This window comes from Schistocerca americana, chromosome 1 (genome assembly GCF_021461395.2).
Source record: "Schistocerca americana isolate TAMUIC-IGC-003095 chromosome 1, iqSchAmer2.1, whole genome shotgun sequence".
NCBI lineage: Eukaryota > Metazoa > Arthropoda > Insecta > Orthoptera > Acrididae > Schistocerca > Schistocerca americana.
Genome location: NC_060119.1, coordinates 543123872 through 543245767, shown reverse-complemented (window position 1 = coordinate 543245767; position 121896 = coordinate 543123872). Strand labels below are relative to the sequence as shown.

The following is a 121896-nucleotide window of genomic DNA, read 5'->3' as shown; positions in this document are numbered from 1 at the left end:
TAAGAATCATGAAAGAAGGTTGTATACATGGAAGAACCCTGGAGATACTAAAAGGTATCAGATAGATTATATAATGGTAAGACAGAGATTTAGGAACCAGGTTTTAAATTGTAAGACATTTCCAGGGGCAGATGTGGACTCTGACCACAATCTATTGGTTATGACCTGTAGATTAAAACTGAAGAAACTGCAAAAAGGTGGGAATTTAAGGAGATGGGACCTGGATAAACTAAAAGAACCAGAGGTTGTACAGAGATAAAGGGAGAGCATAAGGGAGCAATTGACAGGAATGGGGGAAATAAATACAGTAGAAGAAGGATGGGTAGCTTTGAGGGATGAAGTAGTGAAGGCAGCAGAGGATCAAGTAGGTAAAAAGACGAGGGCTAGTAGAAATCCTTGGGTAACAGAAGAAATATTGAATTTAATTGATGAAAGGAGAAAATATAAAAATGCAGTAACTGAAACAGGCAAAAAGGAATACCAACGTCTCAAAAATGAGATCGACAGGAAGTGCAAAATGGCTAAGCAGGGATGGCTAGAGGACAAATGTAAGGATGTAGAGGCCTATCTCACTAGGGGTAAGATAGATACCGCCTACAGGAAAATTAAAGAGACCTTTGGAGATAAGAGAACGACTTGTATGAATATCAAGAGCTCAGATGGAAACCCAGTTCTAAGCAAAGAAGGGAAAGCAGAAAGGTGGAAGGAGTATATAGAGGGTCTATACAAGGGCGATGTACTTGAGGACAATATTATGGAAAGGGAAGAGGATGTAGATGAAGATGAAATGGGAGATACGATACTGCGTGAAGAGTTTGACAGAGCACTGAAAGACCTGAGTCGAAACAAGGCCCCCGGAGTAGACAATATTCCATTGGAACTACTGACGGCCGTGGGAGAGCCAGTCCTGACCAAACTCTACCATCTGGTGAGCAAGATGTATGAAACAGGCGAAATACCCTCAGACTTCAAGAAGAATATAATAATTCCAATCCCAAAGAAAGCAGGTGTTGACAGATGTGAAAATTACCGAACTATCAGCTTAATAAGTCACAGCTGCAAAATACTAACACAAATTCTTTACAGACGAATGGAAAAACTAGTAGAAGCCAACCTTGGGGAAGATCAGTTTGGATTCCGTAGAAACACTGGAACACGTGAGGCAATACTGACCTTACGACTTATCTTAGGAGAAAGATTAAGGAAAGGCAAACCTACGTTTCTAGCATTTGTAGACTTAGAGAAAGCTTTTGACAATGTTGACTGGAATACTCTCTTTCAAATTCTAAAGGTGGCAGGGGTAAAATACAGGGAGCGAAAGGCTATTTACAATTTGTACAGAAACCAGATGGCAGTTATAAGAGTTGAGGGACATGAAAGGGAAGCAGTGGTTGGGAAGGGAGTAAGACAGGGTTGTAGCCTCTCCCCGATGTTGTTCAATCTGTATATTGAGCAAGCAGTAAAGGAAACAAAAGAAAAATTCGGAGTAGGTATTATAATTCATGGAGAAGAAATAAAAACTTTGAGGTTCGCTGATGACATTGTAATTCTGTCAGAGACAGCAAAGGACTTGGAAGAGCAGTTGAATGGAATGGACAGTGTCTTGAAAGGAGGATATAAGATGAACATCAACAAAAGCAAAACAAGGATAATGGAATGTAGTCTAATTAAGTCGGGTGATGCTGAGGGAATTGGATTACGAAATGAGGCACTTAAAGTAGTAAAGGAGTTTTGCTATTTGGGGAGCAAAATAACTGATGATGGTCGAAGTAGAGAGGATATAAAATGTAGGCTGGCAATGGCAAGGAAAGCGTTTCTGAAGAAGAGAAATTTGTTAACATCCAGTATTGATTTAAGTGTCAGGAAGTCATTTCTGAAAGTATTCGTATGGAGTGTAGCCATGTATGGAAGTGAAACATGGACGATAAATAGTTTGGACAAGAAGAGAATAGAAGCTTTCGAAATGTGGTGCTACAGAAGAATGCTGAAGATTAGATGGGTAGATCACATAACTAATGAGGAAGTATTGAATAGGATTGGGGAGAAGAGAAGTTTGTGGCACAACTTGACTAGAAGAAGGGATCGGTTGGTAGGACATGTTCTGAGGCATCAAGGGATCACCAATTTAGTATTGGAGGGCAGCGTGGAGGGTAAAAATCGTAGGGGGAGACCAAGAGATGAATACACTAAGCAGATTCAGAAGGATGTAGGTTGCAGTAGGTACTGGGAGATGAAAAAGCTTGCGCAGGATAGAGTAGCATGGAGAGCTGCATCAAACCAGTCTCAGGACTGAAGACCACAACAACAACAACTATTTCATGCTGAGTTCATTTAACAATTTATTTGTTTTTCATATAGTGTTCTTTAGAACTCATTAGAGGTCAGTGCGCAACGCCCACTTGCAGACAGCAGGTGGCGGTGTGTCCAGGGTGGGAGGCGTGGAAACCAGTGCAGAAATGGAGCAATTTATCAGATATCTGAAAGGGCACGATAATTGGCTTTTGGGTCAAGAGTGGAAGCATTTCTGAAATGGCTAAGTTTGTAAACTCTTTGCATGCTACACTGGTTAAACTATAACGTGTGTCAAAATGGTACTCTCTACAACTACTGCTGAGGCAACTGCTGTGCACCAGAGGCCATAGATGACAGGGGTGAAAGACAGATGTGGAGATTTGTATGGCTGAATAGATGTCTTACTATTTGTCAATTGACTACCCAGATGAACCAAGAGGCTACCAAATGTCTCCTCAATGACCTTTAGTGAACAGGCCTCCACAGCAGGCTCTTAGTTGGTGCACTAACGCCGAATGCTGTACATTGATGATGCAGGCTGGAATTTGCATGCCAATACTGCAAATGGATGTCCACTGAGTGCTGACAGGTAGCCTTTCCAGATGACTCAAGTTATATCTTCCTTCGGACAGATGGCTGTTGCCATGTATGACACAAAACGTCTGAAAGCAAACACTGTGCAACAAGCACTGGAAGGGTGCAGGCTGGAGGTGGGATCATCGTGCATGATAGCATCTACCAGCAGGACAATGCAGCGTGTGTCTCAGCTTGCAGTGTACTTGTGAGGTTCGAAGAGCACCAGCATGAGTTTACTGCACACACCTTGCCTCCAAACTTGGGTCAGGGGGAAAAAATCAGGTAAGTCAACTTTATTCAAAATTTGAGTTAGCGCTACAGCTCAGTTCGGAATGACCATGAGAGGCTAAAACTGGAAGAAAATTAAGTGAGCCCAAAGATGTGAGCAATCAAAGTTTTGCTGTATGGGGAAAGAATCACGTAAGTCAGTTTTTCAGTGGAGAGAAACAGGCAAGTCATCTGGTCCAAAAGAGCAGAGAAAATAGATTTCTGATGCAATCTCTTCCCCCAATACATTGGAAACATGGAAAAACAAAAAGGTTCCCGTCCGCATAACTTTTCCAATTATAGCTACTAACGACTTCTGATATAGTCATTCAATATCCGTGTTCTTACAAGAGACAAATCCTTTTTTTATGTTAATTTTGAATACATTGCGAATAAGACCGTAAATGAAGTGAGGTCATGCCTTGAATGAGGACGTTGAAGAGCTTTATACACGGTGTTCCAGGAAGAATGGTCAATATTCAGGGATATCGCAAGAAGCTAAAAAAGTCTAGTAAACATGGATTCTAAAATGCATACTGATATCTTAAGAGCTATGAGCATTTCTTCAGTAGAAGTGTTTCACACTAGTGAAGATGGACTCATGCTCATAATTCCTAAGATAGGCACTTCAGAGCACACATTTACTAGCCTTTTTTGCTCTGAATGATTGTTTGTCCTGGGACCCCCTTTACACTTTGTGATTCTGCTGCTGGTCAAAATATATACTTAAGTTTTCACTTTCATTAATTATGTAACTCTCAATCAAATTTGTGGCCTGAAGATCAAAATCACATTCCCATTGTTGGACCATTTAAACTTATAGTGCAAAGATTTCAAGGTAATGATCGAAGCATCCAGATATAAGCCATCTCCTCCGACTTTGGTCACTGTTAATGAAGAAATCGTAAACTGTTGGTCTCAAAGTATGCAAAATGCCCTTTCAAAACTCAGCCTACTAAGATAATGTCATCTGAATCCAGCCACTACCATATGCTTAAATATCAAACAACTTATGTAAACTGACACAAGCACACCATTTCCACTGTCCACGGGTGGACTGTTTGATCTGCTTATAACTATATAACTTCAGAACTCCTCACTTCTCTAGTGTTGACAATTACATTGTTCTCTACCCCATCTATAGTTAAAGTGCAGTTGTTCCACTCAAAATGCAATATTACCTTGGTTTAGGTTCAGGTATTGTATTTGACAGGACTAAAGTTCAGTCCCTGCCTGGTCATACAATAATTTCTGTATAAAGGCTCTTTTGGCAATGCTAGTTGAATCAGATAACTTTGCATATGGTATGAAAGGAGATGCAATATAAACATCCAGCAAGGTAACTGAATTTCTGCACTGCAGCGAGCTGCAGTCAATTAGTCTTGCCCACTGTGTGTGTGTGTACTCAAACAAATACCAGAAAAGAGCAACAGTTTGTCATTTTTTCATCTTTAAAGTGTTGTGTACTTCCACCCGTCATTTGGTGATCAGCAGCAAGCAAACTTGGGTAAATTTTCAATGTCTTTGAAAATAATTCTCAACTCTGAATAGCAGCTGACAAAATGAGACAATGTGCAATAAGTTTATCACCGGAAACTGAGGTCTTAACAGATAATTCTTAAAGACACAGTAATTAAAATACAGTGAAACTGGCAAATACCTACAGTTTTTGGTTGGCCTACAAAAGAAATGTAGAGTTCCATCAACATGAAATGTGTTTTTGCTATATAGTCAATATGGTTGCAGAGCTCAGAGGTGGTAATGAGACATTTAACTGCATGTAAATATTTTTATTAGAAATACACACACAATACAAAATAAATAACTCTTCTTAAATATACTCTGTAAAAATATTAAATAACACCGTAAAAAAAGTCAACAGCAAATAATTAACATCCTTAGCACAGAAACTCCTTGATCAGTGCATAGCATTTTTATAATTATTATTGCAGATATAGTGTTAAGTATAATTTGTAATAAAATACAGATATTAAGTTGTAAGGCTGTGATAAGCTGAATATGATTGTCAATAAGCACCATTTATTGCACTACACTGCTTGGTATTTACATGACCAAATTCTTTGTAATGGTCACAGCCATACAAAATGCATGTTTCAAGAATCATCATTAAAATAATAGTACACTGACTTGTGATCATCATTACTAAAAAACAAAACAAGAAAGTGTTCCACGCTGTAGGGCAAACTTATTTAGCAAAGAGTATACTGCCTTGATGGGATTACAAAAGGCCCTGGTGGCACATATATATATAATGTAAGTGATAGAAAATTAAGTGGTTATTAATACTGACAAATAAGTTTAAAAAGATTAGAAGTTTATGCCTTTACTACTGGAATTAATACAAGTAAGGCTTGAAAAGGGACTATTCTCTCTGAAAGGCCCAAGACATATAGATAGGAAAACTATATAGTATAGCACAAACTGTTTGGGAGAATATGAACTAATAATTCAAAATGAATAGTTCATATCCTAAACAATAGTAGCATGCACAGTGTAATCTTAAATACAGCACAACTATAGCTTTGAAGCATAATGAGATGGTAATTATGCTACAACAATCCAATACTATTTATTGCTTTGTTTATAAATAATGTATCTATTAACAGACTGAAATAAATGGGAGAAAAGTAATAATTCATTTATCAAATACAAAGGCTACAAATTTCTTGCAACTCTGTGTATCCGTTAAAGCGCTGAGGACTAGCACATGAAAAGTTTGTAATCAATCACTCACTAGTAATAAACACACCACACTGATATGAGAAGCATGACACGGGAAAACAAAAAATTTTACATTATGAGATCATCACATGTAAATTTTGTACTTATTTGGAAAACGGGGCAATGTTAACTTCGTATTGCTTTGGTGTTTTAAGTATTACACCTCAATTTGTGAAAACATGTAGTTTTTTTCATATGTACTGACAATTGCCAATTCTTTTCAATGGCTAAAGACCATTGGGAGAATGGGTATATTTATTTGTCTCTTCACTATCTCATATAACTTAACTCTCTTCCAATAATTACTGTAAACATTCTCAAAATGAAAGTTATAATATTACATATAGATAACACAATGGTAAGCATTTCTGAAAATATGTGCTGCTATTCTTCATTGGGTAACCTTATTCAAACAGTGCTAAGAGAGTGTAATTTATGCAATAGTAAGTCACCACAAAAAGGATGCAGGCCAACTGATGTTTCTGGTTTTATATGCTTATCAGCAGAATCCATTTGTTATTTTTTTGTATAAATTAGCAGCCAAGTTTACACAAAATCTGTAACAGGGAGGAATACGCTTAGGTGTTTAACAAGTAATATCCAATATATATGTCAACAATGGTTATCATAAATATTTTGTTTGGCATTGTCAGAAATTTCCTGCATGACATTCCATCAATATGACTTTCATGATAAAAATTTAACCAATCAAACAATGGAAAATCTGGGATGGAATTAAAACCAGTGTGAAATGGATAGATTATCACAGAAAAGCAGCTTTAAGTAGCATACAGACGTATTGAAAAAAGTACTGTTTGATATTATTTAGCTGCCAGACTAAAACCTTCACCAGCTGTAGAGAAAACAGACACAAATGGCCACTCTCAACTCTGGGCATGAGTATCCAATTGTGAAGTGAAGTGAACAGTAATCTTTGCTGAGGTGGGTACATAAGAGGGACGGCTAGCAGAGTATGGTTGCAAGGATGTGGTGGGGACAGGATAGTGGGCTGTTACGTGCCCCATCAGGAGGCTGTGCTTGCGGTGGGGAGGAGGGGGACAAAGAGGAGAGAAGTAGAGAAGGGGGCAAGCACTAGTAGGTGCATTGGATGGAGAGAAGGTGTATGTAGGGCTGAAGTGGCGGCAGGGAAGGGGCTATAGAAGGTTGAGACCAGGGTGTTACAGGAATGGAAGATACACTGTTTAAAAGAGTTAGGGGAAACATGTATCAGTGTCCAGTATGTTAAATCTATTTTTATACAGGCTGTAGCTGTGGTCCTATTGCATGGCTTGAGATTTTGCTTTCAATATAGGCAGCAAAATTGTTCACCATCTGCTAGCTGAGTTATGTATTAGTGTCAGGTGACTCCTCAGAAGGAAGTGAGAACTGATGTCCCAGTGCTTCCTAGTGAGGTACACAGATGGCAGTTATCATTTGTGAATGTTGTATTCAATCATTGCATTGAATGTGCTTATCTTAATGTTGTGCAAGTTGCAAGGGCAATCTGCTTGAACCAAAAAGGATAGACTTTCGGTTGTGGTGCTGCAGATAACAATGCCTCTCACTGTGTCATCCACTTGTTGTGGACACGCTAAATGGTGACAGATCAGTACACGAGACATATGAAGACCGATATCTGGCCCTCTCTGCAGGTCGTCCTGTTTAACCACAGACTCTCCAACAACTCTCGTGGGTTCTCATTTGAAGAATGGGAACGGATAACACAGGGTGGCCTCATCAGACTTACACAGAGCATGTCAGGCAGCGATAAACACTCACGGAGAGCATACATATTACTGAAGCTCACAAAGTCCAATTACAAGCACTCAGGATGATGGAATGAATGGTTGTTTCCACTTTTTTTCAATGTCTGTCAGACGTTTCAGTTCTTTTTATGTAAATGATTGATGTTTTGTTGTGTACTTAATCTGTGAAAGGTAAATATAAGTTGGTACGGTACCCAGTCCTCAATTATTGCTCAATGGAGTACGACAGACACCCTAATTCTTTTGAGCAGTGTATATTCCAAAGTGACTTTCCCCCTGTACAGTTCAGAAAAGCTCGTGTTAGCGGAAAATGTCCTTGTGGCATAGACTGTGAAGTATGCTCAGCAACTGGCTGGTCCAGCTGTCCAAAGTTTGGCGGTAGCCATTCATGTGGACAGGCAGCCTGATGTTACTGATACTTGATTTATGGGAATAAGGCCATGGTCCAAGGCATAATCCTCTGCCTAACATTTTGTCTTCCATTGCTGGAGACATAATCAGAGGTTCTAACAACTCAGAAAGCTGTTACAGACTCTAACAATCTCAGCAAGCCAAACTGTTTATATGCATCCATGCATTGGTTGGTTCTTAACATCATCAGATTGCTGCTTAAGATTTCAGAGTTGTGCTGACATTTCCTATGGAGTTAGTAGTAGGGAGTAACCGGTAGCTGTTTCACTATGCCCTAAGGCCCACAACTCCTCTTAATTTCAGCCCTCCTTTTCTGTTGAAACAGTTTTTGAGCTTTTGAATTTCTATGGACAGTATAAATCCTAGTGCAGTAAATCTTGCTAAAACCACATTGTCAGAGAAACCAGTTTGGTTGTTTCCTGCTCCTAGTTTGCGATCTGCTGCTGCTGATTTATCCACACTGCCTAGGTGACAGTAGCTCTTGTGTTCCTTAAGGCAAGTGTCAATGTGTACAACTGGCTGCAAGTGCATGGGATTTAATATACTCCTGCTGTGGTAAGTGGCAGGTAGAGGTTTTATAAATGGAAGGAGACCTTTCCTTTTAATTGCTTCTATTAGAAGTTCTAGACCTATTAGAAGGACACTGTTAGATGATTGTGCTCGTCCTCCAAACACTGTGACAGATTCTTTCAACTCAGACCACTAACATTTTGATCACTCCTCCTTTCTACTTGGTATGATGATGGGGAATTTTTGTGGAGGTAGCTATCCACGTGAGCAGGTTTTTTTGTAGACTTTATGCCCTAAGTTCTGTCAGGTCTTCTAATTACCCACACACCAAAAATGAAGTTATATTATAATTAACATTATCCAGAAAATTTATAAGTTCAGAGAGTTCTTTTTGTCGATGAGCCCATATACAGAAAGTATCATCCACATACTGAAGCCAACATGAGCATTTCTTCTTCGTTGTCTGAAGGGCTGCTGCTTCAAATTTTTCATATAAAAATTAATTACAACTGTGCTGAATGGGTTTTCCATAGCCACACTACTAGTCTGCTCACTGAATTTGTCGTCCCATTGAAAGTAAGGTGAAGTGAGACAATTTTTATTTATTTATTTATTTATTGTTCCGTGGGACCAAATTAAGGAGAAGTCTCCATGGTCATGGAACGAGTCAATACATGAAATTATAACACGATATTAGAAACAGATAAAATGAAATATAAAAAAACATATTCAGGTGACAAGTCGTAAGTTTAAATGAAGAAAATCAACAATGTAACACTGGAATTTGCTTAATTTTTTAGCTCTTCCAGGAGCTCCTCGACAGAATAGAAGGAGTGAGCCACGAGGAAACTCTTCAGTTTACACTTAAAAGTGTTTGGGCTACTGCTAAGATTTTTGAGTTCTTGTGGTGGCTTATTGAAAATGGATGCAGCAGAATACTGCACTCCTTTCTGCACAAGAGTCAAGGAAGTGCATTCTACATGCAGATTTGATTTCTGCCTCGTATTAACTGAGTGAAAGCTGTTAACTCTTGGGAATAGGCTAATATTGCTAACAACAAACGACATTAAAGAAAATATACACTATGCGGGCAATGTCAGAATTCCCAGATTTTTGAATAGGGGTCGACAAGAGGTTCTCGAACTTACACCACATATAGCTCAAACAGCCCGTTTTTGAGCCAAAAATACCCTTTTTGAATCAGAAGAATTACCCCAAAAATAATACCATACGACATAAGCGTATGAAAATATGTGAAGTAGACTACTTTTCGTGTTGAAGTGTCACTTATTTCAGATACTGTTCTAATGGTAAATAAAGCAGCATTTAGCTTCTGAACAAGATCCTGGACATGGGCTTTCCACAACAGCTTACTATCTATCCGAACGCCTAGGAACTTGAACTGTTCCGTCTCGCTTATAATATGCCTATTCTGTCTGATCAAAATATCAGTTCTTGTTGAATTGTGAGTTAGAAACTGTAAAAACTGAGTCTTACTGTGATTTAGCATCAAATTATTTCCCACAAGCCACTAACTTATTTCATGAACTACATTATTTGTTACTGTTTCAATATTACACACAAGATCCTTCACTATCACGCTGGTGTCATCAGCAAACAGAAATATTTTTGAATCACCTGTAATACTAGAAGGCATATCATTTATATAAATAAGAAACAGCAGTGGCCCCAGCACCGACCCTTGGGGAACGCCCCACTTAACAGTGCCCCATTGGGACTGAACATCACTACCACTCTCAATATTGCGGAGAATTACCCTCTGCTTTCTGTTCTTAAAGTAAGAGGCGAACCAATTGTAAGCTACTCCCCTTACTCCATAATGGTCCAACTTCTGCAGTAATATTTTGTGGTCAACACAGTCAAAAGCCTTCGTCTAATCAAAGAAAACACCTAGCATTCGCAACCTTTTATTTAATCTGTCCACCTCACAGAGAAAAGAGAATATAACATTTTCAGTTGTTAAACCATTTCTAAAACCAAACTGAACATTTGACAGCAAATTATGTGAATTTAAATGCTCCAGTAACCTTGTATATACAACCTTCTCGATAACTTTAGCAAACACCGATGGCATAGAAATAGGTCTAAAATTGTCAACATTATCAATGTCTCCCTTTTTATAAAGTGGCTTCACTACCGAGTACTTTAATCGGTCAGGAAACCGACCACTCCTAAAGGAAAAGTTACAGATATGGCTGAGAACTGGGCTAACATACATAGAACAATACTTCAGTATTCTGCTAGATACCCCGTCATATCCATGAGAGTTCTTTGTCTTTAGTGATTTAATTATTAACTCAATCTCCCTCTTGTCAGTTTCATGGAGGAGCATTTCAGGTAACAGTCTCGGAACACTTTTTTCTAAGAGTGCTATATGATTCCCTGTTGGGACTAGGTTTCTATTTAGTTCACCTGCTATATTCAGAAAGTGATTATTAAATACTGTACATATATGCGACTTATCAGTAACACGGACATTCCCACTACGCACTGATTCTATATCCTCGACCTGTCTCTGCAGACCAGCAACTTCCTTTACGACTGACCATATGGTTTTAATTTTATCCTGAGACTGAGTTATTCTATCTGCATACCACATACTTTTTACCTTCCTAATAACATTTTTAAGCACCTTACAATACTGTTTGTAATGGGCTGCTGCATTTAGATTTTGACTGTTTCTAACGTTTTGATATAATTGCCACTTTGTTCTACAAGATATTCTTATCCCTCTAGTCAGCCACCCGGGCTGCCTGTTTGTGCTAGTACCCTGTTTTAAACGTTCTAACGGAAAGCAACTTTCAAAGAGCATGAGAAAAGTCTTGAGAAAAGCATTATATTTATCGTCTACTGTATCAGCGCTATAAACATCTTGCCACTCTTGTTCCTTTATAAGGTTTACAAAGGTCTCTACAGCAACTGGATCAGCTTTCCTGAAGAGCTGATGCCTATATTTAACACGTGTTGCAGCACAAAAATCTTTTAAAGTTAAAATTTGTGCATCATGATCTGAAAGGCCATTCACCTTTTTGCTAACAGAATGCCCTTCTAGTAATGAGGAATGAACAAAAATGTTGTCTATGGTTGTTCTACTGTTCCCTTGCACTCTCGTTGGAAAGAACATGGTTTGCATAAGATTATATGAATTAAAGAGGTCTACCAGCATCCTCTTCCTTGCACAATCACTTATACAATTAATATTGAAGTCACCACATATAACTAACTTTTTGTATTTCCTATAAAGTGAACCAAGAACCTCCTCTAGCTTTAGCAAAAATGTTGTGAAATTGGAGTCTGGGGATCTATAAATAAGAACAGTTAGAAGTTTAGCTCCGTTAAATTTAACCATACCTGCACATCATTCAAACACCTTTTCAGTGCAGTACTTTGAAACATCAATTGACTCAAATGGGATGCCGTTTTTCACATACATGGCTACTCCCCCACACCGCAAAGAGCTCCTCGAAAGAAGAAGAGAGAGATCTATCATATACGTTGTGAAAATAATTTCCAACTGTGACATCATCTACATACTTTAAACCAACAAGAAAGGTGATCGAATATTTGAACAGTGCAAGGGACCTCCACGTGCTATTTGCCACCTAAGGAGTATATAAAATCCCATGCTTTTGTGGTCAAGTGTGCATAGGAACTACAAAAAGAAGCACTAACCCCCACCTCAAGGAACACATCAGAAACTGAGTGCTTCTCAGTGTAAACTCAACATCATTCAAATCTATGCCACTACTGCTGCAGCACTGGATGAGGAGATAGGGGAATTTTATGAGCAACTGGAACAAGTCCTTTGTAAGATTCCTAACAAAGAACAGGCATTAATTCAAGAAAGAGTGAAATGACAGGCAGATACATACTAGATTTCTGCTTGAGTAACGGCTTGACTGTCTGTAATACTAAGTTCCATCATCACCCAAGATGACTGTACATCTGGATATCATGTGGTGATAGATTTAGAAACCACACTGACTTCACCTTGGTGTGAAGACACTGGAAGACCTTGGCCTTGGACTATTCGACCTTCCCTGGAGCTGACTGTGGAAGTGATGATCTGCTGTCAATGAAAATGTGTCAACATCAGAATGACAACACAGTGCAAATCATCCTTGGATATCACAGTCCACATTACAGATAAGTAAACAGAGAAGCATCCTGAAATAAACGTATCCACACCACCCAGGATGAAGACAGGTATAAGAACATTTGCAGAGAAATACAATGGAATTGCATAAAGGACAGACCACACTTCATTCAGGGTATCTCTGATGAGATAGAACATCACAAGCACAATTAAGTATGTGATCTCTTCACGAAACTTAACAGCATCAGCAGTAAAATTAATCCTTGTATGTGGGTGGTAGACGATCAGAACAGCAACTCTATCGGAGACAAGGAAGATACTGTGATGAGGTGTTGTATTCTGGGATTAATAACAGTACGGAAAGTCAAGCAGTTAATCAAATTACATCTGGAGATCTACATATCCCCTGGCCTACATAATATATCTGGTGAGGCAATCAAAGAACTGGAGTAGAAAGGTGTTGATGTTCTGCATTCAATATGTACAAGAATATGGGAAAATGGGGAGTGGTCAGAAGACTGGCTGAAGTCTCTCTTCATCTTCCTACCCTACAATTATCAAACAACTGCTCTCATATCCCACACAAGCAAAATTTTTCTCTACATCTTGTACCAGTGTTTGAAGCCATACATTCGATCTGAGATATCCACAGAACAAGCAGGTTCTGTTGAAGGAAACAGAACTTTTGTACAGATTCTCACCATATGACAAATAATTGAGAAATCGTGAGAGTTCTGTGTTCCTGTCTTCATCTGATTTCTTGACTAGAGGAAAGCCATTGACTGTGTTGTCTGGAAAAAGTTGTGGATGCTGCTTGCAGATTTCGGTGTCCACACTTGACAGCTTTGATCGGAAGTCTATACAATAATCAATTCACAGCTGTGAAGACAAGTACTGGCACAAGTGATTCCTTCAGTGTATCACAACAAGTCAGGACAGGGCTGCATTCTGTCCCCCCAAACTGTACATCATCTATGCAGAACATGCCAATATTAATGCTCTTCATGGTTGGACTAAAGGAATTTCAATTTATGGTAGAACTGTTAACAACCTACATTTTTTGCTGACAACACTATGCTTTTGGCCAGCAGTGAAAATGAACTTGCTGAGCTACTAACACTGGTCTACCATATGTATTCGACCTCAATCTCAGCAATTCCAAACCCCTGGTTTTGCACTTCAACATACAGTGTTTTGGTAGATGATTTTGTATCTCGTATTAATGTTTCAAAATAAAAAAGTATTACGTTACCAGCACTAATATTATATAATGTAATAACCATTTGAATGCCCTACTGTCGGTTTTATTAAATTAATTACAGTGTAAAGTGTTCGTTTATTTATTTTACTCAATCAATTCAATATAGCAGTAATTTGCACAAATATTTCAGTTTTTTAATGTTAAGAAAAGTGTCCTGAAATGTCCCAGTTTATGATTCATAAATTATGGCCATTTTTAGTTAATTTTAGAGAAATGTCCTTGTTTGCTAGCAACAAATTCTGGCAACCCTAGTCTTGCATCTAGGTCTATTGCAGGGATATGAGCCCTGGGGCAAAGGGTTGGGAGCGGAGCTGGTTTAGGGGCAGACAAGGATACTGCATAGGTTGAACGGATGGCAGAATATCACCATGGGAGGGATGCAGAAAATCATTTCTTGGCAAGGCAAGAGGTGGTCACAGCCCTGACAGAGAACATGTTTCAGTCACTTCTATCTGGTTGGGGGGGGGGGGGGGGCAGAGAGATGGTAAGTGATTGGGGACACTAGGCATGAGGATCTGTTTCTGGACAAGGTGGGGAAGGTAATTTTGCTCTGTGCAGGTCTCAGTGAGGCACTGGACGTGTATCTGGGGACGGAGTGTGTGCCACTACGGACATGACAACCACAAGTGGCTAGGCCGTATGAAGGGTGCTTCATGGTGGGGAATGGGTGGCAACTGTTGAAGTGGAGGCATTGTTCATGGTTGGTAGGTCTGATGTGGACAGATGTACTGATGTAGCCATACTTGAGGAAGCTGCCTTGTTGGGTTAAGGAGGACAAGGCGGAGTGAAGAGGGGAGAAGGTTTGAGGTTCTGGAGTGATGTTATCAGTTAAACTGAACCAGGTAAGAGGTTTGGGTTTCAGGTTGGTTAAGAAAGATTCCTCTAGATGGTCCCTGAATTAGGATGGCGCCATGTGGGTCCCCATTGCTGTATCACAGACTTGTTGGTAGGTGATGTCTTCCAAGGAGAAGTGATCACGGGTGAGGATATAGTTGGTCATGGTGACAAGGAAGGTGGCTGTAGATGTGAAGTCAGTTGGGTGTGGGGAAAGGTACTAGGTGAAGTGCAACAAAATACACATGGTTCACGCAGGACCAGGACAACACACAAAGGGAGGTAGTGAGATCAAGTTTAGTCCGGGAATAATTATATCAGTAGGTAAAATGTAACACATCTGGTACTGAACCTACCATGTTATTCCTCCTTGACCCCACCCCAAGCCCCTTCTGTACCCTCCAATACCTATCTCAGCAAAGATCGCTGTTTACCTCAAACACAGTTGCAGTTGGGTGTTAGTGCCTGGAAGCAACAGTGCTTGTGTGTGTGTGTGGGGGGGCATGCTCATATTTCGTGTACATCTGATATCTGATGAAGAACAGTCTGGTAGCTAAATAAATAATAGCTAGCAGGATTTTTTCAGTTTGTCTGTCATCTGCTCAAATTCAACCGATATTATTAAACAGGAATTTCTCCCAATATAAAGAATTTAAAAAGAATGACAGAATGGAATGCATGGAGCTGTAACATGGAAAAACTGCTGATAAAATACTGACATCATGTTGCTTGTTTAAAAGCTAATAAATAAAAAATCATACTATTAGTTGATAAGCTAATACACATATTTAATGAAACCAATTTATTAATTCTGAGCACATTTTCATCCAGAAATAAAGTTCCTTGAAGGTTGTTTGATAGAAAGCAAAAAAGATGAAAATCTGAGGGTGCAAAAACAGGTGAATAAGGTGGGTGGGTGTGATTTCCCAATCCAACTCTGTATAGCATTTTCTGTCACTCTAGCAGAATGTGGGCAGACATTATTGTGGAGTAGCATCACTTCACACAGTCTTCCTGGTCGATGTTCTCGGATCATGTCTGCAAGACGTCTCGTTGAGAATAAATGTCAGTAGTGATGGTTACGCTTTGGGGAAGCAATTCATAGCACACCCCACCATTGTTGTTCCACCAGATGCGTAACATTATCTTTTGTGGAGAGTTTTATGGAGAGTTGCTGCTTCGTTTGGGCTCAACCATTCCTTTCTTTTCCTATCATTCCTTGCCACCAGTAATGATACAGGACAGGAATGGTCAGTGTTGCTCACAAGCCAACTGATGATGAGCAAGCAGAGATGCACATATGGCCACCTGCTGATTTTTGTGTCTTTGGCTTAGGGCATGTGGCACCCATACAACTGATTTTTGAACCTTTCTCATTGCATGCAAATGTCACACAGTACTGGAATAGTCACATTTCATCACATCTGCCAGTTCTCGAGTAAACTGACATGGATCATTGGGGTTTAATGTGTTCAAACAATCTTCTTCAAACCCTGAAGGTCCCGCTGAACATGGAAAGTCACTAACATCAAAACGATCCTCCTTAAAACGATTTTCATGCCATGCTCAGTTCAATGGCATTATCCCCATACACAGAACAAATGTTTTCAGTTTCCTCTGTTATTGTCATCCCTCTATTAAAATCAAACATAATGTATCAGAAATGTTCCAGTTTCTCCATTTGGCACTCCATTTTCTAGTGCCCACAGCTCCGCGCACTATTCCAAATGACAATATGTAAATCAAATAGCAACAGTCAACTACAAATAAATAATGACAATCGATAAATAAACCCGCAGCAACTGGAATACCAATGTCCGAAACAAAAATGCTACAAATTTATGCACCAACCTAATATAATGTTTTCCAGTTATATTTGCTCAAAAGTGTTTTGCTTTACTTCTGAAGAACCTCTGTCAAATCTGAAAAATAATCAGATTTAAAAATTGACATTAGTAATGTAAAAGATTACATGCTGCTTTCACTGAAAGCATGTCTGTGTGTGATTAGTACTAGATACTGTGGCACTATTAATATGACTGTCACTGTTTAAACAGTGCTTAAACAGAATTTAGCATCATCACTGTATCCTCACAAATATTGTTTGTAACAAAAGACTGAATAGTCTGGCATCTAGGAGATTGTATTGGTCTCAATTTCTGGATAAGATGCATAACTTTAGATCAAGTAATTTCCGAGCTCAAAGCTCCCATTTCCTACATAGGCGGTGACAATCAATTTGCAAACTTTATCACACTTCAGTGACATGCTGTGTGCTTAACTGAAGCACATGGGAAGGTTCTTAATTTATTATTTAATTAATTATTGTCTATTTACTCACGAGATAAGGAACAGAACCTATAACATTCATATCAGTTACTGTGCCTTTCCTTCACCTAATAGTTAGGGTAATGTGTTTGGAAGATAATGGTCAAGGATACAGCTAGACAGTAGAAACAACCAATATGAGTTGCAAGGACAGCAGAATATAAGATTTTTAGGTCTGCAGAGGCATTAAGTACAACAGAGTTTTAGTGAGAGTGGCTAACTGTAGTGCAAGTTTGCTGCCAGTAAAATCACAGAGTGAAATCATATTTTAGCTGCATAAAGACTTTGTGAGACTGGTACATGTTTGAAGTCATGGGTTCAGGTGCATATTCTGAGGCCATTCGCATGGAAGTGTTTGCAGAACTAGCACTCCTGGAAGAAAGGATATTGAGGAGACATGGCTTAGCCACAGCCTGGGAGTTGTTTCCAGAATGAGATTTTCACTCTGCAGCAGAGTGTGCACTGATATGAAACTTCCTGGCAGATTAAAACTGTGTTCTGGACCAAGACTCAAACTCAGGACCTTTGCCTTTTGCGGGCAAGTGCTCTACCAGCTGTGAGGATGGGGCGTGAGTCATGCTTGGGTAGCTCAAATGGTAGAGCACTTGCCTGTGAAAGGCAAAGGTCCCGAGTTCGAGTCTTGGTCCAGCACACAGTTTTAATCTGCTAGGAAGATTCATATCAGCGCACACTACGCTGCAGAGTGATAATCTCATTCTGGTCTACCTACTCACTCATCGACGAATTTGATGCGACAATAGAAGACAGCAAAATGAAAGCTGGAATCTTAAATTTAACATTTGAAAAATCATTCACACAAGAGGAACATATCGACATGACACTGTTTGTCTGTCTTACAGACTCCCTTATGGAGGACACAGAGCATTTCCAGTGTTGAGAAAGAAGCGACTGAAAGAGTCGAAGACAAAGAGGTGACCACGTCCAGATAAAATCCCAATTCGGGTTTACAGAGAGTACTCCACGACTTGGTCCCTTACTTAGTGTGCATTTATCGTGAATCTCTCACCCACTGCAAAGTTCTAAGTGACTGGAAAAAAGTGCAGATGACTCCTGTATATAAGAAGGGAAAGAATGAACCTGCAAAATTACAGACCAACATTTTTAACACTGGTTGGCTGCAGAATTCTTTAACATATTCTCAGTCTGAATATAATAAATTTCCTTGAGGCAGAAAAGCTTTAATCCACAAGTCAGCACAGATTTAAAAACCACTGCTCACGTGAAATTCAGCCTGTCCTTTTCTCACGATATCCTGTGAACTGAGGATGCAGGTTAACAGATAGATTCAATATTCCAAGGTCTCTGGAAAGCATTTGACATGGTGCCCCAGTGCAGACTGTTAACAAAGGTCCAAGCATACGAAATAGGTTCCCAGATATGTGAGTGGCTCGAAGACTTCTTAAATAATAGAACCCTTCTTAAATAATAGAAACCATTACATTGTCCTTGTAGGCGAGTGTTCATAAGAGACAAGGGTATCATCAGAAGTACCCCAGACACATGTGATAGTACTGCTGTTGTTCTACATAAATTATCTTATGGATACATTGAGCAGCAATCTGCAACTGTTTGCCGATGGTGCTGTAATGTATGGGAAAGTATCACTGTTGAGTGACTGCAGAAGGATACAGAATGACTTATATAGAATTTCTATTTGGTATGATGCAGAAAAGTGTTAGTTAAAGCAGAAGAGTAGGAAAGGCAATCCTGTAATATTTGAATACATTGTTAGTGATGTGCTGCTTCGCAAAGCCAGATCAGTTAAATATCTACGTGTAATGTTGCAAAGTGATATGAAATGGATCGAGCATGTAATGATGGCAATAGGGAAAGTGAATGGTAGACATTGGTTTATTAATACACCTCTAGAAAAATGTAGCTCACCTACAGAGGAGACTACATACAGAACATTTGTATGGCCTGTTCTTGAGTATTGTTCGAGTGTCTGTGATCCCCACCACGGCAAATTAAAGAAAGACACCAAAACAATTGAGAAGTGTGCTGCTAGACATGTTACCAGTAGATTCAGTTAACATGTGATTGTTACGGAGATGCTTGGTGAGCTGAAATGGTAATCTCTGGAGAGAAGATGACATTCTGTACCAAAGAACTACTGATGAAATTTAGAGAACAGGCATTTGCAGTTGGCTGCGGACCGATTCTATTGCTGCCAATATGCATTTTGCGTAAAGACCGCAAACAAGATATGAGGGAATAGGGCTTGCATGGAGGCATACAGACAGTCACTTTGCCCTCATTCCATTAGGGAGTAGAATGGGAAAGGAAATGATCAGTAGTGGCATATAGTAACCCTCCACCAGACACCCTACACTGGCTTGTGGAGTATGGATGTAGAAGAAGAATGATTTTTTGGTGTGCAACACATATGAAATGCAGGTACTCTTGACAGTTATTGGGTGTGTTATGGACAGAGGTATGGCTGGAATCCTCAGAGAGAGATGGAGGTCAACATCCAAGAAGGTGGCATGTTTGGCTGGAGAGGAATGTGCAGCAGTTGGAAGAGATTATGTTAAAGCTGTGGAGGAATGATGATAGGGCCCAAATCATGAAGATATCATCAATGAACCTGAACCAAACAAGTGTTTTGGAGGACAGGAAGGTTTCCTCCAGATGACCCATAAACAGGCTGGCATAGGTGATGTGTTGTGGATGTGCCAATGATCATGCCACGGATTTGTATGCATATCTTCCCTTCAAAGGAGAATTAGTACTGATGAGAATGTACTTAGGTATATAGTGAATATGGTGGTGGGTTTGGGTTTGAAAAGAATTTGGGAGAGGTTTGTTTGGTAACTACAAGGTTGGTTACAGGGAAAGCTGATGTACAGGGAGGTGGTATCAACAGTGATGAATGGGGGCCCAGGAGGTAATGGAGTGAGGATAGTTGAGAGTCAGTAAAGGGCATGGTTCATGTCTTTAATATGGGAAGCTATGCTTTTGGGCAACTGGTTGGTGATGTTCGCCACCAACAGATTCTTTCAGTAGGAACACAGTACCAGCAACAATGGGGTACCCAAGAGTATTGTGGGTATATGTATAGGGGGCATTAAGAAAGAGAGACTAGATGGATTCTGGGATGAGCCTGAGGATTTGAGTAGGAGATTACACTGGACTTCTGGGATGGGATGACTAGGGCAAGGCAAGGCTTGTAGGTGGAGGAATCAGTGGACAGACTCGTTTAGTCAGATAATCACTGAGATTCATCAGGATAGTGGTGGAGCTTTTGTCTGCAGGGATTCATCAGGATGGTGGTGGAGCTTTTATCTGCAGGGACGATGGTTAAATCAGGACCTGTCTTGAAGTTATGGGTGGCTGTTCTTTCCTACATTGTGAGTTTCGTGTTCCATTGAAGGAATGTGGGAGAAGTGAGTGAGGCCAAGTTGGAGGTGCCAAATTCCTGGAAGGTAACCATGTAGGGATTAAGTGGGAGTCTGTGATGTTCACGCTTGAATAGTGGTATGGACTTAGATAAGCCAGATTCAGTGTTGAGATTTGGTTGGAGGGATTGGTGGCAATAAAGTTTTCCAGCACAGGGAACAGGAAACGAAGAGTGGATCTTTGATGAGTCTGGGGTTGAACTTGAGCGTGGGGATCAAGGTGAGGCCTTTAGATAGGGCTGAAATTTGCATAGGTTGATTTTCTTTTGTGGGATAGGTTGGTTACAGTGTTTTTCGTTTGTTAAAATGCTTGGATTTGTAGAGTGTTGGGAGTGAGCTTTAGGGGACGTGGTGGACGGAAAATGTCAGCAAGCCAGGTTCTGGGTGCTATAAAGGTTTGATGAGGGGCTTCACTAGGGTAGACTAGGTATTTTCTGGGTAGTGGTGCTCCAAGGTTAGATTAAGATTTCAATAAATTTGAAAACTTCTGGATGTGGTTGTCTGAAGTCCTCTTCCAGGTGTTGAAGGGCAAGGGATTCGATTTGGGAGATAAAGTGTAGGTAGTTCAGGTTGCACAGTAACATTATTTTGTAGAGGGAGAAAGGTGGTTGAGGAATGTCTGCACCATGAAAATTTGTTTCTATAGTATCAGATTAATGACGGATATGAATTGGCAGAATCTGAAGATTTTAAGGTCATTGTGAAAGAAGGAGTGGTTACTACACAGGGAAAATTTTATGGTTAGGCCACTGGGGGAGGAAGGGGAGAGGAGAAGGGGAGTCCATGGCTTAGACAGTCTTTAGGGAACAGAATGTGGGACTTTGTTTCAGCTAGGGATAGGGATATTTTTCTTTTTTAAGTATGCATGAACATTATAGGGGAATATAGGCAATAAAACTGGATGGTACTGATGAGAGGGAAAAAGAAAAAAACACAAAGTAAACATGTAAAACAGAGATGGGACATGGACAAATGAATACATTGCACAGCAGTAAAGGAATCTATGGATAACAGTTTGGAAGTTTGATAAATTAAAATGGAGGAGCAAATTGTACCGTGGTGTCTCTGTGTTGTGTTGATATTTGTTTGTGACAGTTGTGTATAGGAAAATAATTTGCTTCATGTGAAATGATGAGAAGAGTAATGTGGGGAAGAGGGGTAGATAGCCTAGGAGATAAAATGCTCCACTACCTCACGTGATTTGATGACAAGAGCAATATGAGGAGAGGAAGAAAAGTGAGAAGGAAAATATAGGGAAAGATATGGATGGACAGGAGGAGATAAACAGGGCTTTCCATTATGATGACAATGAGGATTGGTATTTGCACTTCAAATGGTTGCAATAGCATTTCCAAATTCTTATGTGTAATGGATCTAAATATTTAGTCACTTTGTTGTCTTCGTCATCATAAGAAGTGATTCAGCTATTGTACAACTGTTGTTGCCTAAAGTGCATGAAGTCCTGGAACATTATCAACATAAGACCAAGACTACAGCTCAATCAGTGTTGTAGGCTGCAATCAGAGCTGTAGCAAGTGTGAGTAACAGGTGTGTGTGGACTGAGTTGTCAACACAATCCCATTGTTCAAATCCTCTACATCAGCAATCTTATGTGGAGTTATTGTTAACCAGGGAATGTGTCATTCCAATGGACACAGACAGGGAAGTGAGAAGACTTTTTCTTTTTTTTCAGAATCTTCCTTTAGAACAAAAGCTAAAAATCACTTGCTGTTTTGATCTTCCACAGGCAGCAGATCTTTATCTCATTTTGGATCAGGAAATTACAGCACTGTCTACAGAGTAATGGTTGGTACAGAAACAGTCCACCTAGCTCTGTTCTCACCGCCGAATGCAACCCCCTTTCACAGTAAATTTCTCCCCACACAGGCTAAATAGAAAGGTGCCACATCAGGTTATAGCTTACTTACACAGGTGACACTGGGCATAATTTTTCCTTACTGAATGCTTTATCATCTTACAGGTTTTTGCAAAAATTGGCTTGATTGTCATTGTCTTGCGAAGCATCCATGTCAGCATGTGCCAGAAGAGAGGTGATTTGTTTCTGTTACAATAAACTAGGCCACATTCAAATGTGTGTCACTCTTGAAACCTAGGCAATCCAAAGACAAATGAACTCATTCATCATGTCCAAGCTCAAAAAATCCATTGACTGATATGTAAAAAAATGTGACTATTGAATTACAATTGTTCAGTACCACTCTGACTTTTCAAACCTCAGCACCTCTATTAAATTATGGTGGCCATGAGACCCTTACTGCAAAAAAAAAATTAGTACTATTATTGTGTACAGAAAAATGTCATGATAAATTCAATTTCTAGTCATAGCCTCAACATACACACAGAATACCTTTGAACTCAACAGTTTCAAAACTTTTTGTTTCTCAACAGAGACAGTTAACACATTTTTGTCCTTTTCTGGACTGTTTTCCCCTGGACTAGGACAGCACAAGTCACATTCACATGCCCCTGATGGCAGTACCACATTTCTTATACTCATGGATCACCTGCACATGATGCGAGATACCACAAAGGCAGAACTGGATTATTTCTAATCAGAATGTGACTGTGCCTATACTAACAAGTTCATGAGCATACTCCTTATGTATTGTGAAGATTTGTTCTGCTTGGTGATGACTGTTTTTCCGAGATTTATTTATCAGATACTTATTTACTGTTCCTTTCAGTGCATCATCACAGGATTTTTTTTAATACCGAACAAAAGCTTTGGACTGTAACAATCCCTTTGTTTGTGTCTTGGAATTTCCAATGCCTCTTTCATTTTTACTTAAGAAAAACTCGTTGACAATATCCCCTCTTGATGACTAGCCTGTATATAGAAAAATTATAGACATTGTCTGAAACTTCGCAATCTGCAGAATTTGTACAAGGGGTAGTCATAAATTTCTGTCTATCACCTAGAAAGAATAAAGTTACATAATAAATTTTTTATTTGTTTGCATGTACATGCCTGCTGACCTGTTGCGCATAGAAATCCCAACACCACAATACTGTAACATTTGTTTTAGGCAACCTAGATGATTTCTGTAACTTTCTGGATTGGCCTGACAGCTTGAACATTTCCACTACAAAATTCCCACACAAATCTCCATTTTATCAATAGGCTGCAGTGTTTTGTTTCTGTTCCCCTAGCTGTGTGATACGGTTCTGTGGCAAGGGGATTTCAATGTGTTACAGGATAGCAGATGTACCTGCAAATAAACAAACAATTAGCATATTTATGTTGTAATAAAAATTTTATGACTACCTCTCATATGCAGTTTAAAGAAATTTCAATTCTTAAAAAGATTGTTACAGTAACTGGGCTTCATTAACAGCAAAAAAAGGGAATATTACTATCACTGCAACTGGAAGAAAGGAAAAAAAATTACAAATTTTTATACACAAAATAAACTGTTTTCTGTCAAATGCAGCTCAAGTCTCTAAACCCTTAAATATGCCTTATAAATGAATGTCTTAATATGAGAAAAGTATTTCAATGTCTAAAACTGAAATTACAATTGCCCGTAAGTCTTGTAGCACATTTTTCTGATGAAACACTGGCCCTTACTGGGAACATATCAAATTATTGTATTAATAGAGTTATCCAATCAAGACCAAGACCAGAGTGAAGCACTTGACTGATTACATTTGTAAAAACTCTGAATTCAGCATACACCATCTATGTAAAAACTGAGCAGACTTTGACTATCATATATGCAGTTCACGAATTTCACACTCACCTTTATGTGGTAAAATTCCTTTTAGTTACCAAATACAATCCTCTGTTGACACTATTCAGCCCCAGATTGTCATTGGCAGACTGCACAGTACAGGAACTGCAGAAATGGACTCTCTTTACAGTATACAGTATAAGATGATAGGTCACCATTGAAAGGCTGATGCATGGTAATGTTTACCACCCAGTCCCGAGGTGTTCAACACAATCAGCCTGATTGTCATACATTGGATGAAATATCAATCACACCATCCTGCATGGTTACAGACTCTTAAGGATCCAGTTCTGCACGAAAACTGTTCATTGAGAGTAATTTTCACAATAACATCAGTTGTAAGTGGTGCAGAGAATTTTACTGCTGACCACTACAGCACAGTAGGTGATTTATCCAAGACGCTCTTGCTCAAATGACAGTGATGGAAAAATTTCATTGTAATTGTTGTTTAGTCAGCAGGCAAGACTTGTTGAAGTTTATTTTGTGACTGGGCTGATGATAACAATTGCTATGTTAATAGGACACCTCCTCTAAAATTACCCTTTTTTTATTTATATAGAAATAGTCGATACCAAGAAACTTGTATAGGTGAACATAATCTCAGCTGTTTAACTAAAAGAGCTTCATGTGATTTTGTATATGATGTATTATATTTCAAACTAAAATGTATTAAAAAGAAATTAATTTTTTACACACCGTGAAATAACTGCTGCCAACAACAAGAAGAGAAAATGAAGATAAGTAAAAGGGTTTTCTTTTGTATACCTACGCCTCGTGAAACTTTCAAAACTTGTGCAGAGACAGAGAATTTAATAGTGATGTGTGGGAGGGTAATATTACATGTGCCATGCTTTGATGTATAGATATAATCACAAACTAATCCAAAAGCCTTATGAAAGTGAGAGTATAAAATACTGTTTATGGTAATTCGTCAATGTGGGAAACTTACAGAGGTGGCTTTCTTTCTTGAAGAGAAAGCAATAGGGTATATACCTAAATCATTAAATTCATGTATTCCCCCCCCCCCCCCCTCCCTTGGCCTCCTCGTACTTTGATCAGTAGCAACAGCAACAACATAACATCATGTAGACATGATAATTACAATTGCAGACACATTTGATGCAAATGGAAAAGCCTATTTTAATGGGTGAACTAATGCTAGGAGTATCACAGGAGTTATGCCCCACACTTTGCTTTACACCACTGTGCACAAACAACACTCCATGCAATTTTACCATTGTGAAGTAGTTATCTCAATTATTTACTTCATTCTAAATTATTCACTTGCAGCAAAGCTAAACAAAATAGGTCTAATTATGTGTTACATTCAAAATATGCTGCAAAATACTTACAGGAATCATTACGAAAGCTTGCTTCTCTCATAAAAAGTAAGGTATTTATTTGGAGAAAGCTCCACCATCTTGTTATTAAATTGTTTTTTAATATACAACAAGTCTTTGCGATCAACGTTCCAACCAATTATCATGTAACCTGTCCATATAAACGCCAGAAGTAAACGATCAATACTGAAACAAGATATATAATGCTGTTAGACAATTTTACAATCATTGTTATATCCATCAGTGATAAAATAATTTACAAGTTATGTTTCATATACTGTATACCAGACCTGGCCAAACAGTGCTTCACAGGGTTGAGGACTTCACAATGCTCCTGTCTAACGCTCTAAGCATAAATGTTAGTGTGGCTCAGGGATCTACATCTACATCTACAATTATACTCCGCAAGCCACCCAAGGGTGTGTGGCGGAGGGCACTTTACGTGCCACTGTCATTACCTCCCTTTCCTGTTCCAGTCACGTATGGTTCGTGGGAAGAACGACTGTCTGAAAGCCTCCGTGGGCGCTCTAATCTCTCTAATTTTACATTCGTGATCTCCCTGGGAGGTATAAGTAGGGGGAAGCAATATATTCGATACCTCATCCAGAAACGTACCCTCTCGAAACCTGGCGAGCAAGCTACACCGCGATGCAGAGCGCCTCTCTTGCAGAGTCTGCCACTTGAGTTTATTAAACATCTCCGTAACGCTATCACGGTTACCAAATAACCCTGTGATGAAACGCGCCGCTCTTCTTTGGATCTTCTCTACCTCCTCCGTCAAATCGATCTGGTACGGATCCCACACTGATGAGCAATACTCAAGTATAGGTCGAACGAGTGTTTTGTAAGCCACCTCCTTTGTTGATGGACTACATTTTCTAAGCACTCTCCCAATGAATCTCAACCTGGTACCCGCCTTACCAACAATTAATTTTATATGATCATTCCACTTCAAATCGTTCCGCACGCATACTCCCAGATATTTTACAGAAGTAGCTGCTACCAGTGTTTGTTCCGCTATCATATAATCATACAATAAAGGATCCTTCTTTCTATGTATTCGCAATACATTACATTTGTCTATGTTAAGGGACAGTTGCCACTCCCTGCACCAAGTGCCTATCCGCTGCAGATCTTCCTGCATTTCGCTACAATTTTCTAATGCTGCAACTTCTCTGTATACTACAGCATCATCCGCGAAAAGCCGCATGGAACTTCCGACATTATCTACTAGGTCATTTATATATATTGTGAAAAGCAATGGTCCCATAACACTCCCCTGTGGCACGCCAGAGGTTACTTTAACGTCTGTAGACATCTCTCCATTGATAACAACATGCTGTGTTCTGTTTGCTAAAAACTCTTCAATCCAGCCACACAGCTGGTCTGATATTCCGTAGGCTCTTACTTTGTTTATCAGGCGACAGTGCGGAACTGTATCGAACGCCTTCCGGAAGTCAAGAAAAATAGCATCTACCTGGCAGCCTGTATCTAATATTTTCTGGGTCTCATGAACAAATAAAGCGAGTTGGGTCTCGGACGATCGCTGTTTCCGGAATCCATGTTGATTCCTACATAGTAGATTCTGGGTTTCCAAAAACGACATGATACTCGAGCAAAAAACATGTTCTAAAATTCTACAACAGATCGACGTCAGAGATATAGGTCTATAGTTTTGTGCATCCGCTCGACGACCCTTCGTGAAGACTGGGACTACCTGTGCTCTTTTCCAATCATTTGGAACCCTCCGTTCCTCTAGAGACTTGCGGTACACGGCTGTTAGGAGGAGGGCAAGTTCTTTCGCGTACTCTGTGTAGAATCGAATTGGTATCCCGTCAGGTCCAGTGGACTTTCTTCTGTTGAGTGATTCCAGTTGCTTTTCTATTCCTTGGACACTTATTTCGATGTCAGCCATTTTTTCGTTTGTGCGAGGATTTAGAGAAGGAACTGCCGTGCGGTCTTCCTCTGTGAAACAGCTTTGGAAAAAGGTGTTTAGTATTTCAGCTTTACGCGTGTCATCCTCTGTTTCAATGGCATCATCATCCCGGAGTGTCTGGGTATGCTGTTTCGAGCCACTTACTGATTTAAACCAGAACTTCCTAGGATTTTCTGTCAAGTCGGTACATAGAATTTTACTTTTGAATTCACTGAACGCTTCACGCATAGCCCTCCTTATGCTAACTTTGACATCGTTTAGCTTCTGTTTGTCTGAGAGGTTTTGGCTGCGTTTAAACTTGGAGTGAAGCTCTCTTTGCTTTCGTAGTAGTTTCCTAACTTTGTTGTTGAACCATGGTGGGTTTTTCCCGTCCCTCACAGTTTTACTCGGCACATACCTGTCTAAAACACATTTTACGATTGCCTTGAACTTTTTCCATAAACACTCAACATTGTCAGTGTCGGAACAGAAATTTTCATTTTGATCTGTTAGGTAGTCTGAAATCTGCCTTCTATTACTCTTGCTAAACAGATAAACCTTCCTCCCTTTTTTTATATTCCTATTAACTTCTATATTCAGGGATGCTGCAACGGCCTTATGATCACTGATTCCCTGTTCTGCACCTACAGAGTCGAAAAGTTCGGGTCTGTTTGTTATCAGTAGGTCCAAGATGTTATTTCCACGAGTCGGTTCTCTGTTTAATTGTTCGAGGTAATTTTCGGATAGTGCACTCAGTATAATGTCACTCGATGCTCTGTCCCTACCACCTGTCCTAAACATCTGAGTGTCCCAGTCTACATCTGATAAATTGAAATCTCCACCTAAGACTATGATGAGGAGGAGAAGGAAAAGAAAAATCTGCAGCCAGACACTACTAGAATCTAGAGCAAGGTAGTCAATGTGTTACATGCCAAGAAGTTTACTAGCAATGCTGATTGTGTTAAATTAGATTTACATTCAGCATTAGGAACAATATAGCAATTTAACCTAAGAAGGGAAAAGTGGGGAAGTGACATTGATCAGTTTGGAATGGGAATTGCTTTATTTTTTCATATCATTTCAAGTGCTTAACATGGTATTGAACGACCTATTATGACCTGGTAATAACAACCACTGGAATATATTACAACACCAAGACACAAAGTGATATGATAGCCTTGTATTCCGTTGAAAGAGACAGAACGCTGACTGAAATTAAGGAGGTCTTAGGGAAAAAATTAAGTTAAGAGTATGAAACTTGCTGGCAGATTAAAACTGTGTGCCCGACCGAGACTCGAACTCGGGACCTTTGCCTTTCGCGGGCAAGTGCTCTACCATCTGAGCTACCGAAGCACGACTCACGCCCGGTGCCCACAGCTTTACTTCTGCAAGGAACCTCGTCTCCTACCGTCCAAACTTTACAGAAGCTCTCCTGCAAACCTTGCAGAACTAGCACTCCTGAAAGAAAGGCTATTGCGGAGACATGGCTTAGCCACAGCCTGGGGGATGTTACCAGAATGAGATTTTCATTCTGCAGCAGAGTGTGCGCTGATATGAAACTTCAGCGCACACTCCACTGCAGCGTGAAAATCTCATTCTGGAAACATCCCCCAGGCTGTGGCTAAGCCATGTCTCCGCAGTATCCTTTCTTTCAGGAGTGCTAGTTCTGCAAGGTTCGCAGGAGAGCTTCTGTAAAGTTTGGAAGGTAGGAGACGAGGTACTGGCAGAAGTAAAGCTGTGAGTACCGGGCATGAGTCGTGCTTCGGTAGCTCAGATGGTAGAGCACTTGCCCGCAAAAGGCAAAGGTCCCGAGTTCGAGTCTCGGTCGGGCACACAGTTTTAATCTGCCAGGAAGTTTCATATCAGCGCACACTCCGCTGCAGAGTGAAAATCTCATTATAAGGTAAGAGTAATTAAAAAAGTGATAAAATCTTATAAATGACATGTTATGAAGAGTTAAAGAAAGAATTACATAACTAACTAAGTCCAGTAACAGAAGAAAGATACCAACACAAATGAAAGATTATCACTGTTTTGTGTACAATTTCCAACTAATTAAAAATATACACCTTGTTTCTATGACATTGAGAGCCCATTGCCAGAAGTGAGCTACAAAATGGCTTTCAAAATCACAAGGAGTGGGAGGCATTTTCTGATGGAAAGTACATTACAGAATGTGTAGTAGAGGCATTGGAGTTTGGATCAAGTCACACTTTCGCATCATACAGTGGACTGCTACATTGCTCACATGGCTGCAGATGTAAACATCATCTGACTAAGAGGGCACCCTCGTTCACAGGATTTTCCATTGCACTTGATGATTCCACTGACATGTCAGGCACACTCCATTATGTGATTTTCGTGCAGGGAGTAAATGCCAAGCTAGAGGTGATGGCGGACCCTCTGAGTTTAAACTCACTTAAGAACTCTATTACCAGCAGGAACACTTTTGATTACTTGAAGATAGTAATTCATTCCTTTGGAAGGGATTGGAGACAACTCGTCAGTAATCACAACAGATGGTGCATTATTAATTAAAGAAGAGCAAAGAGGTCTTACCCAACTTGATAATGGAGGAATCTGATCCTGTTGGGGCCTCGGTGACAGCTGCAATTCATTGCCTGTTAGATCAAGAGGTATTATGTGCTAGGTCATTTAAATTAAATAATATAATGGAAGTGAGTGTTCATACAGTGAACTATGTTTGGCCATGTGGAGTGAGACACCATGCATTTATGGAATTCAAGGCTGACTTCCAAGTCAAATATGCTGCTGTTCCATACACCTCCAAAATTACATTTTTAAGAAATGAACAAGCCCTGAAGAAGGTCTTTAATTTGCAGAAAGAGATGGAAGCATTTGTGAAGATGAGTGGAAAAGAGGACAAGTGTCTTTGTGATCCTCACTGAATTGGACGGTTGACATCACCAATTATTTGAATTCTCTATGTCTCTCAATGCAAGGGAAGAATCATTTGATAATAGATATTGTGGACAAGTTTGATGCTATCAAGTTCATGACACAGAGCATTTCCCAGATTTCAAAGTAGCCTTTTGTGGACCATACATGACTGACTACATTTCACTAATTGAAACACTTCATCATTTCTCAGAACAGTTCCAAGATTTTGTGTGACTGAAGATCAATTTCGATTTAATGTCAGACTGATCTTGCACTTGCTACTGATGTACATCATTACTTTCAATTGAGCCGACAGACTTACACAGTAGAACCTGGCTCAAAGACCTGTTTCTCCAGTCAAGGAATTTACAAGAATTCTCCATGTGTTTGGATATATCACATGCCATAGTTTCTGATAAACTACATCTTATGAACAAAATGCATAAATTTACGAAGACCACAACTTCATGCTAAATGTCTTTATGTAAAGTGTTTTGTTAATAAATAGAATGTGTAGTTCTGCTCATCATATTAACACTTATTTAATTAGGTAAAAAACGTACTGCTTTGGCAGAAAAATAGAAAGTTGAAAACAAACATTAGTCATAAAACACTGCTTCTAAGTATATGCTGCAATATTCGCCTCTTAGAAGCAGACTCACTGTGTTGCAAACATGTCTTCATATGTTTCCTTCTTGTGCAGCCTTTAGCATATGGCTGCCTGACTCAGACACCTGTTCAAATAGCACAGTGTCAAGGTAAACCAGAACACTGAGCAGAGTCAACTGCGCTCTTAGAGTGTGAGTGCCGGGAGTGCAAATCTTGGCCAGGCCTGCTGTATACATTAAACACTACCGTGCACAAATTTGCTGATTGCATATCACTATGCAGAAAATTATTTCAAATACTGTACCTCATTATAGGATACAACCAGAAAATGGTCAAAAACCCCAGAAATGTTGGATGTCGCATATGTTGGTAAAAACGTCTAAGCTCTGCTGACTTGTATATATCTGGTTGCCCCCAGCCATTAATGTCAAAATAAACCTGAAAGAAAATGAAGATTTTGTTACAAGACAACACACATAGCAATTAGAGTATATCATGCACATTACACCAATCATAATTCATTGCCTTTGTAACAATATTAAGTCACTCGAGTTGGTCATATTGGGTGTCTCTGAAGTGATATTTTTCCTCGGGTCTATGTGCATTGCGTGCGTGTGTGTGTGTGTGTGTGTGTGTGTGTGTGTGAAGTGATATTTTTCCACGGATCTATGTGCATTGTGTGTGTGTGTGTGTGTGTGTGTGTGTGTGTGTGTGTGTGGTGTCACTGGTGGGGGCCAGGAGGGAAGGGGGGCTGAATCCAGGATTTAGAACAAAAACTGACCTATAACAATGTAACACAACTACTGAGAGTATTCAACAAGGTAATGCAGTAAACTACAAAAATTATGTGAAATTACAATTGACATGCCCAACAAAATGATGTGAGTCAGAGTACTTTAAAAAAAATATCACCCACATTTTTTTTTTTTTTTTTTTTTTTTTTTTTTTCTGGTGACTGATATCCAAACTAAATTTTCCGTCAAGAAAAGATATCTCAAACTTCTCACGCTGTGAATGTATGTCATAATAAAATCTTCATCATGCCACACATCACAATTAGTGAGTCTTTGCATGGCTCTTAATAGGCACCCATTATTTCTCTTGCACAACATGGATGCCATTTTTCTATTATTTATATTTGTAATAATTCAATGTTTTCTTTATACTTTCAAGTCACAATAAGTTTTGTCATTCAAGACATCACATTTGTTTACAAATTAATTTTAATCTCAAGTATAAAATTGCATTCCTGTCTCCGTGGTCTCTCGCAGAAAAAAAACCACACACACACACACACACACACACACACACACACACACACACAGGCATCGAACTAACCTCAGAACGGGGGAATGTTGGGTGCCATAAGGGTCAGTACTGGGTTTGTTAATCTACTTAAATGATCATTCAATAACTCTAAAGGGCAGTTCAGAAACTGTTATCTTTGCTGATGACTCAAGCAGACTAATGAAGGACCTAAACTCGATCGTAGCACACATGGCTCAGATGATATCTGAATAGCCCTACACTGGTCACAGCTAACAGTTTAAGCCTCACTCACACAGAGATTCATCTTATTCAATTACAAACAGTCAATAACGATCTTTTTGCATCAGAAGGAGACATTAACGGTCAGATGCTAAGTGAAACACTGTGTAAAACTTCTCGGGGTCTAGTTGATGACATTTTAAAACTGAATCAACACAAACTAATTAAGAAGCTCAGTTATGTCCTTAGAAACATTTTTTATTTTTTTGACCCAAAAATGAGAGTGTTGGCTTAGTTTCCACGTTTTCACTCCCTGTCGTTCAATGCACTTATATTCTGAGACAGTGCACCCAAAGTAAATAAAGTGTTTATTCAGGAGAAGAGAATAGTAACAATATAGAGCAAAGTGTATACATTCAGCAGAAGTGAATAGTAACAATACTGAGCAAAGTATGGTAGATAATCATACGACTTGCAGATGCCTTTTGAAGGATCTTGGCATTCTTATGCTCACTTTCCAAGATATTTAGTACTTGATGGATTTTGTTGCTGATAATAAAAATAAATTTTAGCTGGACTGTGATTTAAACACACACAAGTCTCAAAAATAATTTTCATGTAGATTTTTCCTCCTTACAAAGTACTCAGAGTAAAGTTATGTACTCTGGCAGGAAAATACTCAACAAACTCCTGTCTAAAATAAAATAATAAATTGGGAACCCTAATCAATTTAAAGAAAATTAAAAACATACCTCATTAGCCATCCTTTATACAGATAATCTCAATATCTACATTCAGTGATAGAAATGTTCAGTTACCTGCATGTCAAGTAGCAATACAGATATAGGTAAATATTTTCCTTGAAAATTCCATTGAAGTCAAGTAAATAGTAAGTTATATACAGTATAACTGAAGAGGCAGCAACTTTTCAATGTAGCAGCTTCCTTTCTGTTTACTTGATTATACTTAGCTGTCATAAGAATGAATAGCACTAAGCAGTCCAGTGACAGTTTGCTGTTAAGAGACTATAAAGATTAAGTCTCTATAATTTCCTTGTCTTTTGATGAAGTATACCTTAACTCATTCCACTTTCCTGAAGGTTCTCCTTCTTGATGGGTTGTATGGAACATGGTGAAGGAATGAATATGATTATATAAGTACAAAATTACAAGCCATTCTAACAGGTTCTGCGGTAGCATTCTTGCATCACAACAATCCCCTGGTTTTTATATATATGTGTTAATTTCCATAACATACTGTCCTTAAATCTCAGAAAGATTCACTGTAGGTTTTCAGTAAGGCATCACTAGTTAAACATCTGAATGCTACCATCGTAATATGCTGGTGGCAAAAGACTGCATGTGCTATCAGTTTACTTCAAAGATTCTGTGGTAAAGGTGCAATAATTCTTATGCACTAACATTTTTCCAATGAGTTGATTCCATGCCAGAAGAGAAATTCTAAAAGATCTGCAAAACACTTATCTATGGTTACTGAAATCTCTTCACTGTACTCAAAATCTTTTTCACATAAAAATTTCTTCTGAATCCAAAGTGCAAGTTACAGGATATTAAATCTGGTGAATAAGATGCAATCCAACAATTTTTACTGTTACGACCCCCAGGTTCAAGGAGCATAATGCGCCAGGATGACAGAGATATGGTTTGACAGTGAGGGGGGAATCATGCTGTGGCAAGCAGAGATATACAGACAAATTTGGTTGAGGCTGGCTGCCCCCTGCTCCTCGCACCCATGCAGCATCAAGTTTCAGACCTGCCTAGCCATGGCTGTGGTGCGTCCACATTGTGGAGCTTGGTGGTTCATTCAGTAGGCCAGATGGCCACCAAAACCCATCAACAGTTGGTCATAACGGTTCACTTGCCACTTAAACAATCGTCATTCTCTCTGTTTCCAGACAAGGACAGAATGGCAATATGACTGCTTCCCTTGAACCTTCTGGGCTCCCTTATTTATACTCCTTTTCCTATGCCCCTCTCGTAGTCACTCTTGAGGGGGCAAGTGGAGTGTTCCTTAATAATCATGGCATCAGCTTTTCTATCCCATTTTGGTCCCCAAATGCAGGTTGCTAGATACTTTTGTAACTGCAACATATGGGTTTTTCACAGCACGTCAGTCCCCTATGTGGCATCTGATTACTCCACATCTGTCTCCACAGTTGTTTATATTGTGTACCGGTCTATGCTTTCTTGCCTGCGAGTGGTGTCGTAAGCCTGCCTGGCAGAACCATTTGCCTAATAACATTGCCAGTGCCTGCTAATTGATGTGTCAATTGGTCCCTTAACTTCTACCTTCCAGCCACAGCTGCATAAAATTGTCATGAATTCCCCATATCCATGCCTGTATTTATTCTTGGTGCATCATACCTCCCCCTTCCGAAAATATGTCCCGATTCTTTAATATTGGGCTACCTCTAAACAACCTTAACTCTAATAATTTATATACTGAGGACAATCTCCCCAATTCACAAAGTAATGTCTCCACAAGGGACTTTTCTTCATACTTTTATTGTCCCCCTTAACTAACTAACTACCATGCAGCCTTATCATACTCTCACATACTAATTAAGTCCTCAAAAGTAATCGCTTCCCTAGCCAGTGCTGGTCAAACATTCTATTGGTAATTGGTGTGTTGGCACATCTACAGCCTGTGCCTGCCTGCATTTTACCCAGACATACAGTAAGCAGAAGTCTGCTAGAAACACGCCATGACTGGTAGCTGATACACTTACTCCTAACACTTCATTCCCGGAAATGGTGTATATACTACCACATGTGTTCCACTAAAATTCTCCCCTGCTGGGACTTTATTAATCTGTCCAAGGACTGAGTGTGTTAATTAAATAGGCTAAATTTTGAATGGGCAATACCCTCAGACATCCTTCTGGCCAATACAACAATGTCATAACAGTTGAGCATGTGAATATAGCCAGAAAATGAAAGTCCATTCCGATTATATCACAAGTCGTACCATTAATAATCATTCCACTTTCTTGAAGCTCTAATTTTCTCAGACCTACTGATCTCCATACTTCACAGGAATTAAACCATACAGTTTCCAGCATTAAAACTGAGTATAACCAATGCATTCTCATCCAAACTGGCAGAAGCTCCTTCCCACAGCTTGTCCCATTTACTTCCCCCAGAAACAAATTCGTTTCATGTGTCCACATATCAGTCCATTCCTCTCCACCTGGACAGATCACGATCTTCCTTCCTTCCAAGAATGCACAATAAATAAATAAATAATAAAAATCAATCAATCAATACCAATAATAACAACGTGAATAAAAACTGACAACTCAAAAAGAGAGAGAGAGAGAGAGAGAGAGAGAGAAAGAAAATAAAGTTACACACACTCTCCAATGCACTAACCTAAAGAAATCTCAACAAATTACAATCATACAACTTACTTGCGTGACCTTAATCTATAAGGCACATCTTGCACCTTATGTAGCTCACCAATTCCAGGTTCCTTCTTTTACCCCTGGTAACTTCCTCTTCCTGGTTGGTTCCTGACAACTGCAGTATCCCCTCTACCATTCCCTTAAACAGCTTTACATGACTGATGTGTATAGCAACTGTTTTAATAGGGAACTATAGCTTCACATTGACTGATGAGGCCATTTCCATGACCTGGTGATGTCACTGGTACTTACCTGTAGTTAAAAATTTCTTTGTTTCCCCCATTGGCATATAGTGATTCATGACCATTACCCACTGACATATGCGGTAATGAGACAGTTTGCCTATGCATCTGTTTGGCTGTTCCTGCCATTGTAGCACCTTCATGTTTGTCTTCTACTCATTCCTCCAAGCTTACTTCATTCTTCTGGAAAATGTCCTTACTGACTTGCCATCCAGCCCTAATTTAGGAGTCAAAAAATCAAAGGGAGACAACATCTTCCTGGCATACACCACCTCAAATGGCAAAAAGCCCACTGCGGTATGGACCTTCAAATTACAAGTGCATAGGGCACGGGGAAGATAGGTGTCCCAATGATCATGCCTGGAATTAACTTAATAAAACATGTTTGCAGTTGTTGTGTGCTCGTGTTCGGTTCTCTCATTCGCCTGCTGATGAAACAGACTTGTCCATAACTTACGCATAAGCACATGCAGCATACTTGTTTCATTAAATCCATGGTAAAGTTCATACCCTGATCCATAACTATGGTGTTTGGTACCTCAAATTCAATATCCAGTCATTTACCGACACCTTCACTGCTGTACTATACCATTTGTCTGACATCATTACCATTATCAAAAATCTAGAAAAAATGATCGCTGGTCATGAGAACATACGTATTTCTGCAGCTGTTTTATTAAATAGCTCGAGGACATCCAGCCCTAACACAAAAAGTAAATTGTGTGCCTCTGTTGGTCTTTGCACTGCACTTTCTGATGCTCAGTGTTGGCTCTTTGCACAAATGGCACTCAATCCTTAACATACTACTTCATGTCAAGCTTCCTGCTTCCTGACCAAAGCTGCTCTGCTACACATCTACCCATCATATGTCACCCTTCATGACCTGACAACATATGGTCGTGAGCTTGCAGCAAAACTTCCTTCCGAAAAGTGCTAGAACCACCAATGTATGACCCACACCTCATCATTCTGCAAAACAAATGCTTGGCATGGCACTCTTTGTCCTTTCCCTGTGCCCCCTGACACTTTTCCATGCTCCTCCCTAACTACCTCAACTGAATGCACCTGTGTTTGCACGTGGTCTTCCTCGCTTATGGATTACCTCGTACGTGAATTCACTAAGCATAAGTGCCTACCAAGTTAATTTCCCTGGCAGATCTTTTACAACAAGTAACCACTTCAATGTGGAATGGTTTGTCACAACCTTCAACTTCCTACCATACATGTAATATCAGAAATATGTAACACCACATATGACTGTCAACATCTCTTTCTCAGTCATTGAGTTGTTACACCCTGCCTTGTTTAGCTGCCTTAAAGTGTATGCTACCAGATGTTCTTGACAATCTATTCTCTGTCCCAAAATACAACTGTATGCTTCATTGAAGTGTCACATGAAAGGATAAACTCTTTCTTGATATCCGGAGAAACCAATACTGGATCTGATACTAATCTTTCTTTTAGTTTTTCAAATGCCTCTTGACATTCTGCAACCAATGGAATTTCGTCTTCTTTTTCAGTAGCTTGTCCAAGGGTTTGGCAATTTTTGCAAAGCCCTTCATGAACCGGCTATAACAGTTACAAAGGCTGATGACTGACTGTACCTGTTTAGTTGCTCATTTTGAACTGTGTCCGTTATAAGATGAGGATTGGTCTGTATGCCACAGTCACTAATCATGAGCCCCAGAGGGTTTACCTGAGTTTGCGCAAAATGGCACTTGCCCATACTTAACAAGAAATGTGTCAAGTGTAATCCATTAAAGACATACTCCAAACATATCACATGCTCTCGTAAATCCTTTGAAAAGTCATCCAGGTACACCATACAAGTTTTAAGTTTTAATCCTCTCAATACCTCATCTAACAACCTCTGAAAAATTGACGGTGTATTCTTTAGTCCAAATGGCATGCGCTTGTAATGAATGTGGCCACTTGGTATCATAAATGCTGTTTTTGGCCTATCCTCAGGCACCACTTCCAACTGATGCTACCTTTTCCTGAGATCCATAGGTTTAAAGAACCGACACTGACCCAGATTATCCAGAGTTAAATTGACGTCTGGAATTGGAAAAGCGTCTGAAATGGTTTATCCGTTTAGATACCTGTAGTCACAGCACAATCTTTATTTCCTTGCTCCATTCACAGACTTCTTCATCACAACCACTATATTTGTGCTCCAGGGGATATGCATGATCCCATACTGTAGTTACTGCTCAATAAACACTTCTACTAATGGTTGCAGGTGCCTTGCTATATGGTATGGCTTCCTATAAACTAGTGTGCTACTCCCTGTCAGTACAAAATGATGTGCTACCATGGTTGTTGGTAAAGCCTCATCTGAACAAAATAAATCACTAGACCTCAACAAAAAGTTTCCCATAACCCTTTAATCACTGACTTTCAAGTGATCCACTTTCCCTTGTAACACTTCCATATCAATGGTTTGCTTGTGGCTTTCCTCTAGACTTGACCTATAAAAGTCCTTGTCTTCCAAGACTTCCAGAGTGACTATTACTGCACCCTTTGATAGTCACCTCCCCTCTGCCAAAGTTATTCACACTGACTGGAATCATCCATTCCCCATTACTGTTACTTACACGTGCCAAACTCCTGTGGACAAAACAATGTACACTATCTAGTACTTCATGGCTTAAGAGGAGTTCAACCACATATAACGTTTCCCTTGGTAAACTGGTATCCACTGAAACTAACACTATTTTCCCCATACCTGCTGGTATTTTATCCTGTTAGGCATTCTTTACTGGAGAGATATGCAGTTCAGTTGATTTCACTACCATGATAGGTGAACCTTGCACCATCACCTCAGTTGCAATTGCTTCCCTCAATTGAAGCAAACTTCCACTGAGTTCTACTGTGCATTGCCAAAGATCAGCATGATGTTTGTTAAGAAAGTCTAGCCTGGGAATCGCTGAATAACCTTTGTCTACGCATGGCAATACCACCATGTGTACCCAATGATTCCACACTATTATTGCCAACCCCACATAACCTATACCATGGTGGCCCTGTCTCCTTTTTCACACAAGGTCCAGACTGATAATGGACATGTGTCCCTGCGTCTACCAAAAATCTATTTCCTGCCACTCACCAAGCAGCATTCCGTCTGTGCACCCACTTCTGAAGTGTTACAGTCTATCAGGATACCTTCTGACAGTTGAAGCACTCTCGTTTGCATTTAATGGCTGCTTCCCCTGCTGGTGCTTCCCACCTTTCCTAATTCTAAAATCAGATGCCAAGTGGCCTACTGTGCCACACGCATAGCACTCTGGCTGTCTACACTGCTTCCTTGTATGCCCCTCTACACCACCTGATTTCACAAGTGAGAACTTGGTGGTCCATTCTTTGCTCTGTTGCAATATCCACCTCTTCTAAATACATTGTGGTCCTAAGAGCTGATGCTATGTCCTCCAGATTTTCCATTCCACTGCTCTGTTTTCTAGCTTTTGTAATAACACCCTAGTAGCTTCTGCATTCTGAATCTGTACACATGTCTTTACCTTCAGTTTACAGATTATATCTGAGAATGCTTCCAAAGGCATGCTGCAGTGCACTGACAAAGTTCTTAGTTCCTCCCAAAAAAAACCACACTGTTTTGCTTTTGGCACCACTGGCACAGTCCAGTGGCTCATTCCTGAAACATTTGCAATTTGCTCAATGTCTCATGGTATACAACATATGCTTTGGCAACCCCAGCCAAATCCATAGTAGCAACATGCAGGGTTATTTCATCTGGCCACCCAAGTGCTTCCACAGTGTCCCTAACATCCTTAATAACGAACTGTCACATCCACCACTGTCTTGCCCAAAAAAGTATTAATTAATGCAACCACTGTCGGGTCATACGGAACAGGAGGCCCTCTCAATCCAGACTTACTTTTGCCTGACTCCAACTGTGACTGAGCCTGATTTGTTTTCCCAGCTTCTAACTTATGATTAAGTTCAAAATTTTTCTGCCTTTCGTGCTCTAATTCATGCACTCACTGAGTTAAAGCAGAAATTGCTTCTGTGTTAGTAATCACACTTGTTTCCACCATTTTGCATACTCTATTCCTACATTCAATCACCTGTTTACAAAAACACACACTCCCATTTTGATCAAAATAAACTTACACTGCAGTGTTCCTCTTCGGCATGCCAATGTATAAGTGTGCACGGAATCAGCTAAGTGAAAAATCCATGCCATATGCACATTTATTTATTACATAAAAGCTAACTTAGGAATTTTCTCTGGTGCGAGACCGCTTATACAAGATCATGTGTCGATTTAAAGTTCTACATTCGCATATTTTATTGTTCACGTCACTTCTTCTGCGTAATCTTTCATTGATTGTACCAATACCCATTTGTATTGTGATATATTGTGATATTTCAAACATTTGCGAGTGCCATGATAAACTAGTACTGTTATCGTCAATTGTAGGTTTAAACTAAATTGTGCTGTTTTAAATTTTTGAGGACAGTAGGCCTATCCTTGTTCAAAACCATCTTTCTCTAATTTCATTGTACAATTATGTGAGAAATATGTTAGTTTCAGAATTTTTGGACACTTGCAAAACTACATTTTAATAAATTGCAGTATGAGTGCTTTGGATAAGTAATTTAATTCGTAGCAAATCAGTGTTTGTGTTTCACAGTTTAGCCAAATTATACATCACCCCTGAATTTCACTGTATATCAGTGCAAATAACACACATTTTTGAGAATTTTCGGAAGCTACCATTGTCCTTTGTGTAATCTATGAGCAATTTTCAACAAATTGGCATTTGTGATTTAGTTACTGTAGCAGATTTTCTAACTGTTACATTTAGTTTTCCCTTAAAGAGGAGGAGCCCTACATATTATCCGCATTTATCGTAAATTAACTCTGTTTTCGAGTTTGCTAACAACTATGCTTAACATCAAAATGTTTTAGGATACTACTAATTTTTACCACAGGTTTTTGTGTTGCCATAATAGTATTCTGCTTCAATTAATATACGGAATTAGCCAATTTTTAGCTCAACAGACTAAAAGATAATCAGCAGGTGTAATTTGAAGTTATTTGTTCACTGTCCTGTAACACATTGCACCAGCCAAAATGCAGCACCATTGTGCTCTTCTCAAACAGGGGATGGGTTGGTTGACAATTGTAAGCAGCTGGAAATTGCCCTGACTACTGTCAAACGATTAGTGGCTGCTGTGAATCGGTGTGTTGGAAGAGATCCCGAGTGTTGTGTACCTATCATACCTGTACCAGAGGTACCTCAAGTACTATTCTCTCCTAAGATCCTGTCTCCTCTGCAGAAAGTACAGGATCTATCATTACCCAACCACTTGACTGCAAGCGGCATGACAATGGTAGATCTAGGAATCCTGTACAGAATGGTGGAGGACCAGGGAGGACTCAGGGTGTTGTACCAATTCCCCTAACGAACAAGTTCGAGGTGCTGCCTTTCACTGAAACTGAGCTGGTGGGACTCACTTCACCTGTTTTGGGGAAACCTGGTGTCAGGAGGAGGCAAACACAAAAGAGTACCAATCTATTAAATTGTCGGTAGTTCAAACATATGGCAAATGATGGTACCTCTTAGAGAGAAGGCTGCAAGGGACAGGAGAGGACACTATATGCATGCAGTGTGTATGCCTGGGGGCTTCATTCAACATATTGAAGAGGCTATTATGGCACCTAATGAGGGGACAGGGTGCAACCAACCGCAGATTGTGGCACATGTTGGAACATATGATGTCTGTCGTCTGGGTTCTGAGGTCATTCTTGGATCTTTACAGCGATTGGCAGAGAAAGCTGAGAAGACTAGCCTTGCACACGGAGTTTCAACAAAGCTCACAATTTGCAGCACTGTCCCCAGAATTGATCATGGCCCTATGGTTCTGAGTTGAGTGGAAGGATTGGACCAGAGACATTGACAGTTCTATGGCAAGCTAGGCTGCGACTTCCTGGACCTGCGCCATAGGGTCGAGAACTGTAGAAAATAGGCAAGGTGTGCACAACACATCAGAGACTCCTACTCAGGTAGCTGACTGTGTGTGAGGTGCGCACAAGGCTTCTTAGACTTGTCAATTCTCCACCCAATCCAGATAACAATAGCTGCAGGAAATCCAGAAGTATCTGTGTGAGATCAAAAGAAATGCATCTCACACATGAAAGTAGAAAAATCCTAATGGTAAACTGCCAAAGCATTTGCAACAAAGTACCAGAGTTTGAAGTACTCATGAAAAGCAGTGAATCTCACATAATACTAGGTACAGAAAGTTGGTTGAAACTTGAAACTGGTAGCAGTGAGATTTTGGGGAAAATGTAAGTATGTACCAGAAGTATAGGCAAATGGGAAATGGAGGTTGTGTATTTGTGGCAGTAGACAATAAACTCAGATCCACCAAGATAAAAATTGAAGCTGCATGTGGGATTGTTTGGGCAAGACTCATTATCAAGGGTGGGCATAAAATGATAACTGGATTCTTCTATCACCCACCAGACTCATCTCCTGATGTAACCAAAAACTTTAGAGAAAACCCCAGTTCACTGTACATAAGTTCGAGTCATAATGTAATCATTGGCAGAGACTTTATTCACCCAACAACTAATTGGTAAAATTACAGTTTTTTTTAGTGGTGGGCATGATAAGACATCTTTTGGAACTTTACTAAATGCCTTCTCTGAAAAACACACAGAACAGATAGTTAGGAGCCCCACTCACGAGGCAACAAACAGACCTGATATCTTCGAGGATGTCCACATCGAAACTTGTATCAGCGAGCATGATGTGATTGTGGCAACAATGATTACCAAAGTACAAAGGACAACTAGAATCGCTACGGTCGCAGGTTTGAATCCTGCCTCGGGCATGGATGTGTGTGATGTCCTTAGGTTAGTTAGGTTTAAGTAGTTCTAAGTTCTAGGGGACTGCCGACCTCAGATATTTAGTCCCATAGTGCTCAGAGCCATTTGAACCATTTGAACAACTACAATAAGCAGAAAGATATATATGTTCAGTAAACTAGATAAAAAATCAGGAGTGTCATACCTCAATGAGAAATGTGGAACTTTCAGCACAGATCAGGGGCATGTAGAAGAACTCTGGCTCAAGTTTAAAAGAATAGTTGATTACACAATGCTTAGATATGTACCCAGTAGACAGTTCATAATGGGAGGGAACCTCCATGCTATATACTCACTGACAGTAAAGAAACTTCTGAAGAAACAGAGATTACTGCATAACAGGTGTAAGAAAGTGTAGGGCTATGGGTAGAGAGATGCTGAATGAAATGTTTGATTGTCAAGAGATCTATGCATGGTGCCTTCAATAACTACCATAGCAAAATATTGTCAAATGACATTTCACAAAATCCAAAGGACAGTCCCTAGCGAATGAGACAGCAACTGAAATTGAGGGTAGCAAAGCAAAAGCTGAAATGCTTAACTCCATTTTCAAATGTTCCTTTACAAAGGAAAACCCAGGAGAATTGCCCCAATTTAAACCTCATACCACTGAAAAGATGAATGAAATAACCATTAGTGTCAGTGGTGCTGAAAAACAGCTGAAACCATTAAAATTAAACAAAACTCCAGGGCCTGAAGGAATCCCTGTCAAATTCCATGCTGAATTTGGAGCTGAGTTAGCCCCTTTTCTAACTATAAGCTACTGTAGGTACCTTGAACAAATAACCATGCTCAGTTCTTGGAAAAAGGCACAGGTCACACCCATTTACAAGAAGGGTAGTAGAAGCGATCCACAAAACCACTGTCCAATATCCTTGACATTGATTTATTATAGAATCTTTGAACATATTCTGAGCACAAATGAACAGAATGAGAGATGCAGTGTTTCTTGGTTTCTGAAAATGATTTGACTCAGTACCACACCAATGCTTACTGTCAAAAGTATGATCATATGGGGTATCAAAGGAAATTTGTGACTGGACTGAGGACTTTTTGGTACGGAGGACACAGCATGTTATCTTGGATGGAGAGTCATCATCAGATGTAGAAGTAACGCTGGTTGCACCCCCGGTAAGAGTGTTGGGACTCTCACTGTTCATGTTGTATATTAATGACCTTGCAGACAATATTAATATTAAAATCAAGCTTTTTGCAGATGATGCAGTTATCTAAACTGAAGTGCTATCTGAGAAAATGTGCATAAATATTCAGTCACAACTTGATGAGATTTCAATTCAGTGCAGAGGCTTGCAACTTGTTCTAAATGTTCAGAAATGTAAAATTCTGCACTTCACAAAATGAAAAACTGTGGTATCCTATAATATCAATGAGTCACTATTGGAATTGGCCAACTCATACAAATACCTGGGTGTAACACTTTGTACTGATATGAAATGGAATAAGCACATAGGTTCAGTTGTGGGTAAAGTAGGTGATAGACTTCAGTTTATTGGTAGAATACTAGGGAAGTGCAATCAATCTGCAGAAGAGATTTCTTACAAATTACTTGCATGACCAGTGCTAGAATACTGCTCAAGCATGTGGTACACATACCAGATAGGGCTAAAAGAGGATATTGAATATATACAGAGAAGGGCAGTATGAATGGCCACAGGTTTGTTTAATCCATGGGAGTGTCACAGAGGTCCTGAAGGAACTGAACTGGAAGACTTCTGAAGATATATGTAAACTATCCTGAAAAAGTAAAGTTTCAAAAACTGGCTTTAAATGATTACTCTAGTGATATACTACAACACACTATGGATCATGAGGATAACACTATAATAATTACTGCATGCACAGAAGCATTCAAACAATCATTCTTCCCATGCTTCATATGTGAATGGAACAGGGAAGAGCCCTAATAACTGGTACAATGGGACATACCCTGTCATGCACCTCACAGTGATTTGCAAAGCATTTTTGTAGATGAAGACGTAGACTGTTACAACACCCCAGCCTCAGGGGGCATATCACACCAGGATGAGGAGGAGGGAGAGAGAGAGGGAGAGGGAGAGGGAGAGGGAGAGGGAGAGGGAGAGGGAGGAGGGGACAGTGAATCATGCCAGGGCATACAGAGATATGCAGACAAGTTTGATATTGACTTTTATTCTGCCGAACAATACACACAGCGGCGCAGCATGCGTACACATGTGTCAGCACACATGCCATCGCCGGAATCAGTTGCCAAGACACCCGGAAATTCTTTGTCGAAATCAGTGCTATTTTGTTGACAAATTATTTTTTGCCGATTTCATTATTATTTTGTTTTGCCAATTTCTATGTTACTTTTTCCTTTTCAATGTTAATTTTTTTCAAATTTGTTCTTATTTTTTTCCAATCTTTTTTCTAATTTTGGTGCTACTTTTTATGCCAATTTCGATGTTATTTTTTGCCAAATTCTACATCTACATCTACATTTATACTCCGCAAGCCACCCAATGGTGTGTGGCGGAGGGCACTTTATGGGCCACTGTCATTACCTCCCTTTCTGGTTCCAGTAGTGCATAGTTCGCGGGAAGAACGACTGCCAGAAAGCCTCCGTGCGCACTCGAATCTCTCTAATTTTACATTCGTGATCTACTTGGGAGGTATAAGTAGGGGGAAGCAATATACTCGATACCTCATTCAGAAATGCACCCTCTCGAAACCTGGAAAGCAAGCTACACCGCGATGCAGAGCGCCTCTCCTGCAGAGTTTACCACTGGAGTTTGCTAAACATCTCCATAACGCTATCATGCTTACCAAATAACCCTGTGACGAAACGCGCCGCTCTTCTTTGGATCTTCTCTATCTCCTTCGTCAACCCGACCTGGTACGGATCCCACACTGATGAACAATACTCAAGTATAGGTCAAACGAGTGTTTTGTAAGCCAACTCCTTTGTTGATGGACTACATTTTCTAAGCACTCTCCCAATGAATCTCAACCTGGTACCCGCCTTACCAACAATTAATTTTATATGATCATTCCAAAAAAATGGCTCTGAGCACTATGGGACTCAACTGCTGAGGTCATTAGTCCCCTAGAACTTAGAACTAGTTAAACCTAACTAACCTAAGGACATCACAAACATCCATGCCCGAGGCAGGATTCGAACCTGCGACCGTAGCGGTGTTGCGGTTCCAGACTGCAGCGCCTTTAACCGCACGGCCACTTCGGCCGGCTATGATCATTCCACTTCAAATCGTTCCGCACGCATACTCCCAGATATTTTACAGAAGTAACTGCTACCAGTGTTTGTTCTGCTATCATATAATCATACAATAAAGGATCCATCTTTCTATGTATTCGCAATACGTTACATTTGTCTATGTTAAGGGTCAGTTGCCACTCCCTGCACCAAGTGCCTATCCGCTGCAGATCTTCCTGCATTGCGTGACAATTTTCTAATGCTGCAACTTCTCTGTATACTACAGCATCATCTGCGAAAAGCTGCATGGAACTTCCGACACTATCTACTAGGTCATTTACACATATTGTGAAAAGCAATGGTCCCATAACACTCCCCTGTGGCACGCCAGAGGTTACTTTAAGGTCTGTAGACGTCTCTCCATTGAGAACAACATGCTGTGTTCTGTTTGCTAAAAACTCTTCAATCCAGCCACACAGCTGAGACATATTCCGTAGGCTCTTACTTTGTTTATCAGGCGACAGTGCGGAACTGTATCGAATGCCTTCCGGAAGTCAAGGAAAATAGCATCTACCTAGGAGCCTGTATCTAATATTTTCTGGTTCTCATGAACAAATAAAGCAAGTTGGGTCTCACACGATCACTGTTTCCGGAATCCATGCTGATTCCTACAGATCAGATTCTGGGTTTCCAGAAACGACATGATACGTGAGCAAAAAACATGTTCTAAAATTCTACAACAGATCGACGTCAGAGATATAGATCTATAGTTTTGTGCATCTGCTCGACGACCCTTCTTGAAGACTGGGACTACCTGTGCTCTTTTCCAATCATTTGGCTGTTAGAAGGAGGCAAGTTCTTTCGCGTACTATGTGTAGAATCGAATTGGTATCCTGTCAGGTCCAGTGGACTTTCCTCTGTTGAGTGATTCCAGTTGCTTTGCTATTCCTTGGACACTTATTTCGATGTCAGCCATTTTTTTGTTTGTGCGAGGATTTAGAGAAGGAACTGCAGTGCAGTCTTCCTCAGTGAAACAGCTTTGGAAAAAGGTGTTTAATATTTCAGCTTTACACGTGTCATCCTCTGTTTCAATGCCTTCACCATCCCGGAGTGTCTGGATATGCTGTTTCGAACCACTTACTGATTTTACGTAAGACCAGAACTTCCTAGGATTTTCTGTCAAGTCGGTACATAGAATTTTACTTTCAAATTCACTGAACGTTTCGCGCATAGCCCTCCTTACACTAACTTTGACATCGTTCAGCTTCTGTTTGTCTGAGAGGTTTTAGCTGCATTTAAACTTGCAGTGAAGCTCTCTTTGCTTTTGCAGTAGTTTCCTAACTTTGTTGTTGAATCACGGTAGGTTTTTCCCATCCCTCACAGTTTTACTCAGCACGTACCTGTCTAAAACGCATTTTACGATTGCCTTGAGCTTTTTCCATATACACTCAACATTGACAGTGTCGGAACAGAAATTTTCATTTTGATCTGTTAGGTAGTCTGAAATCTGCCTTCTATTACTCTTGCTAAACAGATAAACCTTCCTCCCTTTTTTTATATTCCTATTTACTTCCATATTCAGGGATGCTGCAACGGCCTTAGGATCACTGATTCCCTGTTCTGCACTTACAGAGTCGAAAAGTTCAGGTCTGTTTGTTATCAGTAGGTCCAAGATGTTATCTCCACAAGTCGGTTCTCTGTTTAATTGCTCGAGGTAATTTTCGGATAGTGCACTCAGTATAACGTTACTCGATGCTCTGTCCCTACCACCCGTCCTAAACATCTGAGTGTCCCAGTCTATATCTAGTAAATTGAAATCTCCACCTAAGACTATATCATGCTGAGAAAATTTATGTGAAATGTATTCCCGATTTTCTCTCAGTTGTTCTACCACTAATGCTGCTGAGTCGGGAGGTCGGTAAAAGGAGCTAATTATTAACCTAGCTCGGTTGTTGAGTGTAACCTCCACCCATAATAATTCACAGGAACTATCCACTTCTACCTCCCTACAGGATAAACTACTACAAACAGTGACAAACACGCCACGAACGGTTGCTTCAGTTTATCCATCTGGATAAAATACATGCATATGTACAAAATGACTGCTTTTGGGAAGCCATGTAAATAAAATAGTACTTCACATCAAGTTGACACTTGACTTATATTATTGGACAATGTCAAACAACATAAAAAAATAGTTTTACTACTTCCAGCATTTTGGAATAATTGCAGGTCAGCAACTTATGTTAATCAGTATGAAAAAAAATCAAGCAAAGTTGCAAATTTCACTTATTTTATTAACTCAATGACTAGTTTTGGGCCGGGACCCATTTTCACATCATTGTAACAGGTAGTCAAAACGGTATTCACAAACATGCAAAAACCATGTCAAAAAATATAAACAAACAAATAGTTACAGCTGCCCACATGCTTTGTAACCCTCCATTTGCACTTCACAATACTTGTATATTTTTGTAATTTGAGAAATATCATTTTGACTATCTTTTATGATGATTTGAAAATGGGTCCCACCCCGAATCTAGTCATCGAATAAATAAAAAAAAAAGTGAAATTTGTAACTTTGGCTAGTTTTTCATTGCACTAAAGCTTTACTGACATCAGTGTCATTTCTGAACAAGGCTGAGTACTTTTCACCTTGGCCTCATAACTGCGTTTTAACTTACTTTATTGCATCTTTGATTAGATTTCAGAGTCATTAGAAATGGAACACTAACAATGGTGGATGAGGGGAAGAATGGGACATGAGCAAGAACGTGACAAAGGAGACCTTACATGATGTTGGGATACAACAGAAAGTCACTGAATAGTGATTTGCATCCTGCTGTGCTTGAATACAGGGCTAATGCAATGTCTTAAGCTCTGCATCACTTTACTTGATTACTATGTTGGGTAATGAGCAGACATACAATGCTGCAGTCATGCCACTCTGTATTCAGACTGGGTGATGCAGAACACTAGACAGAAAACTTGGACAATAGCATAGGGCTCCAAGTTTAACACTATGCCCAGGAACTTATGGCACATGTGATCTTCTAGTGCCCATATTACACTTTTTTGAGAATGTTCCAGAATAATCTTATTCAACACTTATCAAAAGTGAGGAACTATTAAGCGTCTGAAGGGTAAACAAAGCACTCTGTAAAACAAACATAAGCACCCTACGGTGTAAAGGCAACAGTAACAGCTCAAAAAAATGTGAAGCGTATGAAATGTAGCTCCATGAAAATTTGGCTGTGGATAATATATAACTGTAAGGAAAGGGAAATTTTAGACAAATATATAGTGATGATAATAGCTTACTGCTGGGTATTCTGCAAAAAAAGCAAATGTTTTATTCATTTCCACACTATCTTACTGTTAAAGGGGTGGGGAGGAAGGCGAGGGGGGGAGGGGGGATGGTAAAACAGCTCTTTGAGCGACCAGATGTAGCATAAAAAGCTCTCTGTGTATTCTAGAAGAGAATTACATTTGTTGTCAACAAATTTCTCTTTTTCATACAAGCTTTTCTTGATATTTTCAGTCAACATTTTATGCCATCTCTACTTTGGCCACAATCTGTTATTTTGCTGTCCAAGGAGCAAAATTCATCTAATACTTTTAGTGTCTCATTTCCTGATTTAATTCCCTCAGTATCGCACAATTTGATTCCATCACGTTACATTAACCTCATTTTACCTTAGCTGATATTTGTCCTACAACCTCTTTTCAAGAGGTTCAACTGATCTTCCAAGTCCTTTGCCTTCTCTGTAGGACCTGCAGTATCACCGGTAGTCATTATCTAACCTATCTATTTGATTACAGTGCTCAATCTGTAGAATGTGTTTTGTTTTTCCTGATGACAATATCCTCCTGAGTAGTCTCCACCAAGAGATCCAAATGGGAGGCTATTTTACCTGTGGAATACTTCACCCAAGAGGATGCCATTATCATTATACAATAAAGTGGCTTGTTCTCATAAAATATATTGGCTGTGTTTCCCCTTGCTTTAAGCCACTCACATGGTCAACATAGCAAGACCATATTGTCTAATGCTACAAGGCCAGACCAGTTACTTATCCACACTGTTGCCCTGCAACTGCTGAGAAGGCTGCTGCTGCCCTTCTTCAGGAACCATATTATAGTCTGGCCTCTCCACATAGAGCCCTTCAACATAGTTGCACCTACAGAACAGCTATATGTATCATCAATGTATGCAAATCATTCCATGGCAGCAAGGTCCTTGGCTTGTGATGGCTTGAGGGAGGGATGCTGTGTACAAAACAGCACACATTAAAGGAGCTATGTCATGTAATTACAGAGTACTTTCAAGATGGATGAATTTCTCAACAAGATATGATGAAAAAAGCTGCTACATCAAATACAACAGTCAAGGAAACAACTTTAAGCACTAAGGACACAGATTCTAATGGTTGTCACTGTCAGTTATTTTTAATATGCTGGTCTTATATGTCGACATTGTAATATTTAATAGTTGCACATTATATCATCTCTTACACCAATACCTTCAACTTATCATACTTAAACTTTTATCTGCCTCTACCCTTGTAATTCTTTTCCTTTCTGTCCACAATATGTAGTTAGTATCTTACCTGCTTCACTCCCAACAGATCCAGCACATCCATGTTAATCACTCCTGCATACGTCATTATCCAAGCACAGCAGTGAATCACTGCAAAACACCACAGTTTTATACTGCTCTGTGTAGTATCAATGTGCCAAAGCGTTAGCCATGGGACATACTGCCAATACTGGAAAACAACCTGAAAGTCAAAAAATATTTTACAATTGAATAAAACTAAACACAGGTTAACTATAACAGTTCCCTTACTACCAAAACACACACTGTGGGTTTATGAAGACCCAAAATCCCACGGACTTTATTTGCTGAATTAACTATTCAACATTTGTTATCATTGCCAGCCAAGTAAGTAAAAGTGCTTATGCAATACATCTGATTACAAAACTTTCTTCAAGATCATTCTTTTCTAACTTTGACAGCCCACTGTTTGCAGTAGCAAGAACTCATTTCTGCCATTAAACACTTATCTGTAAAGACAGAATTTTAGGAGTGAAAAAGTGTCCAAAATCATAATAAAAAAGAAAATAGTGACAGTCGCTTTCCCTTATGGCATGATGAGTGCTCTTTCACTGAATGATAGTCTGTCTTCCTTTTCAACAGCACTGCTCATTGCTGACTTCTGAACTCATTATGTGTAATTCAACTTTGTTACAATTAACAAGTGCACTCAGATTTGGTGATTTAAATCTGCAGCAGAAGAACTCAACTTTGAGAGTCTTTTATTTGGATTTCAGGTGGAACAGACAGCACATCAATTTATAACTGCTGTTGAATTCTCATGTAGGATGATGTTTTGAAATTTTTAAAGCATCCACAAGCCTATTTAGTAGTTGTATTTGTCACTAATGACAAGAATTTCTCATTAATAGCAATTTTTAACAAACTTTATACCCTAAAGGCCAAGGAAAACATTGCTCTACAACTAAATAAGGCATGAAATTCACACAGTAAGTAATTCTCATTTTGAGGGTTGCTAATTGTGTACTTTTAAATAACAGCTAATATGAAATACTTATGAAGAAAGTTTATATTGCTTATGATTGCCAGGCAAGCATGAGGAGGATGATGTTAGTTCCCATCTGTATGCACACACAATATAGTGGCAGCAACAGCTGGACATTTATGTTCCTCATGCACTCACACGCTATGTGTGTGCACTGCTGAGTTTTTATTAGCAGGGTGGTAACAGTCATTACTTTTCTGTGTATTTTTGTAACTGCTTTGGGACAAAATGGCTCTGAGCACTATGGGACTTAACTACTGTGGTCATCAGTCCCCTAGAACTTAGAACTACTTAAACCTAACTAACCTAAGGACATCACACACATCCATGCCCGAGGCAGGATTCGAACCTGCGACCGGAGCAGTCGCGCGGTTCCAGACTGCGCGCCTAGAACCGCTAGACCACTGCGGCCGGCTGCTTTGGGACATTTTACCATCTAAAACAAATATACTGCACAATGAAATGAGGAAAATGATCAAAACTGTCATGTTACTGGCCGCAACTGGTGTCTACAACAGTGTGTGGCAATTGGCACCTACGGCAGCAGAGTATTATGAGAATAGTGAACAGACGGGTTGTTGCTATCTAGCTGTTTTGTAAACAACAAGCTATCAGTCACTTTGTTATTCTTATCCAGGTGTAGAACTACTTTAAAATTGTTTATGTGTGATAAGTGAAAAAAATCTGTATCTCTGAAACTTGGAAGTATGTAGATATTTAAGCTGCTTTCTGAGCAAATGACAGAATGTACGAAGAAGTTACAGCGGAATGCAAAGAAATCTCACAACGAGTAGGGTCAACACACAAAGAGAAGAATTGCGATACGAGAGACTGCGTCACCACTTTGATCTGTTGCAGACTGAATTAACATGGATTTGCAAAGATTTAAAACACAAAATTTGAAATTCAAACAATAAACTACAACACAAGATGAACGAAAATTTAAAGCTACTGTGAGTGAAAGTATGGGATAATTTAAATAACTTAAAAAGTGAAGTGATATACAAACATCAGAGTAATGAAGAATGTTGTTCTCATCTTGGGTTTAATGTGATAGGAAGTGTAATGAATAGGGTATGTTGGAGAAGTTGGAAGCTGATTCTGAAGCAATGGAGAAACTGAGTAATGGGTTACAGAGAGTAATTAAAGGAAGTGCTAGGAGGAGGAAAAATGAGGAAATACACAAGCTGAACTGAAGAAATAAGATTGCATACTAATGAATAAAATGACACACTGATATTCTCATTTTAGATGGGAACAATATCTGACAAGGTGCCCAACTTCCAACTGTTAACGAAGGTATGGACATACAGAACAGGTTCAAAAATGGCTCTGAGCACTATGGGACTCAACATCTTAGGTCATAAGTCCCCTAGAACTTAGAACTACTTAAACCTAACTAACCTGAGGACATCACACACACCCATGCCCGAGGCAGGATCCGAACCTGCGACCGTAGCAGTCCCGCGGTTCCGGACTGCAGCGCCAGAACCGCTAGACCACCGCGGCTGGCTACAGAACAGGTTCCCATAGAAGTGAGTGGCTTGAAGGCTTCTTAAGTAACAGATCCAGTACATTGTCCTCCCTGACAGTGGATGTTCATGAGAGACAAGGATATCATCAGGTGTGCCTCAGGGAAGTGTGATAGGACCACTCTTATTCTCTATGTATATAAATGCTCTTACAGACAGGGTGAGCAGTAATCTGTGACTGTTTGCTGATGATGCTGTGGCGTATGGGAAGGTGGTGGTGTTGAGAGATTTTAAAAGGATACAAAATGACTTCGGCTGAATTTCTGGTTGTTGTAAAGAATGATAGCTTGGCCTAAATGTAGAAAAATGTATGTAATGCACATTTCAATTAAACATCCAGGGACAATGTTGCAAAGTGACATGAAATGGCATGAGCTTGTAAGGACTGAATTATGGAAGGGGAACAGCTGACTTCAGTTCATTGGAAGAATTTTAGGAAAGTGTGGTTCATCTGTAAAGGAGACCAATATGGAGCACTAGTGGGGCCCATTCTTGAGCACTGCTCAAGTGTTTGGGATCACCACCAGTTGGATTAAAGGAAGACATCAAAGCAATTCTGCAGCCAGCTGTTAGATTTGTTACTCGTAGGTTTGATCAGCATGTGAATATTATGGAGGTGCTTCATGATCCATGTACAGAAAATTCTTTTCATGGAACACTACTGAGAATATTTTAGAGAACTGGCATTTTAAGATGACTGCAGAACAATTCTACTGTCACCAATGAAAATTAGGGATCATATGGAGACATACAGAAAGTAATTTTTCACTCACTCTATTTGCAAGTGGAACAGGAAAGGAAATGACAATGATGGTGATTATTTTGGTTTGTGGAGCTCCCAATGACATGGTTATCAGCACCCTTACAAATTCCCAATCTTTTAATGGTCCAGTCATGCCATATTCCTGAATGATGATTGAATAATCAGGACAACACAAACATCCAGTCCCCAGGCAGAGACAATACCTGACCCAGACGGGAATCAAACCTGGGACTCCGTGATCCAGAGGCAACAATGCTAACCACTAGTCCACAAGTTGCAGACAGATTACTGACTAGTAGTGGTACAAGGTACCCTCCGCCACACACTATACAGATACTTGTGAAGTATGTACAGAGATGTAAATTTAGATGTAGAAGTGACTTTGACATGGTGCTGATTGCCTCAGACATGCATCTCTGAAACGACGAACTTTGTCAGCTGTTTGTGTGCTACTGTTATGAGCATCTACAGAAAGAGAGAGTACCTTGCTCAAGTGGGAGTAAGCATAAGGTTCAGTGCACACTGTTCAACATGGGGCTTTACAGCAGAAGATCCCTGTGTGTTCCCATGTTAATCCAACAATGTCAGTTATGATTCCAATAAGCACTAGATCAATGACAATTGACTGTGGATCAGAGGAAATGTGTCACCTGGTCAGACAGTCAAATTTCTTACTAAACCAGGCTGATGGTTGCACCTGGATATGCTTTCATCCAAGTAATTGTCTGCTCAAAAACATACATCACACCATGAAAGCAGGGTAGTGGAAGCAGTGGGTGTCACTCACCTGGGCTTCTGTAGGACCCATGGAAGTAATCAACAACATCATGGTAACTGGACTAAGTGAACATTACTGTGGACCACCCGCATCTCTTCCTTACCTTGTGTGTCTCATGTCAGTGATAGCGTCTTCCAGCAGGATACATGTCTGTCAGAAAGTCAGAATCACAGTACAATGATTTTAAGAGCATGACAGTGAATTCACATTGTCTTTGCCACCAAACCAGTCTCACCTGATCTGAATCTGTTGGGACACTGCCAGTTGCCAGCTTCTTTCCCGCAAACCATTGCTCACCCCAACAACACCCTGCACACCCACCTTTTACCAGCTCTCCAAAATCCACAAACCCAACAATCTTGGATGCCCCAATATAGCTGGCTACTGTGCTCCCACTGAAAGAATTTCTGCTCTTCAGGACCATCATCTCCAACCAACTGCCTGAAACCTATCATCCCACATCAAAGGTACTAACCACTTTACCTCCTAGAGCCCTACTCACTGCTGTTGATGCCAACATATGTCCACATCCAAACCCAACACTTCTTTCCTTATACAGCTTACCAGCAATATCCTGACTCACAATTAGTTTTCCTTTGAAGGGAAGGTCTACAAACAAATTTTGGCACCCTCCAAGCCAACCTGTTTATGGGCCACCTAGAGGAAACCTTCCTATCCTCCCAAAACTCCCAACCCCTAGTCTGGTTCAGGTTCACTGATGATATTTTCGGGATCAGGACTGAGAGCTAAGACACCCTATCCACATTCCTTCACAACACCAAAATCTTTTCTACCATTCATTTTACCTGGTCCTCCTCTACCCAATGCCCCACCTGCCTGGACGTTGATCTCCAACTCTCTGATGGCTCCATCCACACCTCTGTCCACATTAAACCCACTAAGCGCTAATAGTACTTGCATTTTGACAGCAGCCATCCCTTCCACAGCAAGTCCCTCAGACTGTACAGCCCAGCCAACTGTGGACGACATGTCTGTAGGGGCAAGAACTCCCTTGTCCAGTGTCCTGGAGGCCTTCACAAACAGGTAATACCCTTGAACCTCGTCCACAAACATATTATCCATGCCTCATCCTCACCCTCCCCCCCCCCCCAAAAAAAACAACAAAAATCAGCAACGAATGAGCATCACCACCACCACCCTCTCATCCAATATCACCCTGCACTGAAACAACTTAACCATGGCTTTAATTACTTCTCATCTTGCCCTGAAATGAGAGTGACCTACTCAAGATCATTCCTACCCCTCCTAAAGTGGCGTTATGTCACCCACCCAACCTACATGACATACTAATCCATCTGTATGCCACTCCCACACCCTTGCCACAGGGATCCTACCCATGTGGTAGACCAAAGTGTAAGCCCTGCCCAACACTCACCCAGCACTTCCTACTCCAGTCCTGTCACAGGCTTATCCTAATCAATCAGAGGCTGGGACACTTGTGAAAGCAGTGTTTTATGTTGGTGTCACTACTGACCAGCTGTCCACCATGGTACCATGGTGAATGGCCACCACCAAAATGTTGTCAAGAACAAAGCTGACCACTTGGTGGCACAACATGCAACTGAACAGAAAAGGCTAAATTTCAATGGCTGCTTCACAACCTGAGTCTTCTGAATCCTTCCCTCTACTACCAATCTCTCCTAACCGTGCAGATAGTGGTTATTCTTACAACACATCCTCTGCTCCTGTAATCATCTTGGCCTCAGTCTCAGGTAATCCACCCAACAGTTTACCCTTCTTCCTGTCCCCCCCCCCCCCCCCCATTCATGTTCCCATGTCGCCTTCAGAGTGTGCCTCTTCCCATCAGCTGATACAATTGTTTCAGCTTACATACCTGCTCCCCTGCCTTCAACATTCCTAGCCAGCAACTAGCCACTTCCCTCCAAGCTGTGAGCCACTCACACCCAGTCCCTCTCCCTGCCTCCCGCTTCCCTTTCCCTCTAATCAACCCACCTGAAACTACCCCTACCACAACCAGTCCACCCACTGCAAAACAGCATTGGCACTGTCAGTCTAGCTGACACCACGTAGCGTCATACACTTGTGTGTGTGTGTGTGTGTGTGTGTGTGTGTGTGTGTGTGTGTACGTGCGCGCTTGTGTGTTTTAGTCGAGCTCATTAAAGGATAAATCTTAAAGTTAGCAAATTTTCTTTTTTTTTTTTTTTGTGTGTCTGTCGGCAACTAAATGCTGCTGCTCTTCAGTGAGCGGTCTCCTATAACCCTAAAGTATTTACATATTACCAATGAGTAGTTTGTAGGCTTTTAGTGAGCAATTTGTTTCAGGAAACTATTTGTAATACTTTTGTTGATAAGGGAAGGGAATGCAGGGAATGGAGGGTGCAAACTGCACACCACAGGGACAGCTCTGGAGAAAGGAGCAATGTAGAAGGTAAATGATCCATCTTCCAAACACAGTAGTGGAACTACATTTGATAGTGTTTTGAACCAAGCACCTACAAATGTAGAAGTAACACAATGTCTTCTCTATGTGGAGCAGAGCCCTCTTCCGCAGTCACATGTATCAACCATTTTGGTCCTGTAACTACTTCACCACTCATTTTCAAACAAAAAGACTGCCACCACAACATGACATTCACAATGTAACGACTATTACAGTGCTATTCCATGTATAGTTAGTGTTAGGCTGCTAAGGTTAGCAGTGGTAGGACACAAAACAATAGCAATGTAAAATAACAGGTTTAGCAAATTCCCCATTTTGGTTCCCTAATGCGGGGGGTTGGGTTACAGATTTTGTGATATATGAAAGGATTCAATGTTAGAATTTATGAGCATCAGTTGGCAGTTGTACAACAGAGGAAATATAACAAATGTAGGTAAATAAATTTTCTAAATAAAACAAAGTTTATAACTGCAGTTTTTTTTCAAAAGGAAGTATCTTTCTCCTTCTTTAACCTTTAAAATACAAAAATATCTCTACTGCATGATGACACTGGGGACCTGTAATTTTTGAGTAATACAAAAATAACAAAAAAAGTCAAAGATCTTGCGTTATAGTCACCAAATGAAAAACTATTTTATAATTTGGTGGTCCACAAAATATTTGACTTCAATACTGCAAAATTTAATTTGCACTAGATGTATTGTAAAAGAACTATTTTTACCATCTCTAATAGTACATTTTTATTTATTTACTTTCTATCCCTTCTGCTACTTATACTTCACTGGATCTAACCTTTGGTTTATGGGCTGCCTACAAGTCATTACTAGTACTTTAGGTTTTAAACTATTGCCAAAAAATTTTCTGTTATAAACAACTCTTACAGCAAACTGCTACAACCACATCTATAGTTCCTTTTCTTTCTGCTACTTGCACAATTGTTCTGCATATTACACTTCTCCTTGCTTATTCTTTTGCTCTTGAAATATAAATCCCAAGATCCAATGACTTGAGACTGAACACCATTAGCATTTTATTTGTCTATGAATCCTGCTTCTTGTTCTAGTTATGGTCTTTCATGTGTTTTATTGTACCTCTAATTTTCGTTTTGTTATTGGGATACTTTTCATTTACATCAGATTAAATGTTATTGGTATTTAAAAGCAAGGTATCATACGGGGAAATAATGTATAATTCCAATATGAAGAGACAAGAGTGATAAGAATGGATTCAACACAAAACAGCAGCAACTGGAGTCTGTTGCTAGCATGCCACAGATGATTACTTTTTATCATGACCTGCTGACTATTTCTCAATCTGCAGTCCTGAATGACTTTCAAATTTAAAGTTTTTAATGATTTAATTTTGTCCAACCCTTTACAATTTTATACAACATAAAGTTTCTGGTTGTTGAAGCTTTAGTTCATGAGATTTTCTGTACCTGTATGTATCACGTTCTTCTAGCTTTATTTGATTGTAGTATCATTCTGGGTACACCTTTCATTACAGATTTAAAAAACACTGTCTAAGTAAGAATGTCAAATGACATAGATTACATGACCAAACCACTCAAACTCTTCTTTACACGAAATACTATGCTAAAACTTACCTGCAGAACCACAGATGACAGAAGAACATAAATGCTTCGCTGGATCACTGAAGCACCATGAGACACAAAAAAATCTTTTACATATGGTTCTGCCATTACAGAATGTTGCAGAACAAACAAATAAAGTAATGCTAAATCAACCAGCAAAGGCCATATGGCATCCTCAAAACCACGTATGTCATCTGCAAGAGAAAAAATGCTTGTTTAAAATAGGAATTAATTTGCTAGGTATAAAATGTTATGAAAATGAAATCCTATGCATTAATAATTGTTACTTATTAATAATAATAATAATAATAATAATAATAGTAGTAGTAGTAATAATGATAATGCCTTCATATTACGAGCATTTCCACTACTTTGATTTGTATTCTACAAAAAATTTAGAATTTTTGTATTTTTTGGTCTCACAGAGAGCAATAACTATGAGGGATTGTTAAATATATATCATTATGCCCAGTAAGGGCTCCCATAACCTCAACCCTCCTTTGATGCTGATAAGAGACTTACTGCTTTGTTAATTGTATCATCTTTTGGCTTCCCTTTCGAAAACCCACTCAGCTGCCTACGAGTTGGTCAGAAAGAACTCTTTCTTCTGCTTTACCAAAGATAATTTGTAGCATATTGGTTGCAAAGTCTTATGTATTGTGAGGTCCTTGACTTCATCTTTTCTTAAGATGTCAGTGTCTCCTGTCTCATTTTGGGATCACTAGTTGGGATATTTCCCAACATGTGCCAAGATATGATTATTCTGGCTGTTTTATTATATGCAAGAGTGATAATTCTGTATTTGCATGTATTCATGCCCAAATTTTATCTGATTTTGCAATAGAGTCAGCACTTATTAAGTGGTTGCAAAACCATTTAAAGATTGATGCCAAGTTACGTGAGGGATAAAAACATCTACTTGGGGCTGAGAGTTCATCATTCAACTGGCTTATCATTGACATCATAGTATACCTCATAACAATGACAGCAGCCATGGGAGTTGCACAGGAAATAACCACTTGTGTACCCAGCAGAGTGTTTGGTAGTCTTATTTCTCATGTTTGGTTCTGGAATGTTGACAGTATTTACAGCTACATTCTTTGTCACCTTCCAGCTTTCTGCCATGGTCATCTCACTGTATTTCTCTGTTCAACATTAACGAGCCTGTGACTGTTTATATGGAGAATGTCACTATCATAAGTGCTGTCCTGAAATATGGGTGTGGATGATTCAAGGGCATGACCCACGTGTTGGAATTCTCTGTCTATAAGAAGCTGGACACTGTGTTCTTGGGATAGCATCTTTGATTACTGATCAAATGTCCTAGGTCCCAGATTTAATCCCAGTCATTGCTTAGGTTTTGAATAAAAATTATCAGCAATGGCAACTAAAGATTTCTGGTGTACAGACTCACGCTCATTCTGTCACTGGCCTTGTCAAAATGATTGACAAGCAGAGAGAAGTTCAAGGCATCCTCGTGTCCTTAAGTGAGAAACTGCCCCTAAAGTCAGAATAATCAGCAATGATCAACAGCTGCAGAAGTAAACGGAAACCACTGAATTAAGGACAGATTATGTGTATCCATAGGAAGTGTGGCCTGTAACTGAAAAAGCATCACGGTGCTCTCTCCATTGGCAAAATCTGGATCAACCACTCATTAGGGTCTCCAGATGGGGAAAGGGGGTTGGCAAAATCTGGATCAACCACTCATTAGGGTCTCCAGATGGGGAAAGGGGGGGGGGGGGGGGGGGAGGGGTAGACTACCAGTAAAATTGAAGAACAACTGGAAGTGTAACATTCAAGAATTAGTGTGTGTAATGTCAGAAATATGAATGTGACAGGGAAGCTAGAAAATCTGAAAAGGACAATGCAAAGGGCCATTCTAGATGTATTAAGAGTGAGTGAAGTGAAATGGAAAAAAGATAAGAACTTCTGGGCCGATGAATATAGGGTAATATCAATAGCAAATGATAATGGTGTTAGGGGAGTAGGATTTGTAATGAATAGGAAGATAGGGCAATGAGTCAGTTCTCATTCTTGCATCATTTTACCTTATTGTACAGTTTTTCTAGGCCAACAAATGCTATGAAAATTTCTTAAGCCTAGTTTCTGGTTCCTGTCAGAATCAACAGTGCACTAACACCAACAACAGTATACATGTCAACTTTATAAGCAAAAGATGAAAGATGAAGAGAGAGATGGGTGGGGTGGGGTGGAGTGGGGTGGGGGGTGGGGGGGTGGGGGAAGGGGGGAGAGGGAGGGGGAGAGGGAGAGAGAGAGGGGGGGGGGCACTGAACGGGTAGCTCAATACATTAGGGAAGATGAAAATCTTATAATCATAGGGCATTTCAGAACACTACAGACAAATGTAGTTGCAAGAAAGGTAAGTGTGAAGAAATCATGGCTAACAGAAGAAATACTGCAATTACTGGTGAAAGAAAGAAATATAAAAATTTTCAGGAAAAGACAGGAACACAGTAACATAAGTCACGTAGGAGTGAGATCAACAGGGACTACAAGGGAGCCAAAGCAAAATGGACACAGGAAAAATGTGAAGAATGCTAAAAGGAAATATAATTTGGAATGACAAAGGCACTACAATATTGTAATGCAAAGTCCTTCGGACATGCCTTTCCCTATTTAACATGTTATAACACGGAAACTAATTACCATTCAAGTACCAAACTTGGCAGTGTTAATGCCAAGGACACGGGGAAGAGAAATAATGCAGAATCAGTTTAATTGAAACACTATTAATGTGCTGTTGTGGTACATCATACCATTACATACTGGTACCATTACTGCTGCAAAAGGGGCTTAATATGGTGCCCATCAGTGTCCAGAAGAATCTGAAAGTGCAGGGTAGCATTCTGCACAGCGGAATGAAGCATGCCCAAGGGTATGCTGACTTCCTCTCTTGACATACTGTGCTTCAGATCAGCACATGTGTGAATGTTCCCCTGCTAAACACTATCCTTCAGATAGCCCCACAAACAGAGATCACAGGGAGTGAGATCAGATGATCATGCCGGCCAAGCATTTGGAAATGATCAGCTAATAATTCAATAGTTTCCAAATGTGTTCAGAGAAACAGGTGAACTTCTCTGTGTGGTGGGGCTGCATCTTGCATGAAAATTGTTGAGTTCAATGTGTCTCTCTTCTGTAGGGTGAGTACGACATGCTGGAAAAGCATATTGCAGTAACGCTGGCTGGTCACATAGCACATCTTTGGTCCTTGAGTGCCAATCTGTTAAAAAAAGAATGGGCCAATGATGAATGTAGCCGTGAAGCCACACCATATGGTGACACGTTCACCATACAGAGGAACTTCATGCACAGTGACTGGAGGTTTAGATCCCGCACTCAGCAATTCCGTGTGTTCATCTCATCCACCATAGAAAAATTAGTTTCATCTGTCCATAGGATGGTCCAGGACCAGCCTTCATCAACTTCAGTCCTTGTGACAAAGTGAAGGGTGGAGTCAACACATTGTTGTGCATCCTGTGGTGCAAGCTGCTGTATGATATGGACCTTGTAGGGAGACCATTTGAGAATGATTTGAAGCACCTTCCATACAGTGGACCACAGCATATTCAACTGTTGTGACACAGAATGCACACTGCCTGACAATCGGAAACTGCAAGCAACATTATCTGCCATAGCAACTTTTCATCAACCACCTTTAATGCAACCATTCATCAACCTCTCCCTGGAGCGACCCCCAGTTGTCCAGTTGATTCGAACTACTTCATCATACTCCGCACAGCAGGTGGAGAAAGAGGACCCTTCTGTAATCCTTTCAGCTGGGGATATTCTCTGAAGCTGCAGCATTCTGTTGTTTTGATAATAGATCTTCACCAGTCATGCTCTGCTCTTTTTGTCCAAGCTCATGTTGACAAGTCAACAAGTGCACTGTGACTAGTCAGCTGTGTGAGACTATGTACCATGATGACTGGTCATGGCACCTGATGGCCATATTTGGACAGGGCGGTAGCACTGTGATGCACAGAAATCAGGCACCCCATACACTGGGCATTAATACTACAAAGTTTGGTACTCATACAGTAAAAAGCCCCTTGCCAAAATGGTAAGGGTACTGCTCACAATAAACGGGAAATCCGCATTTGAGTCCCGGTTTGGACTCATTAAGAGTGCTTGGTAATGAAAGATAGGCTTGAAAAAGAAGAAAAAACACTTTCATAGGGTTTGTCGACCTAGAAAAGTGTTTGATACTATAAAAGGGTGCAAGAGGTTCGAATTCTCATAACAATAGGTTTAAAACACATGAAAATCTTTACAAGTACAAAGAGGAAACAATAATAATGGAAGACAAAAAAAGAAGTGCTCAGATTAAAAAGAATGCAAGGTAGGGATGCAGTCTTTCTCTCCTACTGTGTCATCTGTAGCCGTGATGGAAATAAAAGAAAGGTTTAGCAGTGGGATTAAAATTCAAGATGAAAAGCTATCAATGACAACATGTGCTGATGGCATGGTTATCTTCAATGAAATTGAGAACAAGGCACATGTTGGATGGAATGAACAGTCTAATGAGAACAGAATATGGATTCACAGCAAACCAAAGAAACACAAATGTGATAAGACATCTTAGAAATGAGATTAGCAATAAACCTAACATCAGATTTGGGAATGAAATGAAGGACTTTGTCTAGCATGGAAGTAAAATAATGAATGTCAGACAAAGCGAGGGGGATATAAGACAAACACTAGTACAGGTAAATAGGGTTTTCCTTTCCGAAACAAGTCTATTAGTAACAAATACACACCTTAACTTGAGGATCAAAATTCTGAGAATATACATAAGGTGTACAGCTTTATATGGGAATGATTCATGAACTGTGGAAAAACAAGAAAAGAAAAGAGTGTGTTTGGGATGAGATGGGTGCTGTACATTAAGTACAAGATAAAAAATGGGAGGGTTCTACACAGAACAGGTGAGGAAAGAAATATGAGGGACACACTAACTAGAAAATGGAACTTCAGGGAATAACATCCATGGTACTACACGGAACTGAAATAGTAAACTGGAGTACATTCAGCAAATAATTAAAAATGTTAGTTGTAAATGTTACTCCAAGATAAAGAGGTTGGCACATGAGAGGAAGTTGTGGTGGGCCATACCAAATCGATCAGAAGACTGACTGAAAAAAGAAAATACTAGAGAGAGATAGCTGCTATATAGGGCAATCCTTTTCCGGATTTGTGCAGTTTTAACTTTACTTATATCGAATGGATTTTGTAGGTTTGTTGGAATTTTAAAAAATGGTTGGGAAGGACACTCTTTAAGTTTTAGGCATGCACATTTAATAATGCAGTTATATTTATAGTGTCCACAATTATTATTTAAACTTCAGGATATAGACAGGAACTGTGAAAAGATGGAAAAGTTGTCACAAATCATTTATTATTATGTCCATTACTAGTTCTACTTTATTGACCAGTCAGACCTGGCTGGATAACATCAGGACTATATTAAACTACAAGATCATACAACAATAAAATGCATAGGCCTACTATAATAATATTCAGAATAAAATAAAAGTGTTGCTGTTAGTATTCTAGCACTGAATGGCAAGTCTGAGAGTCACTGTTCTGTCACCAGGGGGAAAAATCCACAACATAAAATGAATGCTCTTCTTAGCTTACACAAAACCATTGTTTAAAAAATTCCATTGCCAGAGACTGACCACTGCTTCATAGTACACTGAACATTGCCAGTGTCACCTGTAGAAAACCATCTTGTGTCTTCATAGATCAACATCTTGACCCATCTACATTGTACTTATACTTAGTGTTGTGAACTTTCTCTCTCTTACTAGTTGAAATTCACATGAATGAGGCAAATGAGCACACTCCTACTTCTTAGTGTTAATCCCATCTAGCAGGGAGCAGCTGTACTCTAGGTTTGGCAAATTTACTCTAACTTTGCTACTGGGACCCTTCCTGTCACCACAGTTGTCTGTTGCTTAGGGAAGTCATATGCACCACCTGTCTGCGAATTGTGTAAACATTGTTCTGTGTGATTAACTGTTTTTTTCTGAGCAGAAATTGGGAACCACCCCAGCTTTTGCCTACATAAGCATCTAAAACCACCCAAAAACCACACTCAGGTGGACCAGACACAGTCATTAATCTGATGCACAGATTCAATCATGGTTTGGCTCAACTCCCCATCTCACAGGCAAGTGCACTGCATGCAACGCTTTTTGAAAAGGTAGGCAGAGGAACATGTATTGGCTGAAAACAATCGACACTTAAGATTTCGTAAATACAACTTTACAGTGATCACTTTTCCCCATAGAAGTAATGATTGTTATTGCTTTTTTCTGTAATAATAGCATGTTTCTGCTGTCTGCATAGTAGTCTCTCAGTAGCACCTGACACTGCCATGAAATAATTTGTAGTAGACTCTTACCATAGCATTACCTCTTATTATGCTTTTTAGTTTCCTCAAGAGGTAGAGGGCTCCATGAACACTTGATGCCACATCTACAATGTGTTCTTTCTAAGTTAATCTACAGTCAATGAAGAACTCATAAGCTTAACAACTCTTGTCACACTCAATTATGCAGTGTCACTGAAGCAACATGTAATTCTCTTTATTTCATTTATTTTCATATTATTTACATTAACCACTGCTTGCCTCATTATCTGGCAGTTACATTAAGTGGCTTCTGCAACTCACAATCAAAAATCACCTTTCAAACTAACCTAGACTCCGAGCTATGCTATAGATTAGTCTTTCATCACAAAAAACATTTCAAGAGGGTCTACTACCACATTCAAGGCCAGTTGCTGCCTGAAAGTCATTCTTACCACTTGAGAACATGTGCAAACTGTAGAGTATGTTCATTTAAGCTTTGGTTAGTTACAAAAATCAAGAAAAAGGAAGTCCTTATACAGATCCTTGTGGCACACCATGCTGCAAGCTCTCTTCACATGTGACAACTGCTTGTACTAACAATCTGTTGTCGGTTAACTGTACATGAAAAATTCAATGGTTACCAAGGCACCTTACCTAATATGATAACATTCTATCGTATTAAGCAGAGGCTTAGATGGGACACTGTCCAAGTCCTTGCTAGTTTGACAATGTACCAGTAGTGTAGAACAGCGAATTTAGTTAACAAGTATGACTTATGTTTGTAATTACGTCCAGGACTTGGTCTTCCATAACATATGCTGTGTCAAAAAAAGAGGATTCAAAACATGATACTTAAGGGTTTTTTTTACCACTACAGATTCAATCACCTTAGCCAGTACTGGGATTATGGAGATGTAGCGTGAGATTCTACCAGAGTCTCCCTCTGTAAGGCAAATGGTACTTTGCATGTTAGTTTTAAGAAACCAAGAGACACAAAACGCACAAGAAATGATTAACAAGTAACATAGGACTCACTGCAAAGAATAAAATTTCAGGATGATCCAAACAAGGATGTGTAACTGGTTGTTGATATGTAAAAGATGTGAACTTAAATTAATAACAATAACAATATTTAACTGAAACAAAAAAAGCAAACTGAACAATATTAAGGAAAAGGGATAGGAGGGGTAGCAAGAGAAGAGGGTAACTACAAATGAAACCTCAAGGGGAAAAAAAAAAAACGAGAAGTGGCAATTTAAAATGATGACACACGCAAATAACAGTGCTGAGATCAGTAAACAGAGAGAACAATAATGCAAAATACTGATAGAAAACACTACGACACAAGGCTGAGTAACAGAATCAAGACATTAGTTTACATATAGATGAAATAGGTGATGTGCTCCTTATATATGCTGTAAATTGAATTTTTCGTAGTAGTTGTAAAACTTCTGCGCTTTCTAATCAATGCCTTTTGCAACTCTGAGAACTTTACATTATTTACAAAACCTCATTTTTACTAATAACTCTTAAGCAAATGCTCCACCATCGACCGGTTTTAAACAGAACGAAAAATTCGAAATTCTAAAACACTACAGTACCTTTTGAATGACTCTCTTCATCCTTCGGTAAGTGGGACAAGAAAAATATCAGCTGGATGAATGTTACAGCACTAAACAAAAAACTAACTAAGGAAAAACTGACATGAAAAACGTCCCTCAGTTTCATTTTTCTGGGTTAAAGAGCACTCTGACTGTGATATTTAACGGGCATGAATTTCGCTTCCCAGGAGGTCTACACGCCCAAGCTACCCTGCTATGACCAAAATAAACATGCCAATGAGCGGTACAGTAAAGTAGATACACTTCGCAAAATTTTTACAGATAAATTACGGTGTTTGTATCGATTAGTCGATATGGTATATCGACGTTTAGTTATTCGATGGATTACATTTGTCAGCTGAGCAAACAGCTGGATTATAGCGATCCGCGAGTGCCGAGTGGCATTGGGAGAATTAGAGTCGGAAGGAGGCTTGGAATGTGATCGTGTTCCCAACAAATGTTACTGACGTAGTATGCTTCGTAGTTTTGCTCACGTGTAATAGGTAACCAATGGAAAAACCTAGGCCATGTGGTTGCAAAGGGATCAGAACTTGCTTAATATGTGAGAGAGAATTTGGAATTCCCAAGAAGGATTTTAAATCCCCCAAGGTACGTTTCTTATCATAAAACAGTACAACTAATGATAGAGTAGTGCTACAGTTACGACTCTATTCTTACTTTGTAGTTTGTATGTTTCACAACCAGAAAGCCTCTAAAGATATTTATATATTGTTTACTATTCAAGATGTAAACTTCCTCATCCTTATTACTCTTGGTAGAGTTTCTGGATCTGCATTGGAGCGAGTGACAAGAGTTCAGTAGTTTTCAGGAAGTATATTGTAAATGTAGTAAAAACTAGTAGTACATAAGTCTATAGCGAATGTTCGTTTTTAGACTGGCTGTTTCAACGTCGAGCACTTAAACTGAACTACATGCAGTTGTTGGTCTAGGTACTTGGTCATGGAATAAGGCAGTACACGGTTTACAGAGTGCTGAATAAATAAAAATTTCAAATAAAAGAACACAGAAAGGTTTCAGATTGATTATATAATGGTAAGACGGATTTTGGAATCAGCTTTTAAATTTTAAGACTTTCCCATTGGCAGGTGTGGATTCCTGCCTCAGTGTATTGGCTATGAACTATAGATTAAAACTTAAGATATTGCAAAAATGTAGGAGATTAAGGAGTTGAGACCTGGATAAGTTGGGAGAGCCAGAGGTTTTTGAAAGTTTTAGAGGGAGCATTAGGCAACTATTGACAAGAACTAGGTAAAGGAATACAGTAGAAAACAAATGGTTAGCTTTGAGAGATGAAATGGTGAAGGCAACAGAGAATCAAATAGGTAAAAAGATGAGGCTTTGTAGAAATCCTTGGGTACAACATAAGGTATTGAATGTAACTGATGAAGGGAGAAGATATAACAAGTGAAGCAGCCAAAAGGGAATACAGATGTCAAAAAATGAGACTGACAGAAAGTGCAGAATGGTGAAGGAGGAATGGCTAGAGGTAAATGCAAGGCTACAGAAGCAGCTATTAATGGGGGTAAAGATAGGTACTGCACACAGGAAAATTAAAGATGAAACAGATGTATGAATATCAAGAGCTCAGTTGAAAATCCAGTACTAAGCAAAGAAGTGAAAGCTGAAACATGAATTGAGTATATAGAACAGCTGTACCAGTGAAATGAACTTGAAGGCAATACTATAGAAAGGGAAGAGGAAGTAAGTGAAGATGGGAGATGTTATACTGTGAGAAGAGTTTGACAGAGCACTGAAAGACCTAAGTTGAAACAAGGCCCCTGGAGTAGGCAACATTATCTAAGAACTACTGATATCCTTGAGACAGATAGCCATGACAAAAATATTCCACATAGTGTACTAGACATATGAAAGTGGTGAAATACCCTCATACTTAAAGATGACTGTGGTAATTCTAACTCCAAAAACAGGTCAGAGTATTACCAAACCACCAGTTTGAGTAATGGTTGTAAAATACGGACTCGAATTGTTTCCAGAAGAATGGAAAAATGTAGGAATTGATGTTGGGGAAAGTCAGTTTGGATTCCAGAGAAATGTAGAATCAAGTGATACAATATTGGCACTACCAGTTCTCTTGGAAGATAGGTTAAGGAAAGACAAACCTATATTTATAGCTTATATAGAGAAAGCATTTGACAATATCGACTGGAATACACTCTTTGAAATTATGAAGGTGGCAGGGGTAAAATACAAAGAGCAAAAGGTTCTTTACAAATGCAGAAACCAGATGGCAGTTGTAAAGTTGAAGGGCAAGAAAGGGAAGCAGTGGCTGAGAAGGAAGAGACGAGGTTACAGCCTGTCCGTGATATTATTCAATCTTTACCTTGAGCAAGCAGTAAAGGAAACCAAAGAAAGACTGAGATGGAATTCAAGTTTGGGGAGAAGAAATACAAACATGAGGTTTTCTGAAGACATTGTGACTCCTAGAGATAGCAAAGGATTTGGGAGAGCAGTAAAATAAAATGTATAGTGCCTTGAAAAATATGATCATTGACATTAGCAGAACAATAGTAATGGAATGTAGTGAAATTAAATTAGGTGATGCTAAAGGAATTCAGTTAGGAAATGAGACACTAAAAATAGTAGAAGAGTTTTGCTATTTGAGCAGTAAGTAACTGATGATGGTCTAACATGTAGTCTAGCAGTTGTAAGAAGCTTATTACAGCAGAAAAAAAATTTGTTACGTCAAATATGAATTTAAAAGTGGGGAAATATTTTGCAAAGGTATTTGTGTGGAGCATAGCCTTGTATTTATGTGAAACATGGATGAGAAACAATTAAGATAAGAATACAATACTAAGGAATTTTTATCCAAATGTGTACCATTTTTCTTTCTAGTTTTCACTGAATGAATGTTAGTTTCTTCTGAATTAGTAAATATTTTCAATAACAGGTCTCATGGTGGACTATATAATGCTCAAAAGAATTAGGCGAAAATGAGTTTGGGCATCTGCCATATTCTGCTGAGGAGTAATTGAGGACTGAGTTTGTTACCAAATTATAACTTTAGCTTTCACAAATTTAGTACACAACAAAACAGCATTACATCTTCATTCATTTACTTAACAATCTGAACCAAAATGTCTGATGTGGAAACAAATGTTCATCCCATTGTACTGAGTGATTTTCATTGTACCCTGAGAGATTCACTAACATACACACCTTTTGTGATCATTTTATCACTGTCTGATATGTATATGTCATGCTCCATACAAGTCTACAGAGTTCATCTGTGGTACCCATACCCATTTTTCAGAAGAGTCTGTGTTGTAATGACTAAAAATGGGTCTGTCAGGCATGTCCCACACACCTCTGGCCTGTCTGTTACTTCAGTGTCCAGGCTTTGCAAGACATCACTTGTCATTTTTGCCACATTATTGAGCATGAGAAGGCATTCAGGGTCACCATCATGTTCTTTTTCTCCTCTCTTGGGAGACATGTCTTGGGTATTTTCGTGAATGTGTTTCTGAAGCCTGGCATAGCAACAGTCCTTCATCTGTTCCTTCCTTCTTTCATCATTCTCTGCCTCTTCCCCTTCCTCTGCTTTGGTGTTTGAGGTCTCTCTTGGTTTCTTTATCCTCCCTGTGTGCTCCTGAAGGCCAGCCCAGATGTCCAATGCATAACAAGTGACTGAGTAATGCCTAGTTCCCCGCCCCACATCTAAAGGTGGGGTTCGCACATACCCCTGCCACAGGTCAGGCCCAGGAATGGGTGATTGCCTTAGCTGTTACCTTCCCAAATGCCAATTGGTCTGTCTGGAGTCTGGGAGGTGTGACCTGATATGTGAACAATCACGTAAGGCAGGTGAGCCATCTCTGAGAGGGGCCCCCAGTCAGGAGGAGCACACAATCAGAGACGCTAGCAATGGAGGGATATTTTCTTGCATTGAACCAATCGTCTTCATCTCAGTCTACATCTGATAAATGGAATGAAGCTAAGGATTCAATGACTCTCAGAGCTGCAGCTTGGTTCCTTGTGGTGTCACATACCAAAGGTCAGTCTTTTGCTACAGTTAACCCATTTATTATTCAGAAAGGTGTTGATGCAGTTGCAGGCCCTGTGAAGTCCTGCTTCACTTACTTAATGTGGCTTTGCTTCTGGAGACCAGTTGTGATTTTCTAGCCCAACAACTGCATACAGCTCTTCCATGGATACCCAGTTCAGGTTGAGGATCATCACACTCTGAATTCTTCGTGTGGTGTTATTTACACTCAGCTGCTTGATGGCCTGACTGAGGGGAAATCCAACATTATCTTTCTGATTAGGGCATCATCGCGGTCCATTGGGTAACAAAATAGGTTGATGCAAACTTGGTGCCTACACGTTCTCTTTTTCTCACATTTGGTCTAGAGTGCTTCCACTGGAGATTAAGGGAGGCTATGAAGTCATCCCGGTCTGGCCTTACATTCCAAACCCAATGCGTTGCTGCCAGTGTCAATATTATAACCACATTTGTGCCCCCTCGCAAATTATGGCCAAATGTGTTACTTGTGGTAGAGATGATCTGAGAGTGATTGCCCGTCTCCTCCTCCTCTTGTATCAGTTGTAATGGCAACCATGCCGCCTCATCCCATGAGTGTCCTGTGTATCTCGATCTGAGTGAAGGAAAAAGTACTCTACCTTGTTGCTCGCAAGTTGATGGCTAGTCAAAAGCCCTGAATTTTACCATCTGGCACTTACAGTACTGTCGTTGCTATGCCTCGCTCCATGAAGGACGTGGCTGCGCAGACTTGCGACTGCCAATTCAGTACTGCAGTCGTGAAATTGCCCAGTATCATGTTAGCATCCCCATCTCCTTCTGCTACAGTTGTGCGACAAGCCACCAAATCTCTGCCCCCTGTCGGTGAAATCACCTGCTACGTAACCAGCAGGCCGGAAAGAACAAAACACTCCCACAAAGACTTTCTACATCCCTCCAGTAAACAAATGTCTGGGTCTTTGTCTGTGAACTGTAAAGGCTCTAAGAAATGGGGCAAAGGCATGCAGTCTTCTCCTTCTGCAACTCAAAGATCCTCGTCACTGGTGTCGCTGCATGATACCCTCACCCGGGCCGATGTCCATTTCACTGCCTACCATTTTTATGCTCCGTAGTCCGCAGATCAGCTCAGGGAGAATGCCTCCAGTCTCTGACCCTGTACCAGTGAGTCTTCAAAGGCTGGCACTTGGCAGCCGCCGAAGTGACTGTCCTTCATTTGTTCCCTCCTGCCCATTCCCTGCTATGAGTCTTCTCCAGTGGAACATTTATGGCGTTAGATCCAACAAGGAGGAATTATGGCTGCTCTTGGACTCACAGTGTCAGGTTATTTTCTCCCCCAAGAAACGAAACTGTGTCCTCCATACTGTTTTGACCTCCTATTTTTCCTTCAGGTTTGCTGTTCCCCCCCCCCCCCCCCCCCCCCCTCCTCGCCCTCACCTGCCCCCCACCCCACCCTGAGGACTGCATTCCATCTTATGGAGGGTGGGGTCATGCTACTCATTCAGGATGACACCCATAGTTAAACTGCCCCGTTGAACACGCAGCTGCAAGTTGTTGCCGTCCACATTTTCCTTCGTCATTTCACCTTTTCACTTTGTAGAGGCTACGTCATCCTGTCATTCACTGTCACCAAGGCAGTCTTATTCCAGTGTTTTGGTCAGCTCCCCCTCTGCCCCCAACAACTTGGGCCAGTATTTTGTGGGGATTTTGAGCTCCACTCAGTATCAACCTGCATTCCTCACTCAGAAACTAGTGGAAGAGAGTCAACTGATATTCTTCTGCTCTCAAAATCGTGAGTGCTTTATTTAATACCATCTTTTCTATGAGGGAGCTTTCACCTCATCCTGACCTTCTGCCACAGGGAAATCAGATGTTGCAGCACCTCTCTCTTGCTGGCAAGCACTTTCTGCTTTGAACCTACAATCCTTTTTAGGCAGATCCCACATTTCCCAGAAGCTGGCGTGAAGCCACTGTCATACTCATATCTAAGCCCAGTAAGGACAAACACTTTCCTTTTAACTACTGCCCCATTTCCCTCACCAGTTGTATTTGCAAGGTGATGGAATGTATGAGTCAAGGCAGGCTGGTATGGTGGCGTGAGTCTCGCAGTCTACTACCCACTGCACAATATTGATTTTGTGCATGCTTTTCTGCAGTTGACCATCTCGTCACTTTGTCAACCCATGTCACGAACAGTTTTCTGTGGCAATACCAAATGTTTTTTTTTATTTGTAGAAAGCCTACGACTTCTGCTGGAGGACTGGTATCCTCCGCACTCTATACATGTGGGGACGTGGGGCTCACAAAGCTGCCTTTACCATTTACTTCAGGCATTTTTTAAAGACCGAATTTTCAAGGTACTTGTGGGTTTGGCCTTGGACTCCTTTATACAGGAGAATGGGGTGACTCGAGGCTCTGTCCTGAGCATCATCCTCTTTGCTGTAGTCATTAATGCTATTATGGACTATCTCCCACCAGGTATCTCCAGCTCTCTTTTCGTCAATGACTTTGTGATCTATTGCAGTCCTCCATGGACTCGTCTCCTTGAGCAGTGTCTTCGGCAATGTCTCGTTCATCTTGATCCATAGAGTATTGACAATGGCTTTCGCTTTTCCATTGACAAAACCGTTTATGTGAATTTCTGGTTTCTTCCACCATCTTAATATCTTGGGCTTCTTACCTGTCCACACGCTGCACCTGGTCCCTCTGTGTCCTACATGTCATAAGAGGTACTTGCTGGGTAATGGATCAGACCATCCTCCTCCAGTTACATTGATCCCTTGTCCGTTCGACTCTAGATTGTGGGTGTTTCATTTATTCATCTGCATGTCTGTCCATATTATGCATCACAACACAGTCAACCAAAATCGAATATGTTTGGCCACTGGCACCTTTTACCCTAGCCCAGGTGAGTGTCTCTGTGCAGAAGCTGCAGAACTATCACTGTTATATTGGCATGTTGTTCTCCTTGCCAGATATACATGCCATTTATCTTCCATGCCAGCCATCCATCCTGTGCTACCTTTTTCGATGACTCCCTTGACCCCAAGTATGGGGCATGCCCTTCTTCTCTTTTACCTCCTGGAGCTCACTTTTGGCAACTGCTCTGGCAGTTTAACTTCATGCTACCTGCCGTGTTCAGATGGGTGTGAACCCTTCATTGTCTTGGCTTCAGGTAGGAGCCCATGTTCATCTTGGACTTCATTCACATTCCAATGAAACTAATCTGGATTCGATCTATCATTGTAAGTTTCTCAACCTTTCCCTGCAACTTAGCTATAGTGCCTTCATGTACACTGATGGCTCTAAGACTGACTGTGCTGTCAGTTGTGCCTTTGTGATTGGTACTGACTGTTTTTGGTCTGAGCTTTCAGAACACTTCTCAGTTTTTACAAAAGAGCTCTTCACCCTCTATCAGGCCACCCAGTACATCTGGTGACACAGTCTTTTTAATTGTCATATGCTGTGATTCTCCTAGTGACCTTCAGAGCCTTTGTGTGCTGTGCACAGTCCATCCCTTGGTGCAACATATCAACAAAAGCCTCCATTTGCTCACTGTTGAGGGAGCCACCATAACGTTCAAGGGAGCCACCACAATGTTCATGTTGGTTCCTGGTCACTTCGATCTAACGGGAAATGAGATTGCTGATGCTGCTGTAAAGACTGCAGTCCTCCTCCTTCACCTCGGCCTGCTAGCTCTTCCATTCCTCTGGATGATCTTGTGTTGCCATATGTCGGCAGATGGTGTCACTTTGGCATCACCGCTGGTGTTCTCTTCATGGGAACAAGCTCCAGGGACATCTTCAACTTTTTGTAATCCTGTCTTCCTCAGTTGCATGTAATATTACGGTATATTGATAATTTTTACTTGTGGACTGTCTGACAGCAACTGAATAAAACACAATTTTAGTGCCATACGCGTTTTGCCTTTATTTTCTGCAAGGCATCATCAGTGGCCTGGAATATGTACAGGGCTATTACAAATGATTGAAGCGATTTCATAAATTCACTGTAGCTCCATTCATTGACATATGGTCACGACACACTACATATGCATAGAAAAACTCATAAAGTTTTGTTCGGCTGAAGCCGCACTTCAGGTTTCTGCCGCCAGAGCGCTCGAGAGCACAGTGAGACAAAATGGCGACAGGAGCCGAGAAAGCGTATGTCGTGCTTGAAATGCACTCACATCAGTCAGTCATAACAGTGCAACGACACTTCAGGACGAAGTTCAACAAAGATCCACCAACAACTCCATTCGGCGATGGTATGCGCAGTTTAAAGCTTCTGAATGCCTCTGTAAGGGGAAATCAATGGGTCGGCCTGCAGTGAGCGAAGAAACGGTTGAGCGCGTGCGGGCAAGTTTCACACGTAGCCCGCGGAAGTCGACAAATAAAGCAAGCAGGAAGCTAAACGTACCACAGCCGACGGTTTGGAAAATCTTACGGAAAAGGCTAAAGCAGAAGCCTTACCGTTTACAATTGCTACAAGCCCTGACACCCGATGACAAAGTCAAATGCTTTGAATTTTCGGCGTGGTTGCAACAGCTCATGGAAGAGGAAGCGTTCAGTGCGAAACTTGTTTTCAGTGATGAAGCAACATTTTTTCTTAATGGTGAAGTGAACAGACACAATGTGCGAATCTGGGTGGTAGAGAATCCTCACGCATTTGTGCAGCAAATTCGCAATTCACCAAAAGTTAACGTGTTTTGTGCAATCTCACGGTTTAAAGTTTACGGCCCCTTTTTCTTCTGCGAAAAAAACGTTACAGGACACGTGTATCTGGACATGCTGGAAAATTGGCTCATGCCACAACTGGAGACCGACAGCGCCGACTTCCGACTTAACCCCATGCAATTTCTTTCTGTGGGGTTATGTGAAAGATTCAGTGTTTAAACCTCCACTACCAAGAAACGTGCCAGAACTGCGAGCTCGCATCAACGATGCTTTCTAACTCATTGATGGGGACATGCTGCGCCGAGTGTGGGAGGAACTTGATTATCGGCTTGATGTCTGCTGAATCACTAAAGGGGCACATATCGACCATTTGTGAATGCCTAAAAAAACTTTCTGAGTTTTTGTATGTGTATGCAAAGCATTGTGAAAATATCTCAAATAATAAAGTTATTGTAGAGCTGTGAAATCGCTTCAATCATTTGTAATAACCCTGTACATATGTTAGCTATTTAATTTACATTTTTGTCACTGTGCCTATAGGTTATAAACAGTTCTAGTGGTTGGTATTTCCTATTAAGTAGTAATGTTTTGAACTGTACTTGCAGGTTGCGTGGACAATTTCTTACATATTACGCTCCTGTTGCATTTTATGTGTTGTTCTTCTTCTTATGAATGCCAATTTGCAGTTTTTTTCCACATTCGACAGCACTGTGAACTGAACGCTTGTTTTAATGCAGTGTTTTGGTTTCTGTTGCCGACTGTCAAATGTTTTTGCCAAGGATCGAATGTTATTGCCAACCCTATGAGTGTAACTATTGAAGTATCTTGTGTACTGACATGTCTCCCTCGAGCATGTCCATGACCTGTGGATGACAGATGGAGAGACATTGTCATCTGCAGAAACATGACCGAAAGTCCAATCCCCCTGGATCAAACAGATTGCCCCTAGCAACTTGCACCGCATTGAGGCGTTACTTTGCCTGTTGAATACAAATTCCACAAGTGATGCTGTCATCTGCCTACCTCATTAGAGAACCCTGGTACAATGGAACTCACTTCCCAGGGGTCAGCTGATACTGTGATGCATAACATGGCCGATAGATGGTGAATTGCTTTAGTTGTTGCCTACATTGAAAGTGAAGATCTCAAGCTATGCAATAAGACCACAGGTACTGCCTTCTTCAGTACAGATTGAAGATACTAGATTTTAATATACAAATTCCCCAAATTCTTTTAAGCAGTGTTTGTACAGGGATGGCAGAGGTAGAATTCTAAGACATCTTAACAGCAGCCTACATGGATTTTATGAACTGACACCACAAATCAGTCTGACCAACCTTTTCTGGGCTGAGAATATGCTTGGTGAGTGCACAGAGTTGCTCCAAAGTATACCACAATACAAGATAATAGAATTAAAGTAAGCAAAGTAAACAAGCCTTAGCATTCCAGTGTCAGGGACAGTGTGGATCATTCTTACAGTGAAGATGCCAGCATTCAGTTTCTGCACAAGTTCTTAATTGTGATATTTCTAAGAAAGCCTTCCAGCTACTTTCAATCTTCAGAATATAACTCAGTGTTTAACTACCTCAGGACAATAAAATTTCTTTTTTACCAGATGTCTACATCATGATCTGTATAGAATGTTAGAATTAATCATTAATCTGTTATCTGAAAGGCACTTGCTGATGGCACTTGCCACCCTATTAGCTTCTCATTTGTGTTATATGACCTAAGACACTAATTGTGCTGTGTGTGAAGAGAGAATATTTTCAGTTCTGTCATGTTTAGTTGTAGAAACCCCATTGTACATGACACCAGTCAGATTCAAACTTCTTCCCTGTTGACACTGGAGGACAACCTTCTGCTTCCTACTTTTATGATAAGAAGTACACAATTGCACTTTTTCTCTAATCCCGTAATGTTCGAACTTATGCAAAAATGTTTCATGGTCCACACAATCCAATGCTTTCTTCAATCAACAAAAATATCCCCTTTCCTCAACCTATTGTTCACCTCTGTTAATGCGTCACACACAACAGAATAAACTGTATTTTCTGTGGGCACTCTTACCCTGAAAACAAGCTGCAAGACTGACAGCAAATTATATGGTCTGAGATGTTCCACTGCACTCCTAAACATTATTTTCTCAAAATTAAAAAAAAATAGTAATAATGAAACTGACTGACTGTCTATATTATGTCTTTCACCCATTTTATAAAATGGTTTCACTAATTAGTATTTCAGTCTGTAAGTAATTTAATCACACCTGAAAGACAAGTTGTTCAGGTGGGTTAGTACAGCCCTACTAATTATCTGGTGCATTGATCTTCATGATCCTGCTTGAAATTTCAACACACCCACAGGAATATTTACTCTTTAATTATTTAATAATTGAGTCTACTTCATCAGCATAAAGTTTTATTGTTTGGGAAAGCAAATAAGTGTCATTAATGAATATCTTTGTAGTCAGCTCCAAGCATTCCCCGCAGGACACAAAGATATTGAGCATCTTTGGTTGGAATTTAAAGGTATTGTCCACCATGTTTAGAGATGTTTGTGCCTAGCAAAAGTATAGGGGAGGGAAAGGATCCACCTTGGTACAACAAACCTATTAGGAAGTTGTTGAGAAAGCAGAGAATTTTGCAGTCATTTTAAACATAGTCACTGCCCCACTGACAAACAGAAATTATGCAAAATGAAAGCAGTTGTCAGAAGGACAATGAGAGACACTTTTAATGAATTTGAAAGCAATATTTTTATCTGGAGATTCTAAAAATAACCCTAAAAAATTTTGGTCGTACGTAAAATCTATGAATGCTACAAATAATTCAGTACCTTCTCTTGCTTGACAGTATGGGTAATGTAACTGATGATGATAAACAGAAGGCCGAAATTCTAAACCTAGCTTTCAAAAACTTGTTTACGATAGAGGACTGTAGCACCATTCCCCCTTTCATTTATCGAACAAACGAAAGGATGGCAGACATAGTGTTTAGTGTATCTGGGATTGTAAAACAGTTAAGATCCTTAGACGCCACAAAGGCATCTGGGCCAGACGGTATCCCCACAAGATTTTATGTTGACTATGCTACAAATATAGCTCCATTCTTATCCGTCATCTATCAGAGATCATTGGAACGGCGGAAAATTCCATGGGACTGGAAGAAGGCTCAGGTCATAGCAATCTATGAAAAGGGTAGAAAATCGGATGCACATAATTACCGCCCAATTTCACTGACGTCAATTTGTTTTAGAATCATGGAACATATTTTGTGTTCAGACATAATGACCTCTCTAGACTCTGAGAAGCTCATCTGCAGAAACCAGCACGGTTTTAGGAAACAGCGGTCATGTGAGACACAGCTGGCCCTCTTTGTGCATGATATGCAACAAGCTTTAGATACCGGCTCCCAGGTTGATGCCATATTTCTTGACTTTCGAAAGGCGTTCGACTCAGTTCCTCACTGTCACTTGCTACAAAAAGTTCCTGCTTACGGTCTGTCCAATGACATACGCGGTTGGATAGAAAGTTTCCTGAACGGGGTAACTTCAACAGAAACAAGAGTAACTTCAGGTGTGCCCCAGGGCAGCATAATAGGTCCTCTGCTTTTTACGATTTACATAAACGATCTGGTTGATGGTATTGACCGCGGCCTTAGACTGTTTGCCAATGATGCTGTAGTCTATAGGAAAGTAGTATCACACAAAAGTTGTGAACAAATCAATGAGGATTTGCAGAAAATAAATGCATGGTGTAATGACTGGCAGCTATCTCTCAATATTAGTAAGTGTAACCTACTGCATATAACAAGGCGAAAATCTCTATTAATGTATGAGTACAAAATAAATGCTCAGTCTTTGGTAGTGGTAACATCAGTCAAGTATCTAGGTGTGACTATTTGAAATGATCTCAAATGGAATGATCAGATTACACAAGTAACGAGTAAGGCGAACTCTAGATTGCGGTTTATTGGTAGAATCCTGAAGCGATGCAGTTCTTCAACAAAGGAAATAGCTTACATTACGTTAGTTCGTTCAGTCTTAGAGTATTGTTCATCTGTATGGGACCCTTACCAGTTGGGTCTGATTCAAGAGATTGAGAAGGTCCAAAGAAGAGCGGCAAGATTTGTGATGTACATTTAGCCATCGTGAGAGGGTTACAAATCTCATAGAAAGTTTGAAGTGGGACACACTTGCAGATAGGTGACGTGCTCACTAAATTCCAAAATCCAATCTTCACCGAGGATGTAGAGCATATATTATTACCACCAACTTTCAAATCACGTAATGATCATCTTTCAAAGATAAGGGAAATAAGAGCTTGTACTGAGGCGTTCAGACAGTCGTTGTTCCCTCTCGCGATCCGCGAGTGGAACAGAGGGGGAGAAATATGACTTTGGCGCAAATTGTGCCCTCTGCCACACACCGCTTGGTGGCTAACGGAGTATATATGTAGATGTAGATGTAGATTTCTTGTAACTGCACGTGATATTAGTGTGTTGGAGCTCCAGCTTTCAAGAGTTCTACAAATTTACTTGCACTAATAAAATTGTGATCTAACTTGTCCATTATTAACAGGGAATGATTATTAAATTTGTATTTCACAATGTAATTAGATTCAAAAAGCTTGAATCAATGTAGTAGTACTGGCAATTATGAGGGAAGAAATAAAACCAATCAAAAAATAAAAGATCAACAGTAGTCCTATTAAAACTGCTTAACCAGTGCTACCTTTGAGCTGGAACAAGGGACCCATAGTCTGTATATTCACGAAAACATATACAGCTACTTGGTTCACAAGTAATCCTCAACCCTCAGTATTTTGACACACCTTGTTTTGGCATCTTATCCACTTCTAGGAAAAAGAGCTTCCTCAGTTTTGTAAAAAGGAACTCGTAAAATGCACTCATGCAATCCCAATACAAGCACTATTCATTTTATAGTATTATGAATTACCATTTGTTAATTATTTGGAAACCTTCAGATAGTGACCTACATACATTGAAATATTTTTGACATTATCGTATGCTTTGAGATTTATTTATTCCTTGCTTGTGAATTCTAGCAGATAATTTTCAGCTAAGAGTATTGGGTGTGGCATACATTTTTTATATGCAGACAGGCTAAGAAAGATGCGACATCTGTGTTCTGATTGCAATTACCATTTTACATTATGTCAAGCCTTAATTACAATGAATATCAAATAGATGTACAATAAATGAAAACAAGATTACATTTTACAGACTCATAATAGATTATTACGTATTTTCTGTTACAATGCAGCATTACAAATTTAGATTAATTTTAAATACTAATTCATACTGTGTATACAGTTCTCAGTGTGCTACGCTAGAAAATGATTTTTTTAAATTTTTATTCCTTTTATTTCTGTAAGCATTAAAAAACCTTTTGCACTTGGAGCACTCGTCTATATGAGATTTCACTGTCTTGTATAGTAATTTTCCTTTCTTCTTCTTCTTCTTCTTCTTCTTCTTGTATGGCCATGTTTATCTTTATTAAGGAGGTGGTTATCACTTGTTCTCACATTCATCTCCGGAACTATCTGTTGGGGCTGTTAAAATTCCAAAATAAACAAAGCAACCATTTATTATCATAAAAACATGCGTGTTGAAAAAAATAATTCAAGTCTGATGACTTATTTGTGTTTATACAGGGAGGTATAAGAAAGGTCAAGCTACCCCTTTATCTTGATAACTTGGTACATTGAATTTCATTTCATACTAAAGCAATATCAACAAGGTGATCTCAGTATCTTGCAGTTTAGCAAATCATTAATTCATTCTCTCTCTCTCTCTCTCTCTCTCTCTCTCTCTCTCTCTCTCTCTCTCGCACACACACACACACACACACACACACACACACACACACACACACACACACATCTTTTCTCTCCCCTCCACCCTCTTTTAGGTAGTTTACATTCACAGAGTAACAGACAAGAAAGGCCATTACTTAACTGCAAGAGGTTCATCTCAAAGTACAGTTGATCAGTTTAGAGGAGATTCTGAATGTCCTAGTCAGTATACTTTTCCCATACTACCCAACTATATATGGTTCTTAAAGATGGACAATTTTTTCTGTTTAATTATCTGTTTCTACCAGCTGCACTAGGAATTGTCTCCTGAAGGTAATTTTAAGCCATTCCATCTGTGTGTGCACGAATTAAATGAATAAATTTTTTATGTAATTAGTTTTTCTTTTTTTAGGGCTGCAAAAGCTATATATACTGTGCTTTTTGTAACAAAGCATGGGAAGACTCATGTATGAAAGACTACAAAACTCATTCAGCCCATGAAGGAGATGCTATTGAATTTCCAGGAATATATATACAGGTAGAACGTGTTTCCTCAAATATCCAGATTTATGATACTGAAGATTGTTACTAATGAAACCTACATTACAGCTTGATTTCTTGACACCAGAAGAAGAAGCAATCTTAATTAATGGCATTGATGAAATGCCATGGGATTTATCTCAGAGTGGCCGTAGAAAGCAGGTAATTTTTAGTCAGTTTTCTTTATTTTTTTGTACATTGCAAATTTCTTGCAGTCTTCCTGTTGATAGTTTTTTACCTTGTATAGTGGTATCTCATCTGCCAGTTTTAAAAATTGTATTCACAAGCCTGTTGAGTTCCAAAAAATAAATTACTTTTCAGAAAACATATGTGTATGTTCAAGAACAATATGCTGGAAAATTTCTGCAGAGATACAAGCAAACATATTTGTATGTGGAGAAAATGGGGTACACTGTTTTCTTAAGTGTTTGATGGCCTCAATTCACTTAGCCCATACTCAGCAAGGAAATAAAAATAGTCATCATTTTCCATGTATCTTTGTCTGTTTAAACACAATTACTTTCCCAACTTGTACCAGGCTGGATCTGCTTTTCTCCCTTGGTGCCTTTTCTGTCCAAGCCATTTTAATACTATATCACAGCTCCTTCTATTGTATAGATGCCTTGTCTAGCCATCTTGCTCCCATGTTTCATCCAAACTGAACTCAAAGCTGTTTTGCCCCTCTTCCCGTGACCCCGCTGCTAACATCATTTAACTTACTTTCCTGACTCACTAGTTAGACAAGACCATGGATTGTCCATTTACTGACTGTGGTGGTTTCTTTCTTTCAAAGGGACCAGGCTGTTCCATTCTCGTATTAAAAAAAGAAACACATCCCTTGTATGAGACGGTAATTGTATTGCACTTCAGTTGATATTTCCTGTCTAGATCACTCAAGAGATTTTCGTTTGTTACGTGCTTGGCAAAGTCACCATCAGGTGTTGCAATAAACATAAAAAGATATGCAATGAAGAACTATATTACATTAATATGGCACTATAAAATATTAATGTTCTATGCTTCTTTCTAGTGCTGCCTTGCAGCGACACCATTGGAGCAGCTGTCACTTCACCTTTTAGATGATAATATCTTTTTTGCAGTGCCTAAAAATGGCTGTCCCAAAGCATATAAAAAATACGTATCTACTATGTGTTTCAGACAGGAGATATTGATCTGTTCTTTTATACCATAGTGTGACATTACGAGAATCAGCTCGTGGAACAAGAGATAGCAGTGAGTGATTTGACAGATTGCGGTGGCTAACTGAGCGGGCAAGGAATGTGTGTAGGTTGGTGGCCAATTCCGGAACTCAGGGTCTTTTCTGATGGTGGAGTGTGTGTACTTAGTAGAAAGGTGGAGATGACACAGTGATGGACAAGATGGATGATATGAAATATGACTTACATTTTCAGTGAAACTATGTTACAGGCCCTGCAAACAGATTTAAATAATAATAATAAGAAGAAGAAGAAGAACTAAAAGAAAAATATAGACAAAGACTAACAAAAATACTGAAAACAGAATTGACAGCAAGAAACAAGACAAAAGCTATAAATACTTACGCCATACCAATATTGACCTACTCATTTGGAGTAGTGAAATGGAGTAACACAGACCTAGAAGCACTCAATACACTTACACGATCACAATGCCACAAATATAGAATACATCACATACATTCAGCAACAGAAAGATTCACATTAAGCAGAAAGGAACGAGGAAGGGGATTTATCGACATAAAAAACCTACATTATGGACAGGTAGACAATTTAAGAAAATTCTTTCTAGAACGAGCAGAAACTAGCAAAATACACAAGGCAATCACTCATATAAATACATCGGCTACACCACTGCAATTTCATAACCACTTCTACAACCCTTTAGATCACATAACATCAACAGATACGAAGAAAGTAAATTGGAAAAAGAAAACACTTCATGGCAAGCACCCGTATCATCTAACACAGCCACACATCGATCAAGACGCATCCAACACATGGCTAAGAAAAGGCAATACATACAGTGAGACAGAAGGATTCATGATTGCAATACAGGATCAAACAATAAACACCAGGTATTACAGCAAGCATATTATTAAAGATCCCAATACCACAACGGATAAATGCAAACTTTGTAAACAACAAATAGAAACAGTAGATCACATCACAAGCGGATGTACAATACTAGCAAATACAGAATACCCCAGAAGACATGACAATGTCGCAAAAATAATACATCAACAGCTTGCCTTACAACATAAACTTTTAAAACAACACGTTCCTACATACAAGTATACACCGCAAAATGTACTGGAGAATGATGAATACAAATTATCCTGGAACAGAACCATTATAACAGATAAAACAACGCCACATAACAAACCTGACATCATACTCACCAATAAAAAGAAGAAATTAACGCAACTAACCGAAATATCCATACCCAATACAACAAATATACAAAAGAAAACAGGAGAAAAAATTGAAAAATACATCCAACTGGCTGAGGAAGTCAAGGACGTGTGGCATCAGGATAAAGTTGACATTATACCAATTATACTATCAACTACAGGATTCATACCACACAATATCCACCAGTACATCAATACAATACAGCTACATCCAAACTTATATATACAACTACAGAAATCCGTAATTATTGATGCATGTTCAATCATCTGAAAGTTCCTAAATGCAATATAACATATACCGTACAGTTAAAGGGAAGTCACGCTTGATCAAGGTCCGCGTCACTCCATTTTTAACCGGACTTAACATCTGAGAAAGTGAAGGAAATAATAATAATAATAATAATAATAGTAATACAGATACCCAGAATTAAATTTTTTAACAGAACAACGACTAGCTGATCAGATCCGTGTAATAATCAAAAATAACAGGATATCCCAGTCAGAATTAGAAAACATCAAACAACAAGTACAACAAATACTGGAACAAAATAATGTGCCATCAGCAGAAGAAGAAAATACAGTAATGGACTCAAACATCCCAGAGCAAACAAACGAAGGACAACACGCATCAATTAAACAATCAGAGGAAAACGAAATCTTAAGACAGCCACCAGAACAAGCACAAATAGAACACGAAGTGACACACATGTTAGATATAGAAGAGAAATTTCAGCTGACATATATAGAATACAAAGACACAAATACAGACATCAGACCATTCTTGCACAGACCGCCAAATAACCCACAAGTCAAAACAACAATAAAAACTATCAACACAATCATACACAACAAAATAAATGAAAACACAACTATGGAAGAGTTACAACTACTGGTTTATGTAGGAGCACTCACTACACTAAATATACACACTAGGCAGAGATCAGAACCAACCAAGACACAGAAGAAACCCACAAAACCAGCATGGCAACACAGGCTACAGATCAGAATAGAAAAACTGAGAAAAGACATCGGACAGCTATCACAATTTATAAGAAATGAAATGTCAGAAAAAAAACGCAAAAGGTTAGGTAAAATCTTAGAACAAGAAGCGATAGAGCAATTAAATGAAAAGAAGCAGAAATTACAAGCATTGGCCAAACGACTTAGAAGATACAAAAAAAGTGAAAATAGAAGGAAACAGAACCAAACATTCAACACAAACCAAAAGAAATTTTACCAGACAATAGATAACGAAACATTAAAATAGACAATCCACCAAGCATAACAGACATGGAACACTTCTGGAGCAACATATGGTCAAACCCGGTACGACATAACAGGCATGCACGGTGGATACAAGCAGAAACACACACATACAAGATGTTATGGTATATTAATAATTTTTACTTATGGACCGTCTGACAGCAACTGAATAAAACAAGATTTTAGTGCCATACGCGTTTCGCCTTTATTTTCTGCAAGGCATCATCAGTGGCCTGGAATATGTACGTATGTTAGCTATTTTATTTACATTTTTGTCATTGTGCCTATAGGTTATAAACAGTTCTGGTGGTTGGTATTTCCTATTAAGTAGTAATGTTTTGAACTGTACTTACAGGTTGCATGGACATTTTCCTACATATTACGCTCCTGTTGCATTTTTGGTGTTGTTCTTCTTCTTATGAACGCCAATTTGCGTTTTTTTTCCCCATTCCACAACACTATGCACTGAACACTTGTTTTAAAGCAATGTTTTGGTTTCTGTTGCCGACTGTCAAATGTTTTTGCCAAAGATCGAATGTTATTGCCAAACTTATGAGTGTAACTATTGAAGTATCTGTGGTCTGTTCGTGTATGCATTTGTGTGTGCGTTTGTGTGTGTGTGTCTGTTTTTTAGTGTGTGATATATTTTTTTGTGCTCTCTGTGTGTGTGCACGCGTGTGCGTGCGTTTGTGTCTCCAGATGATGTGGGGAAGAGTTTTATTTTTTTTATTTTTTGTTTTATGTTGTTATTTCCTTTACTAAGTGTAGTACGGAGCCTGTGGTGATGTGTGTTTGTTCATTTATCACATGTTTGTTTTCTGCTATGGCTTTCTGGATGTGGAAGTTTTCTTGCATTTGTATAAGATGTTTGTCATGGTTGCTTATTCTCATTATTTTCATTTCTTGTTCCATGTTTGTAGGATGGAAGTTTTTATTTCTTCTCCATGGATTTTAATACCTACTCCAAATTTTTCTTTTGTTTCCTTTACTGCTTGCCCAATATACAAATTGAATAATATTGGGGAGAGGGTATAACCCTGTCTCACTCCCTTCCCAACCACTGCTTCCCTTTCATGCCCCTCGACTCTTATAACTGCCATTTGGTTTCTGTACAAATTGTAAATAGCCTTTCGCTCCCTGTATTTCACCCCTGCCACCTTTAGAATTTGAAAGAGTATTCCAGTCAACATTGTTAAAAGCTTTCTCTAAGTCTACAAATGCTAGAAACGTAGGTTTGCCTTTCCTTAATCTTTCTTCTAAGAAAAGTCATAAGGTCAGTATTGCCTCACGTGTTCCAGTATTTCTACAGAATCCAAACTGATCTTCCCCGAGGTCGGTTTCTACTAGTTTTTCCATTCGTCTGTAAAGAATTCGTGTTAGTATTTTGTAGCTGTGGCTTATTAAACTGATTGTTCGGTAATTTTCACATCTGTCAACACCCGCTTTCTTTGGGATTGCAATTACTATATTCTTCTTGAAGTCTGAGGGTATTTAGCGTGTTTCATACATCTTACTCACCAGATGGTAGAGTTTTGTCAGGACTGGCTCTCCCAAGGCCGTCAGTAGTTCCAATGGAATGTTGTCTACTCCGGGGGCCTTGTTTCGACTCACTTCTTTCAGTGCTCTGTCAAACTCTTCACTCAATATCATATCTCCCATTTCATCTTCATCTACATCCTCTTCCATTTCCATAATATTGTCCTCAAGTACATCGCCCTTGTATAGACCCTCTATATACTCCTTCCACCTTTCTGCTTTCCCTTCTTTGCTTAGAACTGGGTTTCCATCTGAGCTCTTGATGTTCATACAAGTGGTTCTCTTATCTCCAAAGGTCTCTATAATTTTCCTGTAGGCAGTATCTATCTTACCCCTAGTGAGATAAGCCTCTACATCCTTACATTTGTCCTCTAGCCATCCTTGCTTAGCCATTTTGCACTTCCTGTCGATCTCATTTTTGAGACGTTCGTATTCCTTTTTGCCTGCTTCATTTACTGCATTTTTATATTTTCTCCTTTCATCAATTAAATTCAATATTTCTTCAGTTACCCAAGGATTTCTACTAGCCCTCGTCTTTTTACCGACTTGATCCTCTGCTGCCTTCACTACTTCATCCCTCAAAGCTACCCATTCTTCTTCTACTGTATTTCTTTCCCCCATTCCTGTCAATTGTTCCCTTGTGCTCTCCCTGAAACTCTGTACAACCTCTGGTTCTTTCAGTTTATCCAGGTCCCATCTCCTTAAATTCCCACCTTTTTGCAGTTTCTTCAGTTTTAATCTACAGGTCATAACCAATAGATTGTGGTCAGAGTCCACATCTGCCCCTGGAAATGTCTTACAATTTAAAACCTGGTTCCTAAATCTCTGTCTTACCATTATATAATCTATCTGATACCTTCTAGTATCTCCAGGCTTCTTCCATGTATACAACCTTCTATCATGATTATTAAACCAAGTGTTAGCTATGATTAAGTTGTGCTCTGTGCAAAATTCTACCAGGCGGCTTCCTCTTTCATTTCTTAGCCCCAATCCATATTCACCTACTACGTTTCCTTCTCTCCCTTTTCCTACACTCGAATTCCAGTCACCCATGACTATTAAATTTTCGTCTCCCTTCACTATCTGAATAATTTCTTTTATTTCATCATACATTTCTTCAATTTCTTTGTCATCTGCAGAGCTAGTTGGCATATAAACTTGTACTACTGTAGCTGGTGTGGGCTTCGTATCTATCTTGGCCACAATAATGTGTTCACTATGCTGTTTGTAGTAGCTTACCCGCATTCCTATTTTCCTATTCATTATTAAACCTACTCCTGCATTACCCCTATTTGACTGTGTTTAAAACCCTGTAGTCACCTGACCAGAAGTCTTGTTCCTCCTGCCACCGAACTTCACTAATTCCCACTGCATCTAACTTTAACCTAGCCATTTCCCTTTTCAAATTTTCTAATCTACCTGCCCAATTAAGGGATCTGACATTCCACTCTCCGATCCGTAGAATGCCAGTTTCCTTTCTCCTGATAATGACATCCTCTTGAGCAGTCCCTGCCCGGAGATCCAAATGGGGGACTATTTTACCTCCGGAATATTTTACCCAAGAGGACGCCATCATCATTTAATCATACAGTAAAGCTGCATGCCCTCGGGGAAAATTACAGCTGTACTTTCCCCATGTTTTCAGCCGTACGCAGTACCAGCAGAGCAAGGCCATTTTGGTTATTGTTACAAGGCCAGATCAGTCAATCATCCAGACTGTTGCCCTTGCAACTACTGAAAAGGCTGCTGTCCCTCTTCAGGAACCACACATTTGTCTGGCCGCTCAACAGATACCCCTCCGTTGTGGTTGCACCTACGGTACGGCTATCTGTATCGCTGAGGCACGCAAGCCTCCCCACCAACGGCAAGGTCCATGGTTCATGGGGGGGGGGGGGGGGGGGGGGAGGGAGATATCATAAAGAAAATTAAAGTTCGTAGAGTTGTGCAAAATCGATTACTGTAAAGACAGCCAAATAATCTAAGTCCAGCGAAAAGTTTAAGTATGTAACTCCTGTTCACACAACAATTTTAGTTCACTGAATAGTATGTAATTTATGTGGTTGCACAGTCCTCTCAACCAATTCACCAATGGCCACAGTGAAGATGGACAGCAAATGGCCAAAGTCCAAAAGACAATGTGTGCCCACCAACTATCATTAATTTTTTGAGGTCGAACATTACTGAATCTATGTTGATGCTTAAATAATGACCACTATTCATATTTAAGCTAATTCCATATATGTATTTGATACAATATTACAGTTAAAATTGTTGTGGTCAGTTTGTGACTTCTTACTAAAATGGCAATACAGTAACAAACAAGTTATAAATACAATTTACGAAAGATGCCTACATACAGTTTTACAATGAGACAAAAAGTATGTAAAATTATAAATATGATGTGTGATCAAAAAGTAAGAGGATTTTTTTATTTTGCAGGGTTTATATACCTGATTTTCAATTTTATCTTGTTGGTACAAATGTTCCTGATGTATGTTTCCATTTTTAGTTGTTCTGAATATTTAGTTTATTGTTGACAGTTGAAAAGGTTATATGTGCTTTTGAGTGCTTGGCGAATTTTTACTTTTGGAAAAAGAGTGAACATAGAATATGCATTAAATTTTGCTTGAAAAAATTGAATACTGTGCAGCACTGCATTCAAAATGCTGACTATAGCTTTTGGCAAATCTACTATGACTAAGACAAGAGTTAATGAGTGGTATAAATGTTTCACAAAAAGGGTCAAGAAGACAGGAATGACAACTACCCTGGACACCCTAGCACAACAATGTGAAAGTAGTACAGATAATGGTTCTAGAAAATTGTCGAATCACCATCTGAGAGGTTGCTGATGATGTCAGCATATCCTTCGGCTCATGCCAAGCAATTTTTTTCAAATGTTTTGGGCATGAAATGTGTATCAGTGAAGTGTTTGTTCTGAAATTGTTGAATTTTGACTGAAATCAAATTGCATAGACATCGCTTAGGAATTGGTGAATGAAGTCGACAATGATCCAGAACTTCTAGAGAAGGTTATACCAAGTGATAAAACATGGGTGTATGGGTATGATGTTGCAACCAAGGACCAATCATCCCAATGGAAAATGCCTGAAGAGCCAAGACTGAAAAAAATTTGGCAAATTCAATCTATGTGAAGGTTCTCCTCACTGTTTTCTTCGATTACAGTTTGATAGTGCCTCACCAGTTTCTGCTTATGATTGTACGGTCAATGAGGAATAGTACTGGAAGTTATGTGCAATATGTGTGACAGAATCCAAAGAAAATGACTAGAACTGTGGCAAAACCACTCACCAAAATTGCATCACATCAATGTTCCTATTCACATCTCAATGCTTGTTTGTGATTTTTTGACAAGAAGCAAAACTAGGGCCTATTCTGTTGCCTCAGCCGCCATATTCATTAGACATGGCCCACTGCAACTTCTTTCTATTTCTGAAGCTGAAGAGAACCATAAAAGGAAGTGTTTTGCCACCACTGATGTGAGAACAGAATCGCTGGACAAGCTGAACACCATAATGAAAAGAGAGTCCCAGAAGGCTTCCAAGATCGGAAAAAGCACTGGCACAAGTGTATTACATCTGAGGGGGATTACACTGAAGGAAATGAAGTGGGTGTTGATGAATAAATGATCAAGTATGGCAAGTTTGAAGAACAGGTGTCCTCCTACACTTTGGCCACCATGTCTCCTACATGTTCATTTTATTCATTATAATTTGCATCTCCATGCTGTTTTATACAACTTATTTATGGTCCTTAACATAATTAATCAATCAAAGCATATAAAATAGTATATTGTGGATAACCATCCATTAGGAAGATTAGGTAAGGATCTAGGAAACTAGCACTCCCTTTCAACTTTGTGTAACTGTGGATGATTTGCATATAAACTTAATGAACTTGTCTGTAATTCTTTATACACATGCACGATTTTAAAAAAGACTTGTTGGAACATTTACTGACACTGTCAGTTTTCGTTTGACAATGCATATGATCAGACTGCTCCGGATTCAGTTGTTACCAATTTTATACTCTACTGTGAAGAAAATTTTTTAACTTTCTTAATATTTATCCCAGAATCACGGTTAGAATTGCAATGAGATTGTCCCATTGCAATTATTATTATTATTATTATTCTTTCTTTTCTCAGACGTTATGTCTGGTCAAAAATGGAAAGTAACGCGGACCTTGATCAAGCGTGACTTCCCTTTAACTGTACGGTATATGTTATATTGCATTTAGGAACTTTCGGATGATTGAACATGCATCAATAATTACGGATTTCTGTAGTTGTATATATAAGTTTGGATGTAGCTGTATTGTATTGATGTACTGGTGGATATTGTGTGGTATGAATCCTGTAGTTGATAGTATAATTGGTATAATGTCAACTTTATCCTGATGCCACATGTCCTTGACTTCCTCAGCCAGTTGGATGTATTTTTCAATTTTTTTCTCCTGTTTTCTTTTGTATATTTGTTGTATTGGGTATAGATATTTCGATTAGTTGTGTTAATTTCTTCTTTTTATTGGTGAGTATGATGTCAGGTTTGTTATGTGGTGTTGTTTTATCTGTTATAGTGGTTCTGTTCCAGTATAATTTGTATTCATCATTCTCCAGTACATTTTGCGGTGTATACTTGTATGTAGGAACGTGTTGTTTTAAAAGTTTATGTTGTAAGGCAAGCTGTTGATGTATTATTTTTGCGACATTGTCATGTCTTCATCTACATCTACATCTACATTGATACTCCGCAAGCCACCCAACGGTGTGTGGCGGAGGGCACTTTACGTGCCACTGTCATTACCTCCCTTTCCTGTTCCAGTCGCGTATGGTTCGCGGGAAGAACGACTGTCTGAAAGCCTCCGTGCGCGCTCGAATCTCTCTAATTTTACATTCGTGATCTCCTCGGGAAGTATAAGAAGGGGGAAGCAATATATTCGATACCTCATCCAGAAACGCACCCTCTCGAAACCTGGCGAGCAAGCTACACCGCGATGCAGAGCGCCTCTCTTGCAGAGTCTGCCATTTGAGTTTATTAAACATCTCCGCAACGCTATCACGGTTACCAAATAACCCAGTGACGAAACGCGCCGCTCTTCTTTGGATCTTCTCTATCTCCTCCGTCAACCCGACCTGGTACGGATCCCACACTGATGAGCAATACTCAAGTATAGGTCGAACGAGTGTTTTGTAAGCCACCTCCTTTGTTGATGGACTACATTTTCTAAGCACTCTCCCAATGAATCTCAACCTGGTACCCGCCTTACCAACAATTAGTTTTATATGATCATTCCACTTCAAATCGTTCCGTACGCATACTCCCAGATATTTTACAGAAGTAACTGCTACCAGTGTTTGTTCCGCTATCATATAATCATGCAATAAAGGATCCTTCTTTCTACGCATTCGCAATACATTACATTTGTCTATGTTAAGGGTCAGTTGCCACTCCCTGCACCAAGTGCCTATCCGCTGCAGATCTTCCTGTATTTCTGGGGTATTCTGTATTTGCTAGTATTGTACATCCACTTGTGATGTGATCTACTGTTTTTATTTGTTGTTTGCAAAGTCTGCATTTATCTGTTGTGGTATTGGGATCTTTAATAATATGCTTGCTGTAATATCTGGTGTTTATTGTTTGATCCTGTGTTGCAATCAGGAACCCTTCCGTCTCACTGTATATATTGCCTTTTCTTAGCCATGTGTTGGATGCATTTTGATCGATCTGTGGCTCTGTTAGATGATGCGGGTGCTTGCCATGAAGTGTTTTCTTTTTCCAATTTACTTTCTTCATATCTGTTGATGTTATGTGATCTAAAGGGTTGTAGATGTGGTTATGAAATTGCAGTGGTGTAGCCGATGTATTTATATGAGTGATTGCTTTGTGTATTTTGCTAGTTTCTGCTCGTTCTAGAAAGAATTTTCTTAAATTGTCTACCTGTCCATAATGTAGGTTTTTTATGTCGATAAATCCCCTTCCTCCTTCCTTTCTGCTTAATGTGAATCTTTCTGTTGCTGAATGTATGTGATGTATTCTATATTTGTGGCATTGTGATCGTGTAAGTGTATTGAGTGCTTCTAGGTCTGTGTTTCTCCATTTCACTACTCCAAATGAGTAGGTCAATATTGGTATAGCATAAGTATTTATAGCTTTTGTCTTGTTTCTTGCTGTCAATTCTGTTTTCAGTATTTTTGTTAGTCTTTGTCTATATTTTTCTTTTAGTTCTTCTTTAATATTTGTATTATCTATTCCTATTTTTTTGTCTGTATCCTAGATATTTATAGGCATCTGTTTTTTCCATAGCTTCTATGCAGTCGCTGTGGTTATCCAATATGTAATCTTCTTGTTTAGTGTGTTTTCCCTTGACAATGCTATTTTTCTTACATTTGTCTGTTCCAAAAGCCATATTTATATCATTGCTGAATACTTCTGTTATCTTTAGTAACTGGTTGAGTTGTTGATTAGTTGCTGCCAGCAGTTTTAGATCATCCGTGTATAGCAAATGTGTGATTTTGTGTCGGTATGTTCCAGTAATATTGTATCCATAATTTGTATTATTTAGCATGTTGGATAGTGGGTTCAGAGCAAGGCAGAACCAGAAAGGACTTAATGAGTCTCCTTGGTATATTCCACGCTTAATCTGTATTGGCTGTGATGTGATATTATTTGAATTTGTTTGGATATTAAGTGTGGTTTTCCAATTTTTCATTACTATGTTTAGGAACTGTATCAATTTAGGATCTACTTTGTGTATTTCCAATATTTGTAGTAACCATGAGTGGGGTACACTATCAAAAGCTTTTTGGTAATCAATGTATGCGTAGTGTAGTGACCTTTGTTTGGTTTTAGCTTGATATGTCACCTCTGCATCTATTATCAGTTGCTCTTTACATCCTCATGCTCCTTTGCAGCAGCCTTTTTGTTCTTCATTTATAATTTTGTTCTGTGTTGTATGTATCATTTATTTCTGTGTAATGACTGAAGTTAATATTTTGTATATTGTTGGTAGGCATGTTATGGGGTGATATTTAGCTGGGTTTGCTGTGTCTGCTTGATCTTTAGGTTTCAGATAAGTTATTCCATGTGTAAGTGCATCAGGGAATGTGTATGGGTCTGCAATGTAACTGTTAAATAATTTAGTCAGATGTGAATGTGTTGAGGTTAACTTCTTTAGCCAGAAATTCTGTCAGACAGCAAAGGACTTGGAAGATCAGTTGAACGGAATGGATGGTGTCTTGAATGGAGGATATAAGATGAACATCAACAAAAGCAAAACGAGGATAATGGAATGTAGTCGAATTAAGTCGGGTGATGCTGAGGGTATTAGATTAGGAAGTGAGACACTTAAAGTAGTAAAGGAGTTTTGCTATTTGGGGAGCAAAATAACTGATGATGGTCAAAGTAGAGAGGATATAAAATGTAGACTGGAAATGGCAAGGAAAGCGTTTCTGTAGAAGAGAAATTTGTTAACATCGAGTATAGATTTAAGTGTCAGGAAGTCATTTCTGAAAGTATTTGTATGGAGTGTAGCCATGTATGGAAGTGAAACATGGACGGAAAATAGTTTGGACAAGAAGAGAATAGAAGCTTTCAAAATGTGGTGCTACAGAAGAATGCTGAAGATTAGATGGGTAGATCACATAACTAATGAGGAAGTATTGAATAGGATTGGGGAGAAGAGAAGTTTGTGGCACAACTTGACCAGAAGAAGGGATCGGTTGGTAGGACATGTTCTGAGGCATCAAGGGATCACCAATTTAGTATTGGAGGGCAGCGTGGAAGGTAAAAATCGTAGGGGGAGACCAAGAGATGAATACACTAAGCAGATTCAGAAGGACGTAGGTTGCAGTAGGTACTGGGAGATGAAGAAGCTTGCACAGGATAGAATAGCATGGAGAGCTGCATCAAACCAGTCTCAGGACTGAAGACCACAACAACAACATGATATTTTAGGCAGATGTGAATTGTAATTATTTGCTACAATTCATATTTATATTCATGCGTGAGGGACTTGTTGCATTTTTCACACAGTGGTTAGTCAGGATAACAAACTTTAATGTACATAGTGATTGATAACGGGAAACTGTACTTTCTGACTGTGTGTTTACTGTTTTTTTTGTAAATTGACATGCAGTTAAATGAACCTCGCCCAGTGTGTTTCTGCATGTGCTTCATATATTATTTTATTTGAATCGATGGTTTATGTGAGGCCACAATTCACACTTGTGAATATTATTCAGTAAACATGTATTTGATTTAAACTATAATTCTCTGGTTCCATCAATGTCATTAATCCTACAGTATTTGTCCAATCATTTCACTCATTTATATAGTTCCGTGAGCCATACTGTTGTACGCAGTGTGGTATAGTTAATGTTGCTCGCTGGCATGCTGCTGGTCACCATTTCAAATCTGACCCCCTACAGTTACTTATCATTTAGTGTTTCTCAGTTCTGGAAGGTTCTCAAAATTTCTTATGTTTGCAGTGTTTGCATTCTGGAAAATAATGTTTCGTGCTAATAGCTTTTCTCTCAATCTGTTGTGAATGTACTTTTGTGTTCATAATAAACGTACTTACAATGCTGAGTTGTACTTCATTTGAAGACCCTGCTTTCAGACTTGGACTTGATTCTGGTTGCAGTTTGAAAATGTATTATTCATTGACTTGTCTATTTACATAATGGGATCAATTCTATAAAGAATGTTTGGGCTGTAAAGCTACGGTGCATGACCAGCCACTGTGATATTATGACAAAGCCAACAAAGTACATCAGGTATTGTTCACACCAACAGCAGCCAATAAATCTGCCAGTGTTCTCATAATGGTAGCCTGGCTATCTTCTCATTGTCATGAAACTGTTAAGTAGTCTTTATTTGTGTAGGCTGGGGTCCAAAGTACACTTCTGGTAGTCAGTAAGTTGAAATTTCTGATGTGTAGTGACATTCTTATTTCTTTTTGAAAACAGTTTCTCAGTTAACTGTAAAAGGTGTCATATCGCTAAACCCATGGTTTGAAGATTTCTCAAAGGCTACTAAAACTTATGTAACTCTACTCAAAGCATCATAACTACTTTCGTATTTTGTCATATACAAAGTTATGAATGTTAATCAAACAATAAAACACACTCTTTGTAAACTATCACTTGTTAAGAGGTTTAATGTGTGCAGTGGTTCCACAAATATTTAATATTAATAGCTTATGTGATTAACTGCATATACAGGTTATCAAAGTTCTGTTTGAGGGAATATATTTATAATAACATACCAAACATTGTCTCATAGTGGCATTGTATTGTTGAGTTTTCTTCATTGAATTAGTATAAACTGAATTAATATAAACTAATAGATTCTCTTTTATCTCTAATAAATACCTAGTCACTCATCAGAATTATTTATTTTTTAGATATAAGATGCTCGTTGCTCCATACTTATACTGATTTTACTTTTATTTTACAGAATTTTGGACCAAAGTGTAATTTTAAGAAGAAGCGTCTGCAGTTGAGTGTGTTTAACGGTTTCCCAGAATTCACAAAGTTTGTGCAAGAGCGTTTTGAGACTGTACCATTATTATCAGGGTATAAAACAATTGAACAGTGCTCCTTGGAATACGATCCAATACGTGGTGCATCAATTGATCCTCATATTGATGACTGCTGGATATGGGGTGAGCGTATTGTTACTGTTAATCTTCTGTCAGACAGTATGTTGACATTTACAAAATACAGGGGTGATATTAAGCGATATAATTTGTGCTGCGCATTTGAGTATCGTCCAGTTGTCCTTGGTCCTCTAGACTGTTGTGAACAAGAAGATTGTGTAGTTCGTGTACCCATGCCAAGGCGATCTCTCTTGGTGATTTATGGTCCAGCACGGTATGGTTGGGAACACTGTGTTTTACGTGAAGACATTTCAGAAAGAAGGGTGTGTATTGCTTATCGGGAGTTCACTCCACCATATCTTAAAGGTGGGCAACATGAAGAGAAGGGAAGTGAAATTTTGAATGCTGCCAACAATTTCTGGGACCATAGGATAATGTCACAGGAATTGTGATCATGGGCACAGAAGCTCTTACATGTTACCTCCAAGGAGAGAGAAAATTTATACACGGGTAACTTTCCTGCAGATGCACAACATTAACCATTCGAAGAAGTCTGTATATATAAGATTTAACAGCTTAATTAAGAGCAAGTACATACTTTCTCATTTTACTGCATTACGAAAAACTGTGTGTTCTTACCATTTACACTGCACATAAAATGTTGTCAGAGTATCTTACGATTGACATCTAGCTTATTTTTACATCATTTATTCTAAAAAAAAAAAAATATTAGAATGTGTTGTGTATACGTGAAAAATTAAATTTATTGATCCTGTTACATGATTACATTTTAACTAAAAGTATCACATGAAGATTTCTGAACCCCTATGATCCTCTTGCCATATTGTTACCAGCCATCTGGTTTTAAGGAAATCTGTTTCTTTCTAGTATTGCGCAGTCTTTAGACCTCAAGAGTGTTTTATTATGTACTTTATATTTACAGAAAAATGGAAATGGGCCTATCTTAAGGTGATTCTGGAATGATTTACTGGCCTGAAATATGCAACACTGAAGTGCTTCACAACATTGTTTTGTGGGGCAGTAATATGGTGTTATATTTTTAATCCCGTCAGCACTGTATCACGGCTTTAAACTACCTCACTAGAGAATAAAATCACTGATAGAATTAGGAACATGGCACAGAAACAGAAAGGAAGAGAAAAAGTTCTGCATGACAACACTAACTCTGTGGACATCAAACCAAATACCTACTAGCATAGATTCCTGGAGAACTTCAAAATTTAAAAATTTGCATGACAATGCTACTTTTAATTAATTAAGTCTACACATATCTACTACTTAAACTTGCTTGTACTTTCCCAACAAAAATCCATCTTAATTCCTAATATACTACCTATGGTGTATTTATGCAAGGAAAGAGACACACACAGAACTATATTAGAAACAAGGAACCCTCGAGCAATTATAATATTCACATGCTGCCACTTGCTGTTGACAGTGTTGGTAATGACAGTAGCACCTCTGCCAGTCCCATTTGTGGTGCCACTTGTACAGATGTCATATGTTTTGGCCTTTATGGTGTGTGATAAGGGACCCATTCTTCTGGTTTGTCAGGATGGCATTAGACTCTTCCACTTCAACTTTGTGAACTGAATGGGTTGGCAAAGGCAACAGGAGTCTGTCAGAGGACAGGCGGCATTTAGGACAACTCAGCCAGATCAGATAATAGTACACACTCTTGTCCAGTGACACTGCCTGCCATCAAACCACATGTCTTCTTCATATTGGTGTTGCGGCAGTGACACCCCTGAAGATAATGCATTCTGCTAGGAAACAGCATGATGACCAGGCACTGAGTGATGCCAGCAACAAGCAGCTGGTGCCAGTGCTACATTCCTACAACCTAGGATGATTGTGCTTGGTGTGTAACCATAGATTGTTGTGTGGAGGTGGGATGGTGCAGAAACCTGAATTCTGGACTTCGGCATTTGGATTTGCAGGCCGATGATAGCTGTTCAGTGGGTGCTGGAGCGTCCTGCAGTACAGATACCACCTGGCTACAGTTGCCCAATGATTTCTTTGATGTATATAAATGATGTCCTGGTGACTGCTTTGGCTGTCTGGCAGTGGAGGCATCCACCGATGATTGTTGCAGTGCTACATCAATGCATCATTATGAGTATCTTGTCACACTGTGACGTAGCATGTGAAATGTTTTGGAAATCAGCTGTGTCATCAGCCACATGGTTCAGGGTGGTAAGTGGAACTCTGTGTCCTGAATTTCCTTGGCTTTGCAGTCCTCCATCCATACCACAACACAGTATATAAAGATACTTCAAATGCTTATGATAGTGTCCTTATGCCCCCTATTGGTGAATAAGTTGAAAAATCATGACACCCCATCATAATTCATCCACTAGTGACCCCCTGTCTGTTGATAGACAGAAGCATGAGCATCATAAGGAACAATGAAGCAGCAGGGGCAAGGAGAACAAGTAAAGGGTTATCGCAAGCCTTTGGTATTGTCACCATGTTATTAAATCTAGGTGCATCGGCCCTAATTTTCAGTGTTAACCCCAAGTGTTCGAGTATCATATTGTGTAGCTGAATTGTGTGTTTATACATGAAGGGTTAGTTTTACTGAGTCAGCAGCAGATGAATAATGCCATGATAATGTTTAATGAGTGGCTGACTAAGAACTAACTTGACAACTTCCTCATAAATCAAGTGTGTGTGTGTGTGTGTGTGTGTGTGTGTGTGTGTGTGTGTGTGTGTACCAGACAAAGGTTTAACTAACTAAGAAACATAAGATTAGAACCCTTTATATACCCAGTCAAAACGGTGGCCATGTACTTAGGGCTTTGCATTAGTCATAAGCTAAAGTGATCACATTACATAAGTACAAAATTAAACAATGTGAAGGTGCCACAAATATCCTCATGCTGTGACAGGCTTTTGTTGCATGCAGACCTGAGAATCTTCATTGACATATAAATGATCTAATAAGACTTTATGTGGAGTATGGATGCATCTGATATGGATCAGCAACACAAAATAGCCTAGAAAAATGAGATAAGTGACAGTACAAAGCCATCAGAATCTGTTTTGGAGCATTTAAATCTACTCTAATTAATACTTTGCTGGTGGAACCAAATGAAATGCTGTTAGAGCTATGCAGGGAATACATTAGTGCCAAATTCCTGTTTGAACTTTTCACTTCTTACGTGACAGTTTACTAACAAAGGTTAGAGAACTCAACTAAGTGCTATGCAGACAGGTCTTGGCATAACAAGAAACTACAGCCCTTGCCAGATTTTTAGAGAGACGCCTTTTCTTTGTGTAAATGCGTCATCACTTCCACAAATTTGAGCTGCTTCAGTGCACCCTATGCTAACATCTTAACAAAACATATTCCATACACCCAAGGTGTAATGAATGAGAAAATTTTAGCTGACAGATTGTTTAGCAACATAGCCACTCACAAGACAGATTTACAGTGGTGAGTCTAAACACAAAGACAGAGCAGGGAATGCATTCATAATGGCAAAACTGATCAAGGGAGGAAATTCTAGCTCCCTGAGGTAGTGTCTATACTCACTGCAGAATTTGCAGCAGTCTTAGAGGGACTTAAATAAAAGCAAAAATAGTTGTAGAAGAAACAATTATTATTTTATCAGATTCACTCTCAAAGCTGTTGCTGTTAAAATTCTACAGTGCTAACAATACCTAAAATTATATAGTATTGCTACAATGCTGACAATACCTAAAATTATCTAGTATTGTACATGTCAGTATGTGGCTGAGGTGTAAGTGGGGTCTAAGAAAGAACAAGTTAATTTTTCAACTCCGGTCGGCAAACTGCCTCCCGTTTATTGAAAAAACATTTACTGATTACCTAGCCGGGGTACATTAATGTGAGTTAAGCAGCCCTAAGGCGCAAACAGATTGAGCCGGGGCTCGAAAAGTGCACGGCGGAAACCGGCCAATGCGTCTGATCTCGTCGGGGGCCTGTCAGTAAAAGCGAGCGATCCACACACCTCGTCCGCGCAGCTCGGCGCGGTGGACGCTCACACGTGATCTCCTGGACCTTTCTGATTGGCTGCTGTAGGAGCTCTGCCTAGGCAAGCGACGCTTCCCTAAGCGTCACCCCATCAGCAGAAAGGTTGTTTGTTCGTCGAGCACGTGAACAAGCCGTGGGATAGTGGCACATACTGGAAAAATCTAATGTGTCACCAACCCAGGGCCCGTACACGGCTTTGTGAAGATCCATTGCCATCCATAGCTCACGCATTTAGGAAAAAGATTCCCTTTTCTTTTATTGAAAATAAAGGACTCCCGTATTCAATCTGTCAGCACCTGTACATCTCCTTCCCCTTCCGTGGGAGCGAGGTTTTATGGTGAAAATAAGTTGTTGCTCGTTGATAAAAGAAAACAATTTGCTCCCTTGGTCGGGTGTGCTAATATTTGCAAAAATTGGGGTGGGGTGAATCTAAGTTTTACAAAAACATCTATGTATACTGGAGTGGCTTTACAACAATATACAAAGAAAGTCCCTTTTAAAATAAAATAAAAACGATATTATACTGGAAGATTGTTGATCAAAATCATAAAACATTTAGAGACGTTGATCTTTTCACACGTAATTCAATACGATAATTTCCCATCATCATTACTGTATCAGAATGCAAATCTTAGCACAAAAAGTTAAAAGTATGTCAAAAGTTTCACAACATTGGAATGAAGTATTACAAATTCTGTTACTCATATAGACTTGCAACACTAAATTCGGTGTAGCAGAAGTGTAGATGCTGGCCGAACTGAATCAGCAGTGATCTTTTGAAGGTTACAGGCGCCTCTAGAAATGTGTAATTGTTTGTGTTGTTTGGCAAACGTTAAACTCGTTGTTACATAGTGGAATCAGTTTCAGAATATAAACTAAATTATGAAGGTAGTAATTGTAATGAATTAGTTAGTTCTATAAAATAAAAGTATTCAATTGACAAATATAGTTAACGTAAACAGAATATGAAGATAGTAAATAATTAGGTAAAACATTGAAATTCTCAAACTGAGAGGTAGTTTCTATGGTCAATAGCTTCAAAATAATAATTAAAGACTTATTGAAACACTAACAACCTACAAAATTGCTTCATATACCGATAATAGAAAGTCAAAACATGTTCATATGTGACATAAAAGGCATTTACTTCTGTGTAGGGACACTGATTGCAGTTGGTTAAACACAAAGTTCTAACTGTTGACGGTATATCTTTCACATATAATATAGACAATCATTGAAAAATAAACAGAGTGAGGATCTTTGGGTCAGAAGCGGCACTGCAATGGGGTGGCCCATGTGCCACTGATGAAGAGCGAGGCAGCACAGAGCGCCGCGCAACATTGGATACACTGTCGTTCCCTCAGGTGGGGACGGCATGAAGGAGGGACATGGTGGCAGCTGCTTATTGTGCAGGCAGGTACTGAGACACTCCCCCAGGGATTGTATCAGTAAAGTTTGCAGGGGTGTGCTTCAGTAGCAAATAAACTAAGGTTTCCTACATTCAGTGGTTATCTCTAGTATCTTTACCCAATAGTTTAGATGATTAGATACATTGATACATGATAACAATAGTAGTAAATGAACATTAGACAATACAAACTTTATTACAGTTAAAGAGTGTATTTCACTATGGTAGACCATGCCTGACATTACTCTTGTCGAAATTCACCCTCGGGCTGTGCCTCGGGGACAGTTGGTTGTGTTGACTTAATGTGTTTACAATATCCTTTCTTATACAGGCACCAGAGAATGGCTCCTGCGACAATCAGGGTTGGAACAGTCACGGCACTAGGCAGAGTAACCGTATACAATTGTTTCTGTGTCCACCAGGTAGCTATGTGAGCAACAGCTCAATCCAGGACGATTTGGCCCTTTTCGTGAGCTAGTAATTCGTCAATTGACTGAAGTAATCGAGCATCGGACTCGTTGGGTAGCCTGGGTACATTATCGGGTGATGGTAGTACCACTGGTACCTCAGGTAAATAAAGTAAGAGGGGTCCGAGGCTCAAATTTTTCACTTGTGTTAGGTGTGCTGACAGTTTGACAGTAGGTGTTATTAAATCACAGGTGGACATGTTGAACAGTAATCCACTGTTTTCTAGTGCGAAACGATATGTCCGAGACAGGAAAACATGGTCATAACATATTAAAGCAATTGTAGATGTCTGAGGTACAAAATATAATAAACTATCCCCTACTGGTTTAAACCAAGGCTCACGCAAGGTCGATAACATACGAGGACGGGGGGTTTTTGTTTCCTCTAAAAACAAGGCCACCTCACAGTCCTTAGTTCCGGTATGAATGGATAAGTTTGAACACATATAGTAATTAGTGTGAAGGCACTGATGGAGGTCAGGCAGCTGCATGACAGAATGTCTTTGGCGATCTTTGCTAATAGCTAAGATATCATTAGTTTGCCAAGTCACTTGCTTTCGTAGGGCAACCCAAGTAACCGGAAAGGTGTGTAATCGGCAGCATTGAAGCTCGCAGATGGCGCATGTGGTGGGTAGAGAAATCTGGGCGCACAGTCCTTGAGAAGTTTGCATAAGATGTACTGTAGCTGCCGCATAATAAAGGGGTAGCGAAGATTCCCATACAGGGTAAGGCATTTGCATTGGCGATGCCAGATGAAACAAAACATTAGCCAGAGTTTGCAGGAACAGTTCTGCAGGCATTAACGTAGGGCTAAGCTTATGCTGTAGTCCTAGCAGAGTAATAGTGTGGAAGGTGTTAATATGTAACTGAATGGCATGGGTGTTGTATAGTAAGATCTGTACCGCTCTCGTTATCTCCAAAGTGTAAGTCACATTAGTTTTGGTATGATGTAAAAACTCAAGGTCATGTTGCATAACATTCCTAAATGTTTCGTACTAGTGTACAAGGTCAGTTGCGACAACGCAAATTTGCCTAGTAGCAGCTAATAAACTGTCTTCAATATGGGTGAGGCATAATTGCTGGTGCGATATCGATGAGTCAATTAGTTGAGGTGGAAGGTTTCTTAGCCACTAGATGCTGATAAATGGTTGATGGAAGCTCTTAACCATGTGATAAAGTACATGACTGCTTGAATCCTTTACAGAGAAGGTTACACACAGGTAGAGAATGGTGGTAGTTACATTTTGTAAGTGATAACAATTTTCAGAAAATTCCGTAGGCCCTTTATCTACGGAGTTTTTATTTCCGGGGTGACTGTTCAGATCGCTGCAGCTACCCTAGACAACACATTGCGCACTATGTTGAAAAGCAGTTTCCTGCGCGAACTGTAACAGGTTTTCCCGGTGAGAAGTATTTAACGAATAATTCTCTCCGAATAAAGTGAGTAGATGCAAAAGCGATAACCAGATAGAGGGTTTAACTGCCAGAAATGCAAACAAAACAAGTGCAGTTGAACCCTTTTAATACATCTCCTGTAGTAGAGTTTATACTCTCCCTTTCAGGGTTGGGTGAGTATGACGGTATACGTATCATGTGGATGAGGTGTCTGTGAATGTGTAAGGAACGTTGTGCGTGCGTTCATGAAACGATAACATGTAGTTCCTACACTATGTCTGACAATATGTGGCTATTCTTCGCTATGGGTTGCCAAAGCGAGATGGGACTTCATCATCATATAAGCACCAGAGGTGATGAGAGGAAAAACCGATGATAGCGGCCGTGAAAGAGATTCTGGTGTACAAGGTTGCGATTGCCAGATGGGCTGAGTAGTAACTAACTTGAAGAAGGACTTGCTACTGCTGTTATTCAGTGGTCGAGATTCGTGGATTAAGCAAACCAGTGCATATTTATGACGATAACAAAATGTTTCCTGGCATCAGGTAAAAGCAAGGCAGAGCATGGCAGAAAATGATGAAATAGCAACCATTTGCAGAGAGATGGTTACGAGTGAAGCATTGGCAACAACCAAGGACCATACTCGTTATGATATCAAGGCATTAAGCAATTAACAGCATGACTGAAGCGGTGACTACACCCCGATTGCTTCAGGCAAATTGGGAACAGCAGCTTAACAAGACAGATACTTCAGCTCTTTACTTCTATGAAAACTTGAGATTCGCTGACGTGAGTGTTGGAGAAATGTGCCAACATCTGGCATAATACTCGGGTTCTAAGAAGGCAGCGAAATAATGCAGTATGTAATGACTGTAGTACAAGAAAAGGCAGATCAACATTGTAATAATGTATAGGATTTTAAAGCTCAGAGTGACTTACTGTCCATTCTGTGGATAAAGATTCTGAGAGGTGAAGCGTAGCTGAACAGTAAAGTTTACCGGTTACAATACGTACGCGCGTGGCTGCTGATCAGGCAGCTTGTGCCCGTACGCACACGTGTGTTGCGTGCTGCACTGTTTCACAGTAGTACGTGCGGGGAATAAAATTTCCCTCTAACACGACCGAGTATTGGCGTACTTAGTTTAGCGAGTTACGCTGAGAGATAATTTATGTTGGCACTAAGAACTGTGTGGTGGCTCTTCCAAGTACGTATTGTATCGTTGCTACGACGCAAATTACGCGTCGCACTTGTGTTTAGTGTCACGAAAAGTTACGAGCAGCAAGGAAAAGTGAAAATGCGAACATGATGATTGTATTTACATACTTTAAGGAGGGACATAGCTCTCCTTAAGAACAACCAAGTAATGCCCATGGTTACGTCTTAAAAAATTTCCAACGCAGGTTTTTGCCTACTGTTGAAGGGCACTGACTCTTCGCTTGGCTAGATAGCAGAGACAAGATTCTCACTTCACGATAGATCGTCAGAGAATAGCTTAAACATGGACACTGCATCAAGGGAGGAGCGATACCTCGATGAGAAAAATGGCTGGAAAGACGGATAGGACCGGTATTGTTGGAGTAATTTACAGTGCCACTGCATACTCATTAACAAAAGAAGAAAGACAGGATAGATCCGAGGGCTCGGCAGTAGAGTAAGTAATAAAAGGGGAGGGCTTCAAAATTTAACTGCAATCACAAGCGACTGCAGGTATCCACCGATTCGGCAGCACGGATACCAGCATGTCGTGTGTTGTCAGTAGCATGAAAAAACCGAGCCAACGAAATAGTTGTCCCTATTACTTGTTGTCCATTGTGAGTGCGAATCTGTCTCTCGGTGAACTAGCCAGTTGGGATTCAGGCCAGCTCAGCAGGCGTTCCTTTACCCTTGGCCAATTACTACGTAGTGCTTGAGCCCATTCCTGAGTAGTTCCTACAATTTACTGAGTCCAACCTATCAATCTAACACGTCAGTGACTGTGCCAGATAGTCTTCCATCGCTGCGGTGGCAGCGAAACATTCCCACAGACAAACAGGTGTATTAGTCTTTACCGCGGAGCTGCTCCTTGTTATGCAAGGTAGCAGAGTGACCAGCATGGCTTAGATACTATTTGATTCATAAAGGAAAGATAATAGTAAGTAACTATCCCTTAATACAGTGAGGGGAGGGGGAGGGTTGAGACATGGCTCTGTGTTCCCTGCGTATACAATCTGAAGGTACACAACATAAAATGACAAAAAAATGCACACATACAAAATAATAAACTGACATGAGACATAATGCAATTAGCAGCACAATAAAATAATACAAAACAATAAAATGAAATACACAGCATAAATTAGCTTAGGACTTAGATCAGTGAGCAAGCATTGCAAAGTGACTGGAAGGCAGTATAGTCGTCTCAGGACTAATAGATATGCAATCTGCTACGAGTTGGCATTAAGACATTTAACTCCGGACGAATTACGTCACTTGAAAGGAGACTGTCATGGCCCATGGCTATTAATACTAAGGACATCCATTACTGGGTGTGTGAAAACATTACTTGTAATGCAAGGTGGTGTGATTGGTACAAAGTGCGTAAACGATGCTAATAGCAAATAGGAGCGAGTGGGACTGTGGTGATGTGGGTCAAATGTAATTCATTGAGGTGTTAAATTGTAATAAAATCGTGGCAGTGAAATGATGAGATTCTCTCACTTGTTTTGTACCACCTATAACCCCTGCCACACTCTTTAATAAGTGGTTCTTTCTTTAAATCCAGTTACTCTGATATGGTAAAGTACGCGTACCCTATTGAGCTTGACTCTAAGTATAGACTTGCATGAGTAATTATGCAGACCAGCTGTCATTAACTCTGTCTCTATCTTGTCAGTAGGTGTGTGTCATGCCCTATCCTCTTTCTATCATGTATCTCCCTAATCCTGGAGACTTACCTGAGCACGTACTGTAGCACCACGGCGACATCTCAGTGATCCATGACTTACCTGTGGCGTCTGCTCGGTGAGCCGCTGTTGCGATCAGTAAGACATAATTTTGTGTGTGTCGTATGTAAACAGTGAATAATTCTTTGAGTTAGCCTTCTGTAATGATCACTTGTATGAAAGCTAATAGTGTTCTATTCTTCATTAGCTAATAAAGATGATTATCTGCATTGTAGAAGACCGCAAATGTGTATATGTGAGACGTATTTACACTAGTAGTGCAGAACCTGTTTCATGGCGTATCACGGCAGTTGTGTATCCTGTAATTCTCATATGTGCTTGTTGAACATCCTAGGTTGCATTTAAGACAGCATAAGAGTGTGAATTAGTTGCAAGGCTGTAGATAATGTAGGAATAATTTCTTTTACTAGTGTGTTTTATGTAATTTGCGTTTGGGTAGGTACAAGATACTTCATGTAGTAGTGTAATTCATCAACTAGGACGTGTGTGGTTCATTAGATGACGTAACAAAGGCCAAAATGTGGCGCAGTGATTCATTCGACATAATTCATTCGACGTAGTGTGTACTGGTGTGTGAGTGTGCGTGCGGCTGCGTATCTAACGGAATGCGCTGCTCTGGCACCTCCAGCAAGGATGCTCCATCAGTCAGCTGTGCGCTTCTTCATACGCTTAGTTATGTTTTGTTTTTGCCTGCGATGGCGCGGCCTGTTATGTCACTATGTGGGTGAATGACTTTAGTGCAGTAGTGTTTGTCTATGCCAAACTAGTGAAGTTGTGATACTCAATACTTCAACTCTAACTAAGATTCTGATTCTATTCTTCTTAAAATAGTGCTCTCTATCGGACGATTCCGAGCCCAGCTCCCTTCCGTACATAGCCAGGATGGATATAGAAATGCACATCGTAGTGGCCGGCTACACTAAGCTATGTATATCCCCCAATTCCTGAATGTGTATGGCGAAGGAGTACGCCCGAAGATGCCCAAAAGCGGCACTACTTTCTTTAACTTGCAGCCGCAAATACCAATAGTCTCTTTAACGGTGGAGCACAAAAACTTTCGATACCTGTTTTCCAAGATAGCGGAAACATATTATAGGGCGCTATACGAACTGAGATACATTACATTAGAAATGATTGTGTCCTCTACCAATTACGTAGTAGTGCCAGTATTTTTCTATATGAACTTTCACTAAATAAGTTACTTTTTCATCACATAGTATTGAAGAATTTACATTGAATATTCACTTGGTTTGTAACGTGGGAAAAGTTTTCACTAGCTTCTGCTAGGCTATCAATAAAAGTTCCTCTTAAAAGATAGTAATTTGTGTTGTGTACGTCGGCAGACATTATGAAAAAGTGTACTTTATTTGAGCATTAGGCAAAATGATTTATGGTTAATAGCTATTGCAGCGATATTCAAAAGGGAAGTTACCAGTACTGTCATATGGAGGATGATTGGCATAAATACTACAAGTGTAGTTCCCATAACCAGGTACCATAACACAGAATACTCCTCTTCACAGAACACTTACCGTTCAACGTTCTTTGTCATACTCTCCAGCATTTCAGTGTAGGCATATGACGTGCTAAAACTTCGGTGCAGCTACCAGCTCTTTCATTACAGTGGCGCTAGTAAGTGTATTTTGTTACTAATAGTCAGACATACGTTGCATAGGTGTAGATGGACAGTGCAACTTATGAAAAGAAATATAATTAATATTTCTGTGTCCTTCCAGGCTGAATGTTAGGTTTGTATGTACTGTGTAATTATTTCTTTCGATAATAAATGATTCCAAAACCTCACTATTCTGGTCCTGTTACCTTATTGATACATAGATGAAACTCTGGGGTAATCTCCATGGTTTCAGCATGGATTTGTACTCTCAGGGTGGGAAACAGAGAGAGAGAGAGAGAGAGAGAGAGAGAGAGAGAGAGATGTGGTGTGATATTTACGATGAGGCAGATGAAGCTAGTATGAGAGTGACCCAGCGATTACAAGCATTGGGTCTGATATTATCTAGTGTGATACACAGGAACGGCAGAAAATGTGGGCAGTTGTAATCATTCTGTTATCTTAAGCTCTGGAGAATTTAATTACATGGAAGATACAAACAGTGGCTATAACTGATCTAATATCCCAGGATTGAGTTTTAAACTCGTGTTAGTGTAGGATCATAATAGTCTCGTATTATTTGTCAATTACTTTTCCATTCAGGAAGTGGTTAGGAGCCCTTGCGACAACTTATCGTACTATTTGAGCAGACATCTCCTCATCGAATATAATTATACTGCCGTTCCAACCCATACTCCCAGCACTTTGCTTGCTCGATACTAACTCTACACTTTGCACTTACATATTAATAAGCTACACTTAAGGCTACAGCAGCGCATGCAACTGAACAAGTATTACATGAAACTTCAAATTAATATGATTTAACAGCTAAGCTTGATACACTACAAAACAAAGATACAAACTTAGTCTCTTCACCTCAATGCATAAGGATGCTTGTTTCTTAAGGAATATCTAGGTCTGGCAGGTAAAGGTTTTACCTTCTTTTTCTTTACTTTAGTCACTGTAGGTCCTGGAATAGTTGATACACTACTAGGTGATGGATCAGGAAAAACTGTCAGAATGGAGGGTGCTCTTCCATAAAAGAGTTTCAGACGATCGAAATGTACTATCACTAACCTATCTGGCAACTGGATTTCAGCATTTACTGGAGAGGTTAACCGAATGATAGGGTACGGTCCCTCATATTGAGGTGCAAACTTCTTTGTTCTTCCTCGTCTTACTGTTGGGTTATGCAACAAGATTAAATCTCCAGGCTTGTAAAGGGGCATTACTGCATTCTTATTACTCCTCTGTAATTGTTTTTGGGTGGCTTTGGAATTATTGGTTTGAACTTGTTTCCAAATTGACTTGAAACGGTGAGCTAACCTCTTGACTTCAGTTATGTCCACACCTGGCGGCAATTTGTCCAATTCAAAAGGAGAGTTCATAGGTTTGCCAAAAATCTCATAAGGACTATAGCCTGTTGACTCATAGACACGGCTATTATAGGCTGAAGCGACTATATTGATATAATGGTCCCAATCTGAATGCATTCTGTTTACATAGTAACTTAACATTTTCTTAATTGTCCTGTGAACATGTTCCAGGCGGCCATTTGCCTTTGGATGAAAGGGGGTGGTTCTCCACTTTTTGATTCCTAGAAGCTTGCACACTTGAACAAATAAAATCGACATAAAGTTTGTCCCTTGGTCTGTTAGAAGAGCGTCAGGGCTGCCAAAAGGCAAAACTAAGTGATTGACAAATTCTCTAGCAACTGTCTCTGCTGTCATATCAGCGAGAGGTACTAAAACAAGGTATCGAGAAAAGTGGTCCATAATGGACAGGATATATTTATTGCTTTGATTGCTTTGTGGAAAAGGACTGACGATATCGAGAGAAATATTCTGAAACATTCTCGTCGCCTCTGGAAGGCTTTGTAAAGGTATTTTGGTCCTCGGAGGGGGTGCTCTTTGAGCGCAAGGTAAACAATTTTGAATATACTTTTGATCATCTTTTTTTCCATTTTTCCACCAATACCGTGCAGCTATCCTTGCAGTTGTTGCTCTTCGCCCATTATGGCATGCTTGCAAACTATCATGGCATTGAGCTATTGTTCTGGACTGCAGTTCCTTAGGAAGTACAACTGTCTTACCACCCGGAGTCTTTCAGTATAAAATACCATCTTCAGTAATGAAATCTACACTGGTAACATACCTATGACATTCAACATCTCAGCTTTGCGCCTCTTTCAGTTCCTCAATCAAAACGTCATTTATTTGAACTACCCTTACTTTACGACTCAGGGAGTCAGCATTAGAATGCAGTCTACCAGGTTTATGCTTAACCTCGTAGTCATATTCGACAAGTTTTAAACCCCATCTAGTTAAACGACTGCTAGGATCTTTCAGATTCAACATCCAAGTTAATGCTGCGTGATCTGTAATCACGGTGAACTTTCTACCATACAAATAACATTTAAAATAGTTTACCCTGAACATACGTGCAAGCAATTCCTTTTCAGTAGTACTATAATTTATTTCAGCCTGATTCATCTGGCGGGAGGCATACCCAACAGGTCTTTCCTCTGTTATATTCTTGGCTAAGGACTGCACCTAGAGCAAAATCTGAGGCATTGGTTGCAAGAATAAAAGGTTTTTCAAAATCTGGATAGATTAACAGAGGTGAGCTTGTTAGTACTTCTTTAATCTTCTTTACAGCTACTTCACATTCTTCTGACCACTCGAAAACTGCACCTTTTTTCAACAACTTGGTTAATGGCTTAGCTATGGTGGCATAATCTTTCACAAACCGACGATAGTAATTATATAGGCCAAGCAGTGACTGTAACTCTTTTACATTGGTTGGGGTGGGAAAATCTCTCACAGCCTCAGTCAACCGAGGATCTGGTTTGACACCTTCAGCACTAATGACATGTCCCAAGTACTGGACTTGTGACTGTGCAAATGAACATTTTTCTATCTTCAGACTTAAATTGGCACTCTGCAAACGTGACAAAACACACCTCAACCTTTCTGCATGTTCTTCAATAGTTCTAGAAAATACAATAATATCGTCTTAATAAACGAAGCATGTAGTGGGCTTTAAACCACACAACAATAAATCAGCAAATCTTTGAAAGGTTGCAGGAGCATTCCTGCGACCAAATGGCATGCGTAAAAACTCATACAAACCCGAAGGCACAATAAAGGCAGTTTTAGGTCTGTCCGTGGGAGCTATAGGGATCTGATGATACCCTGATCGCATATCTAAAGAGGTGAAATACTTGTAGTTTCCTAATTGATCTAGGGTTTCGTCGATACGAGGCAAAGGATAAGTATCAGGTGCTGTTACTTTATTCACCGCTCTCATATCAACACAGAGCCTATATCTCTTCTCGCCATTGATTGATTTCTTATGAACTAGAATGATTGGGGACGACCAGGGGCTGGCAGAGGGTTGAATAATCCCTCTGCTAGCTGCTGTTGAACTGTGTCTTCCACTATTGGTTGTAAATGATAAGGGATCCTATATGCCTTTTGAGATATAGGTCTAGCATCCCCGGTGGGAATCTCGTGCTGTATGAGGTCAGTAGCAGGCACCCCCCTGCGGGTCCGGGGATTAGAATAGGCCCGAGGTATTCCTGCCTGTCGTAAGAGGCGACTAAAAGGAGTCCATCCCCCTCACGGGGGTAGTTAGCGCCTGTGTCCGGAGACGGACGGTTCCACGACCTATAATTGTGGTCTTTTTGGTTTTTCACTTCTCGTTTCTTCCTTCCTTTTGTTGGTTCCTTTCCTTGCTCTTCTCCACCTCACTGTCTTCCTTACTCTTTCCCTTGACTTCTCCTTGCCTTCTCATTGCCTTTTTCTCCTTGCCTTCTCATTGCCTTTTTCTCCTTGCCTTCTCATTGCCTTCTTCTCCTTGCCTTCTCATCGCCTTCTTCTCCTTGCTTTCTCATTGCCTTCTTCTCCTTGCCTTCTCTGGTCTCCGCCTCGGCGTTTGAGACAGTCTGTCCTCTTTCTCCCTCTCTCTCTTCTTTTTCCTCTTCTTCCTTCCTCCCTGTGCGTGCCTGAAGGCCGACCCACGCGTTCGCACGCGTAGCCGGTGACGGGGTAACGCGTAAGTCCCCGCCCTGGGTAGACATGTAAGGCACGCGCGTACCCCCTGGTAAAGGCCAGGCCCGGGGAGGGGTGATTGCCTGAGCTGATACCTTCTGACCATGCCGATTGGTCCCTCCGTCTGTTTCTCGGGAGGTGTGACCTGAGGTGTAAACATTCACCTAAGGCGGGAGTGCCCTCTGAGAGGGTCCCCACAAGGAAGGAGCGCGCCATCGGAGACGCTGGCAATCATGGGGGATTCCTCCGCAATGGATTCTAATCCATCTCTTTCGACTTCGACCCAAAAACGGAAACGTGACCAGCCAACAGTGACAAAAGCACTACCGCCTGCCCCACAGTTCCTCGTAGTTTCTCGATCTGAGGACGGAAAGGATTTTTCCTCTGTCAACCCTTTCGTTATTCAGAAGGGCGTAGATGCCATAGCCGGATCTGTCAAATCTTGTACCAGGTTGCGTAACGGTACCTTATTACTAGAAACTGAGAGTGCCTTTCAGGCACAAAAACTGCTTCGGGCCACCCTCCTGTACACGTTCCCTGTCCGGGTGGAAGCCCACCGAACTTTGAATTCGTCTCGTGGTGTAGTCTATACCAGCTCCCTCGATGGATTGACTGACGAGGAGCTTCAATCATTCCTCGCTGAGCAGGGCGTGACGGCTGTCCATAGGGTCATGAAAAAGGTCAACAATGACCTTGTACCGACCCGGACAATTTTCTTGACCTTCGATAGTGTTAAGCTGCCATCGCGCATCAAGGCGGGCTACGAGGTTATTTCTGTTCGCCCTTATGTCCCAACACCTACGCGCTGCTACCAGTGTCAGCGTTTCAATCACACTCGACAGTCTTGTTCCAATGCGGCTAAATGTGTCACTTGTGGCAGGGATGCCCATGAGGGTGACTGTCCACCTCCGTCTCCTCGTTGTGTGAACTGTCAGGGTGACCATGCCGCATCCTCCCGCGACTGTCCTGTCTATAAGGAAGAACGCTGTATCCAGGAAATTCGGGTCAAAGAGAAAGTGTCCACCTCGGCTGCTCACAAGCTATTGGCTAGTAGGAAGCCCACGCTGCTCCCAGCGGGGAAATACAGTACTGTCCTCGCCTCTCCTCGGACTACCCGGGAGGTAGCAATCCAGACATGCGATCTGACCTTCAGCACCACGGTCGTCCGTTCGGCCAGTGCTAAGATCGCGCGGTCGACGTCTCCTCTTCCTCCCATCACCCCACAGACACGAGCACCTTCCTCAGCTTCTGCTAAGACGAAGACATCGAAGTCAGATGCACGGGCCTTCAAGAAGGAACCATCCCGTGCAGACTTCCTCCGTACCTCGACCTCCCAGCCTTCGACCGGTACTTCCACTACACGTCCTTCCAAAAAGGCGCATAGGAAGCACAGTTCTCCTTCTCCGCCACGGCGCTTTTCTTCTCCTGCGCCACCCAGCTGTTGCCGCCCCAGGCAGTCATCCGTTTCGCCTGGCCGCACCGCTGGTCGCCGTACATCTGGCCGTTCACTGGCGGAGGAAGCTCCCCCTCCCGAGATGGCCGATGACCCTATAGACCCAATGGACGATGACTGTCCGCCTACTGATAGCGGCGGCAGTGCTCGCTCGAAGCCAGGCCCTAAGCGGCCTTCGAGGTGACCACTTCTCTCATCTTCCTTTTCTTACGATGGCACTTATTCACTGGAATATTCGCAGCATTCGCTCCAACCGAGAGGACTTAAAGTTGCTGCTCCGCTTGCACCGTCCGCTTGTCGTAGCCCTCCAGGAAACGAAGCTACGCCCATGCGATCCAATTGCCTTGGCACACTACACCTCTGTGCGTCTTGACCTACCCCCTGTGGTAGGTATCCCAGCTCATGGAGGGGTTATGTTGCTGGTCCGGGATGATATTTACTACGATCCCATCACGTTGCACACCGGCCTGCAGGCAGTTGCCATCCGCATTACTCTCCCCACTTTTACGTTTTCCTTTTGTACCGTTTACACTCCATCGTCATCTGCCGTTACCAGGGCAGACGTGATGCAACTTATTGCTCAGCTACCTGCACCATTTTTGTTAACTGGAGACTTCAATGCCCACCATCCCCTTTGGGGCTCTCCAGCATCCTGCCCGAGGGGCTCCTTGTTAGCAGACCTTTTCAACCAGCTCGATCTTGTCTGCCTCAATACTGGCGCCCCTACTTTTCTTTCGGACACATCTCACACCTATTCCCATTTAGACCTCTCTATATGTACTCCCCAACTTGCACGCCGGTTTGAGTGGTATGCACTTTCTGATACATATTCGAGCGACCACTTCCCGTGTGTTATCCATCTCCTGCAGCATACCCCCTCTCCGTGCTTCTCTAATTGGACCAAGGCAGACTGGGGGCTCTTCTCTTCCAGGGCGACCTTTCAGGATCAAACCTTTACAAGCTGCGATCGTCAGGTCGCACACCTCACGGAAGTCATTCTCGCTGCTGCTGAATATTCCATCCCTCACCCTCCTTCTTCTCCACGTCGCGTACCGGTCCCCTGGTGGACCGCAGCATGTAGAGACGCTTTACGTGCTCGTCGACGTGCTTTACGCACATTTAAACGCCACCCTACAGTGGCGAATTGTATCAATTATAAACGATTACGTGCTCAGTGTCGTCGTATTATCAAAGAAAGCAAGAAAGCCAGCTGGGCTGCTTTCACAAGCACCTTCAACAGTTTTACTCCTTCTTCTGTTGTCTGGGGTAGCCTGCGCCGGCTATCTGGCACTAAGGTCCACTCACCAGTTTCTGGCTTGAAGGTCGCGAATGACGTCCTTGTGGCCCCTGAGGCTGTCTCCAATGCCTTCGGCCGCTTTTTCGCAGAGGTTTCGAGCTCCGCTCATTACCACCCTGCCTACCTCCCCCGCAAACAGGCAGAGGAGGCTAGGCCACCTAACTTCCGCTCCTCGAATTGTGAAAGTTATGATGCCCCATTCACCATGCGGGAACTCGAAAACGCACTTGGCCGATCACGGTCCTCTGCTCCAGGGCCAGATTCTATTCATATTCAGATGCTGAAGAACCTTTCTCCTGCGGGTAAAGGTTTTCTTCTTCGTACATACAATCGCATCTGGATTGAGGGACATGTTCCCGCATGCTGGCGCGAGTCTATTGTTGTCCCGATTCCTAAGCCGGGGAAGGACAAGCACTTGCCTTCCAGTTATCGACCTATCTCGCTTACCAGCTGTGTCTGTAAAGTGATGGAGCGAATGGTTAACTCTCGATTGGTTTGGCTGCTCGAGTCTCGACGCCTACTTACCAATGTACAATGTGGATTTCGTAGGCGCCGCTCTGCTGTTGACCATCTGGTTACCTTGTCGACCTTCATTATGAATAACTTCTTGCGGAAGCGCCCGACCGCGGCTGTGTTCTTTGATTTGGAGAAGGCTTACGACACCTGTTGGAAGGTGGGCATTCTCCGCACCATGCATACATGGGGCCTTCGCGGTCGCCTCCCTCTTTTTATTCGTTCCTTTTTAATGGATCGACAGTTCAGGGTACGTGTGGGTTCTGTCCTGTCCGACACCTTTCGCCAGGAGAATGGGGTGCCACAGGGCTCAGTTTTGAGCGTCGCTCTCTTCGCCATCGCGATCAATCCAATAATGGATTGCCTCCCAGCTGATGTATCAGGCTCCCTTTTCGTGGACGATTTTACCATCTATTGCAGCGCGCAGTGTACACGTGTCCTGGAGCGCTGTCTTCAGCGTTCTCTTGACCGTCTTTACTCCTGGAGTGTCGCCAATGGCTTCCGTTTTTCTGCCGAGAAGACGGTCTGTATTAACTTCTGGCGCTACAAAGAGTTTCTCCCACCATCCTTACGGCTCGGTCCCGTTGCTCTCCCAATCGTGGAGACAACCAAATTTTTAGGCCTTACATTTGACAGGAAACTTAGCTGGTCTCCACATGTGTCATATTTGGCCGCCCGTTGTACCCGTTCTTTAAATGTCCTCCGTGTTCTCAGTGGTCTGTCGTGGGGAGCGGATCGAACCGTCCTACTTCGTCTATATCGGTCGATCGTCCGCTCCAAGCTGGATTATGGGAGCTTCGTATACTCCTCTGCACGGCCATCCATCTTACGCCGCCTCAACTCCATACAACATCGGGGTTTACGACTTGCGATCGGAGCATTTTATACCAGTCCCGTAGAGAGTCTTCATGCTGACGCTGGCGAATTGCCACTCACCTACCGGCGCGATATACTGCTTTGTCGGTATGCCTGTCGGCTACTGTCAATGCCCGACCATCCGTCTTATCGTTCCTTTTTTGACGACTCTCTTGACCGTCAATACGGGTTGTATGTCTCTGCCCTGCTACCCCCTGGAGTTCGCTTTCGTCGCCTCCTTCAACACCTTAATTTTTCACTCCCTGCAACCTTTCGAGTGGGCGAGAGCCGCACGCCACCTTGGCTCCAGGCTCAGGTCCGCGTTCACCTTGACCTCAGCTCGCTCCCAAAAGAGGTCACCCCCGGTTCGGTCTACCACTCCCGTTTTTTGGAACTTCGTTCGAAGTTCATCGACATGACTTTCATTTATACAGATGGCTCTAAGACCAGTGACGGGGTCGGGTGTTCCTTTATTGTCGAGGCACAAAGTTTCAAATACCGGCTCCATGGCCATTGTTCGGTCTTCACAGCTGAGCTCTTTGCCCTCTACCAGGCTGTTCTTTACATCTGCCGCCACCGACATTCTGCTTATGTCATCTGCTCAGATTCCCTGAGCGCCATCCAGAGCCTCAGTGATCCGTACCCGGTTCACCCCTTCGTACACCGGATCCAACGCTCTCTTCAGCAGCTGGTGGACGTCGGTTCTCCAGTTAGCTTTATGTGGGTTCCTGGCCATGTCGGTATCCCTGGGAACGAAGCTGCAGATGCCGCGGCCAAGGCTGCGGTCCTCCAGCCTCGGACAGCTTCTTGTTGCGTCCCTTCGTCCGATTTTAGCAGGGTGATTTGTCGGCGCATCTTATCTCTGTGGCATGCCGATTGGGCTGCACTTACCGACAACAAGCTTCGGCCCTTAAAACCTCTTCCCGTGGCTTGGACGTCCTCCTCACGCCCTTCTCGGCGGGAGGAGGTCGTTTTAGCCCGGTTAAGAATTGGACACTGCCGGTTCAGCCATCGCCATCTGCTGACGGCTGCGCCGGCGCCGTTCTGCCCATGTGGGCACTTGCTGACGGTTAGACACATTTTAATGTCCTGTCCAGATCTTAACACACTGCGCCTCGATCTTAACCTGCCAAATACTTTCGATGCCATTTTAGCGGATGACCCACGAGCAGCTGCTCGTGTTCTTCGTTTTATCAATTTGACAAACCTCGCTAAGGACATTTGATGATGCTGTTTTTTAATCCTATGCCTGTCAGTCTGTCTTTTATCGTGTTTTCCCTTTTAGTTGTTGTGGTGAACTTGTGCCTCGCGGTGCATTCTTAGAGTAGTCAGGGCGCTAATGACCATTGAAGTTGTGCGCCCTAAAACCACAAAAAAAAAAAAAAAAGTAGCAGGCAAATATTACCTTTCCTCAAACAACCACGCAAATTCTTCCAATACGGGCCATATTAGCCTCTGCTCTGCTTTACTCAAATGCTTTAACTTTTCATTAAATTGCTTTTGCAAGGAGGGTATCAGGGTACGCACACTTCTAATAGGGAACTGCTTCCTATTTTGACTCTTACCTTCATTTATCACTGAAAAATCATCATCTCCTATTTCCTGACCACATGGTAAAACTGTTCTACGTGGAATCTCTATCTTTCTCAAACCAAAATTATCGACACATACAGGTACACAAAACTTCTTTCCTTTTCTCTCTACAGCACATAAACCTCTCTTCACATGAACTTGTAACCTGTCCAACACATCGTTTTGATGGAGCGGATCCACAAAAACGATTGAACTAGTAGGCAGTGGAGCTTTGATATCAATCCATAAAACCTTGCCTGTCCCACTCTCAATGGTAACTGGGCGTATCGATTTAATGGGCCATGTATGCGGTTCTGTCGGATCCTGTGAGAGCGGCCGTCCCTCACAGTTTCCTTGCGCATTTTTGGTCCAAATGCCGCCGAAAAAGGAGATTCCTCACTAAATCGGACGGTGTGCATCCTATAATCGATTACCCCTTGGTACTCACTGAGGAAATCATTGCCTAGAATGATATCAAAGTCCCTCCTACGTTTCCGTACAACCTCCATATTAAAGCCATATATTTTTTTACTTAACTGAAAGCTAACGAAAGATGACCCCGCAGGAATGATAAGTCCCTCACCCAATCCAGCAATGTGATAGCGGGGCGGTTTCAACCTCCGCTTATCGTGATAGGAGACAAACAGCACGCTAATTTGTGCTCCTGTATCTACTAACACTCTAATTGTTCTACCCCTGAGTTTACCCTCTAGCAAAACATTTGCGACCTCATCTTTCTGCTGTTTTTTATACACCGGTGTCATTATTTTTATCGAGGGCGAGGGTTGGTGGCTGAGCCTGCCCCCCGACCATTTCCCTGTAGTAACTACCCCACTGCCTGTTTGTCTGTGGAACATTTTGCTGCCTTTGTCTGGTTACATTGTTTTGGGAGCATGTGGCACTAGTATGCCCGCTCTTGTGGCATCTGCCACAACACGGAGTGCGGCAGCGCACGGCAGTATGATTAAACTTCCCGCAGCGCTGACATTTTGCATCATTAAGAAACACGCCGCGACTCATTACTTCGCGATGGGTTAGTAACAAATCTCCCTGCTTCCTCACGTAGCAGTGCAATTCGCACAGCTTCGTGCAATGTAGTAGGGGAAGCCATTTTCACTTCTGTCCCGGTTTGCGAGTTAATCCCTCGAATGAACACATCTATAGCCCTTGCTTCTGCATCCTCTATTAAAACTTCATTACGGGCCTGGCAGTTACTAAGCACATGAGTGCGACACGATACCGTGCGGATTCGATCAGCAAATACTTCTAAATCTTCATTGGTTTTCAGTCGTAAGGTAGACAGCAAATCCCGATAATAACTGACACCTCTCTTATCGGAATAGTGCTCTGCTAACCCTTTAGCCAAGGCTTCAAAAGTGATAGCATCTCGCAGAGCGTCGACTGACTCAACATATGTTCGAGCATCTCCTGCTAGTTTGTTTCAGCACACTCAAAAGGAAACTATCAGACCACCCACAAGTCCTGCCTACATCTTTGACACACTGCAAAAATGTTTTTACATTTTCGTTAGTGTTACCCGCGAAAGTTGGGATGAAATTTACGGCAGGGAAACTGCCAACAAGAGTAGACATAGGCAGAGCTGTGCTAACTGCAGAGGCGCGACTAGCGCTTGCAGCTGCTTGTTCAATTGTAACTTTTTTGTTGCTTTTCGCCGCAAGCACATTGCACTGCTCTTGCAATTCCATCTTTTGCATAGTTAACTGTCTTATCTGTTCTTCTAACATAGTGACAGGGTCTGCGCCAGGAATTTCGGCAGCAGCTCCTGCTTGCTTATTTGAACGGGTGTCAGGCATGTTTACAAAATGACTTCACAAACAACTCAAGGAATTGCTACAAAGATAGCGAGGCCAGGCTACTGCAATTGCTCGCGACTTACACTACTTCATTATGCTGGAGGCGGCGACGTTGGCCGCGGCGGCGAAGGCGGCGTAGCCAGACGAAGCGGCAGCCGGGCGTTGACTGCTGGCTGTGCAGCGACGCTACAGCGGCGGTGAGAAGTGATGCCCCGGCAGCATCTGATACAGTGGCATCCGGCTGACTGTGGCTCAGCTGGCGGCGTGATAGTCAACGCGGGGCGATGTCGCTGTATCGCGTGCGTTAATAAAACGGGCCGCCATGGCTGACGCAACAGCAACAGGGACAGCTGCATGTAATAATGCAGTGTCGTATCGGTGCTGCTTCCAGCACCACAAGAAGTTAATTTACTGAATGGCCCCCAGGTCAAAGAAAATGTCCCGGCATCTAGCCGCAATTTCAATACTTGTTAGATTGCATGGTGGGTCAGATCCCACTTCACTGACTCCAGTTGTACATGTCAGGATGTGGCTGAGGTGTAATTGGGGTCTAAAAAAGAACAAGTTAATTTTTCAACTCCGGTTGGCAAACTGCCTCCCGTTTATTGAAAAAAACATTTACTGAGGACCTAGCTGGGGTACATTAATGTGAGTTTAGCGGCCCTAAGGCGCAAACAGATTGAGCCAGGGCTCGAAAAGTGCACGGCGGCAACCACCCAATGCGTCTGATCTCGTCGGGGGCCTGTCAGTAAAAGCGAGCGATCCACACACCTCGTCCACACAGCTCGGCGCGGTGGACGCTCACACGTGATCTCCTGGACCTTTCTGATTGGCTGCTGTAGGAGCTCTGCCTAGGCAAGCGACGCTTCCCTAAGCGTCACCCCGTCAGCAGAAAGGTTGTTTGTTCGTCGAGCACGTGAACAAGCCGTGGGATAGTGGCACACACTGGAAAAATCTGATATGTCGCCAACCCAGGGCCCGTACATGGCTTTGTGAAGATCCATTGCCATCCATAGCTCACGCATTTAGGAAAAAGATTCCCTTTTCTTTTATTGAAAATAAAGGACTCCCGTACTCAATCTGTCAGCACCTGTACAGTATTGCAGTATGTCAAGCACTTAAGTGTGGAATGCAACAGAGTCATATAAATGTAGGTACAACATCATAGAAGCAACTGAGGAGTGTACTACCTAGATAATAGTACCATTGTGTTCTGGATGAAGGTGTACAGCAGAATAAAGGGAAATGAAGATGTAGCTACCCTGGCCAAGGAAGCTGTGTGCACTGGCTTAGTGAAAAGCAGTATAGCGCCACCAGTGATATCCTACAAAAGGATTAGAAACAGGGCCCGATGGAATGCAGATATTATTGAATTGAAAGGAGATACTATGCCACAGTGGTACCTACTCCATCACGTCCTGGGCAACCAGAAAGGCAAATACGGCTGAAACTTTATAGCGACAGTAGCATGTCTTCAATTTAATCACTGTAGATTCCAACATCACATCTACTGCCTCGACATGGACCCATTTTCTTCAAATGAATGCCACAGTGAGGAAGATGTTAACTACAATTTCTTCTGTTGTGACATATCAAGATACTATGATCCCAATGCAGCATCTGATGCCCTCTGACAATAAAGTACCAGCAAACATTCA

At 40.5% G+C, this 121896-nt stretch overlaps 2 protein-coding genes across 3 annotated transcripts; one reads left to right on the top strand and one right to left on the bottom strand.

Annotated features, from left to right (window-relative positions):
* Positions 1-4910: 4910 nt before the first annotated feature.
* LOC124605722 (nurim homolog) lies at positions 4911-67218 on the bottom strand. 2 transcript variants are annotated; one of them, XM_047137600.1, is made up of 6 exons: positions 66961-67217; positions 58990-59171; positions 50896-51066; positions 31345-31478; positions 25628-25801; positions 4911-6434 (listed from the first exon to the last, which is right to left on the bottom strand). In XM_047137600.1, exons 1-5 carry the CDS (start codon positions 67085-67087, stop codon positions 25636-25638), a joined length of 780 nt encoding a protein of 259 aa, XP_046993556.1. In that variant the 5' UTR covers positions 67088-67217; the 3' UTR covers positions 4911-6434; positions 25628-25635. The 2 variants fall into 2 exon arrangements, with proteins under 2 accessions (XP_046993556.1, XP_046993564.1); XM_047137608.1 differs by lacking the exon at positions 4911-6434 and adding an exon at positions 23736-23753 and having other exon boundaries at positions 66961-67218.
* Positions 67219-67281: 63 nt separating this feature from the next.
* LOC124605712 (alpha-ketoglutarate-dependent dioxygenase alkB homolog 4-like) lies at positions 67282-97614 on the top strand. The gene is made up of 4 exons (XM_047137589.1): positions 67282-67569; positions 81879-82004; positions 82076-82168; positions 96695-97614. Exons 1-4 carry the CDS (start codon positions 67471-67473, stop codon positions 97286-97288), a joined length of 912 nt encoding a protein of 303 aa, XP_046993545.1. The 5' UTR covers positions 67282-67470; the 3' UTR covers positions 97289-97614.
* The last annotated feature ends 24282 nt before the right edge of the window (positions 97615-121896 follow it).

Excerpts from the sequence above, each read along its gene's own strand:
- LOC124605722 (XM_047137608.1), bottom strand. The coding sequence starts at position 67,087 with ATGAAACTGAGGGACGTTTTTCATGTCAGTTTTTCCTTAGTTAGTTTT. Across the intron at positions 51,067-58,989 it reads TGTCATCTGTGGTTCTGCAG|GTTGTTTTCCAGTATTGGCA; the intron begins GTAAGTTTTAGC and ends TTTGACTTTCAG. Across the intron at positions 31,479-50,895 it reads ATCTGTTGGGAGTGAAGCAG|GTTTATTTTGACATTAATGG; the intron begins GTAAGATACTAA and ends ATTTTCTTTCAG.
- LOC124605712 (XM_047137589.1), top strand. The coding sequence starts at position 67,471 with ATGGAAAAACCTAGGCCATGTGGTTGCAAAGGGATCAGAACTTGCTTA. Across the intron at positions 67,570-81,878 it reads AGGATTTTAAATCCCCCAAG|GGCTGCAAAAGCTATATATA; the intron begins GTACGTTTCTTA and ends TTCTTTTTTTAG. Across the intron at positions 82,005-82,075 it reads TTCCAGGAATATATATACAG|CTTGATTTCTTGACACCAGA; the intron begins GTAGAACGTGTT and ends CCTACATTACAG.